At 42.6% G+C, this 124,524-nt stretch overlaps 4 protein-coding genes and 2 long non-coding RNA genes across 15 annotated transcripts; 3 read left to right on the forward strand and 3 right to left on the reverse strand.

Moving 5' to 3' along the window:
• Positions 1–5,612: 5,612 nt before the first annotated feature.
• On the forward strand, positions 5,613–9,753 carry KCNG1 (potassium voltage-gated channel modifier subfamily G member 1). The gene is made up of 3 exons (XM_059733144.1): positions 5,613–5,679; positions 6,887–7,691; positions 8,577–9,753. Exons 2-3 carry the CDS (start codon positions 6,933–6,935, stop codon positions 9,345–9,347), a joined length of 1,530 nt encoding a protein of 509 aa, XP_059589127.1. The 5' UTR covers positions 5,613–5,679; positions 6,887–6,932; the 3' UTR covers positions 9,348–9,753.
• A 34,217-nt stretch (positions 9,754–43,970) lies between these two features.
• MOCS3 (molybdenum cofactor synthesis 3) lies at positions 43,971–45,668 on the reverse strand. The gene has a single exon (XM_014609640.3). The coding sequence runs from the start codon at positions 45,587–45,589 to the stop codon at positions 44,219–44,221; it is 1,371 nt and encodes a 456-aa protein (XP_014465126.3). The 5' UTR covers positions 45,590–45,668; the 3' UTR covers positions 43,971–44,218.
• A 49-nt stretch (positions 45,669–45,717) lies between these two features.
• On the forward strand, positions 45,718–66,666 carry DPM1 (dolichyl-phosphate mannosyltransferase subunit 1, catalytic). Of its 2 annotated transcripts, none has more exons than XM_014609713.3 (9): positions 45,718–45,888; positions 47,537–47,636; positions 50,372–50,405; positions 53,199–53,275; positions 53,388–53,413; positions 54,668–54,763; positions 56,412–56,480; positions 56,776–56,890; positions 66,253–66,666. In XM_014609713.3, exons 1-9 carry the CDS (start codon positions 45,776–45,778, stop codon positions 66,355–66,357), a joined length of 735 nt encoding a protein of 244 aa, XP_014465199.1. In that variant the 5' UTR covers positions 45,718–45,775; the 3' UTR covers positions 66,358–66,666. The 2 variants fall into 2 exon arrangements, with proteins under 2 accessions (XP_014465199.1, XP_059589135.1); XM_059733152.1 differs by lacking the exon at positions 45,718–45,888 and adding an exon at positions 46,561–46,667.
• A 119-nt stretch (positions 66,667–66,785) lies between these two features.
• Positions 66,786–83,611, reverse strand: LOC132252422 (uncharacterized). Its single transcript, XR_009464315.1, has 2 exons — positions 82,372–83,611; positions 66,786–81,396 (listed from the first exon to the last, which is right to left on the reverse strand). It is a non-coding gene; the product is annotated as an uncharacterized LOC132252422 (long non-coding RNA).
• Positions 83,612–83,829: 218 nt separating this feature from the next.
• Positions 83,830–121,348, forward strand: ADNP (activity dependent neuroprotector homeobox). Of its 9 annotated transcripts, XM_059733147.1 has the most exons (7): positions 83,831–84,144; positions 94,569–94,727; positions 96,569–96,640; positions 108,252–108,473; positions 112,188–112,300; positions 114,748–114,840; positions 117,144–121,348. In XM_059733147.1, the coding sequence occupies exons 5-7, from the start codon at positions 112,193–112,195 to the stop codon at positions 120,267–120,269; spliced, it is 3,327 nt and encodes a 1,108-aa protein (XP_059589130.1). In that variant the 5' UTR covers positions 83,831–84,144; positions 94,569–94,727; positions 96,569–96,640; positions 108,252–108,473; positions 112,188–112,192; the 3' UTR covers positions 120,270–121,348. The 9 variants fall into 9 exon arrangements, with proteins under 9 accessions (XP_059589131.1, XP_059589132.1, XP_059589134.1 ...); XM_059733148.1 differs by lacking the exon at positions 108,252–108,473 and having other exon boundaries at positions 83,830–84,144; XM_059733149.1 differs by lacking the exon at positions 108,252–108,473 and having other exon boundaries at positions 83,830–84,144; positions 96,569–96,634.
• On the reverse strand, positions 84,956–93,357 carry LOC132252421 (uncharacterized). Its single transcript, XR_009464314.1, has 3 exons — positions 92,230–93,357; positions 85,712–85,912; positions 84,956–85,138 (listed from the first exon to the last, which is right to left on the reverse strand). It is a non-coding gene; the product is annotated as an uncharacterized LOC132252421 (long non-coding RNA).
• Positions 121,349–124,524: the final 3,176 nt, after the last annotated feature.

The raw sequence follows: 124,524 nt of genomic DNA on the forward strand, positions 1-124,524 counted from the left end.
TGGGGGCCCGGCGCGGAGCAGCGGCCCCTGCCACTGTAAGTCCCTCGGCTCGCGCCTGGGTGCGGAGGGGTGAAGGCGGCCCAGGGCTGCCTCCGTGCTGCCGGCGGACGGAGGGAAGTGATCCTTTCCCTTCCCTCCGCACCGCTGAGACCACAGCTGGAGCCCTGGCGCGCGTCTTGGGTCCCCCACTACAGAAGCAATGGGGCCAAGCTGGAGAGCGTCCAGCGGAGGGCAGTGACAATGGTCGGGGGGCTGGGGAACAGGACTTACGAGGAGAGGCTGAGGGAACCGGGCTTATTTAGTCTGCAGAAGAGAAGACCAAGAGGGGATTTGACAGCAGCCTTCACCTACCTGAAGGGGGGGTTGCAAAGAGGATGGAGCTGGACTGTTCTCAGTGGAGGCAGATGACAGAACAAGGAGCAGTGGTCTCCAGCTGCAGCAAGGGAAGTTTGGGTTAAATATTGGGAAGACCTTGCTCAGAAGCAGAGTAGTAAAGCACTGGAACAGGTTACCCAGGGAGCTTGTGGAAGCTCTGTCCTTGGAGGTTTTCAAGAGGGGGTAGACAAAGCCTTGGCTGGGAGGATAGCTGGGGACAGTCCTGCTTTGAGGACTAGATGCCTCCCGACGTCCCTTCCCACCCTCATGTTCTTGGATTCGAAACACAGCAGCTTGCAGAGCAGGAGAGCAAACCGTGCAGTGAGTTGTATCCAATATCAGTCATTTGCTGGGAAGATGTGAAGTTTTCTTTGACAAAGTTGCTTCTCTGTTGATTGCTGTGGGCAGGAGCATTAGGCTCTATAGCAGGCTCAAATTAAACACAGGTTGGACAATATTGTTGCCCACCTTTAGTTTGTTGACAGGACTTGTCATTAGATGCAGCATTGATGGGGTCAGACTGAATAACAGACAGGTGCCTATCTTCCCCCCCACAACAGGATACTTTTACCAAGCTGAGTTTGGGGGGAGGCAGAAGGAAGTTGGAGGGGAGGAAAGGGGGAGAAAGAAAACCAACCCTGAAGCACAAACTTATGGGTCTTTATTTTGATATGGCTAAAAGTTCACTTTGTGAACTGAAGTTTGAGACCCACTATGGCTACATAAAAAAACTGCAGCAATGCAGTCTGAAGTACTTCAGCATGGTACTCTGTTAGAGGAGATTCAGAACAAGAGTCAGATGGCAGGTAATAAAGAAGCTTTAGATGACAATAACCAGTTGAATTTTAATAGAGCCTGAGAAGGGCACAAAGTATTATTTGCTGAGGGAAACCCAAAGCAGGAATGATCATTAAACTGCAGGGCAGTTTTAATGTGGCAGAGATTTTTGGAGGGAACATTCATGCTGCACATTATGGAGGGTATTCATGCTGCATTGGAACAAGTTTGCTTTCTATTATAAAGGAAAAAAATGATAAACAGCAAAAAGGTAAAGCTCCATGCATTAGACTCAGTATAGAAGTCTGTGGAGATGTTTAGACAGTCAGGGTTTGAAGGACCCGTGTCTTTCTTGGGCTGTTTCCTACAACTTGGAATTGTCTGCACCACAGAAGAGTCGCAAGGCTTTTTGCAGGATCTCTGATTACGTCAGAGATGCACTGCAGAATTCAAAGTACTGCAGAGGACACCAAAAAAAAAAATCAGGAGTAGAATTTTAACATGTCCTTTCTGTTTCCTTGTCTCAAAAATTCATCCTTAATAATCCCTCCTGTGACTCTATTAATTTAACAGCTTTCCCAAATTCCGGCTGAAGACTCGGGGCAATCATACAGCTTTCTAAATCTCATTTAATCCATGGGACACAGTAGATAATAATCACCCCATGAAATGATTCTGAAGAAACTTAATTTCTTACTTGCAGGCATGCAGTACCATTCAGAGGCATTAATATGCTGTAGATGCTGTGACCTAAGAAAGTTTTCAGGGAGGTTTTTTTTGGCCATTAAAGTAACTTATCACCATTGCACCTAGAATTCAATATTGCCCCCGCTGCCAAGGTCAGACCTTCTTCAAAAAAGCAGTACACAAACACAGCAAGAAACAGAGAAAATGATGCAAGTGGGGGTGGAAAAAGGAGATTGGGGGAAGAAGTGATTTGCCCAGACCACTCAATGAGCAGAAGGAACTTTGGCTCAAAAAACTAATGGATTTCTAATCACTGGCCCTTACCAGACAGATTTAATTTGAGGAACCCAGTTCAACAGCTCTTTAAAATTTGTTCTATTTAATCATCCAGAAAAATCTTCTCTTGAACTGGCTAACTCGTCTAGAGGGTTTACATTCCAATGCAAGGTCTTCCTTAAAACTTAAAGCATCTCTTTCAACTGAAATCTCAGCTTAGACAGCCAGTAGAACTGGTTTGAGGCTGCTTTGCTCGGTTTTTGCACCTTGTGGCATGATACAGCATTCAGATTGGACTGAAAGGGTACAAGTTCATTTCTGGTACAAATCCATTGTGGCCAGTTAACTTACACTGGGCACATCTACGTGTGGATTAAGGTGCTTTTTCTAACGTGCATTACATTTAGGACCTCCAATGGGGTACTAAAGAAATGCACATTAGGCTGTCTTAATGCGCAGCAACGAATGCGTATGGTTTTTAAGTGATGCATAATGTGCAGTAGCTTATTTTACTGCACATTAGTGTAATCACAGTTTTTTACATGATGCTTTAATGCTCAGTAAAACTTGGTCTTTGCAGGCTTCTTTGGAAGACTCTTTATAAGCCCAGAATATTTTTATTTTTCAAACCAGCAGCATTTTCTTTATAAATGGTACAGAAGTCAAGTCCCCAAATGGAAACTTTACACAGCCCTATTAATACTGGCTTACACTGTACGTTTCTAAAGAGATTAACACTGTTTGCTTGTTGTTCAGCCTCATCAGCAATAGGATCAGCTGTGCCCAAGCCATATAGTCTTGGTACCCTCTTAGAGTGAGAACTAGAGCAGTGCTTCAAGAGGATAATGCAACCTGTACAACAAACCAAGCATAGCACAATGTACTGCTTTATTTTCATTCCTGCCAAGTCGGGACAGCTTTTTGTCTTCCCTTTCCCCCCCTTGTCCTTCCCCTAATTTTCTTCTGATTCTTTCTTTTGCGTCTGCTTTTTCTCCTCTTTTTTTTTTCCCTTTGGCTGTGTTCCTTTGCGTTTCTAGAAATGACAGGCTCAAACAGTGCATTTTAAACATTATTCTGAAGGCTGTGAAGTGTTGGGTCATTCTGATCTTCTCCAGTAATGAGCTCCAAGAAAGTTCAGTTTCCTGCTTTCACAGACTTCACCCAGTAGGTTGACAGCCTCATAGTTCCAAGAGAAATGCAGCTTTGGAGGGAGGTTGTTGCCACAGAGATACCTATAGCGGTATTTTGGGAAAACCTATTCAAAGGCCTTGAACCTGAGCCAGGATCTTGAACTTGACCCAGCGTTGCACGGGGACACAGGGCCGCAAGCGGAGAACTTTGAGTTGAGGAACGAAGTGCTCCTGGTGGCTGGTGTGACAGAGAAGGAGACTGCTGTGTTTTCAAGCTTTTCTGAGTTTGGAGGAGTTCATACTTATAGCTGGGGAGTAGCAATAGCCTGAGTCTGGAGAGCAGGGGAGGTCTGCCTTTGCTAAGATGGGGGGCAGTCTTCTGGTTCATTGCAAGTGAAAAAGCACTTTTGTGGCCATCGCTCTAGAGTCCAGAACCAGTTTTACCATTTTGGGGTAGACTCTTTCCGTGGAGGACAAAGTAGGGTAGTGGTTGGTGTTCGGAGTGCTTCCCCCATTGGGCCTATCACACCTCTGTCTTGCTTGTGTTCGGTTTCAGCAAGGTGGAGGGGTGGTTGCAAGGGGCTATCTGCATTAGAAGCATACATCTGTCTCCTCCTATGCTTGTAGCACAAACCTAACACTGAAGTGCAGCATGGAGGCTTCTTGACTTCCAGTTACCAGGACAGAGTAGCCAAGGGCCACAGTTTACAACTCCAACCATTTAGGGATTCATTTGGTCTGCTTAATGCTTACAGACCCCAAGGTAGGAAGGCAAAGAAAGAAATCCTTTTTATAGTCCAGTTATCTCAGTTGATACCTATGGGTTCAGTGTAAAACACACACACACACACACACACACACACACACACACACACCATTTACATGCCCCCCAACCACTCCTCCTCCCCATCTCCTCATAGTGTATCAACAGTGGATGTCAAGGCAGCTCAGACCAATTACAGAGATGAGCTGTCTCCTTGGGTTTTTTTCTGGTTGAGATTTGGTGCGTAAGTTGTTAACCCACATCATCCAGTATAGCAGAAGGGAAAATGGTTACTTTAACTCAGTACACAGTTATTTGTAATTTTCCATTAACTATACATGCATTTTTATTCTCCTCAGCTGCTCCCCAGGCTAGACATGGTCAAGGTGTTAAAACTATTCAAAAGGAGTCTCACTTAAATGTCTGTGCAGCAGCTTGGTGTTTTACAGCTTTTCCCACATCCTAGCTGGGGCAGTAGCTGGAATTCCCCTTTGTATCCTTCCCATTGATAATATCTCAGGAACACTTGAATACAATACTAGCTGTGAAGCCAATCAAAACAGTTCATGTGGAAGCACTGTACATGCAGTAATTGCAAGTCTGACTATCGTTTTCTGCTTCTCTTGGAAATGCTTTTATTAGCTCTAATCCAACCACAGCAACAGCCTTTGAAAAATGGCCTCTGAATCTGCTTCCCCAACTTGTGTTCTTTTGCAGGTACAAACTTAAGAGGCCTTGCTGCCATTTTATGCAAGACGTATTAGTTTATCTGGACTGCACTAATCTGCAAAGAGTCAATAGCAGAGAGCCAATATTTGTTATGAAGTTACTGACAGTCCCAGTATTGGAAAGAATAATCCAGACAATTTTTTTCCCTACAAAACTACCTTTTCTCTCAGTTCCCTACAGAAACATGACTCTTGAATCAGTGGCCAGTACAGACCAACTCATTCAACCCATCATTCACTCTGTATCTTGGTTTCAAAAGGGTTTGCAGCATTACAGTTCTTTTGCTTTTGGGATTGCTATATTTATGCCTTCCAAGCTGAGACAAAAGAACTTAAAGCTCAGTTTTGTAAGTGATAAGTCAGTGGAAGTTTAACATATTGAGGTTTCTGGCATCTTTTCTGTGATGTAGTGGATCTCTCCCTCCATATCCATTTTCACAGCATTGAGAGCTGTTCTGTTCCACAAAGGAAACAAGAAGAAATTCTGCTACACGATATAAACAAGAAGAAAAGCCATCTTTACTTACTTCAAGTCAGAATTGATGCTGTTTTAATAGGAAATTAAAGAAACTTTGTTCAACTTGTATGTCTCTTTCAGTCCTTCATCCTGCCTGTAGAGGTGGGTGATTACTGAATTCTTATACTGAGAAGTGTTGCAGGTGAAGCACGTAAAGATATCTCTCCACCTAGAACACACCTAAGTCAGCTTGCACCTGTGGAAGAGGTACAGAAGGTTACTTCAGAAGCAGGGACTCCTGCTGTTAAGTTTCAGAGGAAAGCTGAGATAATGGGTGCACTGAGGGTAACATTAAGATCTACCCTGTAGTAAGATTGGGCATGCTTGAAAAATCTCTTCCACTGAGATTAAAAATGCAGCTGTGCATTAATTGTTCTGCTATTTGATAATCTTGATGTTTGTCTGCAGGGTGTGTGTGTGATTAAAGTAAGTAGCCTGGTTTATAAAACTTAGTCCCAGGAAAGAACAGCTGTCTGTTTAGTGGAGCAATGCCCACAAGGGCAGGGGGCTCCGCCAAGCTTCCTAAGGACAGATGATAAGTACGCAAAGACAGACCACAAAAATATATACTGCTGTGGAGGGCTGGAGAAAATATTATGTATTGCTCTTCTCTGAGCCTGTGGCTGGAAAATGAGATTATCATCTTATTTATTGCACTCAATTGTCACTCTGTTAAAACACAATTTGTCCAATTAAATTAAATAGCTTCTCATATAAAAATAGGTGAATACACAGAAAAAAAAATCTAGAACTATTGTTGAACATTCCTGTACCTGAGCTGCCATGGGATTCATTCTGAATTGAATATTAAGTACTGTGGGGTAGTTTAGCAGGTTTAGGACCTAATTTTTATATCAATATGAGCCCAAGGCCACTCCATTCCTTGTGTGTAGCGACTCCATTTACACTAGCACGTAATTTGAGCCTTAGTATTTTTAAAACTAAGCCATAACTACCTTATGGCTCTTTATAGTAATAGAAAAAAGAAATTTCATCTTTGTTCCCAGCTAAGATTAAATATAGCACAGCGGTTACAATGTTAATTATAAACAATTATTGAATCCAAAGGAAAGCGTTCTAACGCGTGTGGAATTCATTAACATTAGTAAACACTCTTTCCTAAATCATGTCCGAAATTCTGGAGAGGAATTTGCCAGGGCGTTTATATTTACTATCATCTACACTCGCCATACAAGCATTAAAAATGAATGTCTGTGTGAATGTATTTTTTCAAAACTGTTGTGACTTCTTAAAATCAGTTAAATATTGCCTAAATAGATTATGTATAGCTAGTGAAGAACAGTGTAATAAACTTTTGACTTTTGTGTGTGTATACTTAAGAGGTACTAAAATAAGCAAATAAGAATATTTTTCTATAAAGTAAATAAACAGGATGACTTCTTTCCAGTTCCCTTTCTATAGCAGACATCTGAGCTGTCTGTTGAGTCAGTGTTCAGTTCATTTTTACATTTCCCATTCTGAAATACTAAGCCACTGCAAGCATATTATTTCCTTTCCAGTTTCTTTAGCAGCCCTACATCCATAGTCACAGTTCAATTACCATCTTTGTTTCAGAGACCCAAAATGCAAACAAACATGCTATAACCAAAAGTATGTATTTTCTTTATTCCAGAAAACTCTTGCAGGAGCATCAAAGTGATGTGAAGCTACCTTCCAAGATGACTCTCTTAACAGGAGAAAATTCTGATTATGACTATAGTGCCCTGAGCTGTGCTTCAGACACTTCCTTCAACCACACATTCTTTCCAGAAACAGAAGCCCTCAAGGGTGTCTTCTACCAAAGAGCCAAGCTAATTCACCCTGAAAATGATCTCTTTAAAAGCATTCACCCTGAAGACCGAAAGCACCATATAATTATAAATGTAGGGGGCATTAAATACTTGCTCCCATGGACCACACTTGATGAGTTCCCCCTGACGCGCTTGGGACAATTGAAATTTTGCAACAATTTTGATGACATTCTAAACATCTGTGATGATTACGATGTGACATGCAATGAATTCTTTTTTGATCGCAACCCAGGAGCCTTCAGGACAATCCTGACATTTCTGCGGGTCGGGAAGCTTCGGCTCTTGCGAGAGATGTGTGCTCTTTCTTTCCAAGAGGAGCTGCTCTACTGGGGTATTGAGGAGGACAACCTGGACTGGTGCTGCAAGAGGAGGTATCTGCAAAAAATGGAGGAGTTTGCTGAACTGAACGAAAGGGAGGATGACCTCATAGAAAACGAAAACCCGGGTGAGACAGTGGAGGAGACAAAAGTTAGCCTGTGCATGAAAAATTTGCAAGACATGGTAGAGAGGCCTCAGTCTGGACTTCCTGGAAAAGTGTTTGCCTGTTTATCTGTATTGTTTGTGACCATTACTGCAGTGAACCTGTCCATCAGCACCATGCCTGACTTGAGGGAGGAGGAGGAGAAAGTAAGTTGATTTTAGGATGGAAACCCACATTTGCTGAAAAAAAGCAAAAGAGTTCAGCCCCTGCCCCTGCCAAAGATTTGCATTTTTCTTCCATGGATGCAGGATGAAGGACCACAGGGAACAATACTGAATGTCTTACATGACAGTCAGTGTGCACTGTTCTGTGCCAGTAGCATTCAACCTTGCGACCCCGGAGGCCAGGTAAGTGGTGCAGGGCCAGTCTGCAGGCTGGAACCCACATGTGGGTTTGAGCCTCCGGTCTGATCCAGTGTAGGGCTGGTGCCCAGGGTTGGTCCACAGGTGTTTTGGCCACGTGCCAGCCTGACCCCACACACCAGATACAGTTGCAAAATGAACCAAATGCACTGGCACGGACTAGCACTCAGCGCCACATCATCTGGCCTGCAGGGCTCCCCATGGGTCTGGCAATTTGGCAGCAGGGGAGCTGCTATTAACATGGCCACCGCTCCTGCCACCAAACTTCCAGACCCATGGAGAGACTTACAGGCCAGATCAGGCCTGTGAGCTAGAGACTGAGGACAAACATTTCAGGAAATGTTTGTAAATTTTGTTTCTGCTACATGGAGGGACTTCAATAAATTAAACTTCTTATTTTAAACATTTAGGAAAGGAGGCCCAGGTCCTGTTTCTGCTGTAGTCAGTGGAAGTTTTTCCACTGATTTCAATGGACAAAGTATTGAGCCTCTGATGAGTTGAGCTGAGCCTGTAATTGTAATTCAATAGATGTGCCAGTCTGGTTTTCCATTAATACAGCTTCAATTCCTTTTAATATTATAATTTTAGCACCAGAAATGTTCCTCATGTTTCACCCAAAAAGCACTTAGTGTCCATGTACTGATTGCAAACTCCTTCTCTTTCTTCCAGGGTGAATGCTCCCAGATGTGCTACAATATTTTCATTGTGGAGTCTGTCTGCGTGGCGTGGTTTTCACTGGAGTTCCTGCTAAGATTCATCCAGGCAAAGAGCAAGTTTGCATTTTTGAGGAGGCCACTGACCCTGATTGATATTATTGCCATTCTGCCCTATTACATCACTTTGCTAGTAGATACCACCTCTGTGGGTTATAAAAAGCCAAGTTCTGGAAGCATCTACCTGGATAAAGTCGGGCTGGTGCTCCGTATACTCCGTGCCTTGAGGATTCTGTACGTGATGCGGCTGGCCAGACACTCCCTCGGCCTGCAGACTTTAGGGCTCACCGCTCGTAGGTGCACTCGTGAATTTGGACTCTTGCTGCTCTTCCTTTGCGTGGCCATTGCACTTTTTGCACCGCTCTTGTATGTCATTGAAAATGAGATGGCAGATTCACAGGAGTTCACCAGCATCCCTGCATGCTACTGGTGGGCTGTAATCACCATGACAACAGTAGGCTACGGCGACATGGTTCCCAGAAGCATTCCAGGCCAGGTGGTGGCATTAAGCAGCATCCTAAGTGGCATCCTCCTCATGGCATTTCCCGTCACCTCCATTTTTCACACATTTTCCCGCTCTTACATTGAGCTAAAGCAAGAACAGGAAAGAATCATGTACAGGAGAGCACAGTTCTTATTAAAAGCAAAGTCTCAGCTGAACAATGCATCACAAGGGAGTGACATTATATTTCCCACTATCTCTTCTGAGACTAGGAACAATGAATAATATTTACATCTGTCTGATGTTGGGCAATGTTTTGCAGTGATAGATCCCATCTTATCATTTGCTTTAGAAGCTTTTAAAAAAACCTTTATGCAAATAGCAAGGAAAGAGTTGTTAGCCTGTGAGCTGATGTGGTTTGAGAAACCAGTTATTAATTTTATTTTTGTCCTTCAATAAAGTGTACAGCTAATACAGTGTTCCCTTTAAATTATTAGTTCTTTAAGTTATCTATGACCAAAAATGAGAACAACAAAACGTTATGTATCTGGCACAAGCTGTTGTCATTTGTAATATTAATTTTCCAAACAAGCCATAATGTACGTATAAATGTTGATCATAAAGAAGGTTGGCCTTCTTTATTTTCTTGTAGATAAATACTGTAAATAAAATAAATTCAGAGCTAAATTCATTTCTAGTGTAACTCCATTGACTATAGTGGAATTAACCAGATACGTGTGTGACCTACTGTACTCTTGAAAAGGGTTAAGTGAGATGTGTGTCATTTGGCAGGCAAGTGCATTTTTTTCCCTTTTGAGGCAGGCCTCCCTAACAGTAAGAGTGAAGAAGAGTGATGGGTATGTGGATGTGTTAGGGTTGTCATGGGTTAAAGATATAAATACTAATAGCTTACCAGCTGCAAACTAAAATGGGCTTATACTATAGACCCAATATAGTTGAACAGAGAACTCCCTCAAGTAGTTTTGGGAACACAAAGCTGAGGAAAGGAGGGAACTGCACATCATGTCACATGTGCAGGGTAACCTCCCAACAGCACCCTAACATCTGGCCCTGGTTACTCCCCTGTGCTCATACAGCACTTACAGACAGGACCCATTTCTAGGGGAAGCACCAGAATTTGTCAGGGTGATTCTGGTGCTGTGTCACTTTGGGGGATATTAGCTCCTTAAAAGTTGTCAGTGATGGAGAAAGGAAATAATATGACTTGAGTCATGACAGACTTATTTAGTTTCCCATGACTCAAGATTGTGAGGTGCAAAGCTTTCTGCTAATTAGTTCTGCCTTCAACAGTTCCCGCAGGTGTCATGGCAATTAAGAAAACTGCCATAGGAGACTGAAAGACAGCTGAGGACCCGAAGTGCAATCCTGCATTCATCATTCATGTGATTATTTCTTCTCCTGGTTGTTCCTGTGAAGACAATGGGATCACAGGGATGAGGACGTTTTTCAGCATTGGGTCCTGCCCCAAGGGATACCCATCAGCAAAATCCCATTGATATCAAGGGGAGTGGGATGGGGCTGTATGACTGCTCAGAGGACAAAGTAAAAGGACTGAAGTTGGCCGATTTGACTGTCTAATAAAAATCAAAACTTCAGGAGATGGGTCTATGTTTCAAAAAGGCAAGGTCACTGTTCACCGTCATGATCCAGGAACTGTGAAAGTTCCTGCTCCCAACTCACCTTGAACCTAACGTGCGATATCCCTGCTGTATTAGCCCCTGAATTCTCTTGACCAGGGATGCTCAGAGGTGTCAAGCCATGTGAATGCTTTGCAGCATTCATCAGAGGGTGAGAATGAGAGAGAAAGAGCTTGTCTTTACTAGTACTTCTGTCTGAATCACATTGCACCAACCAGCACAGAATGGCCAAGCCTTCTTGTTTTCCTGGTTGCAGGTGAAAATATTTACAAAATAACATGTTAGAGAGATCCCACTGACATGTTTGCCCATTAAGAAAGAACAGTAGTTTGAATGTCTCTAGCATACTAATGAATTAGGCCCCACCCAACTGCTCTGCCATCGGGTAAATACCCTCATGAAACTGAGCCACAGAGAGTTAAAAGCCCCAAAACAAGACAATTATGTGACAGAGTTAGGAATATAATTTACTTCTCCTGACATGCCTACTTGTACTTTAATTAGAGTTGGAAGAAAGACAGGGAAATTTTCACAAAAAGGAACGCACTTTAAGCCAAAAGAATTTTTTTTAAATGTAACCAGCTGTAGCTGTAATTATAACATAAACACGACAGATCCCTCACCCTTTACGCGATAACATCTGTTATAAAAGGAGCTGAGACTTAAAAATGGGTTTAATTGTTGTTTGAAATCATTTATCCAAAGATGTGCTTTAAAGGTTGGGCCCTAAATGAGAAGTTAGCTGTAAAAATAAATCTAAATCAAATCAAGTGATTATCAACCAGATTTTCAGCTTGGTTCTACACTATGCCACTTTTTACTAACTGAGGATCTGGCCCAGTTTTTAATTTATGTTTAAATCAATGTTAGCTCATTGTATTTTCATTGTCCTTTCTATCCCAAAATCTGTGGCCAAATTCTGGAGTCTTTGCTTGGACAACACTCACTCTGAAATCAAGGCTTGGTCTATATATATACTGATCTTTTGGGGAGTTTTGCTTGACTCAGGAACAACTAAGGATTACAGAACATGGCCCATTGTAATTTTGTACTTGGCAACAAATCACTTGTAAGAGTATCAATATGTTGTACTATGAATCATTGTAACAAATTGCTTATGTTTTACAGTGAAGTGATACATACTGTAGTTTATATGCTAAATTAATACAGCTATATGCCTTAAGAGTACAACATTAGCATTAAACCCACATGCTGTGTTCCAGCTTTTACCATGCAAGCTGAAGATATAAAATGATCATGACTTGCTACAATATATTATCTCAATTTTTAGTCAAATTTATGAAAATTATGGATTGATTCAAAAGCTGATTCCAGAATGTTTCCAGTTACACAGCTGACAGCTACCGACTCCGATATCTTTCCTTTCTTGCTTTAACAGCGTGTGTAGTAAAAAAGAAGTTCCTACAAAAACAATGTGTGTGCTTTCATGTAGTACAACAGAATTATTTACATTGCCCCCAATAGAAAGTGGTGTATGTCAAATATTCCACTAGAGCTGGGTTTGCATTGCTGTATTATCCTCTATATATTTCAACTCAAGGACTAGTAGCTATATTAATTTTGATTAATAAAAAATAGAGCTTCCTTTTCATTTTCATGTGCTTGCTTATTATATAGGCAGGTTCCTGGAAGCAGCTGAAATATCTTCAAAGGACCAGTGCCATTATTCTTGAAGTCTTTCATCCACCTTTGCCTTCTCATGGTGACATACCTCTTGGACTTGAAGACAAAAAAGGGAGGGACTGAAGAAGAAAAGAAGAATGGAAGAACTTACGTGGGTGGTTCATAACTGGAGGTCAACATAGGAAATGACTAGCAGCTGAGAGAGAAGACAGGAGCAAGGACTATCACTAGCTGAAGAAGGCCTCCTATAGAAGAGAGCATTAGTCAAGAATCAAAACTCTTTACCTGCCCAGATATTTCTAGTGCACCCTCAGGATCTTGGTACCAAGTCAACAGCCTGAGTAAGGGAACCTCCCTTGTGTCTTCCTAAGGGGCAGAAACAGCTTCTTCACTTTCCCACTTAGGACATAATCTTAAATCTAAGAGGAGAAGACATGGGGACAGAAACGAGAGGAATAAATAGGAAGCGTAAGGGACCTGAAGGGCAGAGTAGCAGCCCTGGTCTGATCAGCATTCCCAGTTTGGGTGAGAGCATATTATGCTAAGCGCCCCCAAATTTCTTCCTGCCATTTTTGCTCAAATATGGCAAGAAATATTAAATTTACCAGATTAGTGTCATATTTAGGAAAAGCCCCTATGAACCATACTTGTAAGGCAAAGAAAGTGCCACATTGGATTTCTCCAGAGATTTTCCCTCATAGGACACGAGTTAGACTGGATTAATGACGGGCATGGTGCCATGCATGGGAATGGTTTGGTGCTCCTATTATTCTTCCCTAACTGGATCTTTACGTGATGCCAGCTCACTACGGCTCCAGTCCTGCAAGTTCTTTTCCAGGAAAATGTGTCTCTGGCGCTGATGTAGGTTCGTGGTCCTGCTAACTACATTCTGTTCAGCCTTTCCCATATGAATATTCAGTTCCTCAGGCTTTGTCCAGTTAAAAAAAAAAAAGGTTGTGCAGGGCTGAGTCATGGATTTGTGCTTCATCAAATACACGTGTCTCAGAAGGAAAACTGGCACGTTCTACACATTCTCAACGTGTGTGGGCTGGATTTAGCTGAGAGTTCAGATCGAAGCAAAAGCAAAGAGCGTTGTGCTGGAAAGGAACTCTTCCCCACCAAAAGTTAGATTTTATAAAAATCTTTCAGCAGAAATTGGCTTCTCCACTCTGACAGTCCATAACTTTTATGCAAAAGACTAACAGCTAGATCCTATAACACCTAGTCGACACCAAAATGGACTTAAGTACAATTAACCATGAAAAAAATATTAACACAAAGGTGGGTGTTTGCCCACTTCCTCCTCCTTGCTACTTTTTGGGATTTAGGCCTCAGGCTAAGAAGACAGACACATCAACATTTTTTTCAGTGACATGAGTAGGATGAAACAAGATCACTTAGGTGCCTAAAAGCTGGAATAGGATCCGGCCTATGGAACCAATACAACCCACCAACCAGCATCAGCTGTGCATCCCATTCATTGCAGCAGCATGCATATGGGCCTGAAAGTGCCTGGAGGAACGTGGATTCCAGGTATGGTATTCAAAGGAGCTGCCCTCCATCTGCTCACAATAACAATCAAAGCAGTAGCCAATGTAACAGATACTAAGTTGGCTACACCTGACCCCAAACACCTCTGTCCTATATGGTAGCTTTATTAATTTTATCTTAAAGAAGAATAAAGGAACCACCAGAACTTTCTGATAATAAAGTGAGGATGCATCAAAGCCCCTCTCAGATTTGCCACAGAATGGAGTGAAGTTGGACTGCATAATCCCAATTCCATGCAGATCTAAATGCATGTCATTAAAAAGCAACAAATAAGAGCTAAAAGATAGGGATAGCAACCTTGGTTCACAGATCAGTCAGTGTCACCAGCCAGCAAGACTGAACTGTTTGCTCTAGGCTTGCATTAGGAGAGTCAACATTGCCACTGTCACTTATGCCTGGAATTAATTAAACTAACAGAAGTTCCAGCTGCTGGCATTGTTTTGACTTGCTTCTCCCATGAAAGATTTTACAAGACCTCCTCCATCCTTTTATTCTAAAGATGAGTCGGGTTGCCCTTCGCAGAACTACAGAAAATCAGTGCTTAAAATGCAGTGCATTGTGGAATAGTACATTCTGGAGCCATGAAGCTGGAGCCTTCTCTGAGCATCACAAGCTACAAGGAGAGCACCTCAGAGAAAATAGTGTTGCAGGGCATGAAAATAGGGTCCAGCCATGGTGACTAAGTCCTGACTCTGCCAGTGGAAAAATAAAATCTTTGAGGGCACATTTCTAATGCCTAAAATGCCTAAAGCTAAGCTCATCAGCTCATTTTCTACTTTGCCCATCTTATGCTAACAATCCCACATTGTTCCTTCATTGCCTTCTAAAAGTCCGGGGTAACGGTCACAGCATAAAACCTAGAAATACAGACCCGCTAAATCAAAACCAAGAAAATTCACGCAAGCATCCAGGCTCTATGAATTTTCTGTCTTCTGTTAGCCCCTTGACACAGTACTTGCTATGTGTTTAGCAACAGTGCATCACTGCATACAATCACATACATTGATTGATACACCATAAATAAAAGGCAGTGGGAATAAAGGAGTTCAGAGTTTGAAGCACTAACAATAACATAATTTCCTCCTATTGTGTCTACTTTAATTAGCAAACTTGTCCTCCAGCCTCTGAATCCTCCAGTCAAATATGGTACAGTCACTCTTTACCATGCTAAAAGCACAACTGGTAAGGTACAGATCTCACCGAGGAGGCAAAGTAGACAGATGTTTCTGATCTATCCAACAGGAATTTTGCTTCCTGTCTGCCCTGAGGACTTAAGTCAGAAATGAGTGTCACCTGAACAGAAATAAAGCTCTTCTCTGACTAGAACGGCGGCTCAAATGGGCCAATTAGAGAATATTTGCTGCATTTATATAAGCTACCACAACAGTATTTCCCCTGTGGTCCTGTTGATATACATTGCACACTCTCCTGAATCATGGAAGTCAGCTATGGCATATAAACACTTGTAACACCATCAGGAAAAATTGTCAGCTTCTTAACAAAGCACCATTTCCTTATGACTAAAATGTTGGGACTGCTTCTAATTATGGTTATATTTTTTATTTTAACATTTATTTATGAGTTCAAAACTCAGAGTTGAAAAATCAGATTATTAGCATGCATAAAGCCTGATGCATAGAGTGCAAGTATTATTCCATCCTACAATATGGTTAAACGCCACAGCCATTTGTTTCCCAGGCTACAGAGTTAAATTTTGAAACCCCTGTCTTTCACATAAAGCAGTCAGCAAGCATTTCTGTGTATAGAAGTACATATTTCTCTCGCCAACATATCAGCTTCTGTCACAGGCCCTATACTATCATAAATGGCATGGATATGCATGTGTTTTCTAAACAGTTATGGTAATTATTTTGGGGTTATAGCCAGAGACTATATTTTGATTTTAAACCACCCTAGACTATGAGTCTAAAGCAATAATGCATGCCTTTTAACTAGTGATGCACTTCATAAAAGAGGTTGATGTACTTCATCCTACAGCTTTATACTGCTAGCTAGCAGGTCATCCAAGGGAATGATGAGTCACCGTAGGACAAATTGCAATATTCTATGAAGTATAAAAGTGGCGTTCTCCTACAGAAAAACTGGCCAAGTGCTGTGCTTCTCCAAAAGCTATCTTAAGAAATTGAGCAGGGTACATCTTACATGAGAAATGGCAGTAGAAGGGTCGGAGCATTGTTGTAGGTTTTTTGTTAACATCTTTTTTTGGACCAACTGCGTAGCTGGAAGATATGATAGAGAAGCTTTTAAGCATGTCTACACATGTGCTTTAATGCACACTAGCCTATTTCAATGTGCATTAAAGCTTCACTAAAAAAACCCATGCTATTTAGTGAATGCACCTTAAAATAGGCTAATGGGCATTAATCATTACTTAAAAATGATGCTCAGAGCGCCATTCCTCAGGCCTGGGAAAGAAGCAGTTACAGCGTAGTCGAAATACCGGATAAAACAATGACTTTTGTTTAAAATGACGTATGTAAATAAATATAGCCACTAAAAGAAGTAGAAGAGAGCTATAGAAGTGGAGCAAAAAGAAGTTATCAGAAGTGGCTACAGGTAGAGGGCAGCTGAAATATAATTACCTGAGTAAAAGAATAAGACTATTCAAAGGGGAAGATGCAAAGAAATTAAGGCAGCTGGCATGACCTGGCAAAGTAAGTGGTCACAGATGGTTCAACTTAAAGGACACACAGCCATGCAATGGTATAAGCAGGAGTTAAGACTCTAAGACAGTAGCATACATTAAGTAGGGCATGCTCACCTCTCTCAGGGCCTTGTCTATATGCTAATGATGCATTAATATAGTATTCCTATTAGTGGGGATTGCCAGGAGTTTGTTCACCGGACCATGCATTTGGCCCAATAAGAGATACCACCTACATCAATCCTTGCCTCTTGCATAATTCCCGGACCATCGCAGCTACAACGTCACCCCAACACCCCAACACAACCAAAACATAGGAGGTATCAAAATCTGGAAAATCCACATCCTAAAGAAAAAAAGCCAAACTACACAGTGACATTTTCTTCCTAAGCTTGTGCAAAAAACATAACAAACCTCTAGCTGACATGAACAACTTCATATATGCAACATAACTGTGAAAGAGACCTGATGAAGAATGTCTTTCATTAGAAAGCTTGTCTAACTTTACCCCAATTATGTAGTTAGTCCAATAAAAGTCATTATTACCCACAAAACCCATGCCTTTCCCATGAGGGTTTTTTTGCACATTTTTCTTGCTTCTCTGGACTTCCACAGATAGAAAACACTGATTCACAAATAGAGAAACTCAGGTACCTCAGCAATGTACCTCAGGTACACTCAGGCTAAGGGCATCCAAATAATATCCCAGGTCAGTGGAATGTCTTCCACTGTAAGCTGAAACTGGTTGGCATTTGCCAACTTGTGAATATGTTTGTACATCAAAAGTTAAAAGCTTCAGTCCCGGGGGCAAAACACACACGCCCTTACATACAGATGAGGCTGTGTTCAGTCCTGCTGAAAGCCAAAGGATCTGGGGCTTCTAAGACTTAAACAGAAACACAAAGGGTGAATTTCCAGTAAGTATTTTGTTACTTGATATACACTACAGGTAGTGATTTTCATCAATGGAGAGGCAAGTTTAGGATTCAGATTTGTGCATCTTATACTGCCATCTATGGACCATTCATGATAGTTTACTTCAGAGTCTTGAACCTAAGGCATCAGTAGGACCCAACTTCAAACAGCTTCATAAAATATTTTGGAAAAAAAGGTTGTAAAAAAAGATACAGGAAAGTCTTCAAGGCTCTGCACAAGCTTGGCTTCTTCATATGGCCATTCAATTATCTGAGAATGCTGTTAGATTTGTAATCAAATTGGGGTGGATAGATTTCCTCCAGCCTTTCTGAGAAATATTCAGCAAGATATATTTGTACAACATAAGTACCATTACAGCAAACAATGTTATCTGCAGCATTTATTTAGCCAGCAGATTGGAAAGTGACAGATTTCCAAAAGCCCGTGCAATGCTATACCAGTTAAAATACCAGGTTTCCAGATCTCACAGAAAAAGATAAATAATTCTAATGATTGAACAGTGCAGATCTGATATGTGGGCTGTTATTATTAGATTTACAAAAAGAGAGGCTGTCGCTGCTTTAAAAATAATTCTGCTCTCATGCTAACTGCTGTGTTCAAGCATTCATAGAGCCATACAAAGTTAGGGTTGGAAGGGAGCTCAGGAGGTCACATCTAGTCCAACTCCCACCTCAAAGCAGAACCATCCCCAACTAGATCATCCCATCCAAGGCTTTGTCTACCTGGCGCTTAAAAACCACCAAGGATGGAGCTTCCACCTCCTCTCTGGGTAACCTGGTCCAGTGTTTTACTACCCTCCTAGTGAGAAAATTCTTCTTCAAATCTAACCTAAACTTCCCTTGCTGCAACTTGAGACCATTGCTCCTTGTTCTGTCATCTGCCACCACTGAGCACAGTCCAGCTCCATCCTCTTTCATGCCGCCCTTCAGGTAGTTGAAGGCTGATATTAAATCCGCTTTCAGTCTTCTCTTCTCCAAACTATTAAGTCCAGTTCCCTCAGCCTCTCCTCATAAGTCATGGTCCCAAGCCCCTAACCATTTTTATTACTCTCTGCTGGTCTCTCTCCAATTTGTCTACATCATTTCTGTAGTGGGAGGCTCAAAACTGAACACAGAACTCCAGATGTGGCCTCACCCATGCCGAATAGAGGGGGAAAATCACTTCCCTTGATCTGCTGGCCACACTCATACTAATGCAGCCCGGGATGCTGTTAACCTTCTTGGCAACAAGGGCACATTGTTGCCTCATATTCAGTTTATTATCCATTGTCAACCCCAGGTCCTGTTCTTTCATTCAGACATTCCTAACTCAAGATGCTGCACTGTTTCCTTGTGACGTGGTGCTACAGATGGTGGGATTAATGCAAATTAAAAATATATTATTTTAGAAAAACAAAAGATAGTGTTGCTCACTTGACACAGATACTTGATTCAATCTTAGTTGCAAACTAATCCAGACGGATTTTTAAGGCGCCAAATATTTGTCAACATTATGAAAACAATGCTGTATTGTGCTGTAGTGCGAAACACTGCCATCAGCTTTGGACGCTTGGACCCAAGGGCAACTGCAGATACCTTTAATGCCAGTGGGTAAGCTGAATTTAACCGAAGGAGCAGTGGCATCTCTTCATGTAATACAGACTTAAAATCAAGGGTGACAACTACCCAAAGTATTAGGGCTGCATGGCAAGTCAGAAAGCTACGTCATATGAACTTCTAGCTGCAGCTGGGGGTTGCCTGGGGGGCTGCCTGTCTGTGAGGGATGCAGAAAGGCAGCAGAATTTACAAGTATAAGTGAAAGGTCTTGCCTATGTTCAACTGCTTCTTCCAGGAAGTGTCTTAGCAAATGCCACATGGATGCCACCAAAGCACCATAACAGTGACAAGGCTGCTGTTACTCTACCAGAAGACATCCTGCTACCACAGAGTAGGTTTGAGCGTGGATGACTCCTTTGAGCCATCCACAGTGTAGCTTTGAGTGTGGAGTTCTACCAAGAAAAGTGTAGCCGAGAGCAGGCCTTAGCGAAAGAGGAGAGAGAGCTTCTTGGGCACAGAGCTTGTGGAGTGGCTGGCTTGGAGATTTCTCAACAAGGCAATTGTCTGCAGTTTGTCTTCATTCTAACTTTCAGCTTTCCAGACAAAGTGTTCCCAATTACACGTCTTTCTTCTTCTTTTGCACTTCACTAAGCTGTATGCCTGGCCGTTGTTTCCTGACCAGATAATTATTGAGAAGATAGTTGAAGGTTATAGATCAGGAGTCAGCAATGTTTTTGGCTGGAGTGCCGCAAAAACCACAATGTCTATCTTGGAAGATGCCGGCGTGCCGGCATGCCAGAGCCTGGAGCAGCTGTTTGCAGCCTCTCAGCTGCAACCGGTCCACAGAGCCTCGTCTGCTTGCAGCAGGGCTTGCAGCCTTCCAGCCGCCTGCTGGGAGCAGCCTGGGCTCCGTGGGCTGGCTGCAGCTGCTTAGAGCCCGGGCTCTCGGTGGTGTGCCAAGCAAAATGGCCTTGCGGGCCATGCTTGGCATGTGTGCCAGGGGTTGCTGACCCTGTTATAGATTAACATAATGCTTGCAAAAATTTGCTAAATCCTGTTACAACCTGTATGGTTTTATGCCTACTACTTTCCTCCAGAAGGAACTGTTTTCTTTTCAAAATTTGCACTTGCAGAAGTCATTCATTTTCCCATGTACATGCAATGTTGGTGTTTTGGACCACAGTTATTTCAGACTGTTTCTCATCCTTTTGAGCATACAGGCACAGGCTGGTACAGATGCACGGTAGAGCTGAATGCCTGAGTCTGCAAATGGCTTTGACTGCCACAGAGGAAGGGGTTCATATAACACAGGCAACAGGAAAGCTTTGACTACCACAGTTTCATGAGTCTGGCCTTCTGGGAACTGGAGAGCTCACACTGACAAAGATGGAGACACACATCCCAAGAAAACAAACCAGCAATCTAGAATGGCGGGCTTTAAACTAGGAATAAAGGGAGCTCGTAACAAAAGCCTCCAAGTTAACAAAAAAACCCAACACACACACACACAATCCACTAGTAACTTTGTAATGCAGATGCTCATACATACACTATTGGAAGGAGGTGGGGGATGAGGCCTTTTCTGAGCATTTATAAAATTTGCAGATCACACTGATATTAGTGGAGTTGCAGATTTGAAGGACAGGATCAGAATTTAAAGTAAGTTTTATAAAGTGGAGAACTGGTTAAAAAAAAATCAACAAGCTGAAATCCAATAAGGTCAAGTGCAAATTACTGCATTTAAAGAAGTACAATCACATGCAAAATGGAGAATAATTGGCTAGGCAGAAATACTTCAGAGAAAAAAACAGGTGGTTATAGTGGATAACAAACAGAATAAAATAAGGATGCTGAAACAAGGCAAACCTCACTCTGGGATGTATGCACATAAAGTTATTATTCCACTGTACCTTGTGCTGGCAAGGTCTCAGCTGTGGTACTCTGCCCAGTGTGGGCATTACACTTTAAGAAAGATGTATAGGAAGTGGAGAGAGTCCAGAGGAAATCAAAAAAGAATTATAAGAGATTTAGCAAACATGACCGATGAGAAAAAGCTGAAAGTACTAGTTTTGCTTAGTCTAAAAAAACAGAAGACCAGGGCAGAGGAGGGGACACATGATAACATGTTACCAGCATGTAAAAAGGAGGTAGTTAGCCTTGTTAGTCTAGGCAGAAGGTAGGGCAGAGAAGTGTCTTATAGACTTATTCATTCAGAGAGACATGAGCTGCAGTGTACTTCATCAGATACACCTGATTTTTTTTCTTCAGAACAGGTTAACCAAATATCTATTAGGTATGAGTGATATATCTGAACCTGTCTCAGAGCAAGGAGATGATCTCTGGAAACCTACCCTACGTTGCTACAATTCTATGCATAAATGTGTATACAGCATTGGGACCTGACATGTAGAGGAAATGAGAAACCGAAAAGTTGCACCATAGAAACAAATCTGGATTCTGTGCACTGAAAAGCAGATTCTTTTGGAAAGTGGGTTTGAAAAATAAACCAAAATAAAATGAAAAGGACTTTTATTAGTTGTAAATTGAACTACAGATGCAGACACCAAACAATTAACACAAATAAAAGGGACCTTACATGCCCCCTACAGTTAGACAGGATAAAGACCATTGACAGCTGATTACCAGAATAGGTGTGCAAGTAACAGAACGCTTGGTGCAGAGACCAGACTGTGTGATCATGCAACATTTCCAGTTCAAATTATCTCAAAATGAAACATTTGAAATGAAAAAAAATACATTAGGTAGATCGAGAGTTTTCAACCTTTTTTAATAAGTGTACCCCTTCTGGGCACATGGGGGCCCTATTTCTGTGTGCAGGGCGTGGGCGAGCTAGGGCCAGGGCTGCACCGGGCTATTCCCAGCAGGGGAAGGTGGTGGGGAGCTGGGCCAGGTGGCAGTGCTGGGAGGGGCGCTATGGGGGGGCTGCAGCCACCCCAAAATTCACCATAGTCCCTGCGTGACCCCTGCTCCCAGCCCAGCCCAGCCCAACACCCCCACTGGGAACAGCCTGGCACTGTCCTGGCCTGTCTGCAGTGGCAGCCCGCTGCACCCCACGTGCAGATCCAGGGGCACGCACCCCACCATGTCCTCCCACCGCCACCCCCACACCCCCAGATGAGCCGCCCGTGGCTCTGTCCTGCACTCTGCCCCAGCTGGACAGTGCCTGCACCTGCTCCAGCCCAGCCGCAGCCGCAGCCCCACTCCCTCCCTCACCATGGGGGCCTACAGGAGCAGGGCTATAAGGGGGCTGCAGCCACCCCATCATTTCCCATAGTCCGCCAACCCCCTTCCCACTGCCTGCCCTAAACACAGTGCTGCCCAGCCCCCACCAAGAAGAACCTGGCATGGCCCCAAACCCATGCCCTCCCGGGGTGCGCATAGCAGCAGGAGCCATCCAGCACTGCACTGAGCCCCACCCCGGCTGGGCAGTCGTAGCCATAGCCCGAGCCCCTGCCCCAGCCCCCAGAAGGGGAGCAGCAGAGTATGAACCCTGGACTTCAGAAAAGCAGACTTCGATTCACTCGAGGAACTGATGGGCAGAATCCCCTGGAAGGCCAGTCTGACCAGGGAAAGGAGCCCAGGAGAGCTGGCTGTACTTTAAAGAAACCCTACTGAGGGCACAGGAACAAACCATCTCAGCGTGCAGGAAGACTAGCAAGTATGGCAGAAGACCAGCTTGGCTTAGCAGGTAACTCTTCAGTGAGCTAAACCACAAAAATAAGCTTATAAGAAGTGGAAACTTGGACAAATGACTAGGGAGGAATATAAGAGCATTTCTCAGGAATGCAGGGATGAAATCAGGGAGGCCAAAGCACAGTTGGAGTTGCAGCTAGCCAGGGATGTGAACAGTAACAAGAAGGGTTTCTACAAGTATGTCGCCCGCAAGAGGAAGATCAGGGAAAGTGCGAGTCCCACACTGAATGGGGGAGGCAACCTAGTGACAAATGAGGTGAAAAAGGCTGAAGTACTCACTGCTTTTTCACCTCAGTCTTCACGGGCAAAGTCAGCTTCCAAGATCACTGCACCTGGCAACACAGCTTGGGGAGGGTGTGAACAGCCAATGGAGGCAAAAGAACAAGTTAAGAACTATTTAGAAAAGCCAGATGTGTACAAATCCATGGGGCCAGACAGGATGCACTGAGGGTGCTGAGGGAGTTGGCTGATGTGAAAACTCAGGGTGATTGGCAGAGGACCTGGACAGCGTTCCCTTTAAACTGCGTGGCATGCACAGCCGTGCAGGCACGCTCGTGCCATGCTGCCAGGCGCACCTGCGCGGCCGCACATGCTGCACAGCTTAGAGGGAACGCTGGTCCTGGATGACTGTAAATGGGCAAATATAGTATCCATCTTTAAGACAGGGAATAAGGAGGATTCAAGGAACTACAGACCAGTCAGCCTCACCTCAGTCCCTGGAAAAATCATGGCACAAGTCCTCAAGGCATTGATTTCCAAGCACTTGGAGGAGATGATTAGGAACAGTCAGCATGGATTCACTAAGTGCAAGCCGTGCCTGATCAACCCAATTGCCTTCTATGATGAGATGACTGGCTCTGTGGGTGTGGGGAGAGCAGTGGACATGATATACCTTGACTTTAGCAAGGCTTTCGATATCATCTCCCGCAATATTCTTGCAAGCAAGCTAAGAAGTATGGGTTGGATGAATGGACTGTAAGACAGATAGAAAAATGGCAGGATTATTGGGTTCAGAGGGTAGTAGTCAATGGCTCAATGTCTAGTTGGTAGTCGGTATCAAGGGATTGGTCCTGGGGCTGGTTTTGTTCAATATCTTCATCAACGACCTGGAAGATGGGATGGATTCCACCCTTAGCAAGTTCAGAGAAGACACCAAGATGCAGGAAGTAGTGGATATGCTGGAGGGTAGAGTTAGGATTCAGAGAGACCTTGACAAATTAGAGGATTAGATCCAAAAAAAAAAAAAATCTTATGAGGTTCAATGAAGACAAGTGCAAAGTCCTGCACTTAGGATGAAACAATCCAATGCACCGGTGCAGGCTGGGGACCAATTGGTTAGGGAGCAGCTCTGCAGAAAAGGACCTGGGGGTTACAACAGACAATAAGCTGAATATGAGTCAGCAGTGTGCCCTTGCTGCAAAAAAGGCGAATGGCATCCTGGGCTGCATTGGTAGGAGTGTTGCCAGCAGATCAAGGGAAGTGATTCTTTCCCAATTCGGCATTGGTGAGGCCACATCTGGAGTACTGTGTTCAGTTTTGAGTCCCCCGCTACAGAAAGGATGTGAACAAATTGGAGAGTCCAGCAGAAGGCAATGAAAATGGTTTGGGGGCTGGGGCACATGACAGGCGAGGCTGAGAGGAGAATTGGGTCTATTTAGTCTGCAGAAGAAAAGACTGAGGGGGGATTTAATGGCAGCCTTCAATTACCTGAAGGGGGGTTTGAAAGAGGATGGAGCTGGACTGTTCTCAGTGGTGGAGGTGTCAGAACAAGGAGCAATGGTCTAAAGCTGCAGCAAGGGAAATTTAGAATAGATATTATGAAGAATTTTCTCACGAGGAGGGTAGTAAAACATTGAAACAGGTTATCCAGAGAGGTGGTGGAATCAACCTTGGAGGTTTTTAAGACCTGGCTAGACAAAGCTTTGGCTGGGATGATCTGTTGGGAATGATCCTGCTTTGAGCAGGAGGTTGGACTAAATGATCTCCTGAAGTCCCTTCCAACCCTCATTTTCTATGATTCTATGAAATTGAACCTTTCACTTTGACTCAACATGAAACACATTGCATGTCTCTAAGTCTCTTGCAGAAGTATTTTGGCTGCCTGTTAAATCCTGTGAGTCTATAGAAAAACTTTAGACAGAAATTTTGGGTGAGATCTTCACAAGTGCTTCCTGTTGCCCTAACAGCGATCTCTCTGATGTCAATGATCAAACTCGCTCTCCCTCATCAGCTGCAGCAGTTTGAAGCTAGTCTTGAATTGTTTAAAAATCTCACGCCTTCTTTTTTGTTTGCTTGTGTGTCTGAGATCTACACGTCTCTGGAAGTTGTTGATATTATTTATGATGCAATCAGCTTGGTATTGTACAAGCATGCAGTAAAAACTGCTCCTCTGCCCCAAAAAATCACAGCACTTAAATGGGACAGGCAAAAAGGTACCATTTAAAAAGTCTTTTCCCTTCAGACTAGGCACTTCACAAGCTCTGTGACCAAACGGGTGGAAACGAGGGGTGAGACAGAAAAAGCCATCTCCAAAGTGGCAGATTTCAAATGGAGCAAGGGTTTTGGAGAACATCTTTTAAGCTGAAACTCCCTCCAGCAGTAGCACTGCATATATCTCCAAGATAAATGGAGAAAAAAAATGTATGGACTCTAAGGAGGAAAGCAACCACTTTGGAGACAAGCTTTTGGCACATCAGGTCTCTCGTGCACTAATTGTGGAGTTGGTCCAGTGACCAGCTTCTTTAGTCTCTTTACCCAGTCATGGTAAAAGGTCCAGTCTCTATTGATTTTTCCAAAGTTGTTACTTAATTTGGGTTTGAGCGGCCTTAGATTTTCCATTTGTTACTTGATATTTTTCTGCCAATATATTTGTATTGCTAGAATAATTCAAATCGACTCCAGGGATCCTGTAATTCTTATTTCCTTCTTTACTCATTTTAATCCTTCGAGCCTGGCTTTTTGGGGTAATCCAACAAGAATACAGCTTGGGGGGAGACTGAACCAATGTGTAAATAGGGGTTAAATGTGGGAAATAATTTTGCCCAAAAAATGGGGAGAGAGTCCAGAAAAGTGTAAACCTTTTTATGTTTTTCAAGGTATCAACAGACATTGTTTCAAATTGTACTAGCTCGCCACAATACAGATGGCAGACCATTACAAGCATCGCAGCCAAGGGAGTCCAAGGGAGGGCCTGGAAGAAGATTAAGGGAGCGATTGCAATGGAAGTTTGTGGGTGAGATGACCAGCACTTGCATGAGACCATTGTCAGCATGAGAGATGTTGTTGGCCTCTTCCTCTTACCGACAGTGTTGTAGTGGGTGAAAGTGAAGACAAAGACTAGCCACATAAGCAGGGATTCTGGTTTTCTCTGTTTAAAAATTGCAAATTCTCTCATTAAAAACACCAAATCCGCATTTTTCCATGATTAAAATGAAACACCACTATATATATAGGTATCAATTGAATACAATATTTTACTGATGTATTTACAATTTTAAAACAGATTGGAAGCCTACCAATGTCTCAATCACTATAATAAAATCAATTTTAAATATAATAAATTCTAAATACTTATACATTTTAGCATTTAATATTGGATTTTTTATCATGGAAAATCAGAACTCCCCCTGCCCCTTCACTTACCACAACGTAGGTCCAACTGCAGCCGTTCCCCACCCCCCTTGCTTTGTGGGACTGAGTAGCCCTGATATACCTGCCCATGCCATTGCCCTTCACTCCCAAACCACAGCCCCCCAGCCAGTCTGGTGCCCCTCACTCCCCACCCACAGCCCCCAGCCCTGCCAGTGCCCCTCCCTAAGGACCCACAGCCTCCCAGTACCTCTCTCTAAGGATTCACACCCCCCAGCACCCCTCATTCCCCACCCACAGTCCCCACAGCCCTGCTGGTGCCATTCACTCCCCACCCACAGCCCACCAACCCTCCCAGAGGGGAGTCCCCAGCTGCCAGGGCTACAGAGCCAGGGTCCACAGGCCCTTCTGCCCCCCTGTCCCCACCTCCTCCCCCCCCAGCAGGGCCTGAGCCCTGGCTACAACCTGCAGGAGGCTGCAGCTGCTAAGACCAGAGCAGAGCATGGAGCCCAGCTCCCCTTCCCCTATGGGTGGCACGACTGGCATGGAGCCTGTGGGGGAGGGTAGCAGAAGCAGGCTGCCCACTGCAGGCTCGGGGCTCCCTACCCTGCTGCCCTGCCCTTGAGGCCTCTGAGGCCCAGCAGGCAGGTCCCAGAGCAGCACGGGAGAGTGGGGCGGGGATGCTCAGTGTCACCACTGGAAGCCCCATGCCACTGTGTCAAGGCACGCCCTGCCCATCCAGCAACAGTGGGAGGCAGACCTTCATGCCACCACCCCTGCTGCTGCTGGGCAGGCAGGGAGCAACTTGCCATGGCAGCATGGGGCTCCTGGCAGTGGCCTCCCCACCCGGCTCTGCTTTGCCAGGTCCCACCCACTGGGTTGCGGAGACCCCCGGAGAGGAGGGCAGCAGGGCGGAGAGCCCTGAGCCCATAGCCAGTCCACATAGCCAGTGCCCCTGCCTCATGCACAAATCAGGTGGGCATGTGCCCCCCATGCCCCTCCCCAGGAGTGCATCCAGGCCCTGCAGTCACATGTTCCCACCCCCGCCCCAGGCCCCGCCCCAACTGGGCAGTGCCCCCAGCCCCAGTCCTGCCCAACTCCCTCCCTCCCTCACTATGGGGGCCTCAATTCCCTCCCTCTCCCATCGGACTTACCTGCAGGGAGCAGCAGGAGCTGCTTTCATGCTGCCTGGCTGCCACATGCATGTGTGCACACATGCATGTGGTGTCCCCTGCCTGATCACCCTCCTGCTTCTGCCAGCCTGCAAAGGAAAACCACTGTTTCCCATGTTTTTGTCCTTTAAAGGAGAAAATCTGCGTGTTTCTCCTTAAAATGAGAAAATCCGTGTTTTACCACATTTTCCCATGGCGAATGGAAAACCCAGATCCCTGCACATAAGCATTAATTCCTGGCACTTGTGCAGCACTTTGAGTGATGCAGCAATAGATCCTCCTCAGAACAGTTATATGTAAATGAACAGAAAGCATCTTCTGTTGATACAGCTCCTTCCATCTGCCTGGTAGCAATGAAGCCATTATTAGGGTCAAAGTGAATCTGCAGAACTAGGAAGAGGACTCTGGGATGCACTTCCCAGACTTCCTGTGTTGCGTGACAAGTCATAGACCCTTTCCCCTTTGCTCCAGTTTAGCCATCTGTAAAAGGGGCATGGTGATGTTTTAGTTTACAAGACACATGGACCTGCTGAGATCCTTGAATGCAAGATGCAACGTCCTATCATGCCTATCAATGCTCCCATGTTGCACAAGATTCCCATTAGCAGGGTTAGCAGCACTTTCTCATGCAGTACAATCCCACTGCAAAGATGTGGGATGGTGACACTGCTACTCCACTCACACAGTAAGCAAAGGGAAAGGGGAGTGGGAAAAGGAAGGAAGCAAGTGATGAGGAGCAAAAGTAAAATAAGTTGGGAGAGGCCGAATTGGCAGGGACCTGAAACACGAAGGCAGGAAAGCCTGATGCTATAAACAGAAGGATGAGGGGATCAGAACAGTGCCCAGCAAGGAAGTCCATCTTTGCAACTGCACTTTGTGAGGACTGAAGAGGGAGAGTGTGGATGAGCCTGGAGAGCCAGGCTCAGCAGGGTAGACGAAGGGCCCTGGTGAACTTTGATTGTCTGGCAGAAAACAATGGACAGAACTTGCACGTGACAGACAGCCGAAGGCTCCTATTAGTTTAAAAGTGAAGAACCAGCAGAGAGAGCCTCAGGCAGGGAAAATGCTCATTATGAGCTGCCAAGGGACAGATACTCGGGGATTTACCTGATGCAAGCACTTGCCACAGAACTAGACGTACTGCAGTTGTACCACAGGCTAGAGCAGGGATGGGAAAAGTCTGGCCCGTGGGCCACATTCGGTAGGCAGTGGACTCCATTTCCCAGCTGTCCCGTGCATGGCTGGGGCTGGTCTCCATGGAGACCCCAGCCACAGCTGTGCATGGAAGCTCAAGGCTGGGGTTGCCATGGAGACCAGCCCCAGCTGCGCTGGCAGGGTACACGGCAGAGCAGGGCAGGGGGCTGCTCTGGAGCCACTGGGATCTTGCGATGGGGGCAGCTTGCTCTGGAGCCAGGGCAGAGCCATGATCTGTAGCCTGCATACTCTGGGCAGGGATGCACAGGTAGGGGATCATGGCTCTGCTGTGGCAGCAGTGACAGCCCGGTTTGGAGCCAGGGTACAGCAGTGATCCCCTGCCTGTGTGCCACTGCCTGAAGCACGCAGGCTACAGACAACAGCTTTGCCCTGGTTCTGGAGCAAGCTTCCCCAATCGCAAGATCCCAGTGGCTCCAGCGCAGCCCCCTGCCTTGCTCTGCAGCACGCCCTGCCAGTGTGGCTGGGGCTGGTCTCCATGGCAACCCCAGCCTTGAGCTTTCACAGCACAGCTGTGGCTGGGGTCTCCATGGAGACTGCCCCCAGCCATGTGGGCAGGGTCTGCTGGGAAATGGAGTCTGGCTGCTAGCTGGATCAGCCATTTTGCCGACCTCTGGGCTAGAGCCTTGCGTGGGAGGCAAGACAGGAGCACAACAGAGACAAGCAGCAGTAAGCCACCCTGAGGTTGAGCCTGCAAGCTGAATCAGAAAACACCTGTGGCAGCTCAGGGACGCACCTGACCGGCAGGGGGGCGGGCCAGGGAGATATAGAAACACGGGCCCAGAGCTAGGAGGGGCAGTCTGGCTCTGGGGGCTGCAGAGGCAAAAGCTCCAGATTAGGGGGAATGCAGGAGAGCTCCTAGCTGCACTGGGGCTATTTTAAGGACGGCAGGCAGAGTGCAGCTGCCCTAGAGGAGACTATTACCTGGAACAAGGGCAAGCCTTGTTACGCAGGCGGGTAGCCATCATTTATGTCAGGACTCAGAGGGGGTTAGCCTGTGTTATCCAGAAGGCTTAATCCTGGGTTACAGTTTCAACTGGTGTTTTGGGTGTGGCTGAAAAGGGAGAGAACGGAGGCCAAGGCAGGGCACCTGGGTGGCACCTGGGGGGCTTAACCTCCAATGGAGGGCCAGGGGTACAGCAGTCTTTAGAGGGAGAAGTTGAAGCCTGCAGAGGACAGGAGCTGGACCAGGGCCAGGGCACCCAGTGCCCAGAGAGGGCAGAGCCAGGGTCAGGAGATCCTGTGTACGAGAGGGACAGAGACAGAGGCCAGGGGCCCAGACAGAGCTAGAGTGGGCCCATGGCCTGAGGCAGGGTGGAGCCAGCCCGAGAAGGCTGAGATCAGGGCTGCTGGCCCAGAGCCCGAGCAGGGTGCAACCTGAGAGGGCAAGACTGGGGCTGGGACCCAGAAGTCAGGCCCAGCACACTGGGCCTTGGATAAGGGAACCAGCAAGAGAAAAGGGGCTGAGGCCAGGAAGGCCAAGGCCCTGACAAGGGTGTAAAGGTCTGAGGTGGCATGGTATTGGACTGGGACCAAGTGCCCACTAAAGTCATTAATTGGTAACTCCTGCAAAGCATGGGCACAGCTGTAGAGGTCAGACAGAGGCTGTGATTAGCCCCTAAGACCAAGAGGTGTCCTGGGAGAACTAGCTAGCATGTAGAGGAACTGGGGCTTGCTCAGGACCCATTAGCCAACCTCCCATCCAAAGGGTAAAGGTTGTATGGCCACCAGCATCTGTTCTAGCCACCCCTGGAGCCTGAACCTGGTTACAACTGGGTTATTATGAAGGAGGAAGTGACTAGCTGGAGCTGCGGGACAGGGGAAGGGAAATAAAAAATGAACCCAAGGTTACAGGCCTGAGGATGGTGGGTGGGCCGCAGGGACAGAGGAAGAAGCAGAAAGAGAAAGGATCAGTTCAGTTTTAATAAACAAGATGGGGGAGAGGACCCCATCAAACTGGTCCTGATTATTAGCAACATTAGCAGCATTGTTCACTGTTCCTAGCTGTAATAAGAGAATAGCAGCTGCCTCGAGTGGAGGGGTTTCCAAAGACATTTTTTAAAGCATAACAGACAATGTACAGCTTTTGGAGGTGATTTCCATATATTTATCTAAGAGCTGAAAAACTATCCATGATAGCATCTTAGATCACCTTGATTAAGGTTTCTGTGCATATGCAGTAATCCCTTACTGCCTTATACAAAGTAAAAATGTATCCCTGATCTGCTTTACAGAGCTAACTGCTCTATAGTCTGTGGGGCAAAGACTTGTAGCCCAAAATCGGAGCTGTTGTTCACTATTCATGGGCAGGTACGAGAGAATTAATTTTCCAGTTAAAGTTGTGAGATGAGCCATGTTAAATTTGGAAATAACCTTTCTTCCTAAGCAAAGATGTGGTCTCCTAGCAACGGCATGAACACCTTGTGAATAAAACAACAGCTATTTGCACAGAAGGGCCTCTTGCCAGGGGTGGGGAGAGCCCACAAAAACATGCAGCTGTCAGCTCCTGCCTTCACCCATTCATGGTGAAGGGTTTTGTCAGCCGAAAGACACAGCAGATGCACACCTCGGGGCTCCTGTTGGGTGAAGGAATCTCTCTCTAAATAGCCACGTGGCTCCCTTCACCATAGCAGATGATCAACTCTCATGCAGTCAGAAAGAGAAATATAATAGCATTCTCTCTACCTGCCCAACCTGCAGGACAAACAGTTTGCAGATTTGCTGGGGCTGTATTTTTACCGGTGTGTGAAAAACTCGAGGGAGAAAGAAGCTGAAGTTCTTTTTGCATGTTCTGAAAGGGGATGGGACCAGGGCTCTTGCAGAAGCGAGGACCAGCAGCTAAGTTCAGGTGCTGACAAAGTCCTGTCCCCTCTGCTCGGGAGTTGCCTACACTGCTCACAAGCGTCTTTACATCTGAGCAAGGTAGTTGTGTTCTATTAATTGAACACACGTATGCACAAGATACAAGTGCAAGTGGGCGTTAAAGTGACAGGTACTATTACAACTTCAGGGGTCATTTCAAGACTCTCTCAATCATCTTTCAACGTACAAAGAATAGGTGTTTTGAAAAAGGGGATGTGTCTCTTGAAATGTGGAACGGTCTCCCGAGAGATACAATGAGGATGCACAGAGCGCTGGAGGGTATAATCTTGCATTGAACCCCAGAGCCTAGGTTGGATGATGTAATCGTTCCTTTGCATCTCTTGCTTTTCTGATTCTATTTGTACGTCTATAGATTGATTTCAGGCTTAATTGTGTGATGCCATTTGAAATAAAGCGTAAGAGTAGCCTCCCAGCCAGCTTGAAACATTATATGCAAACAGCAAGCTTCCAGACAGCAGCCGTCTCATAATTCAAGACACTGTAATGGAAACAGGCTAAATTTATGCCATTTTCCCTCTTATTACATTCATAGGGCAGATATAGATACTAAGCTATTTTTCTGTTCTTTGCTGCAGTCTGTCATGAGCATGAAATATTAGAATTGCAAATGCTTTATAATAAAGAGAAAGAGAAACAAGAGGTCAGAGCAGCACCATCACATGGCAAGATTTCAATGGGCTTTAACAATCAGCTGAATCAATCACATAAAGGGAAGATAAATTAATCCACCCAATGATAAAAAGAGCCTTGGCATGATGCAAACAGAATCCATTTTTCTTTCTGTTCTCTGGACTGGAATGCAATGCTATTTTTTGTTGCTCTACAGATGAGAGAAAGTGCACACAAGCATGACTAGAGTTATCGACTGGGTAACAAGCTATAATATATTTGTAAGTCACCAGGTATGTATCTCTGTTCCCAGTAGAGCTACTGCAACATCCTATCAGCAAATCTCAACACGGATGAACTATGAATCATATTACCTGTGAATATGTTACAGTTCTGAAAGTTGTTCCACAGTAACAAGGGGATCCTCTGGGATCTAATCACTGCACCACACCAACACTGCTAAATTCATTCTCTCTGCAGATGGAGAAGACCAAGTGACTTGCCCCAAGTCACACAGGAAGTCTGTGGAAGAGTTCACAACATAACCCAGATCTCTCTTGTCCCAATCCATTGTCTTACCCACAAATCATCCTTTCTTTGTACAGCTGTGTTTTACTTGAAGTGGGAAACTACAGAAAATCCTATTGCAACCCCGCTCTTAAAGAAACTTTTAAAAATGTGCTGGTTTTTCCTGCTCTATATTTATTAGCCCCAAAAGGTCTTGAAACTGCGTTTGAGGAAAATAGTGGGACCTGATGCATTTAACAAATGCTAATGTAAACCACAGATTAATACCCACAAACCATAAACACTTTCTGTGATCTACACTAGCATTTGCTTGTTATGTGCCACCCTGACTCACACCGGGCACGTTGCTCTGGTCGCTGTCCCAGATTTCAATGGGTAAATAGGTGATATTCAGGAGGAAGAAACTGATGCTCATGTTACACCACTGTAAGGTCAGCATTTGTACCCTCCAAGAAAAAAGACTATAGAGGTTATTCTCAAAACTGGTCAATCCCTATGCTCATTGGTCCTTGCCTTTTATCCCTAGCCCCTTACAACTGTCTCTTGACAGTTCAACTTCCTTCTCCTGGAGCAGGAACAATTCAGGAGCAATTTCCAGGAACAATGCTGCTTTGAGCTGTTCCTAACAGGACCTTTTCTGACAAATTCCATGGAGAAGTACCGTCTGCCACTCTCCAGAAGTACAGCCTGCCTTCCTGCAGCTTGTCAGATCTCTCAAGCATCCCAGGCTACCACTCTCCATTTTCACTTTCAGCACGGGCCTGGATTCGCAGAGGCAATACCATACCTAGACTCCTGGAGGTCCAGGCAAACTTTTAGTATCAGGCCCCACTTGGCTAGAGATAATGATAAAACTAATCAGACAATGGGAAAAAAATTACCATTAGTGGGCCCCCTTTCTGTCTGGGCCCTGAGTGGCTACCCAGTTCACCCATGCCTGTGTCCGGCCCTGTGTGGAGGTGACCAATTCCTCCTTCCACAAAATGACGGGAAGATCCATGCAAGGAAGAAATAATCTTGGCCAGTTTGAGAAAGTCTTGTATTAGGCCTAGCCATTTATCTCAGACCGCAGTTTCCAAGGTCTTTGAGAGGCTTCTCCTCAAAAACCACTGCAGGTTAGTGAGTTCTGTCATTATTGTTGCCTTCAACACATAGGCAACATGTCCAGTCCTAGTCCCTAGTCAGGCAAAATCCCATTGTGTCATTAGTGGATTAGGACTGTGGGATTGTGTCCTGTATTGTTTTGTTTGCAAGCCCTCGCAGCAGTGAAAGTGAGAGGATGAATCTGCATTCTTAGTTTTTTGGATGTGTAATGAGTCCATGTTTCTGATGCTGCAGAACAACTGAGTCCCCAGAAATACCCCACAAAAACAGCCTGATCACATTTAGATTTGCAGTCAAAGTCATCTGTAAATGATAGTGGATGTTACGATATGAATCCTGGCCGCTCTATAGAGCCAACGCTTTAGTTACCAGTTTTAAAAGGCGGATAATTAAAAAGAGCCTCATTAACAGCCCTACCACATTTCAGTTCTGTGCTTTAATCTGCTCCAAGCAAAACAATCCACTGCTTATACTAAGAATAAGCAACTGAAATTCAGAGGATTTTTCATTTTGGGGGTGTTGTTCTGGCCTTGTTTTTTTAAGTTTGCCTTGTTTGCTTTTACTAATCAGTAGTGTCATTTAGGAACCTTGCACTGTGTTTAAGTGACAGTGACAGCACCAGCTGTGAGACAAAACCACTAACCCAAGCTTAGCAGGTAAATTTTCTTTCCCACAATTTATTAGCCAGGGAGGAAGGGTTGTAAATGAACAAAGATGGCATCACATTATCCCTGTTATTTATCTCTCAGTTCAGATGGAGTGCCTCTCAGATGATCTTAGATAAATGTGACCTGCTGTAAGGTCAATCCGTTTGCCATCTCCCACAACAAACAGCTGCCACATTTGATTAGCATTTAGTGATCGCAGGGGAGCAAAAGACAGATGCTTTCAGTTTCATATGGGAAGGAATGTCTGGATTGCACGCATTCTTATTCCAGCATCCGAAAATGGGACCTCTTGCTAGAGACCAGATCCAATGCAACCTCAAATCACTGAGAACCTATCCACTGACTTCAGTGGATACTGGATTGCGTCCTACGGAATAGGACCCAATTCCAGCATATAAAAATCCCGTTGACTTCAATTGTCCATAAAGACTGCACCATGAAATTAGTTAACACACCAATAAATGCATGAAGTCGGTTGAGAACAGTGCTATAGCTCTGTAATAACTGCAATTTATAAATGAATATTTATCTGTTATGAATCCACATTTATAACAGAATCTTTTCAAGGTTCATTGACTCTCCACAGAAAACTCTGGAACACTTTCCATGTTAGAAGCAGTTCCTTCACCAGATCATATAACATCTGCATTGCTCCTTTTTCCATTCTATCTTTCCTGCTTTTGGAGTTCTGGGCACCCGCCACTTGTTCCTCTCTCTCTGTCACAGACACGATTCTACCCCAGCATGAAATGTGCCGGAATAAATGCTTCAAGAGATCAGTTTCTTTTGAGGGAAAGAAAGCTAAAAATCAGACTTGGGACAGGAAACTAGCTTTATCCATAACTATGAAACAACTATTACTCCTCCATTAATACTTTGCACAGGCACAGTGTTACAATATCACCTTTCATCAAGACACTCAAAGTCTTTAAGGATACTATTGAGCCTTTGAGCTAAATAATTACATCCATTTTTCAAATGGAGAAACTGAATCATGAATGGGTTAGGGGTCTTTGTCCAATATCACATAGCAAATCAAGGAAAGTCAGACCCCAAAACTCTGCCTTCAGGTCCCCGTTGAGTCTCTAGACCACATAACTGTTTGAACTCAGCTGGTAATTTCATCAAAGCACTGTTACACCCACTACTCTCCAGGCTTTTGGGTCACTCAGATCTGCTTAAAAGCTATTGAGAGAGTCAGGCAGACAGACATTTATAAACCAGGTGACGTGAATTAAATTCTATCTGAGTCGGTAATGACTCAACTGTTTGTAAAATATACCGTGATAACTGAGACTATCATCTGTAGTGACAGAATGATTCAACTGCAGGAATAAACCACCCAGGCAACTAAGACAAGATTTAAGCAGTTTCATATATAATCTCATGATTGTCTACTGTTGGAATTAGCGTATAATAGATGGCCTCTTTTTTTTCCATTTCTTTATTCAAACTAACATCCTGATTTCTGTTGCAACTACAACTGCTTTGCATCAGCTTGACTCCAATGACTTTATGAGTTGCTTCTGATTTATACCCAGATCAGCCTGGGGTGCATCTGGTTCCCTGCTTTCAATGTAAGGTGGAGATTTAATTATAGTATTTATGGGATGTTCAAAACTTTAAAAGGTATCCATCCTTTAACCTGAGTTAAAGAACAGATGTAAAGATTTAAAAGATGTCCAACATTTCTCATAATTTGTTAAAAATAACAACCAATTCTTCCTTATGCTGTGTTGGAAATGTGATACTGAAACTAGTATTTCTAAAAAACTAGTACTTTTCCCCTTTATTTCATTACATATACAGAATATTATGCTGGTATTTCTCCTGTGTACCAAAGTAAGCATACTAGTTTATTGAGGTTTCTGTGCAGCGCACAGCAATTTTCTGTTAAACCAGAGGTGTAAAGGATACGACCTGCCGGCTGAATCTGGCCTCTGGAGCCTTAGGTCTGAGACCAATAGGCCTGATCCAGCTCTGTGTGTTACACAACTATTTAACAAATATGCTGTGAAGCCAACAATAAATATCTTAATTACAGCTTTACAAAACAAGAAAAGCAAACCAATATTCTTTTGGCTTTTTTACATAGACAGTAAACTGGCCCAACAAAGACTGGAAGTCTGGAAATACCAGTCACCCCAAATAAGCATCTTTGTGCTTCTCAGTTCTGAGATTAACTGTCGTGAAGGTATTGTGATTTTTTTTTTTTTTTTAAGAAACTGTTCCCTCAATGCTTTGAAAAGTTGCACTTTTAAAAGAATGTAGAGTCTGGATTACTGAATACCAGAATTAGAGCTAATCATTCAAGTTAATCACCTGCCTCTCTCTCCCCAGATTCAACCATATAAAATTAAATTTGTGCCAGTCTTTCCAAGAAAACGCTACAAAGGGGTGTTTAATATTTTTACTGAAAAAACTCCCTGTGATGTGACACTTGAAAACAATCTTTATTTAAGTTCTCCAAAGGAAAATATAGATTAAAAAATTATCCTTGTAGATAAAATTATCCTTTTTTTTTTTTTTAATATTGTACATACTGACAAATTTCAGCACAAATTTTTTTAACCGTGATAATGCTTTTTTTAAAGGAATTTATGTGATCTCACTCCTTGTTGACACTGATGGATTGCAGCCCCTATAGCAGCAATTGTAAACCAAGGTGAGTGGCATGTTGGGGTACCTTGAGATCCTTTCAAGGCTGGCCTTTCATGCCACATGATGTTAGCACTGGTAAGTATGCAATCACATTTCACAAGATAAACCTAACCTAGAGATTTCAAATAGGAATTGATACTTTTAATACTATTTTGACCTGTTGTAGTCTGAATTATTTACAACAGAACTGCTATTATTTTTCTGTAGCCAAAACACAAGTGAAAACTAAGAGCTTGCATTTTCTGAGTACCTTGAGTCTGATGAAGTATGCATTGCATCCAAGAAGGTTGAGAATCACTGCTCTATAGCCAAGAGAAGAGAATGGTTTATTAACTTACAGTGCCACCTAGCAAGCATCTATTTTTTGCTGCTGTTCTTTTAAAAGAGCAGCCTAGGTTTACTATATAATTAAAAGTGAAAATACTGCAAGCATGGGTTTTTCCATGCATTAGCATCTTACTTGTAGACAGTCAGAAGATAGATTTGACTGACTTGCCTTGGTATTAAAATACCTATTAAGCTTGTTTAGTCTTTGCAAGATAGGTATTATGCTTCTAGGGCCTTGGTGATTTAGTAACTCTCCATTCCCTGGATCAACATGTGGTTGACATTTAGTCATAAAAAAAATTCGAGATGACAAACTTTATAACAGTATCCACTATAATTACCCATTTCTACATGTAACGGTTCACATAAAACCTATTTCTGTGTACAGTGCAGAACATGCTGGAGCACCTAAATGATTTGCAGCTGAAATTTTGGCTTTTGCAGTGTAGTTTCTTCTAATTATTGTTAATTACAGTTCCAAGAGCCTTTCCAGGTCTGTGTCTATAGTGCTAAGGATCCTGACTCCTTATCTATAACAAAGATCTGGCTTGTACCTATGTCAGCTCTGTTCTCAGATGACTAGAAAACATTATGAAGTTCAAATAAGCACATGAAATTAGAGAGGCTGCTCTTCACCTTTTGAAGAGTGAAAATGTATTTGCATTGTCCTGAACATTCACTTACACCTTCTTCCAAAAACAAGCTATGTGCAGGTACAACCTGAAGCCTGTGAGTAGTCCCGTTAAAGCCAACTGGGATGGCTTATTTGTCTAATGTTACAGGAATGCGTGAGTACCTTGTGACAGCACTTCTTGGTTGGCAGGACCATATCAGCCTTCTAATGTTTAAGAAAGCATTTAGAAAAGCTCTTACCATTGTTCAGGTAAAAAAGTGAGTTTATACACTCATCAGGAAAGGAAACTTCCCTTTGTTATATCTGTAGAGGGTGTTGCACACTTTCAGTAACTGTATACGTGATAATTCCATAGCTTTTTGGATCTGACCATTATTTGCAGCCAGCAAGGAAGCTTGTATTAGTAATAAAAGATTTGGGTGGGCTTTTTTGGCATACAACTGTACAACTCCAGAAGAGTTAAGGTAATAACCATTGGGAAATAAGGTATCCTGGAACTGCTGGAATAACAAAACCTCTCTTAGGCAGAGCTTCTGTATATTTGCAACAGCTTTTATTAAAAAGTAATTTTATCAGCTATTGATTTTTTTTAAAGCTTTTAGTTTAGTGTGGCAGCATTTTAAGCTTTCATACATATCTCGTGAACTAAGTATAAACAGGTGCAAAGCTCTGTGAAATTCTAGTAACTGTGCTTGAATTACATAAGCACTACAAAAATTAAAAGGCACCCCCATGTAGGCACGTTCTTGGAATATATTTCATTTCTTAGAACCATATATGAAGTGGAGACACGTGTCTCTCCAGTTAGCAGGCAGCAATAAACCCTTTGTGAATCACTGCAGCCCAACTCTAACACTTTCAAAACTTTTTTGTGTAATTCCAGACCTACCGTTATATTCAAGCATGAGAATCATTCCATATGCAAAGCAAAGCACCACAATCATTTGTTACATTTATTTCCCCTCTTGATATGGTCCCTTTAAGAACTGATACACAATCCAATGAGCAAAAATGACATTTTTGCATAGCAAAGCCTCAGTCATGAATCAAATTCCTACACTGAATTTGGCATGTGTTGCTGGTTTGCCAAAGGACGGCAAAAAGTATGACCAAACACTTTTCGACGAAGAGGGTTAAATGTGACACTGAGTTTGAGAGTTTGTGTAAAGAGCGATCAAAGAGCAAGTTTACTGGATTCCCAAACAAACTGATGTTATGCATGATAAAAGATGGTAAATCACCTCAACTGGGTAGAATACCTCTAGCCTCCTGAACAGGGATGGAGAGCAAAAAATTGGTGTGAGAGAGAAGATGTAAGCAAAAGTGTCACCTTCAAGCTTCTTAATGAGGTGCTTAGCTACACAGCTCTTTGATCGTTTCCCTGTCCTAACTGTAATGTACAGACCTAGCCTTTCTTGCATCCAGGTAGCACAAAATCCAGCTCTATAGGGATGGTAAATAATTTACGTTTTAGACCATTTTTAAAATTTACATTCAGGATTCATGAAAAATGAAAGCTGGACACCCCTTAAGACTCAAAGTCTTGCTTAATCCACAGATCAAGTACAATATAGATAAAGCAGTGAAATCTTGTCACACTGCCCTGCCAGCATACCTCAAAATCTGTCCTCAGTTTCTTTACCAAGAGTGCTTACATGATTGACTTCTTATTTCACCACATTTTCTAATCTGCTGGAAGAAAGTTGTTAACATTTACAGAACAACCACAATTAATGGGAGGACTACTGGGAATGGAAAGATGAGCAGAATGTACCAGATAATAATTAAACAAGGGAACACACATTATGGTTTTGCTGTTTCAACCCAAACTACCTGAAGATTGCCTATGATCATTAATAAGTAACACCATTTCCATTATTAAATCAACTGCTTGAAATATCATAAAAACAATCAACCACCTAACAAGAATCTGTCTCTGACTAGCTCTTGGTGCTAACTTCTACTAGCCATCTCTATAATAAAGAAGTGTCATCACTGTACTGGTTGCACCTACACGAGATGCTAAACATGCAGTAGGCCAATTCTACAGCACATTAGCGCGTCACAGCAAAAGCCATGCTATTGCGCTAAGCTGCAGTAGTCTACTGAGCATTAGTGTCACTAAAAAGGTGTGCACTGGTGCTACTGGGCAGTAGTACTGATTACTGTGCATCTTTTATTACAGGTACTAAACTTAATGTGTAATAACTAGACAAATGAATGCATGTCTAGATGTGCCCACTCTGTATTCATTCATCCTTTCTCTATGTCCTTGCTGGAAGTTTATTTTCCCTGCATTATCTCATAGGCAATCCAGATTGTTAAGGTTCTTGGGGCACAGAGTGCATCTTCAATCTCTACAGAGGATGCTGTATTTGTGGCATCATATAAAGATGTTAAGCAATAATGAGAGATGTATAAGTCCTTTCATTTAATTGTTGCTCTTGTCCTTTCACTTAATCTTCAGAAAGAATTTCTACTCTTCCTTCACTGTTGTGGAAGAGCCCAGAAGTAACAGCATGTGTGATCAGCTGAAATAGTGGGCAAGGGGCAACAAAGTGGAAAACATTTTCAACAGCAGCAATTGTTTTAACTTTGAGATGTTGCTAGGGTTCTTCACTTTTGGGACCAATTCCAGAGAGACTTCAGCACTACTTGAAGGCTTTATTTAAAAGAAGCTAAATAAAGACCTGCATATATTGCTGCTATAAGTCCATGAGGTAACTAAAAGTTTCTCTCAGCATCTATAAAGATTGCTTGGTCACTCCAAGAAGGAGTCCAGAATACACGTGCAAAGATATAACAAAGCCCTAAAGCTGTGGAAATGAAAACTCGCTGGAAGCAACTTTTTACCACATACTCTGAGGCTCCATCCATATCAAAGATGTGTGTGCACATTCTCATATTTACAGGGAAATGTGCTACTATTCTTAGACAGGCAAGACAGGTCATTTTTCTAAGTCACTTGCATGACAAAATCCCATTTCTAAGATTACAACCGAGTTTACAACCCTTTCAGGGACAGCCACTTGATGATCTAGCATTAAATTCAAATACAATTACACCATTTCAAAACTATACACTGCAGTACAGGAAAGCAAATGAATAGCAACAGAAACCATACATCAATTCAACATACAACTGGAGAGTTAAAAATAAATGCATTCCATATTCCATGTTTTATCTCTTGGACAAATTCAGGGCCTCAATTCCTGGGAGCTGAGAAATTTCCAGCTTCCTTGATCCCAAAGGGCAGTTTAATCAAAAAGATTTTAGAAACTGTTTCTTTCAGATCTGAATTGGTGTCTATGTTTAAAATGTTTAGGAACAACTTTTCCCCTGCCTTCCTAAGCATAGTTTATTGAAGCAAACAAAGATTCGGTACTATGACTATCATAATTCTGATAGCATCCATTCCTGGTTGTCCTTTATTCATCTATAGCTTGACTTTTGCAGACAATCTTCTGGCTCTTAACCTGTGTAAGATACTGTTTAGTATAAAGCACAATAAGTATTTCCATTTTGGACTCCTATTCACCAGAATGCAGAAATATCCAAACATCTCAAACTAAGTAGACATTAGCACGGCTCATTTTCCCTTGCAATTCTTTACATTCACATATACTTTCTGCTAACTTGCATGTTGAGAAATAAATGGGATAAGATGCTTTACAATGAACCAGAATTAGTGACCTATTCATGTGAACTAGAATTAATGTATCGATGTGTATTGGAAGTAATGAACAGATTTAGATTTAGAAAGGAATTTTCCGATGAAGATTACCATTTAAAACTTTAGGAATAGTGAGTTTCATTTGACACTGGATTACTGAAAAGGATTCATTTGCCCTTATCAGCTAAACAGAGAACATCAGATTAATTGTTTATTTGCAGAAAAACATTGGGTTTCAAGGAAAAAGTACTGTCACCACTTTGGGGTTATTTTTTGCCTTTCTACCAACACACTTTTGAGTGATTTTGTATTCTTTTTTTATATTCCCAAGACCTGACACATCCTACAGGGGTCGGATTTTCTGATATTACAAGACACCTAACTGTCTGGAAAAGAAAGAAAGAAAGAAAAAAATCAAACTCTAATTGCATTTTCAGTTAGACAAACAAGATCACTTGGTCCCTGTAGAAAATCTCAGTTTTGGATGTTTTCATGGTACTTTAAAAGCAAGTTTGACCCTGTATTTAAACATTCATTGAGCCATTTTCCTTGCAACAGATTATACAGATTTGTATTGTTAGGACCTATGGCACGTTATAATAAAGTAGGCGGTATGGATGTTCTCCAATTTGCTCTACTAAAATATGCCTTTTCAACCATTAATTATATTGGTACTATTTTTTCTCCCCCTGTGCAGCTCAAAGATTAGTCATGACAAGTGTTTTTTTTCTCTTCAGAAAGTAAAGGAAATCCATACCTTAATTAAAATAATAAAAAGATAATTACTACGTGAAAGTGACGAGGACTCAGAATGCCTCCCCATCAGCATTGTTTATCTCCCTCTCCACTTTTCCACCCAGTCCAGAAGGAATAGTTATTTAGCCACACTATAATCTGTCCATGCCAATTAAACTTGTTCAGCACCCTGGGGAACATACAATCTAACGTTACAGAAAAGTTACTAATAACCTTTTTCAGTGTTATAAAGTGTTAGGACCTTTATCTGTTTAATAAAGAACAGCATAAATTACTTTAATCTGTCTTACCTCCTCTTTATCCTGCACTAATAATTTGTGAAAGTGCTTCCCAGTCTTCAACAGGGCACTTCCCATACACTTTCTGCCAGGCTTTTTCCTGCATGCCATAGCTCTATATGTAAAACTGGGCAAGGGTTTTTCATAAGCTTCATAGAGCACCATTTCCTTTTCCTGGCCTAAGAGATAAGAATGATGCCCAAATAAGTTTCAGAACATAGCATCACCTGTAAATGTAGAGACAACAGGGACTATAAAAGCTATCGAGGAAATATGCATACAGGAAAGAATCCCAAATATAAACTGAATGAACCAAAACACCCAGTATTAGCATTCCCATAGCATTTCATACTTTGAGAACAATTTTCAAGTTTTTATTCCCAATCAGATCGTTATGTATACATATATGACTGATTCTGGTCAATTGAGCATAATTTTTTAGAATTTAGGTGCCACTTATTTAACTGCAGATCAATTTTTAAAAGCTGCCTGTAGAGCAGCCAACAAAGGCTTAAGCATAGCTGGGTGCTACATTAGTGTCATGAGACCTGCAGTTTTACCCTTGGATGCACTCCAAGAACAGACTGTACAAAGAAATGATCCTCTGTGGCTTTGTTATTGTGAAGGTTTCTCTAAGCTTCCCATCCTGTTGTAGGGGTAATTTGTCTTTAATAAAACACACAACACTTGCATTGACTTTCCAATTGAGACAACAATAAAAATAATTGCACTTATGAAGTCATATGATTATAGATGGAAAAAGTAGGAAAATATATGAAGTGAATTGCCTGACACGTCCCTGTCTGCAAACAGACTTTTTGATAATTCTCTCACTATTGGTTTAACAATACAACACACCCCATTGGTAAGTAAGCAGTGGATGTACTAATAGTTTTTAACACTGTAAGACATTCATAACTGCTAGCACTATTTTAGTTCCCTTTATATGAGACCGGTGAGTGGAGAGTCAGTTAAGATTTTCAGTTTGGGAGCCACAAGGCAGCAGTGATGATCTGATCTAGAGCTGCTACCCCAGAGTCTTTAAACTGTCTCCACATTCATTAGATCACACTGTTGCTATTAAAAAAAAAGACCAACACAGACACACAGAGTAGCATATTGTCCTTTTATGTAAAATATTCATTTTATCAAAAAGAAAGGAATTCCCAAACATTTCTAGAAGGTCTGATTAAAAGACACAAGATAAAATCCTTCACTTAAATTGGGGTGGGGGGGATGTTAATTTGCTATTTTTTCCCTGTTTTGTCCATGCTATGTAAGAACTGCACTGAAAAGATGCAATTCTAAACAACATAGCAGTAAACTGTTAAGACCTTTCTCCATTCTTGCATACGGATCATTAATATCGGGGAAAAGTTGGATCAATTTTGGTAGCCCAAGCCATGAGCCCTCCTCGGATATCTTTAACCACTAAAGAACCAAATTCCTTGACAGACAACGCCTGCAAAATTTGCACAGCTTTCTGGGAGTCATTTCCTAACTTGCAGATGACATAGACAGGGAAAGCTGCTGTGCCATTAGCTCTCTGTTTTCCTTCACAGATTCTTTTCCCTAAAGTTTCCAGACACTCTTCATTCTTTTCTTCCAATTTACTCAAAGGGACGTGGAGGGCATGTGCCAGGCTACAGATCTCCACTTCTACTTGGGGACGAACATCGATTAGGACATGAGGGGCTTGCTCCTTCAGCAGCTTTTTGTACTCCTCCACAGAGATCCTGTCGTCACTGGACAACAGGCTTAGAGTTCGACAGTTGTCTGTGGCGGATGAGCCACAAAAGGCTTCATAATCCTGCAGGGCAGTGATGGTGGGACAGTCCCCGCACACGGCGCAGTCCCGTTTCTTCGGTCTCAACTTGATGTTGCGGAATCGGCCTTCCAGGGCATCGAAGACCAGCATGCACTGGCTGAAGGAGGAGCCTATTCCTGCTGCGATCTTCAGCACCTCCAGGGCCTGGAGACAGCCCAGGATGCCCGGCACCACGCCCAGCACCCCGCCATCGGCGCAGTTGGTCACCGTCTCCGGCGGGGGCGGCGTGGAGAAGAGACAGCGGTAGCAGGGCCCCCCCTCGTGGTTGTACACGACCAGCTGCCCCTCCAGGCGCAGAGCGCTGGCCGACACCAGCGGCTTCCCCGCCAGCACGCAGGCGTCGCTGACCAGGTAGCGCGTGGGGACGTTGTCGGAGCAGTCGGCCACCACGTCGTACTGCCGCACCAGCCGCAGGGCGGTGGCAGGGCCCAGTGCCGCAGGGTAGGGCACACACTGCACTGCCGAGTTGAGGCGCTGCACCGCTGCGGCAGCCGAGAAGGCCTTGGGGGTGCCCCGCGCCGCCTCGCCGTGCAGCACCTGGCGCTGCAGGTTGCTCGTCTCCACCACGTCGTGGTCCAGCAGCCCCAGGCGCCCCACGCCCGCCGCCGCCAAGTACTGGGCCAGGGGGCAGCCCAGCCCGCCGCAGCCCACCACCAGCACGGAGCAGGCGGCCAGGCGCAGCTGCCCGCGCACCCCCAGCTGCGGCAGCACCAGCTGCCGGCTGTAGCGCGCGATCTCGGCCGCGCTCAGGGCGGCCGGGGCCGGCAGCGGGGGCAGCTCGGCCTCCAGCCCCGGCCCGCCCTCCTCGGCCTCGGCCCGGGCCAGCCGCTCGCGCAGCGCCCGCAGCTCCTGCTCCCGGAGGCCCACCTCGGCCCGCAGCCGCGCCGCCTCGCTCAGCTCCATGCCCGACCCGGCCCGGCCCGGCCCGGCCCCCTCGTGCCACACTTCCGCTTCCGGTTCGGCGCTCTGTGCGGTCCGCCCACGCCGCGGGGAGGGGAGGGGAGGGGAGAGGAGAGGCGGTCCGCATTCCCCTCCCCTTCCCCCCTGTCGCCACCGCCCCGCGAGTTCCGGGCGCTTTTGGGCCCCGCCATGGCCGGCCGGCGCCGCGCCGCCGACAAGGTGTCGGTGCTGCTGCCCACCTACAACGAGCGCGAGAACCTGCCGCTCGTCGTCTGGCTGCTGGTGCGGAGCTTCCGGAGCAGGTGCGGGTCCGACCCCCGCCCTTAGCTTCTGCCCCTCCGCGCTCCCGGCGCCGGCGCCGGCGCCGGCCCCGGCCCCGGCCCTGCTGTACGTGTCCCGCGCGCGAGGCCCGTCGGTTGCCGCCGTGCTGCTCGGAGGACGTGGGCCGACCAGGTTAACCCGGTATCTTGTATTAGACCCAATAATAAATTGTATGGTTATTTATGAGTCGTTATTTATGAAGTATTGGACTAGTCCGAGATACCGGATTTACCCTCGTGCGGGCCCGCCCGCGCGCAGCCCTCGGTGCCCACGGCCCGGCGGAGAGGCGACCGGAGCGCGGTCCGGGGGGAGAGCCCGGGCGACTGCTCAGGCCCACGGGGGGGAGGGGGGGGGTTGCAAGCGCGTCCACAAGTTCCGTGTAAATCCTCTAAACGGTTCCCAAACGCTGGCAGGTTGCACGTTGCCGATTTAAAATGATGCATCCTTCAGTCCCACTAGCAAATTTTTCAGTTCGACCTTAAATTTGCTGGTGGGACTTAAGGTGGAACTGAAAAATTTGTTGGCGGGACTTTTCAGTTCCACCTTAAGTCCCACCAGCGAACTCGTGTGGTGTAAAGTAATTATCGTCAATCTGTTAACGCGCGCCGGGCCCGGCGGTCTGCGTAGCGCTGGTGGTACGTGTACCGCAGGTTGGGAACCAGTGCTAAATGCTTCCGGAGATCTCTGCTCGGGAGCTGTCGTGGGCCGGGATCCGGGCAGCGAAGCCTGGCTGCTTGGATTTACGGCCTCGCGTTGAACTGTACGGGGCTAGATTTAGAACTTTTTTTTTTTTTCTTTTTGTACCATTTCTCCAACAGACTTGCAAATTTGCCCCTAAATATTAGTAGTTAGGTTTGATGGATAACAGTTAATGAAATAATAATGTTAACTTTGTAATCCCCCTAGGTCAGTGGCTCCCAGCCTTTTTTTTGCTGCAACCCCTGCCCCTGCCACAGACTCGTTCGTGCCCGGCGGTGCAGGCAGAGCCCAGGCCGGGATCGCAGGGGCCAGTGGTGGCGAGAGCCGCGCAGACCGTGCACCAAGAGAGCCCCGCAGGCGGGAGGGGCGGAGCAAGGGGCAGACCCCCCTCTCCTGCCCGCGACCCTGATTTGGGTCGTGCCCCAAGGTTGGGAGTCACAGCTCTAGGTTATCTGTGCTAGGAAAATCTTCCTTTTACAAATGGAGAATATCACAGGCAACTACATTCTGCCTCTAATAGTGAACAGTGTTATGTTTCACTCTGATTAGTTAAGGGAACAAAATGACTCTAATTGGAAGACTTGCACTTGCCATGACCAGTTCTGCACCAGTACCAGGGAAAGTACTGCTAGACCAAGGAACTAAAACATTGTTAGCATCCAGTCTCTTACACTATTGGGAATGCAGAAATGAAATGTTGTAGGGGAGATAATGATCAGGCTGCTCCTGCTGCAATTTGCTGTAAAGGAATTGTAGCCTGAGATGTGAGTGAAACAGGGTGATATTAAATCATGCCTTGAAAAGCTGTAGCATATATCTCTAACTGCTAGTGAATCACTCAGTACTTTGTCCTCAAGTTTCAAACCTTTTGAAATGACAGCTAGTGAAATTGCTTTCCCATGTGTTCTTTTAAAATTATTCTCATTTCAGTGGAATCGACTTCGAAATTATAGTTATAGATGATGGAAGCCCAGATGGGACGCAGGAAGTTGCTGAACAATTGAAAGAGATATATGGATCAGATAAAATTGTGAGTTTCTTTTTTGTTTGTTTGTTTACTTATTTTTGACATTTTATTTTGTTGTTGCTTGGACAACGACATACTTAGACTGGAAATCGGGAATCTTGGGTTCTACCTTTTGGGCAAGATATTTAACTTGTTTACCTTAGCTTACCCAGCAATACAATGGTGATTTAATAATAACTGCCTCACAATGTGGTATTGAGAGCTCGTGAATAAATACTTAAAAAATATTTTCAGTGCCTCCTATCTTGTTCCACTGAAAGAATGATAATGATTGTAGCTGATCTGTTAATAGTTGGAAAGAAGGGTTAAGAGTAGTTAACGTTGACTCACTTTCTTTGGCTGCAGAAGTAATGAAATCAGCCAGAGCAATGCTACTTTAATCTTTGTAAAATTACTGTTTTCAGCTGGAAGGGCCTTCATTTCTACCAGGACTGTTAAGGGTATATTTGCATCAAAAAAGTAAAACAGTAGTAATAAATTATCAAAAGTGTATATGGTAGGGGAAGTAATGCTTAATTTGCCTCTGCGCTATGCATATTTAAAAGTGTTTCTGTTCAATGATAAAAGTGTATAGGTTTAATATGGTCTTAGAACTAACAGTTGTAAGTTTTTAAGGTTATGTTTATGAATTTAAAAAGTTTTTATAAAGATGATTTCAGGAGTGGTAATATAGGAAATTTAGAGTCTTTCATTAAACTTTTCTGTTGCTACTTTGTGTATCACCAATGGTGCTCATACTCTGGCCTATGGGGTCATGTCATCTGGCCTGTAGGCCAGCTCACAGGTCTGGAAATTTGGTGGTGGGAGAGCAGTGGCAGAATTAACTGCTGTAGTTTCCAGATTCACAGCAGTTGCCACTGCCACCACTCCCCCATCCCCAGATTTACAGATCCATGGGGAGCCCTGTAAACTAGATGACAGCCCTGTGGGTGGGGTTGCTTCGTGGCTGGGTCCAGCACATGGAGCCAGACCACTGTACCAGATTGTACCTGCATCCCAGATCTGCCTGTGAAGTGGCCGTGTGCTAAATCTGGCCCAGGGGTTGACCCTGCCCACAGAATCAAGTCCATGGACTGGCCCCATGCCACTCACCTGTCCTGTGGGGTCAGGAGGCACTTATATCAAATGTATCCTCTCTAAGACTCCAACTCTGCAGACCACCCCAAGCAACGATATGGAGTCCCACAAATTTCTGTGGGAACTCCACACTGGTATAGGCATCCATCTACCCAGATATAACTGGAGAAGCCTGGGAGGACAAATACAAATCAATTCTGGGTGTTTATTAGACCAGTTTTCTTGGGTCCAGTTTCCTTCAACTGATTCCAGGCAGTGAGCAAAGCCAGTGTTATGACTAGTGCGCAAAGTTCCACACTTAAATAGCTTGATTCTACTTTTCATTTAGTAAGTAATAACTATATTCTGGGATGAATGAGCTCCATTGGTGAAGGCCAAGACATTCTGAGAAAATGGGTGATGAATCAATGAATAGTTACTATTGAATTGGTCAAAGTTTTTGATTTTCTTAAATTGATGTTAAATTACTACATAGTCTCATAAAAAGATTCAGGAAAAGACAAGAGAAACCAAAATAACCAATCAATAAGAGCTCTAATGATTACTGTCTTTTTACAGAGGTTTGCCTCTGTCATTCTTTGGCTTTCAGTCCAGTATTTGTGACCTTTCAAGCACTTGTATCAAAAGATCCCATCTCTTTTTCAAACTGTTGTATCTGAAGTTTGGCTTCAAAGTTCGTGTTTAGATATTTGCCTTTTTTTTTTTTTGTCAAACTGTTGAGCATCCACAAGCCCATACTGATGTTAATGCAAGTTTTAGGTTATTCAGTGCTCTTAAAAATTGGATGGGAATCTATATAGGAACTAATGTACCTAAAGTACTGTTGTTGTTGAGATCTGTGAGATTTGTGGAGATCTTGGCTTGGAACCGAGCTCTGAGAGATGCTGAGCAACCAGAATTTCTTGTGACTTCCCCTGGAACTGACACTGTTCAGTATAGGATCAAGGCCTAGGTCATTCAAATTAAACATCTTCAAAAATGTGAATATTCAGTTGCTTTGCTTGACTGTCTGCACAAAAGCATGAAGGGTATATATTCACTATAAATTGTGTATTCAGTCACTTCAAGTAACTCATTGGTTGTCAAAACTGGAGTGGAGGAATGAGTACTCTTTGTAAAAGAGTATTTCAAAGCAGGCAAAGGAAAAAAAAATACTAGAGTGCCTCTTTTACTCCAGAAACACCATGTAAAGCCTATAGTAAGTTGGTTTATAGTCTGGTTTAGTCTGGGCAAGTGGCACTGGCAGTGGCCAGTTCTAGAGCAGCAGCTGCACATGGAGCAGCGACACAGGATGGTGGATGGCGGTGGTAACCGCCATGTGCAAGCTTCCCTCTCTGCTGCTCCAGGATCAGCTACCACTACTCCCTGATTTGTGTATTTTTGAAAAGTGCCAGATTTCCGAGAATTCTGTTTGGGGTTTTTTTATGAGGTTATACTGTATATGCCTAGTTAATGTAAATGTTTCTGTAGAGCCGTATTTACTTAGATTACTTTGATTTTTCTGCATTGCATAGGATTTTAAAAGAAAAGAAGGGTCTTTGATTACTTCTACACTGAGCTATGGAATATTGAGACTGTACTGAAAGCGAGAGAAACTGTAGTCATTACAGTAGATAACTTTATTAACATATTAACCAAATATTTCTTAATATATCTTACAGCTTCTAAGACCCAGAGCTAAAAAGTTGGGACTGGGTAAGTACTCATTAAGCTACTACTGGTTTAGAATAAACTTTTTTTTTTTTTGCAAATTATGTAAGAATCATAGTGAAACCCTTAACCAATGATGCTTTTTTCATCGTGTTATAATAAGTAAACAAATTTCAAGGGACTTAACCACACATGTTAAATCACAGTGAACTTACAGCCGGTTCCCCACAACCTCAAACCGGCAAGCTGTGGTCATGGCCAGTCTACGTAACTATGCTTTCCTGTTACCATTATGTTTGTTCTTGTGACAGAGTCATAACTGTGTGCCCCAGTGACTCAGTAGGGTTCTTGCAAATTTAACAGACTGCCCGCACACAGGAAGTTACAGAATCAGGGCCTGCAGAGCAAGACTGGTTCCTCTTATGTGTTTGTAGACACTGGGAACAGTTAATCTGTAATTGAGTAGGATTCTAGTGGAACTCAAATAGCATATCTCTTGTTAGGGTCCAGTCCTGGAAAGTGCTGTGTACTGCCTTTTCCTATTAACTTGCTTGAGGTGAAGGCACTGAAACTTGTTGTAAAAGTTGTTTATCACATGCCAGGAGGCACCCAAAATGTTGTGGACAGCATTATGTGCTGAAATCGAATGTTCCATTAGACATAGACGATGCAGGCTTAGACTTTCTGTAGTTTTACTGTTAACTCATTACTACGTCTCCAGACTAGGCAGACCTTATCTACCTTTCATTACATTGCTTAAAATAAGCCTAACGTGTTTGATAATTATGTATACCTTGAGTAAAACAAAATTCACAAAACACAGTCTTATGCACTTTAGTCTGTTAAAATCTGTGTCTCCTTTGACAAATTTCTTCCCCTTCCCTATGCATTAAATGGAAAAACTGGTAGAGTGTAACATACTGCTTGTGACTTATTGGAAATCAATGTTTTCCCTTCTTGCTGAATGCTTTGGCTTTTCCCACTCCCATGTGCTGATGAAGCATTTCTTGTCTCTTCACTGAATTGTATGCAGTTATCCACTAGACCCACGGGAAAAGGTTAACTACAGCATGTTTCAGTACACACAGGAGGGTAAAAGTTCTAAGTCTGATACTGAATACTCTTTATCTATATTTGCATTTTATATATGACTCTATTTAGATATGAGGCTCCACAGAAATTTAGGCACTTTTATTTTCTGCCTAATTTTTATCTTGATCTTGGATTTGATCCTGTCTTCCAAACTTCAAAGAGCAAAGTCCTATATTTGTTAAATTTGGCTTGGTTCAAGGTTTTAATGCACCATGTCTATCCTGCAATACGTTTATTTGCTAATTATACACACAGCATTCCTGGCTTGTAATTTTTCAAATGTTGTGGAAAAGAGATGAGGCAAGCTATTCATTAACTAGGATTTAAATTCCCTGTGTAAATGCTTGATGTGGGCAAGATGTTTGTTTCTTTGTTTAAATGACATCTACATTTTAGAAAAGTTCACAAGACATCAACAAAATGAATTTTGGCATAGAGAAGAGTGTGTGGTAAATTTTGATCTCACTGTAGCTTCATTGGACACCCCATGGATTTAAAATAGCGTAGCTGAAATCAGAAAGCAGTCTTCATGAGGAAAACATTTTTGATACCTTTTTTTTTGTTGTTTGTTTACTTTCTAATGCAGAATTAACCAATATTAACCAATACATGTGAGATGGTTAAAACACAACAAAACTGAAAATAAGGAAGAAAAGATTTTTAGATTGGGCATTGGAAGAGAGATTTTTATTCACAATGACCAATAGAACAATGCAAAATGGTAGCTATTACTACCAGAAGTTGTCAGTTATCCAGGGGTTGATTATCCAGAAAATCAATTAACTGGAAGGTTTTGCAATAACAAACCCACAGCTGGGTTTTGCTTGTTGGTGAGGCAACTGCATTTTTTATTTATTAGTGCTTTGAGATTTTTTTTTAAGCAAGTACAGGAATTACAGTTCTCAGCACTTCATGCTACCATGTTTATTTATCTGGAAAACTTGATTATCCAGAGCGATGAAAATATTAATTGTTCTGGCTAACTGACATTCTTCTGTAATAATACATCTTAAGGTTGGAAGGTAACATTTTTCAAAGTTCTTTCCAGGTCCTGTTTTTAAGTGCAGAAGCACAGTCTATATCACAAGAAGTCTGGCCAGCAGAGCTTTGAATGCAGCCATGCTGAAAGATCATCTGTGGGGACAAAGCCACTTCTCTGTCAGCAGAGTTATACCATCTCTGTTGAATGGAGAAAGGCTTCTGCTGCCATCTGATGATTTGCAGGTGGCATATATAAATGCTTCCATCTCTTCTTCCAGTTTTAGCTGTCCCTTGAGAAGCTGGTGCCTTCCCAAGGTACATTTTGTGCTTTGGAAACGCAGCTACTGTAGTGGATGTGCTCATGGTAACATGGGTTGGTAGTGGTGGCTACTGGATGCCACTAGAACTTCTGCTAGCAACAGTATGTGAGTTCTTAGGCTCCTACATGCCTTAGGCACTTTGGAAAATGTTACTTGAGATGGCTACCCACTTACTGAGTCGCATAGTGCAGGTTATTCCTGCTGCAATAGAGTTGGTCTTACCAAGTTTTATATGTATAAAATCTAGTGTTGAAAATTATAAAGAGAAGAAAAATCATCTTTATTTGGAGTGGTGATTAATGAATGAAAGAAAAACTGTGGGAGTCTTTACATAATCCTCTCTCTGAAACAATTTAGGAAGTTTAGAGAGAGAGAGAGAGTAGATCTGGTTTGAGACTGTGAATGCTATGGTTGTGACAAATGATCCCTCTCCTGTTTTCATCAGGCACTGCTTATATTCATGGAATGCAGCATGCCACGGGGAATTTTATTATTATTATGGATGCTGACCTCTCGCATCATGTAAGTTTATCATCTGTGTTCTATAATTAGAATTTTTTTTAAGTTAACTTATACTGACTTTAGCTTTTCTTACCCCCCCACCTTCCCTTTTCTTTCCTCATCTGTATCTCAGCCAAAATTTATTCCGGAGTTCATCAGGTAAGTGTCAATTCTAATATTTGGGTATAACATTTTAAGTATTTGGGTTGCAATATTAACATCTGAATGCCTGGCATTACTATACGACTAATTCAGCGTAGTAGAAAAGCTCTTCCAGGACTTTGCACCAAGTGCTATAAGAAACAGGACAAAGGTTCAAATAGGTCTAATAAGGACCAACTGTTTTTAAGGTACCAGTCATGAAGATGTATTAATGCAGGGGTAGGCAATGTTTTTTTGGCTGGAGTGCCGAAAAACAGTACAATGCCTACCTCAGAAGGTGCCCAAGTGCCCGCATGGCAGGAAAAAGAAAATGTGCCCCTTGCCCCGCATCCAAAGCCCCTGCCCCCCCCAGCCCTACTGCCCCTTGCCCCCCACCCAAAGCCCCTGCCCTACAGCTCAGGCTCTGTGGCTGCCAGCAGCTACCCTGGCTCTGGGTAGCTGCTGGAGCCCAGGCTGCTCCCAGCAGGGCTTGCAGTGTCCCAGCTGCCTGCTGTGAGCAGCCCAGGATCCCGGCTGGCAGCAGGTCCCCAGAGCCGGGGCCGGCTGCAGCGGGGAGGCTCCAAACAGCTGTGCTGGGCTCCGCCATCAGCTCTGCACCGGCACGTGCAGGCGCGCCTCGGAGTGGGCGGTGGGGGAGAGGCAGCGCAGCCCCAGTCTCTCCCCCGCTCCCGGCACGGAGGTGTTGAGCCCGGCGCAGCTGTTTGTAGCCAGCCCGGGCTCTGGGCAGCTGCAGGAAGCAGCAGGCAGGCTGCGAACAGCTGCACCGGGCGCCACAGCTCTAGCATCAGCTCTGTGCTGGCAGAGACTGTGTGCACACCCCAGGGTGGACAGCAGGGGCAGTGCAGCCTGCCCTGAGGTGCCAGTGACTCTTAATCTTGTTGCTGCCCACTTATGTAATGAAAGGATTTTAATATGTATCTTTTCAAAATCTTCATTTTTCATTGGACATAAATCTTTTTTTTTTTTTTTTGCCATCAAAAATATCTAAGTAGGGCTATATAAATTATTCATGAAGCAGGCTTTGTAATTCTCTTGCACAGATGGCAAAAAAAATCCTTCGATGCTTTGCAATACTTCTGCTTTTTAGAAGAATGTACAGAGAACGGTGAAAGTATTTAAAAATATAGTGCTAATCAGCTGCCTAATTATTACCTTCACGTCAAATCGTCTATTTGTTTGAGGGTTTGAAAACAATTTGTTGGCTTCATACAATAAATCTTCCTGTTTTGAAATCCATTCTCTTTCATATAGAAAGCAAAAAGAAGGTAATTTTGACATTGTATCTGGAACACGGTATAGAGGAAATGGAGGAGTGTATGGCTGGGATTTGAAAAGAAAAATAATCAGGTTGGTATTCTTACTCATGCATTTGCAGATGAAATCACTGCTAAAAACTTTTTAAGAATTGCAAAGCAAAGATTTCTCAAACCATCAAACTGTTGAGCCTTTTATCTCTGAGACTTCTCAGGGGTCCCAGTTGCCTTCTGTACAAACTGAAGTGAGCCCCCTAGGCTGAGTCTAGTGAATGAAGTTCCCATCACAAAATTATACTTAGAAGAGTAGAAACTTTGCATGGTTTGATATTCTTTGGCTAAGGCAACATCAATAACAATGAGACTGCTTTGAGGAACTGGACCATTCAGGGTAGAGCTGAACCAGCATTTTGTATAAATCTGTATCACAGCAGTTTGGCCTCGCAGTATTAGCTTCTGCCACTGCATTTCTTCCCAATTAAATAGGGACATTCAGCCATACACAAAAGTTGTGCTAGCTTTTTTCACCAACTGCAACCTAGTTGTAGTAAACCTCGTTTTGGTCGTGTTATCTGTCAGGAATTAGGACTTATGTAGCACAAACCTTCATATTAACCAATCTAAATAAACTTTAAATCTTGCTAGAAAAAGATTGCAATGGACAGTTGGAAATGATTTTATCCTACAGAAAAGAAAAGTGCTGTCAAAGTCACTTAAGAACATGGAGATTGGCCTCTCAAGTCTGTAGCAGGCTTGCAGCAATTAGGGGCCTATCAGCAAGGGCAGATTTTTTTTCTCCCATATAAAATCTTGGTCTTGTAATGCATGGTTTTTAAAGAACAGACATAGGTTGAGTGAACTGGTTGGTCCTTAGAACTGGTGTCATTCTAAAAAGAAGGCATATCCTACAGCTATTATGTTTAACTTTTTTATGGAATAATTACTTATTGCTTTGTCAGTCTAGATCAGGGGTGAGCAAAGTGGTAGATCCGGCTGGCAGTTGAACTCCATTTCCCAGCAGCCCTGGCTCCCAGCCAGTCTCTGGGCACCCAGGAGAATGCAAGCATGACAGCCCCGGTTCTGCAGCCCCACGCTGTCATGACCCTGCGCTCAAGCCCTCATGCTCCCAGGGTCTCCACGAAGATCAGTGCTGGGAGCTGAACGCTGGGAAATGGAATCTGCCGTGGGCCTGATCCAGCCCATGGGTCTAGATGGAATGGACATTAAAAAAGAGGTGGGGAGATCAAAGTGGATGTTCCTGGGGGGGAATCTTTTTGAGTACTTCGTCATTCTGTGTTGAGCACTTTGTATGTCTTGTACTGGGGCACAAGTTTGGAGTGCCATTGCTAGTACTCCCTGCAGTACCTAGGCATGTTTCAGCTCTCATGGCTTCAGCTGATGTGATGTATTTTCCAAGACTGGAGCAGTTGTTCTTAGACCTGAAACTGACAGGTATAATTTGTAGTTGTACATGGTAATTCTCCTATAAAGGATGAAAAAGGATATAAACTTGGCTTTTTTAAACCCCTGTTCTTTTTCCACAATGAAGTAATTTTTTTTTACTTCCTATTCAGCACTTATTCATCCAATCTAGTTTAGCAAAAATATTAGCTAGATAATTGTTTCCATATAAAATGATACCATTCCTCCCTTTTTTTTGATAGTGCTATATTCTTTTGGTGAAACTTTGCTTGTTCTAACCAGTATATTTTGTTTTCGGACATTCATGTTTTCTTTGACAGTCGTGGTGCCAACTTTATAACTCAGATTTTGCTGAGACCAGGTGCATCAGACTTAACAGGAAGTTTCAGGTATGTTTGTGTTGGCTTTTTATAGCTGTAGTTATATTGCAAATTTCAATTGGTAGCCCAGAGGATGTAATAATAACATATCTATTTAATAAGTACTATTAAATTCACCTAAGTAAGTGAACAAGAAAGATTGATTGAATTACCAAAGGCACTGTTCCTAAAACTTTTTAGTAATGATACTTAAACAGTATTAATATAGATAGGTTGCTTTGATTACAATAATTGTGCAAAGAATCTTGATATCTAAAAATCAAAGTTGGGCTACAGGTTTAAATTTAATTTTAATTATTTACAGGTTATACAGAAAAGAGGTCTTGGAGAAACTAATGGAAAAATGTGTTTCTAAAGGCTACGTCTTCCAGATGGAAATGATTGTTCGGGCTAGACAATTAGGATACACCATTGGAGAGGTAGAGTAAAAGCATAGAAAGCAACATTTCAGTTTTATGTTACAATGCAGATGCCGACTTAGAACCACGGAAGTGTCCTTGCAGATTTACAGGGTATTCTCAAACAAGGATGAGGGAGTTAGGCATGCAGTTCCATTTTTCCAGTTTATTTGAACCTCATGCCTGCAATCAAGCTGTCGTTTCACCACCACTGACTTGTTTCTCAGGCCTTTTCCTCCTCCTACCTACGTTTCTCTCTGAACACGATCTTACCAATTTCTTCCAAGAGAAAATTGATAAAAGATGACATGAGCTTCCCTTCCCCCACCTGGTAACTCTTCCCAGAAGCTTCTAGTTTGCTCCTCTTAAGCCCCTTCCCTTGCATCCTCTATCATCCTTTTCCATACTCCTTCTAATCTCTCTCAAACAATTTTATATATGTCAAAAAAAATCCTCCACCCCTTGCGTCTCTAACCCATTTTCCTCTCTTTCTTCAATCTTATTGAATGTGCCATCAACAATTGCTGCCTGGAGATCCTTTCTTCCAGTTTCATCCAAGCCCCTCTCCAGTCTGACTTCCGCTGCTTGCACTCCACTGAATTGCTCAGGTCTGTTATGACCTTTCCATAGCTAATTGCAAAATGACTATTCCATCGTCATCCTGTTTGATCTGTCAGCTGCCTTTAGCAGTCAATTTATGCTCTTCTTCTAAACTGTATTCATCCTTGGTTTCCATGACTTTTTCCCTCTCCAGATTACCTCCTACCTTTTTTTCCTTGGTCTTTTGGCATATCTGCTGGACGATCTTCCTCCTTCCCACCATCAACTTTCTGCCAGAGGTCCACAACACTTAGTTCTCATCTCCTGTCTTTCAGCTCTGAGCAGTATTCCACAAACACATTTCAGCTACTGGCTCTAGTACTGATAGCTGACACATCTACCCCTTTATTCCAGACCTGTCGCTGGCATCTCCTCTTGCATGTCTGCCTGTCAGCTCAACCTAATCATGGCTAAAGCAAGGCTCATAAGCCTCCACCTTTCTTGATCAGTGGGTGTGCTACACGTGCAAATGCTGCTGGATGGCTTTATTCTGCAGTAATTTACTGTGGAGTAAATCCACGCTGGACAGGTGTTTACATGTGCAGGCATTTGGAAGCAGATTTGCTCCCAATGGGATCAGCCTGGAGAGGGCTGTTTCCACCCTGTTCTGCCCCCCTGCAGCAGCCTGGATGCTAGTCCAGGGCCTGGCAGGGATCATGGGCTAGGAGATTCTCATCCTGGGCTTCACCATCGGAGCCCACCCCAGCAGCAGGCAGCTCCTGGGGGCAGGGAGCAATGTCCCCTTTTTCCAGCAGCAGGGGGCTCCCAGTCCTGGCTCCGCAATCGAGGGCAGGGGACTGGGAAAGATCTGTGGCAGTGGGGCAGGTCCAAGACCTCTGCCGATCTGCCAGTGGGGTAGCTAGCAGTACATCTCCAGCTGGGCAGGAATTTCCCATTCAGTGGGGTGCAGCTGGGAGCTGCCCCACCAGCAGATCAGGGTGGGGGCTGTGACCTGCACCTCTCCCTCAGCTGTTTCCAAGCCCTGTGCCTTGATTGCCCAGGAGCTATCCCAACCTGGAGCTGGTCCTGGCCAGCTCCAGACTGGGCAGGGAACTCTCCCTGTGTAGGGAGCTCTTGGGCCCAGCTCCATGATAAGAGCAGGGCTGGGAGATTGCTCCCTACCCCTGGGAGCTGCCTGCTGCTGGGGCAGGCTCCAGTGTCCCAGCCTGGGCTCTGCCAATGTCCCTGCCCCAGCAGCAAGAAGCTCCCAGCTCTGCAATTGTGAATAGTAGCCGGGAGCTCCATGCTGCTGGAGCAAGGGGACATTGTCTTGGCCATCTACACGTGCCGTACTGCACAGTAACTACTCCACGGTCAATTTGCTACCTGCATTTGAGGTAGCGTATTTACCTACGCAGTAAAGCATCTTGTAGACACGCCCATGCGGGCCTGTAAAATCATAGAATCATAGATAATTAGGGTTGGAAGGGATCTCAGGAGGTCTAATCCAACCCCCCTGCTCAAAGTCCAACCCCCCTTGCCCTAACTAGATCATTCCAACCAGGGCTTTGTTGAGTTGGGCCTTAGAATCTCCATCCTTGGAGGTTTTTAGCACATCTCTGGGTAACCCATTCCAGTGCTTTACCACCCCCCTAGTGAGAGCATTTTTACTAATATCCAACCTAAAACTCCCATGCTGCAGTTTGAGACCGTTGCTCCTTGTTCTGTCATCTGCCACCACTGAGAACAGTCCAGCTCCATCCTCTTTGGAACTACCCTTTAGGTAGTTGAAGGCTGCTATTAAATCCCCCCCTCAGTCTTCTCTTCTGCAGACTAAATAAACCCAGTTCCCTCAGCCCCTCCTCAGAAGTCATGCACCCCCCATCCCTTGAACCATTTTCTCTGACTTCCACTGGACTTGTCCTCATGCTTTCTATAGTGGGGGGCACAAAACTGGACACACTACTCTAGATGTGGCCTCACCAGTGCAGAATACAGCAGAATAATTCCTTTCCCTCAATCTGCTGGCAACGCTCCTACTAATGCATCCCAGGATGCTGTTAGCCTTCTTGACAACAAGGGCACACTGCTGACACATATCCAGCTCATTGTCCACTGTAACCCTCAGGTCCTTTTCCGCAGAGCTGCTGCTTAGCCAGTTGGTCCCGAGCCTGTACTGGTGCATGGGACTCTTCTGTCCTCAGTGCAGGTCTTTGCACTTGTCCTTGTTGAACCTTTATAAAATATCTTTTGGCCCAATCCTTCAATCTGTCTAGGTCACTCTGAATCCTAGCCCTACCCTTCAGTATATCTACTACACCCCACAGCTTGGTGTCATCTGCGGACTTGCTGAGGGTGCATTTCATCCCATCTTAAATATTATTAATGAAGATATTGAACAAAACTAGCCCCCGGACTGACTCCTGGGGCACTCCACTTGATACTGGCTGCCAGGTAGAAATTGAGCCATTGATCACTACCCATCGAGCCCAACAATCCAGCCAGGTTTCTGTCCACTTTACAGTCTATTCATGCAACCCACACTTCCTCAGGTTGCTTGCAAGAATGCTGTGGGAGACTGTATCAAAAGCCTTGCTAAAGTCAAAGTATATCACATCCACTGCTTTCCCTGCATCAACAGAGCCAGTTATCTCGTCATAGAAGGCAATCAGCCTGGTCATAGATTCATAGATGCTAGGGTCAGAAGGGACCTCAATAGATCATCGAGTCTGACCCCCTGCATAGGCAGGAAAGAGTGCTGGGTTCAGATGACCCCAGCTAGATGCATATCCAACCTTCTCTTGAAGACCCCCAGGGTAGGGGAGAGCAGCACCTCCCTTGGGAGCCCATTCCAGACTTTGGCCACTCTAACTGTGAAGTTCTTCCTAATGTCTAGTCTAAATCTGCTCTCTGCTAGCTTGTGGCCATTATTTCTTGTAACCCCTGGGGGCGCCTTGGTGAATAAAACCTCACCTTCTGTGCCCCTGTCGCCTCTCAACCTTCTCTTGCAGAGGCCAAAGAGGTCCAGGTGCCCTAGTCTCTCCTCATAGGGCTTGGCCTGCAAGCCCTTAACCATACGAGTGGCCCTTCTCTGGACCCTCTCCAGGTTATCCACATCCCTCTTGAAGTGTGGTGCCCAAAACTGCACGCAGTATTCCAACTGCGGTCTGACCAGCGCCCGATAGAGGGGAATTATCACCTTCTTGGTTCTGTTCGTCATGCATCTGCTGATGGCACTTTATTGTGCATTAGCTTTTCTGATGGCTTCGTCACACTGCCGACTCATGTTCATCTCGGAGTCCGCTAGGACTCCAAGATCCCTTTCTGCTTCCGTTCCACCAAGCAGGTCATTCCCTAGGCAGTAGGTATGCTGGACATTTTTCCTCCCTAGGTGCAGCACTTTGCATTTCTCCTTGTTGAATTGCATTCTGTTGTTTTCCGCCCATATGTCCAACCTGTCCAGGTCTGCTTGTAGTTGTTCCCTGCTGCCCGGTGTGTCCACTTCTCCCCACAGTTTTGTGTCATCCACAGACTTGGACAGAGTACACTTCACTCCCTCGTCCAAGTCGCTGATGAAGGTATTGAAGAGTATCAGTCCAAGGACCGAGCCCTGTGGGACCCCACTGCCCACACCCTTCCAGGTCAAAACCGACCCATCCACTATGACTCTCTGGGTGCAACCCTCTAGCCAATTCGCCACCCACCGGACTGTGTAGTCATCCAAGTCACAGCCTCTTAACTTGTTTACCAGTATGGGGTGGGATACTGTATCGAAGGCCTTCCTGAAGTCTAAGTATATGACATCCACCCCTACTCCTGCGTCCAGGTGTTTTGTAACCTGGTCATAAAAAGAGACTAGATTAGTCAGGCATGATCTACCTGCTACAAACCTGTGCTGGTTTCCCCTCAGTATAATTTGTCCTGCCGGGCTCTCACAAATGTGAGCCTTGATAATTTTTTCAAAGACTTTGCCAAGGATGGAGGTGAGACTGACTGGCCTATAGTTGCCTGGGTCCTCCTTCCTCCCCTTCTTGAAAATGGGGATCACATTGGCCCTTTTCCAGTCCTCCGGGACCTGGCCCATGCGCCACGTGTGTTCAAATATTCCCGCCAGTGGCTGCGCAATGATGTCAGCCAGTGCCTTCAGCACCCTCAGATGGAGCTCATCCGGGCCTGCCGACTTAAAGGCATCCAGTTCCTCCAAGTGACTCTGCACCATCTCAGAGTCTACACATGGAAGTCTGGTGCCTTGCTGCTGCCTCTCTACAACCCCAGTGAGAGACTTGTCGTGCCCCTCACTTAGGAACACTGAGACAAAGAACTCGTTGAGGAATTCAGCCTTGTCCCCCCTGTCCATCACCAGTTGCTTCTGCCCATTTAGTAGGGGTCCTATTCCACCCTGGGCCTTCCTTTTACTCCCTATATATCTAAAAAACAATTTTTTGTTATCCTTTACTTGGGATGCCATCCTTAGCTCCATGGTAGCTTTAGCCCATCTAACTGCCTCCCTACAAGTGCGAGCAGAGGAGGTATACTCCTCTTTGGTAATCTCTCCCCGTTTCCACTTTTTATATGCTCCCCTTTTAGTCCGCAGGCTGCCCTGGATTTCTCTGATCAGCCAAAGAAGCCTCCTGGCCCCTTTCCCTCTTTTTCCTCGCATCGGGATTGTCTCCCTCTGTGCCCAAAGGATCATTTCCTTAAGGCACAGCCATCCTTCCAGGGCTCCCATCTCTTCAAAACTCCTACTCTGCAGTGCATCCTTGACTAATCGCCTGAGTTCATTGAAATCAGCTTTCCTAAAGTTTAGCACTTTCACCCTACTAGTTACCTTACCCACTCGACGTCTTATGGTGAATTCTGTTATTTGGTGATCACTGGTCAGGCATGAGTTGCCCTTGGTGAATCCATGCTGACTCTTCCTAATCACATTCTTCTCCAAGTGCTTAGAAATGGATTCCTTGAGGATCTGCTTCATGATTTTTCCAGGGACTGGGGTGGGGCTGACTGATCTGTAGTTCCCTGGATCCCCGTTTTTCCCTTTCTTAAAGGGCACTGTGTTTCTCTTTCCCAATCATCTGGGACCTCCCCCAGTCACCATGAGTTTTCAAAGATAATGGCCAGTGATTCTGCATCATATCAGACAACTCCCTCATCAGCCTCAGATGCGTTGCATCCAGCTCATTGCATCAACATTTATACGTCCAGCTTTCTAAATAGTTGCTAACCTGTTCTTTCATCACTGAGAGCTGTTCACCTCCTCTCCAAGCTTTGCTGCCCAGTGCCGTAGTCTGGGAGCTGACCTGGCCTGTGAAGACCAAGGCAAAAGAGGCACTTCAGCCTTTTCCTCACTAGTTTGCCTCCCCCATTCACTCTGTCATTAATTTGCCTTCCCCCACATTTTCCCTAATCTTCCTCTTGTTGCTAACATCCTTGTAGACACCCTTCTTGTTACCCTTCACATCCCTTGCTAGCTGCAACTCCAGTTGTGCTTTGGCCTTCCTGACTATATCCCTGCATGCCTGAGCAATATTCTTTATACTCCTCCCTGGTCATCTGTCCAAGCTTCCACTTGTAAGCTTTCTTTTTGTGTTTAAGCTCACCAAAGAATTCTCTGCTAAGCCAAGCTGGTCGCTTGCCACACGTGCTATTTTTCCTGCATGTGGGGAGTATTTTTTCCTGTGCCCTCAGTAAGGTTTCTGCAACCTGAGTCTTATTTTTAGATAACTCCAGTTTATCTAGGTCCTAGACTATGTCTAAACTTGCTTTTTGTTTCTATGTATTGGCTTTCTTATTCATTCACACAGCTAAAATTATCCTCAAAGCTCTTATTACCTCATTTCCCAAATACTGCAACCTCCTTTTTCTGGCCTTCCTAAATGAAACCTTGCCCCACTCATATGTTTGGAATACTGCTACAAAGATCGCTTTGGCCATGTCACCTCTTTTCGCATCTCTCCACTGGTTTTCCCTTCTCCACCAATACAAATATAAGCTACTTGCCATCACTTTCTAAGCTCTTTACAGCATCTCTCTGCCGTATGTCTCATTTTATCCTTGGGGCATAGGACTATCTTTTGTTCAGTTTGTACAGTGCCTAGCACAATGAGGTCTTAGTGCATGAATGAGCTTCAGAAATGCTACAGTAATACAAATAATACTTCACTGAATTTCAATAGGATTCATTAAGTTGGGTGCCATTGCTCACTCAAGCTCATTTTGAAAATCTGAGCCCTAATGCTTCTGTTTGCTTAGGACCTAATTCATTGCCCACAGTGTAGAGTACCATTAGATCAAGCCTGTTGTTATTCTGATTTGTATACAAACCATAAAAAGTACTGCCTGTCCCAAACTCAAAACATCCCTGACACATTTCAGATGTTCAGTAATAAATCAATTAGAACCTAAAAATATTGAACTCTCGATGTGCTCTGTGGAAGTGTTCATATAATTACAGATATTTAATTTTTCATAAAAATTTAGCATGTAAAATGCCTACAGACCAGGTGACTGCAGATGTCAGTATCTACTTAGGCACGTTTTATGTGCAGTGACCTGACTTTGCAGGCTGTTGCAAAACCTGCCCATGCAGTTGAAGTTCAGTTGTGAATACAGTTTAAAATTCAGTTATCAAAGTTTAATATGATACAACTCTCTGGCAAAAGCAAACGTTATCTAAGCAGAGATGACAGCTGAGACAATTGAGACCTACCGTCTTAAAAACTGTGCACTGTGGAGTACTTTCACATTCTGTACCTAGACAGTGTCATGATCATCTCAGCTTCATTTTGCTTTCTTTTTATTCCACATCTGAAATTCATTCTAAAGTACTAGGTATGCCTGTTTTGGGGATAAGTTTTAAGGCATGGATAAAGCGTCCGCACTGACATAAGTTTCCCCTGTTAAAATATGCAGCGCACACTTATACAAGAATTCTATAGGGGGACTTGTGTATTTAGTTATCATCACATTGTGGTATGCCTTCCAAATGCCTTCGTACGGAATGTCAGTCTTCCTTGCCCACGGAATGCCACTTTAGGCATCTACACTGATTGCATGACAGCCTGGCACCACCAATTTTTTTTTTCCTTTAGCCTAGCTATGGATAACAATTAGGATACATGCAAGTGCCAAAGGGACCCTATTTGGAAAGCTAGGGGAGTCTGCTACATGTCTTCATTTGTGGTTTTCGTTGTTTTTTATCAGAGAGGCAAAATTGTACCTGCTGACAATTGCCTTGGCCTTTTTTCTGGCATAGACTGCTCTGCCTGGAGATGTGAGAAATCCTCAGTTCTGGCTTGACAACAAGGGCGTGGTGTGTTTTTGTGTTCCACTTGCCGGCTGATTTCTGGTTGAAACTGCCAGCTCAGTGTAGAGCCAATTTTTTATGGCTTCTACAGAAATAATGTTGTTGACTCGGGGTCCTGCTGTATCCTTATTTAGCACATAAATATATTACAGGCATTCTTAAAATCCTAATATCATTCTGGCAAAATAATTGACAGGCAAATGTAGTTAGTTGGGTGAGATACTGCTTGCTATATTCTAACCTTTCACAGGGAACAAGCAAATTTGCACAACATCATAGCTTAACTAAGGGAATGAAAATTTCAGTGCTTTTAAACAACCATTTCCCCCCCCCATTAAAAGGCTTAAGAACCACAGACACAAAACAGATATTGCTTGCCAAACGTGCACGGAGTGGAGGTGTGGCATATAGCTGTGCTCTTAAGTCTTGGTAATGCTGAGTGGAATGCTGCTTTATGACTTCCTCATGCACTAACATAGACATAAAGTAACAACCTGCTTGTGCCTTCTGGCTTCGTTTGCAATACCCCTGCCTGGATCACCCAGACAATTCCAGTGGGCCATGCCTGCCTGCAGAACTGACTCGAAAGAAATTTAGTTTCACTTTGTGAAGGAGGTTGGTAGGGATTAGTAGGCTTATTGGAGCCTGCAAGGTTCCAGCTTCCTTATTTTATTTTGCAGAATGACATCCAAATTGTTGTGGCACCGGCTACTGCGTTATGCCATATACCCTAGTGTTTTTCAACCTTGGGGTACTATTAAGGCTGCTAGACAGAAGAGTGAGGATAAAGAAAGCAGCATGATCCCATGTTTGCTCCTTCTTCTCACAAGTGTTCTCTCTGGCTACAAGGAAACTGCTGGGCAATACCTTGAAGCCTTTTCCGTTCCTAAGGCAACTTGTAACATCCATCCATCCAAACCGTGGATTCTAATATTAGCTTATACACCAATGCTTCCCTTATGCTTTCTTGCTCCAGAGGAACTAAACACTGTGAGCACAGGTAGCCTCCCTCCTCCTTTATTAGGCCAATTAAGGAAGTCTGTATTAGACAGCAGGCAACCTTCTGGTGAATGGGAGGAAACAGGATTGAGAGAGGACAGGTGTCATTCAGAAAAGGAATAAAAATATAAAACTGTTCCTCACAAAAGGAAGAAACAGAGACAAAGGCAGGACAAGGTAAGACTGAGCATGCCTGTCATGGCATTAGGGGGCGCTATAGGAAGACAGCGTACGTCCACAAAGCAATTGTTAGGTGAGCTTCAACAACAACTGTTCAGAACCACCAAGCATAGCTTCTGCCCACCTCTGGAGACTGTAAGTGGTTTTGCTACATCTCTTCAACAGTTAATTACACAATTAAATCTGTAATGGTTTAGTATTCTTTACTCCTGGTGAGAATATGCCTTGTTCTAAATTTAACATAAAATGCAAAATCCAGTTTTTCTAAACTTGTGCTTCTGCTTTCATTATGTAATTTCTAATTTCTTTTAATTAATTTAATTTCATGAATAATTTTACAACTCATTTGTTTCAACAGGTTCCAATATCATTTGTGGACCGTGTCTATGGAGAATCTAAACTGGGAGGCAATGAAATTATCTCTTTCTTAAAAGGACTGTTGACTTTGTTTGCTACTACTTAAGTTTACTTTAGACAAATCTTTATTTAAAAGTAACATTCTCTTGCATTACTTGTAATTTTAATATATTCTATAGCAGAAGCTCACTAATTTGTCTACTGACCAAAACACTTATTTGCAAATTAGTGATAAAATGAACCAAAAATAACAAGAAAATACACAGATGTCTTCAGATGTAATATACAGTATTACAGAATATTCTTTTTCTAATTAAATGGACTAGTATATTTATGAACTGTTCAGAATTAATACATTGTAGTAGTTTGTTTGTTTTTTAACCCCAAAATCTTAATAAATGAGACCATGCTTAAATTCTGAACAATTAAATCTTGATTGAAAAATGTAATGATGCTTTTTTCCATGTGGGCCAATTATGAAGTATGCAGATTACCTAGATTCTACTGTGAGCAGGAAGATGCAGTGTATATAAAGTTTTGTTCTGGTAAACTGTTTTTGCTCTTACCTTATACTCTAGATTAATAATAAAATTCTCAGAAATAGACTTAGAAACAATTCATGAATAAATATAACTGACCTTTTCCACAGAACTTGGTTGCATGCGTACATTAGAGATGAATATTTTTTTCAATTGAGTTAAAAATGGTTTTAAAACTAGACGACAAAGGACAAAATAAGTACGATTTATAAGTTATCCTTGCTTTGTGGGTTTTCGATAGTTGGAGTTTATATAAAAGTTTGTATCAATCAGTGTTCCTTATTTTTTCCCTTAGTAAATCAATATAAAGCATAGAAAAGTTCATTTCTACAAAACTGACTTCCATGGGAGCTGGAGAAAAAGGGACATCATGTAATATGATAACAAGACTGGGAAATTTAGGGGATTTCTTAATGCATATAAGCACAGGGATTTTTTTTCTTTGTAAACTTGCTACTAGATAGTTATAGCTGAAACATCAGGGGTTTCTTTAAAACAGAATTACCGGATCTATAAATGTGTACTATTCTAGTTTTGTGTGATGGCTGATGTAGATCACTATCTCTTCTAGATTTTACGTGGTGCAGTCAAGCGTCTGTTTGGTGGTAGGGAGAAAGCAGAGGATGCAGTCATTAAAAGACTATTAAATGCATATAAAAATATTATATCTGAACCACTTAAATTGGTGTTCATGCTTTACAGTCACATTCTTGTGTATCACATACGGTACTACTTAGTTCTGTGACCAGTATGCATGATACTAAAAATATATTCATTAAAAAGCCTAAATTCTGGGTGGAAGGGAAGCAACCCAGGAATCTAATAATGCATCAGCAAGTCTACTTAAATGCAGTTTGTACCCGTTCATTTAGTTTGGGATGTGAGACCACAGGAGTGAGTTTTAAAAAACAAAACAGTAGATACAATTGTAGATGTACTGAAGTAGATCAATTAACATTTGGGATATTCACTCTGAACAACCCATGTGATTCATATAAGCAGTTTCTAACTAGAGTTCTAAGGCTGAGAGGCCTACCATCTGTTGGTGCCATTTTGGTTTTTGGTATCCTGCTGATTCCTTAAAGTTACACAGATTACAGTGTTTTATTGAGTTTAAAAGTTTTGTAAGCATTCAAAGCAAATGCTTCACATTTACTTTACTTCTTTGTAGCTGCAGCTTTTTTAATTGGACCACAACTGGATTTGATTTTGCCATCCGTGTTGTGAAATTTTTGTACAGTAAAAGCTGCCTTAACTGGCACCTTACAAGCCGGCATGGCTCTATTAACCAGCATGCAAGCTTGTAAGGTAAAAGCGAAACTGCAAGTGTCCACTGTGGCACTTCCGGTTTCGCTAAGCCCTCACACCCCAGGGCAAAGCAGGCTGTATGGGCCCTGTCCTTCGGGTCCACGGGAGGGTCGGCGATGCGGCGGGAGAAGTGGCAAAGGCGCCTGCTCAGGCCTCTCAATTAACTGGCATATTTTGTTATCCGGCACCCCCGTTCCCCATGGGTGCCAGATAGCAAAGCTTTTGCTGTATATGACATTTCAAACAAATCATGTTCATATTCATATACTCTTAATTTAGTGCAGTCTAACGTCTCTAGCACTGTATGGCACACACAATGGACCCTTTCATCTGCAGAGTCCTAATGAAGTCTTCAATGAACACGTCCCACCTGTGTACCTCATTTGCAATATTAGGGCATAAACAAAATTAATTATTTCTGTATTTACTTATAGGTTTTAATATGTGCTCAAATGTTACAGTTGTTTCCATTTCAACTTAAATCTGTAAAAAAAAAAAGTCAGCTAAACTTAGGATCACAAATACTTGCATATTTTCTGAGCATCACTGTCTAAAAACCTGGCACAACACTGGAACATAAACAACTTTTATCAAAACAGGAAGAGCACACACCAACTGCTGCAGCTTCCTTAGCCTGATGAAGGGTTTTTGAACCCGAAAGCTTGCTTAATAACTATTCTCCAACCATTTGGGTTGGTCTAATAAAAGATATCAAATTCACCCAAGGAACCTTGTCTGCCTATATCCTTAGACCAACACAGCTACAACCTAAACCCCTGCTTTTATCAAAACAAGGCATTTCTTACTTTGCAAAGAGTGCCACTGAAATTGTCAGGGAAATCTAGAAACCTAATCAAAGAAAAAGCCACAATACATCCCCACAGCACTACAGAGTGGGTGGACAGCCAGGGGGTTCTTACTGAAATACCAGATCTTTACCAGATAGAAATTCAACTCCTGGCAAAAGGAGGTGTCCAAAGCTTACATTCCAGAACAGATTCTTATTCCTGATCAGGGGTTAGATCCCACTGCAGCAACACTATTTCAGAGGCACGGGTTTTTGCTGAAGGGAAATAGGTGAAGGGAGTGTTGAAAGAGGCTCTTTGATCCACATGTATGGACTGAGTAGCCAAGGAGTAATGGGCTCCTTTTTAGCTCAAGGCTTAATGAGAAGTTGCAGAGTAGCTGTATTGTAGTAAGCCACTGTCCTTTATATAATAAGCAAATTCTAGCCTTGCTCCCATAATGGAAAGCCTTGCACAAAGTCTGTTTGCTCAAACTTTATGTATAGAATAAATGCCACCAACTGTTGATCAGAAGACCCACTGCAGGTTACCAAGAAAAGCAGCTAGCCTTGTTTTGGTCTTAAAGCCAGTCAATTGTATCACCCTACATCTACTATATGCATTTGGACAAGGTTAGTTCTTTCACGTATTAGCACAAATAATGGTATGCTAGTAAACTTCTTTCCCCAAATACAGGACTGAAAATACTGAGATCTGAGGAAAAGAAGTTGTCTTTTCAGTGCCTGGGTTGGTTGATAATGAGAAAAGTCCACCAATTTTGATGAGACCTAGCTGCTGCCACCAACTAGAGTACTGAGGGCTCAAAATCTAACTTTGATGATGGAACTAAATAAGTTTGTAAAAGGGTTTATATGATACTATGCTGGCAATAGCATCAGACAGATTTGATAACCTTAGGGGATTCTTTCCAGGCCCAAGTTTCTCTTGGAGGCAAGCTGTAATAGGAGGAGGGAAATCCATCGCCTCATTTTGTATTTCTTTATGGCATATGGAGAAGGCTTACACACTATTAAAAATTAAACGTTTTTCACTTTAACACTGTAGTGCTTGACTTGCCCAAAAAATGATCCGAAAACTGAAGAACTAGTGACACAATGACGGGAAAATCTAGGGAGTAAAAGCTGAGCAAATGGAAGGGAAAAGAATTTTTAGCCAGCATCCAAAATAATGAGGGTTCAGTTGTGTGTGCTAACAAGCTTCTATATAATTTCTGTGAATAAGAAAATTTCTGGAATGAGAAAGTGAACGAACATGTTTGGAATGCTTGGCAAAAGCTAAGTGTCAGCTCACTGTATACATCCTAGGAGTGATCAAGAACGAGCACTGCTGATATTTTTTTAAAATAAATGAATAAAAAGCCAAACAAGGAATGAATAACCCCCATTTTGGTTGTAAAGGTTTTTCTTTTGTTTTTTAATATATTCCCTGAAAAGCATAAACTTCATGAATTTCATAGACATTAGCGCTGGAAGGGACCTTGTAAGATCATCAGGTCCAGCTCCCTGCTCCAGGGGCGGGAAGTGAGGTAGGGTCAAAGGATCCCAGCAAGATAAATGTCCAAATGTTTCTTGAAAGTGTCCAGAATAGGTGCTTGCACCACCTCTGGGGGAAGCCTGTTCCAGGCCTTGGGGGCTCGGACAGTAAAAAAGCTTTTCCTCGTGTCCAGCCCAAAACAGTTTTGCATGAGTTTGTAACTGTTGGACCTTTTCATCCCCTGAGGTGCTCTGAACAGGTGTTCCTCCAGATCCTGATGTACAGGCTGCCACCATGTCACCCCTGAGCCTGCGCTTCTCCAAGCTGAAGAGTCCCATAGCTTGCAGCCTCTCTTCATAAGGCCAGTTCTCTTGCCCTCTGATCATGTGTGTGGCTCTCCTCTGGACTCTTTTAGCTTCTCCATGTCCTTCCTAAAGTGTGGAGCCCAGAATTGGATGCAGTACTCCAGCTGTGGCCTCACCAAAGCCGAGTACAGCGGTAGGATGACACCCTGGGTCTCGCTTAGGATGCATCAGTAGATGCAAGCCAGAGTTTTGCTTGCTTTACCAGCAGCTGTATCACATTGGTGGCTCATATTCATCTTGTGGTCAATCATGACCCCCAAGTCTCTTTCGGTCATAGTGCTAGCGAGTGTAGCATTGCCAAGCCTATAAATGTGATGTGGGTTTTTATTCCCGAGGTGGAGCACCTTGCATATTGAATGCCATATGCTTTCTCCATATTGAATGCCATCAGGTTTTCATCTGCCCACCTTGCAAGCCTTAGCCAGTCCGCTTTTGACACCAGTGTCCAGATCGTTTATGAAGACATTAAGGAGCACAGGTCCGAGAACAGAGCTTTTGGGGGACACCACTAGTCACCAAGTACCATGTTGATTCGGTTCTGTCAACTACCTCTCTCCGGGTCCAACCTTGGAGCCAGTTTCCCAGCCATCAGACTGAGGAGTAGTTGAGCCACAATTGCCTGATTTTTCCATGAGAACATCATGGGACACCAGGTCAAAGGCTTTTTTAAAGTCCAAATATATGACATCAACCTCTTCTCTTTTGTCCAGGTGATAATGTCACCTGGTCATAGAAGGAAATGAGATCGGTGAAGCAAGACCTACCCGCATGAAACCCGTGCTGGCCAACCCTCAGAATGTTGCCTTCTGTTAGCCTGTCAGGAATGGTTTCTTTGATATTATTTTCCAAAATCTTTCCAGGGATTGATGTCAAACTGATTGGCCTGCAGTTTCCCAGGTCTTCTTTCCTCCCTTTCTTGAAGATGGGCATCACATTGGTCCTCTTCCAATCTTCAGGTACTTTGCCTAAGCACTACAAGTTCTTGAATATCCTCGCCCAGTGGCTGTGCTATGATGTCTGCCAGTTTCTTTAGCACTCTTAGGTGCGACCTATCTGGACCAGCTGATTTATGAGGGTCCAGCCTCTTAAGATGCTCCCTCACAAGACCCATGCCAATGGTGGGCATATATTCATCTCCACCCTGGTCATCCTGCATCATGTTTGGCAGGGCCTTTGGGCTGGTGAAAAACCAACGCAGAGTAATCATTAAGCAGATTGGCTTTTTCCTGGGTGTCGGTAGTCAGCTGCCCCAGCTGGTTTAGCTGGGGTCCAATGTTGCCCTTGTTTTTCTTTCGACTCCCCACATATCTGAAAAAGGACTTTTTATTGTCCTTGATTTGTATAGCCATATGGGAGTTCAGATGCAGCCTTGGCTTTTCTAGTTTGCTCCCTGCAGGTGCAGACCAGTGCAGTATACGCCTCCTTAGTGGTGTTTCCTGTCTTCCATCCATTACATGCCTCTCTATTTAGACGTAGGAGGTCCATAAGTTCCCTGTTGAGCCAAGGGAGTTGTTGAGCCCTTTTACTACCTTTCCTACAGGTGGGGATGGACTCCCCTCTTGCTTCTAGGATTGCTTCCTTAAGGAGCAACCACTCATCATGAATTCCCCTCACTGTGAAATCACGGCCTCTCAGGGCCACAAGAACAAGCCTCCTGAGCTTACGAAAGTCAGCTTTACTAAAGTTGAGGATTACTACATTGCTGGCTGACTTCCCAGCTTTGCAATGCATAGTGAAAGTGATCAGCTCATGGTCATTATCACCCAGCTTCCCTTCGATTCTTAGGTCACTAATTAAATTACCCCTTTGGCCAGTACCAGGTCCAGCAGTGCCTTGTCTCTTGTTGGACCATAAACTTCTTGGGACAGGTAGAGCTCATCCACAAATGTAAGGAAGCTTTGTGACCAATCAGATTTGGCTGAGTGCTCATCCCATGAGGTGTCCAAGTAGTTGAAGTCTCCCATGACAACCATGTACTGAGAGCGTGCAGCCTCGGCCAGTTCCCTGGCAAATTCTTGGTTAAGCACTTGTTCCTGGTTTGGAGGTTTGTAATAAACTCCTACCATTGCATCCCCTTTGCTATGTTCCCTTCATATTCTAACCCAAAGGCTCTCCAGTCACCTTCGAGTGCCAATCTCAGCTTGTAGGGATGTGTAGCTCTCCTTCACATAGAAAGCTACACCCCCACCCCTTTTTTCAGCACAATCTCTCCTGTACAGGGTATAGCCATTTACACCAGTAGTCCAGTCATAGGAGGAGTCCCATCAGGTCGTCATGATCCCTATGAGATGGTAGTCATTTTTGTTTAGCAGAAGGACCAGTTACTCCTGTTTATTCCCCAAACTCCTAGCATTAGTATACAGGCAAGTATGTGTGCTGTTGGAGGCCCTAGGCTTCCTTGTAGTCATGGAGAAGCTCTGTTCCTGGGCTGGGGTAGGAGTGGGTTCCCTTGAACATCCTAACCAGCTGGTTTTGCAGTCGATGCTTGGTGAGCTTGCTCTGGTGGTTGTCCGCTCATCCCCTGACATGCTTAGTTAAAGCCTGGTCAAGCAAGTCAGCCATTCTGGCTGAGAAGACCTTCTTCCCCAATGGAGTGAGGTGGAGCCATCTCTTCCCAACAGACCACTGCCTCTCTCTCCAAGAAGTGGACTGTGGTCATAGAAGCCGAAGCCTTCACCAGCACTGCAGTCTTCTGTTTACTGCCTCAATTCATCTCTCCCTCCCGTGCCCATGACCCATAACCAGAAGGATTGAGGGAAAAAACACCTGCGCCTCCAACCCCCTGAGCCCCACTCCCAGAGGCCTGTAGCCACTCATGACCCAGCTGGGATTGCTCCAAGCCATGTCATTTGTGCCCACACGGATAAGGAGCATAGGGTAATGGTCGGAGGGCCAGATAAGTTTTGGGATCCTCTCAGCCACATCCCAGACACGGGCTCTTGAGAGGCAGCTGACCTCCCGGGCTAAGGGGTCGAAACAAGAAATCGCTCCCTCCATCCTCCTCAGGAGGGAGTCACCCACAATATTATGCAGATAATATTTCTGCATGGAGGTTCTCTGGAAGTACACGCCAGTTGGCTCAATAAAACTGTCTGTCAGTGTTCAGTGGAACAAAAGCTTATCCCAGAAATAGCTAAAGTTGTTGCTAGAGGAATAACTTTGCCCTGCTTTTTTCCCCCTAAACAATTCTCCCCCAACTCTGCTCCTTCTCTGTTGACTACCTGCTTTTCCAGCTGTGTGTGGCTAGAGTAACCCTTGATCCTAGCATATCCACTGTACTGGAGGTCTGTAAGGTGTGTGATGACAAATCCTCTACTCCTGACCCTCTAGTCCCAGACACTCTGTGCCCTGCTGCACTGGATATGAATGTAAACTCTGAAACCCTCTATTCTGTCCGTCTTCCTCTTCCTTTGTGCAATGAAACACTAATTGCACTGCTAAGAACTAGAACAGACTTGGTTATAGTACACATTGGTAGCAGGGTGGAAATCAATACTGCAATATATTAGTTAGAACTTTAACAGATGTACCTTTTTAAATGAAAGCTCTTATTTTTCAAAGACAGTGCCATGCATTCTCATTGTTACACTATTTACCGCAGGTTCTGAGTTCTCCCAGCTAGGGGAAAACATTTTTCATAATGGAAAAAGGATATGAAACTTACCTTGATGAACATTGTGCACCTGAAGGATCTGTCCTCAACACTTTTTAAAAAACCTCCTTTTTTGTGCAGACCAAAAAGGGGGCGTTTCAAGCTTTTCTTTTTCCTACAATGTTAGTGTGAAAGTACTGCTATGAGTGTACAGGAATCTCTGTTAATGCCTGGCCAGGCTGTAAGGACTGCAAGTCAAACTCAGTCCTGGGTGAATCACTTTAAGGCAGGTAATGTTATGCTAGGGATAGATGTAGCTGGACATATTTAACTGAGAGAGAAAGGCAGTGCCCCCTGCTTTGCAGCAGTACAGCTCCCCTCCCCCAAACAGATGATTGGTTCCTTCCAGAAGCAGGCAGGCAGGCAGCCTCCTGGAATGAGAGCTGATGACTATAAAATGCAGAGCCTATAGGTCTGTGCAACTGCAGCATGGAGGGTAGGTGGAAGAAATACCTGAATTTTCCTTATGACTTGCACAGTGGTCTCAGTCATGCCAATCTATGGAAAACTTTAAGCATGTGCTTAACTTTAAGCTTGTGAGTAGGTCCAGTGAACTAGCAAGGACTAGTGATGCTTGAAGTTAACACATGTAATTGTATCACCAAATTGGGGCAGAGTGCCCAGCACAATATATGTTCAGGAAGACCCTGGAGCTGGGTTATCTGCTCAAATAATCAGAGTTAGATATATGTGCATTTTTTGAGATTCAGTTCCTTAAGTGTTGGTGCAAAAGTTCAAATTGATTTTGACCAGCTCTGTCTTCAAGCCTCCTTCATCTCCCCATGCCCCTAGAACATTAAACAGCTCTGTGATTGTTTTTGTTAATGTAACCTCAACTATACAGCAAGTATGAAAAATGCAATGTGTAAGTAATTAGAAGGGTACTCTAAAGATTCCAGAAATTACTAGCTTTATAATTATTTAAACATATAAGCAATGCATAATTATTACAGTTATTCTCAGCCAAGGTGCAACAGCATCCTGGGGTGCCATACAGTCCTTTCAAGGGTGCCACAGGGTGCCACATGATGTTAGCACTGTTAGATGTGCAAACATGATTCACTAGGTAAGCACAGGGATTTCAAGTACTGTTAAAAACGTTCTGCCCTGTTGTGGTCTTTCTGAGTTCTTTGCAACAGAATAATAGCTGAAATGAAGGAAAGCTAAGAGCTGGTATTTTCCAACGGGTGCCTTGAATCTGTTTAAATAGGTTGAGAACTGCTGTTGTCTCAGAGATGTGGAAAGCCCTGTGAATTTCAAGACCCTGAGATTTTTTTAAATGTGTCAGGCAAACAAACTTAAACTGGGCATGTGTGTGCAAATGCCTAGATCATATCCACATGCTAGTGCATGCTAAACATTCCCAGCTTCAGTGACTGCATGTGAAACTAATATAGTTTAAATATCAGACATCTCTCTTTTTTTTTTTTTTTAAACAAAAAGTACTATCCAAGCTCCAAGTAGTGCATTTAGATGTTGCAGAACTTGCAAGATGTTTTTTCTGCCTGCTGCCTTGATAAATCCTTAAGTTTGGCTAACAATTGCCATTACCATTTTAAGTTTAGAATCATTCAAAATAATCAATCATGTTAACTTCAATTCAGAATTCATAAGTAACAATCCCCTTTTTTGACACACAAAATTGCTTAATTTAATTATGCAAATTCCTATCAAAATTATATCCTGACATTATTTGATGCCTTACCATAAAGTCCACAACAAAATGCTTCTATAGGAACTTTAATCATTGTGGACAGTGTATAGAGAAATTGTCTATTTCCTCTCTACTCTGACTTCCTCTGCATTAGTCTCAGATGCTAAATGTTGATCTTTGAGCATTATACTCTTGGACTTCAAAATGCAGTACCATATACAAATATAGCTGTATCATCATAGTTTCAATGTGTCTAATCTTTTTCAATCTGTCTCTAAAATATTCAAGCTTCAGGTACATCTAATTTGTCAGTATATGCATGGTGACTCATCTGATGGACTATCTAGAAATTCCAATCCCAAACTACATAACTACAATGAAGTTAGTAGTGCCTCATCAAAAATGTAGCTGTTGAGTCTATCGAGGCTCCTGGTAGAAACTGAGTGAAATCCTGGTACTGTTGAAATCAGTGGATTACCACTGACTTCAATAGGGCCAGGATTTCATCTGCTATGAAATGTTTTGGATTCCAGAGCTGTAGAGGAATCTCTACACTGGACAGTGGATATACAAAAAGGAAAGTAGGTTACTTCACTTAATTCTTGTTCTTTGAAAGTACAGGCTCCAAAGTGCCAGGCTGTAGATGACATGACTGGGGCAAGAAATCAGGGAATCTTTTCACACTCAGAGCTGGCAGTTCTTGTGTTCAATGAACCACCTGTGTTCCCTATGTCTCTTTGGTAGATCAGAATAGCTAAGAACCACTACTCAAGCGTGGTGGATTCGCTTAACTTCTTCATCCATACTTATTGTTAGTTTGGAGGAAGTGGGGAGGAACGTAATTCCAACCTTGTGTTCAACGCAACTTAATGAAGCAGCAGGACCATGGTGGCAAAGACTATCACAGAATAGTTTGTCCCACAAGGTAGCAGTTGATCCCAGAGTCACTGCCACAAGTTGGCATTGGTCACAGCTCACATGCATCATGAGCACCCATGTGTTTACTTGATCATAGATATTTGGCTCATGAAAGTCTTTTCTCAGAAACAAGGTGAACCTTGCCTTTGGGAATTTTATGTAGACAAAATCATGCTTGGGAACTTGAGGTTCTTTGGGAAGTAATGTAAAGATCATATGACAAATATCTAATCTTAAAATGCTTTGCTTCAACAGAGGAAGAGGAAATAAGGACTAAGAGTGGGAGCATGATTATTTACATCATTGGTCCCAGCTGTCTTTGTACTACTACTGTGCAACTCTGATGGCATATTTATGAAGAAGAGACCACAATATACCTTACCAACCAGTGTAGTCTATGTTATGATTGAAAAAGAGAGCACTCCTCCACAATCCAGCTTCTCATTCCATTTGATCTTGCAAGGAAGCATAATTGTGTGCTAGTGGAATGGCTGATCCTGTCAAAATAATTACATTATCAGTTTGGCACTATGACTTCAATGCAGTATCTGAGGGCAGAGGTGAAAGAGAAAATCTGTTTATTAGAGAAATGATAAATAATTAAGCCAGTGACATTAGGCTTTAAATTATACTGTTTTAAAATGATTAATTAAAAAGATTTGCACTGAATAAATTCACAGTGTGAATGGACTGTATCTGAAAGGTGCTAGATAGACAAGGGGAAACCATGATTCAGTTAATGACAATACAAACTTTCTTTTCTGTTCAGGATCAGCCATCTCCAAGATTGAGAGGCCAGTTAAATTCCTATGCATTTAACCCATAGCTTCTAATAGTTCTCTAATAACCCAGAGTCTCTCTAATAACCCATAGTCTCTAATAGAGACTAATAGTTGTGATGTCCAGTAGGAAATGGATGGAGATGGAGGCTATAAAACAGCCTTTAGAGAATGATATGGATGGAATAGTAACTTAAGAAGAAGTGACCAAGATCTCATCTGGTGTCCCATGAACCAAAGGTAATATTTTCAAAAGTGCCCAAGTTACTTTTGAAAAATACCAAAGTTAGGAACTTAACTCTTCTTTCAAATGTAACTTGGATGCTAAGCCCCATAGAAAGTAACTTTTTATCCAGTTTTTCAATGTGAAACTTGCTTTGACTTAGCACTTGACATCATAGGTACAGACTTTTACTTTTACCTAAGATGATGCCCTCCCCCTGGTGGCTGGAGCAGAGCTGAGTGATGCCCATGAGGGTGTGGGGACAGATGCAGGCTGCCCGCTGCAGGCTTGGAGCTCCCCCTCCTGCTGCCCTCCTCCCAGGAGCTCCACACCAACTGCACCACCATGGTGAGTTGCCCCCTGCTGACCACAGCAGCAGCGGGGGGCACAACTCCACGCTGCTGCACCCACTGTCAGACAAGCAGGGGCCACCTTGCCATAGTGATGAAATCGGTGCAGAAATGCCAGGGGAAAGGCAGTGAGGCAGGAAGCCCTAAGCCTGCAGCTGGCAAAAGGGCAGGGAGCAGACAGCCTGCATCTGCATCCACCCCTGCCCTGTGCACAAATCTGGGGGGCATGAACCCCCACCATTCCTCCCTCCCTGGGAGTGTGTGCAGCAGCAGGGAGCCCTGCCCTGTCCCTGGGCCCCATATACCAGCCTGCCTGGGCAGTGTACCCAGGCCCAACCCCTGCTCTACTCCCTTTCTCACCATGGGGGCCTCAATCTGTGTCCCCTCCCTCCCCACCCACACACACAGACTTACCTGTAGGCAGCTGGTGAAGCAGCTCTCCACCGCTGCCTGAGGCTATATTCCCAGGTCACGTGCATGTATGCACACATGCATGTGATGCCCCCTGCGTCCTGCTCCCCACAGTTCCTTGCAGGCTGGAACTCTGGATCCCTGCATGATACTGGGAGTCTGGGACAAATGCCAGCCTGGAGTCATGCAGCTTGGGACCAGTTCCCATTTTGGGACTGTCTCAGTCCTGCCCAATTAGGGACAGGGTGGTCACCCTACCCTCTTCCCAACGCCTCGGGCCCCAACATACCTGGCGCCTATGCTTGACATATTAAGCCTTATTAAGATTAACGATTGTCTATGGATTTAAAAGGCACAGAAGCCCTAAAGTCTGCCATTTTGGACTTTTAGGGATACCTGTTTGCGAGAGAGCTGGCCTCCATTTTTTGTCGGCTTGCATGGGATGCACCTTAAACTGGCTGGAGACTGAAGCTGGTGCAAAAAACAACAGCTGTTACAAAATACAGCACCTCCTTGTGAGCAATTGGCACATTTATTGTGGGATCTACACTGACTGTTCATTGATCTAAGTAGAAGAATTGCATGTGTCCCTATCTGACGGACTGCCTTTCTTGTCAGGCCATAATGCCATTGCTGTGGTCATAAGGGGCACCTGAGCTGGTATTCTTCATTATAAAAGAAAGGGGAAAATGGTGAGAAGTTCTCCGAGTCCCTGGTCCTTGATCTGAAAGAGTGAATTTGGTGACTTTCTGACTACACTGCCAAAGACAGCTGCATGAGAGATGTTTTAAACATGGCTGAAGGGATGGTCCCGCTATAATGAAGGAACCAGGTAGGCTGATTGACTGGATAAGTTCCTGTGAAACCAATTATTTTAATTCTTATTGTAACTGCATTTATCATATAATTAATGTTAGGGTGCTGAAAGCCTAGGGATAGGCATTTTATTATTTTTAATCTAGGGGGAGAATAAATATTGCACCGTTATTAAACCAGCGCACTTTTTATAATCTTTGACTAGGTTGGTAGAACATCACACCTTTAGTTAAGCTCATGTGACTTCTGTGTTTTGACAAGTCCTGACTAAACAGCTTGTCTGGTCTGTTACTCAACTTTCAGTTTCTTTGTGATGCTATAATTTCATTGTTCTCTGGTCCTCACCTCATAGTTTCCAACAGGGGACAACATCTGTTTTCTTCATGTAAAAAGCAAGCAGAGGAAAAATGTTTGTCAACTTTGCTGTTTTGCCTTACAAAGTGTCAAAAATGGGGAGATGGCCTTTCTACTTCTCCTTCTCCCATCTTTGCAGGTCATCTTAAACACCATTACTCATGTTCCCAATCATGTTGCAACCTTAGTGTCAACCTTGACTCCTCCTTCCTTCTGTTCCACCTTGCTAAGCATTTGACCCACTGTTTCTATCACTGAAGTTAGGAGGAAAACTCCAACTGAATTCAATGGAAGCAAGACCAGCTCTCTCATGTGTTATTTCTTATACAATATTACAAAAATTCAGCCTTTGCTCTTTGCTGCAACTATCAAAGCTTAAGCTCAAGACCTAGCAATCTCTTCCATTGACAGTAATGCCAACTGTCGCAAAACCATTCTGAGACTTGGAATATCAAAGTCAAAATAATTCCGACTTGCGATCTCCTGATCCAGCCCTCACCAGCTGGGAAAATCCAGACATTTAAGTGTAGGGAAAGGGGTGGGGGAGAGGGAAGGGACTGGGAGGAGATCGAGGCCCCCACGGTGAGGGAGGGAGTGGGGCAGAAGCAGGGGTAGGGGTGACTGGGACCCCGGGCAGGGGTGGGCTGTCCAGAGGTGCGGGGAAGAGGCACAGTTCACAGCAGCAATGCACATCCCTGGGGAATGCACGGGGGCATGTGTCCCCCACAGGGCAGAGACGGGCTGGGGCTCTGCACCCTGCTGCCTTGGCCCAGGAGCTCAGCCACACAACCCCAGTGCAGTCAGGGGACTGGAATGACAGCTGGAATGTCCATAGTATAGGTGCATATGGAGGACAGGGAAAAGAGAACTGAATGTTTGCCCTCCAGATGTTCTGAGCTGCCAGAGTGGCCTGCAGGTGACTGGGGGAAACTCAACAGTAGTTAGAGAAGGCTCAGGGCTGGTAGCCATACCCAAAAATAGAAGTGATGCAAATATGACTTCAAGCCTCGAAAGCTCATGTCTCCTGGGTCACAACTCTGCGGTTCTGAGCTGTGCTTCTCTAGACACTCTTTCCTTCATACACACTTGCATTTTCATATTACCATTAACATGAGGAACAGCTTCCTTTAAAGCATTTGTAAAATCTTACCTCTGCTTTCCATTGCTTCCTCCTTTGTTTCATGAATCTTGCTCCTCTTCAGTTCACGCAGCTCTCCCTGTATGCTTTTCTGAAACAAACGTGCCTTCAGACTGCAAGCTCTGTGGTCCAGGAACTTTCCGTTTTTTTCATGTTTTTATTATGGATTTTACTTGCTATAAAAGCTGTATCCATTGGCAGTGCTACATAAATAATTACTAATGCAGATTCTAAGAAAGTTTCTGAATATCAGAATTTACAAAGCTTTCCTCTTTTGGTGCTCTCATACTTTCTTTGATACTCTCACAGATTTTTTTCTTCATTTTTTTTCCATGTGGTAGGAATACCATTCAAAATTCCTGGAAAGAGAAGTGTTACTATTATACTTTAAGGAATGACTTCAACTGACAAATAAAAGAATAGCCATTTATATGTTACATGTAATAATCTCCCTACAGTTCCTAAGCATAATGGCACATAACATAATTAGTTTACTGATACATCCCTCTCAGCCCTCCAGTTTCTAAATGCACCCAAATACCCCGAGGATTGTCTCAAATCTAAATTAATGCTTGGCGACTTCAATTGCATTTATCTGTAACTACTATTCATTTTCTTCAGTTAGGTATTTTTCTGTTCAATGTAAATCATCACCATTACTTAGGAGCATCTGCTCAGAACAGGTAGCTGCCATAGAGGTTATTCTTCTACCACAATCCTCTCTGATAGCCAATCTAATGTAAAGTTGTTGTTTTTTTCTTTTAGGGGTGAGGGGAAAGACTGTGTGAATAGTAATACTGTATTAAATGTGTTGCAGACAGCAAACCACTACTAAGATTGTAATTGGCTGTAAAAGGAAAACCAAAATTTTAACCAGCTAGAGCCAAGTTAGGAAAATAATAGCATCTGTTGTATTGCAATATCAGCAAGTAATAGCCAAAATGGGATCGAGTATAAGAGTAAGAGAAAAAAAAAAAAAAAGAGGGAAAACGTAAATGTCATAAAGCTTCTGTAGATCTGTTTTTCTTCTTACATACACTTAAGTGGACGTGAAGTTTCATAGATTTCATAGACATTATGGCTGGAAAGGACCTTGGAAGATCGAGTCCAGCCCCGGCCCGTTAGCTGTTTGCATCTAACTGATCTTGACTGATCTACATTTATCATAAATACTGTTCATCGTATTTCCTTATAGTGCACTATAAGGGGTTTTTATAAACACGTACTCTTGCAAAGCAAACTAAAGTTATGTAAAAGTCAAAACACTATTTTACTTTGTTTAAAAGTTGCAAAAGCATCGCCAGGTTGCACGATTGAGACCAACTCAACCTCACCTTTCTAGAAGCCCAACAGCAGTAAACAGCATGAACAAATTTGTTGGTACAAATAAGTCCTGTGTGTTTTCGTTCAGTTATAAAGGAAATACTTTTAATGACTTACTATTTCTTATGTTCACTAAAGTGAATTTACTGCGAAAATGCATGTTTAAATTCTGGAATGATTTGCAGTCATTGACAGAGTAACTGCTAATATCTAAATTAAAAAAAAAAGTCTTAACCAAGGTAAAGTTTGTAGTATTTACTACCTATCTCAACATGAACATAACTCTTTGTGCAAAGCTTCCTCTCTTCCTCTCCTTCCCTGTCCTTTATATTGAAATGGCTTTATTCCTTTTCATTTAGTACCCCACGTCTTTTAAAAGTCCGTCCATAGCATCTGACAAAGTCGGCTGCGTCCTACGAAAGCTCGCGCCTCCTTGAACGAGTCAGGAACCACCTCGCCCCACGTCAGCATTTGCAAAATTGGAGGCATTTAAAAAAAATACGGGACCTAACACTCGTGAAGCACAAGTAACTTCCGGCAAGCGTTTCTACGTTTTCAACGACGATTCGAAGAACTTGTCGGGTCGCTCCCTTGGGGTCCGAGGGCTTCAGGAAACTGACATCCCCCGCCACGTGGTGCGCGGGACAGACCAAGCTGTTCTGCCTTGTGAAAGCGTGCCAGCACTTTGAAACGAATGGAGGCCTTTCGTCCCTTGTGACCTGGCCTGTAGCTTTGGGCCCCAGTGCTGAGGGAGGGCGGGCCGGCCGGCCGGCCAGGCGCTACAGCTCTGAAATAACACCCTATCCTTGTGGCCCTACAAGGACTCTTGACTGTCCCTCCTCCCTCACGCCTCGTGAGGGACGAGGCACAGCCGGGCTCCCCACGTGCTGCGCGCTGGGCCCCCAGCCCGGGCCCTCGAGCGGGGAGCGGGTGTGAGGGCGGCCCCACCCCCCGCCTGCGCGCGCACACCAGCGCCCCCCCCCTCCTCCGCACACCAGCGCCCCGGCACGAGAGTGCGCGCTCCGCCGGGGTCACGTGGGGCGTCACGTGGCCCGTGTGCGCCGGACTCGTGCTCCCGCCCCGGAGCGAGGGGCCCCTCTGGGCAGGATGTAGTCCCGGCCGCGGCGGAGGGATAAGCGCGAGGCGCCAACTCCCTCTCCGGCCCAAGCCGCAGGGCGCGGCGCCTCCTAGCGGAGCCGGGGCAGATCCCGCCGCCCCTCTCTCGCGAGAATCCCCCTGCCTTCCCCCTCACTACCTCCGGCGGGGTTATGTAACCCGCTCCCCCACCCCACCCCGGCCTTAAAGGGCCCGCGCCGCGGGGAGGGGATGGGGCCCGCGCGGGCCGCGCTCCATCGGGGCTCGGGCCCCCTCCCCCCCGGGGCGCGGCCCCCTCCCCTCCCGCCGGACAATGAGTCCCGTATGCTAATGAGAGTCTCGCGTCACTTCCGCTCTTTCTCGGCCGCCATCTTGGCCAGGGCAGGTTCTGGGCAGGAGGGACCCGGCTGTATTGTCTGCAGGGCGCCCGGGACCCCCGCCCCCGCCCGACACCCCCGCCCGGGGCCGCCGCCCGCTGCCCGCCCGCCCGCCGCCCCCCCAGACACGCGCCTCCCGCCCGCCCGCCGCCCCCTTTGTCTCCCCCGCGCCGCCGGCTCCTCTCCGCTCCGCTCCGCTCCGCCCGCCCAGGGACCCGGGCGGCGCCAGGGAGGCAGCGCCGCGCACCCCCGCCCCCCGCCGCGGTGCTGCTGCCGCGCCCGCCCCGCGCCGCCGAGGAGCGCCCCAGCCAGGTAGGTGCGCGCGGGTCCGAGCCCACCCCCCCCCCCCTCCGCACACATGTTGCAAAGACTTCCCTGCCCGGGCCCGCGTGGAGGTGCCCCGAGTGCGGCGTGAATGGCCGGGGCTGCGGCGGCGGCGGCGGCGGGGTGGGCTCGGCGGCCGGGCCGGGCGCGGGAGGGAGGGAGGGAGGCCGGACAGCGCTGCAATGAATGGAGCCGGGGCTGCCTGCTGGAAAAGGCGCGATTCATGGCCGGTGCCTGGAGATGGAGTAACGTTCAGCCAGCCACCCCCTCCATCCCGGGCTGCACCTCCTGCAGCCCATTGCTCAGACAAAGGCAGGGGAAATAAAGCCCCGCGATGCTGCTTTCTGTCTCTGCCACTGCAGGGTCTCCCCCATGCCCCCCTTCAGATTGCCTCAGGTGATGCTTGCAGGCGCCGTGGCTTTGCAAGAATAAATGCACCTAAGTGTGTGGTCCCTTTTTTTCTTTTTTCTCTCTTTTCTCCCCCCCCCCCTGTTTCTTTGCATTCAATCTGTATTGTTGCTTCTGGTATCTGGCCATGGAAGAAAAATACCAGCCCCCACCCAAAATGCACCGCAGCCAAGTCGGTGGCGAGGAGAGATGAGGGTTGGAGTCAGTAGGGGGCGCGTTCTCTACACCGGGTAAGGCTGCTGCAGAGAGGGGGAAGGGCCCCAGATGCACAGAGAGGAGCTGCCACACAGCGCCTTCTACAGACCTGGGAAAACGGGCCTGGCCCTGAACGCTCAGTTGCTCTTATGAGCTGACAACAGCCTGGCGCAGGGTTTAGCAAGTGGAGCAGTGATTTAAAAAATCTGATCACTTCATTTATTTGTTTTCTTTTTTTGAAATTGCAGCTGCCAAAGCGTGTTCTTGGCATCACACCTGAGTTTCCCTTGCCATCCTTGGTACTGCTTCCTACTTAATACTTTCATTCAGTTCGTAGGGGTGCGTTGACTCTGCCCACTTGACTCAACTGTTAGCACTCCTGAAGTTGACAAAATACTTGTATTCAGAACTTGTACAGATGAAATGGGGAATTTGAGAGAACAAGAGCATGTGCAGGATTTCTGCCTCTTTACCAGGCTTGCGTACTGAACTCCATCGAGAATGTAGTAATTGTATAAAAACTTGATCGTGGCTTGTGGTGCCATCTGCTTTATAAACTTTGCATGGCTTTTTCACACATTCTGAATGCATGGCAGTAGCGATGTAGAAACTTTAACAATATGGTGTGTTACTCGAGCGCTGAATGCTTTATCTGTAGACCGACTAGGCAACATGCTGGTTGGACTCTTGGAATTCACTAAAGTTTTGATTCCCCCCCCCCCCCCCCCAACTTGGTAATTTAAACTTTTTGACAAAGGCATAAGAAAGAGGTTTTGAATATTTTAAGGGAAACTATGACACATGATGCTTCTGCCAGCCTCTCACTTTCAACTGAATATTGAGTATTTTGTTTTTTGTAGAGGAAAATATGCACTTGAGGAAAAAGGATGAGACGTTGTCGCCACATGTGCAACAGAGCATGACCTATGTTATTCAGTAAGAATAAATTTACCTGGCTGCTTGGTAGCAGTAACCTGTATTACGTGCAGGCAGCTTGCATTCAGTTTCCTGTTCCTGGGTCTCAGCTGAACCATCTGGAAAAACTCAACTTTCACTCCAGGAGGATTGTAATAGTAACAGCCAAGAGGATTCACTGGCAGTTACCTTCCTTCCAGATGAGGAAAATGGGCCATCTCCTCAAAATTGGTTATCACTTTTAATGCAAAACAAAAAGATCAATTAATGATCTGCACTATTCTCGATATATATTTACAGATGTTAGACAGTGATTTGGTATTAACATCAGTGTAGTGAAGTCTCAGAGTATTAAAAGAAATGACAGATGAGAAATATACTCTGTTGCTACTAAAAATTGCCACTTGAGGCTGATTCATTGTAACATGGTTGTTAAATCTTTGTTGAAGATGCTTTTAGTGCACACTAAGATAAACCTCAATCAGAACAGAAAAGGTGTTATTTTTGATGCACAGTTAACATATATCTATACTTGAATATTAAGTAGAATGTTAAAATGTGCAAAGAAAACTGACAGTTGGCTTTTATTAGACATACAGGTTATGAATATAATATAGTACTCGGTGTTTTGGTGGGTTTTTTGGTGAGAGTTTTGCTACTTCAGATTTACTTTGGAAAGTGCGTGCAGTACAGAGGTAAAATATAGCAGGTCATGAGTTCAGAACTAAAATTGCTAGGAAGATTCTGTAATCTTCAGTGAGAGACTAAGAAGCTTCTCAGTATGTGTAATACACAGTACCATTTATCAGAAGATGTCCCTTGGCATTTCTGAATTTGGTATTAACTATTTCCAAGGATGCCTTAAAACACTTTAAGCAAACAAATAATTGAAGGAACTTCAGCTAAACAATTTGTTAACTATGTACTTTCTGAAGTGGACTCTCTGGGTTATGAATTGGCTCTTAAATTAGAAATTCAGTCAGCTTTAACCCTTCTAAATAAGTGCTGGTATAAGCCTACTTGATAAGGTAAGTTGTGCTTCCCATCATGCTAGCCTGGATAATGGATAGTTGTTCCCTCCAGTTTTAGCTTTCCATAGTAATTGAAAATATTGAAACTGACTATTAAAAGGTCTATAAAGCAGTGTTTCTGAAATGCGTAACCATGTCTCAGCAACATGGGGTTGTCAGATTAGAAGAGTGCATAACAAATCTAAAATGTACATTTTATGACTTCAATGGTGAAGGTGGCAGCTGGCTTGGTTGGTACAAAGGAAAAAATGGAGTAAATATTTGGTTAGGAGAAGACACAAGAGTTTAGGAGTTCTGACATGCCTATTTTGGGAGATATGGTATATGAATGGTTTTCAACCTTTTTAGACTTGGGGCACCCTTTGGAAAATGCCAGCTCTTTGTTTTCACTCATTTTTTGACTTTGGAAAAATAACAGCAACTTGTCTTGCAAAGAACTCAGAAAGACCACAGTAAGTCAGTGTTTTTAACACTGTGGATTCCTATTTTAAATTCCTGGGCTTATCTTGTGAATCATGTTTGCACACCTACCAGTGCTAACATTGTGTGGCACCCCTGAAAGCATCTCAAAGCACCCTGATAAAGAATCACTGCTGTAAATTAACAAGTCTCTGTCCTCTTGGAGGCTCAGATGAGGTGTAGAGTGGGCAGACTGGCAGTATGCAAGCATCAAGTAAGCAGATCTGGTCTGCATTTTATAGAGGTGAAGCTAATTTCCCCACTTAAATATTTGTGAAATCAGATTTAGAGAAGGAACAACATTGAGGATAAGCATACTGAGATTAAACCATTATTATCTTCACCAAGATCTGAAATCTCTAGAACTTTAATTCAGATGCCAAAAGAGAAATCTAGTAAATAACTATGCTGCTTACAGTTGTTAAAACAAAACCGTGCTTTACTGGAAGAAGCAGTGCGTTAGTTTGACCCGGCTCCACAGCATCTGCATAAACCAGGTGCTTAGACCAATTATTAGACCAGTCTAATACCTGATTGAATCAGCTTTAGCTAAAAGCACCAAAAAGCCACACTAAAGCACTTGATCTATACAGAGATCAGGTGAGCTGTGTCCAACTAACACGCTGCCTCTTCCGGGCACGCACTGGGCTTGGTGTGGGAGGGCACTGAGTTTAAAGTAAAGCACCATTTGTTTTTGGTTTTAGTTTTGGTTTTTTAACATCTGCAAGAAGCCTATCTGACTTTTAAAAATGTGCTCAGTTGGTAGTCACTGGCCTTAGGATACTTAAGCCCCATCTTGATGGGTGGATAGCAGATAGTTGGTACTCCCCACCCCTTCCAATTTTTAGCGCAGTTGGGATGGTTTTTCAGTGATGCTGTACTCTGAATGCTCATTAAGATTCAGCTAACATGCTGATTTGAAAGTTAGCAGGCCTTGTTGGACTGCATCTAAACAAGCATTCAGAATCCTTTTCAGTCATGTTAACCTGAGCCTGATCTACGCTCTTCACTAGGGTGTATGGTTTTTTTTTTTTTACACTGTTATAATTACATTTATTATATAATCATGCAGTCCTAGTGTGGATGTAGTACCTATATATCTGTATACTTGCATTGGAACAGCTTTCCAATGTATGGGGGAAAAGAATAAGCTGAAGCAGTACAAGCATGCTTACACAGGTATATTATAGTTGTCAATGCTAGGTGGGATGTACCTAACTACCAGCGTAGTTGAAATGTATACAACTTGTGTATAGACCAAGTTAACTTGACTGAACCAGTGTGACTGGAAAAGAATGTCCCTTCTGCCAGGGAGGATATCTAAATTAATGTCTTCATTTTGAACTTTCAAAAGAGTCCTCATTTTGTTATAAGACACCTGAAAATGAGCTCAAGATTAAAATAAGGAAAGCAGTTTCAAAGAAGGTATGATTTTTATTTACCAGCCATGGGGACATATGTTTAAAGGAAGAACTTTATATTGTTAACAACTTTATTATAGTTGGGAATGAAAGCCTAATTTTGACACTCACTATGTTTTATCATAGCTTCACATAAATTGCTATTTTGAATGTCTATGATAGCTTATAGTTTAAAATAAGAGTGGAACAAATGCCATATTCTTTTGTACTGAGTCACCTTCAGTTATAATTCTTATAGCCTTAGTTTTAAAAACACTTGGCATTAAAAATGGTTTGGATGAAAACTTGTATTGGCTGAGTTCTAAACCTGTGCAAGTGAGTGTCCCTGTGAACACATTAGACTTGGGATTCTTGACTGACCAGGCTAGTCTGCAAAATGTGTATTTATTTTTATATAATTTTATCTATTACCTTAATAATAGTTTGTTTTTTAATAGATTCAGTAAACCCCTTGACCACAGAAATTAAAGTTGTGTGGGTGCCTCAACAATGCAGCCAGTTGTTTAAATATTGGGGGGCACTTGTCCATCCGTGGCCTCTTTATTCTCTCTCAGCTGTCCTTCAGTCTGTGACCTCCATCTCTTCTTTCCTTTACTGCATCTTATCTGTTCTGTTTGTTGATTCCACAGCTGTGATATGACTTCACAGCTAATAGTTCTTTACTACTATCACTAGGCCAAGTAATACTGTTTGGTACATTCAATGAGGTTGGGAGAATCTGACTCCTTAAAACAGTCTTTTGGTTACTTAGAATTTAAAATACTTTTTCATTAAATAGCCAGAACTGGGTTTATGCCTTCATTTGTTCTGCTGTTGCTACTGCCTTGAAGTATCTGAATATCAAAGGTTCTCAAGTCAGCCCAAAGACAGGACTTGCTGAAGTGGGGTTGGTACTAGAATCTAGTCAGGGACATGGTTGACTTGGGAACTGTCCTGAGGCCGAAAGGTGAAAGAAGGTAGAAATATATGATGAGATAAGGTCATGTATAAACTCTTGTTCAAAGGTTCCCTCAGTCCCATAGTGATGGCATTTATGCTTGAAGCACATGGAGGGTTAGGGGAAGAGAAGACTGAATCAGATATTCCTTAAGTATTTAAAATGAAAAAAACAGCTTATTAGTTATGATGCTAGCCAATGGCTAGATCTTATCAATTTAATATTTGATGTATGCAAGGATAGGGACTAGATTATAATGTTCTTCAGTGTCTTAGAAAATATGTATGTAACCTTATGGTGAGGTGCTCTGCCAACTCACCATTTACCAGTACACCAAGTAATGTGTCTTACTGGCTTGAACACACACAATCACGAAAAGATTGATTGCATATTTTTAACTCTGTATATATAAAATATATAAAAGCTGTTGTGCCAGTTTGTGACATTATAAATGTCTCTAGGTTCTTTTGGATCATACTGACTGAGAATAGTTTTTTGCATTGATTCAGACAACCTGAATAGATTCCGTAACGTCCTCATGCTTAAATTTCTAAAATGTATTTTTGCCTTGGAATTTTTCATGATTATTTTCAACCAATCCAGATAAGATGTTTTGGAAAGTTTGAGGGATTTTTATTCGGTCTCCTTTTTCTTTTCTTAGTCATCCAAATATATCATGGTATAAGAAAATGACATGCATTGTGTTTTTGATAATTTGAGGCCTGGATTTCGGAGACATCTTTAAAAAAAAAATAGGTATGGCCAGCTGAGAATAGCTTACTGAGCATGTGTAGTATGTGCTGATTTCACAGCAGATAATGATATATAGCCATACATCTCTTGATACCTTGAATGCTCAGATAAATAAGGTATTTAAGTTGCGGTAGTTGTGAAAGGCTATCTTCTGGGCCACTAATGCTTATAATTTCAAGGTTCTGTGCATAAGTACACTGTGACCCAGAGGATGGACATGATTGGAAATTAGTTTCCAGGATTCAACAGAAAGGTTGCTAGGCTGGCTAGGAAATCCCTACTTCTCTGAAATTCCCAATTTGCAAATAAACGTAATTCCTGCTTTATATAGTGAAGCGTGTGTGTACTCGCATGCATGAGCGCTCTAATTTAAAAAAATGATGAACCTAAGTTAATGTGGCATTTTGCATTTTTAAACACAGGGCAGGAAACTCAAAGTTACGGTTCCCAGAGCAATCCATATTTGGCCACGCTGCACTGTTTTTTCAGACACAAAAATTAACGTGTGTGTGTGTAATACTATTTTATTACCTAGCAGCATTTGATAAGGAAATAGTTAATTCCCTTTCAGCTATGCAGTTAGTATTCACACCCACCAGATGGAGCTTCTGGCACCCGTGGAAAATTCCAGAAATCAAGCAAGAATGAAAAGTGTGTGAGTGACTTAGAAGATCCCTGTCTGCTGGGCTGCAGAAGAGATTTTTACCCAAAAAAAAGGATTAGAGAGCAAGAAATTTAAGTCCCACTGGTAGACTTCCTTCTCACTGGAGCTCTGGTTGTCTTCCATGGGAGTTCTTCCTGGATGGTGGGAGCAACCAAACATGAAGCTAGACTGTGAGCCTAAAGAGATTAGAGATAAACTGGGAACTTCTTCAGCATTCACTGCATACTGCTGTTTCTGTGGTCTTAGGCAAGCTGAATTACTCTGCCTAAGCATTTCCTCCTGCCCAGGGATTTTATTTTTTTTATAAGTGTTCTATAAAACCGCTCTGTAGATGAACTCCCCACCTCTCTCCCTCAAGTGGAGTATATACTTGGTTATATAACAGCAACAAGGAGAGAAAGGCAAACTCAGTGTTGGGTCGGGAAACAGTGCAAACAATTACCTTGTTTAGGGAGTAGAACTTGATTTTTTTTTAAATTGGGTTTCTGATAGAGCACTATTGTAAATAATACGGGTTTAATTTTTTTTTAATTGCTATTTTTGGAAGGTTTTCTATAATAATGATGAAGCTGATGGGGCTGGGCAGCAGGACTTCCACATAGATAACAATGTAAAACGTACAAAGGCAGTGGAGCATCTAGAGAGATTTCAGTAATCTTTCTCAGAAATTGTAGGTATTGATAAAGCACAGAAAATTGTTAGCAGGAATGTGACATCTCTTCACCTGAAGCTTACATTCCTCTAAAGTTGCTAGCATGGTTTCAGTCCTGTTGTGAATGTAGTATACCAGCTGTAAGTTAAGGCCATCAGACTGTTAGGCCTTGTCCTCACTTTGGGTAGCTTGAGAGAACTCAAGTATTGCTTCTGACATCGCTCCTGGATGCTTAAGTCTAGGTTAAGGGATATTTAAATATAAGATAGCTGGCGCATCAGGACATACTGGTGAAAGTTCAAGTGCTGTGGATACTTGGGCTAATAATGCTGCTGTCTTAAAAAAATGTTTATATGAGCATAGCATGCGAAATGTTAAGAAACAGCCTTCTTCCCAGATTTCTACCTAAATTGATGAAGTGGAGCATTAGTGGTCTCACTTCCCAGATATGTTAGTACTGGTGGATGCTCAACATCTCTGAAAGTTAAGCTACAGAAGTGTTAACAGGGAGGGTGGAAGGAATGGAGCCTAATAAAAGAAAAAGAAGTGTTTAGTATAAAAAAAGGATGGCTGTAGTAGGAGTCAAACACTTCAGTTTCTCAGCATGGGGAGAGAAGCAACTCAGGATCTGCACTTACCTTCTCAGGGAAGGTTCTTGTTTCTTCCTTTGCTGTATCTTCCGTTTTTGTGGCTTGGGTTCTCTCCCTCTGATGTTTCTGATCCTGTTGTTTTCCTTTTTTTTTTCTTGGCTTCCTAGTGTCCGTTTTTCACCATCTGCTTTTCAGACCTTCTTGGCTCAACTGACGAGGAACCTTCAGGTCCCGCAGTTCTGGCCCTTGTCTGGTGGTAGGACTCGCCACCCATTCTCCTTGTGTTGTGAATAGGATATAAGGCTGAGTAGTCTTCAGGCCCAAGCAAGGCATTTCTATTGCTGTGAGAACAAAAGAGTAATACTTTTGGATGTGTTTGTTTAAGAATCTCAACCATTATGTTGCATTATCATAGTCTTTTATGCAATCTTCTTTCATGGCTGGCTTCCTAAAGCATGCTACTGTGCCTAAAACTTAGGGTCTGCTTCCGAAGACCCAGTATTTCAAATGCACATGGAATAGTGATGCTAAAAAAGCGTAGTAGCATAGAAAACTAACATTCTTGCTGCACTGAGCTAAAAAGCATGCAGCCGCTGCTGGTTGTTCTGATACGTGCTATATATGTGCTTCACGTTTGAAACCAGTAATACTTTAAATTGGAATAAAATGTTAGTAAAATGAGATTCTACTTCTGGAGAAAATTTATTCTTTCTTTTTAAATGGTCCAAAAATGCTGATCTTTATTTAAAATCTGGGTGTTGGGGTTTGACTTGCTAGAAGCTGATATAGACTGGAAGTCCCTCATTATACCCTGTGGTCATGTCTTCTTCAGGCTACTGGAGTAACGGTCACCAATCAGCTCACTTACGATCAGCTGATCAGCAGTAGGGAAGTCTGGATATGGACAAACAAATAAATTAGTGATTTAAAAGAACCCAGGGAGTCAGAAGCTCCATGGTGATAGTTTTGTCTGTGTTCTTACCCCACTCTAAGTTAAAACTAAACCATGGTAACTTTATATTTTCTCACTGCAGTTTGTTTGTTTGTGCATAGCCTAGAGTGAGGTTTCAGATGGGAGATTGGGACAGGTGATAATTTGGATTTGACAGAAGTGTAGAGGACTCTTTCTGTCCTTTCTGTTGGAGTCAAAATAATCCAGTATAGAAGAGAAATTAAACTTCCTCTAGTAAACAGGTCTGTCCTCCCCCCCCCCCCCCAAAACAACCCAAAACCAAATAATTTGCCAACCATTCAAATCCTCTTTAGTGGCAGAGATATGACCAGTCAGTATGTGAAAATACTTGAATCATACATTTCTATTTCAGTGCAAATGTTCTTAATACAGATGTCATTGTCATTTTTACCTTGGGAAACATTAAATCCATCTATATCAGCTCATTAAAGTCTTTTTTTCCATTAATAAGGGAAGGTAAACGTAGTCCAGTATGGTGTGGTGGGTTAATATGCATGTTAAGCTGCTGCTGTTAAAAAGTTTGAAGTCCGTAAGGCTGTCAACTGGATCAACAGTTTAAAAGCCAATTAATTTTTCTCTCTGAATTTGTCTGAAAAATCTTTTATCTTTTTCTTTTTCTTTTTTTGGATGCTTTTGGAAATGTTGGATTTGCTTACCCCTGTTTCCTTATATTGAAGTTACATGCCTAAAATAGAAATTTCTTGAAGCTTAGGCAAATTAAATATGTAATAAACTGATTATAGACTCATGGTTTCATTGCCCAAAACAATTCAAATCCAAGTACTAGCTGCCATGAACCTGAATGACTCTCTGTCTGAATCCTGTCCCACTGAATGCATTTCATCAGGGATGTGGCTGCTGGTTGTTTCTCCTTGTGCTATGTGATTGCCCAAGATCTTCTAATCTAATATGGGGCTGTAATTTTGTGGGAACTGTTCTAGGGGAAAAACATGGGCATCAGGAAGTGTCATGGGTGGAACTTCACCAGGAATGGATTATGGCCATAGAGGGCACTCTCGTGGGGAAGGTGTTTTATTTTGTATGAGGCTTAAAACAGAGTTATAACCACTTAGAAGGCCAAAGATTCCCATGGATGTGAATAGGAGCATTAAACCTAGTATCCTGGTGGAATTCCAACTTGGGTAATTCAGGTGCATCATATCGTATCATACACTTCCCCAGTAGGGTTAAGTTTTTTGTTTAAAATATAAACCTGCTAAAATGTCTTAATGTTGCCAGTTCAACAAGCATGTTTGGTTATATACCAGCAGTAGCTCCATTTCTGTAGTGCTGCCTGTATGTATGGTTCGCAATGGGCTTTGGGAGTCCTTTGCATTGAAACGTACTTTATAAATGTAAGATTGATCCTTATTACATTTCTTATCTCTTGTCTTTAATACTTTGTTTTGTACAGCAGGATATGAGCCTTCTCCTATGTCCGGGCTTTGGCCTCACACAGTAGGTGTAATATAATCGCTGAGGTGGGCGATCTGCAAGGAGAATTATTTTTGGAGGCTTTTGCATGAAACTTGCCCAATGAGTCTGAGACACCCAAGCACCATTAATTTTGGAGGTAAATGCCTCATAATATGTACTGAATAGAATGGAAAGAGTTGAGCCTTGCATTTGGTGACGTATGAGCAAAAAGAACCTGAAGGGATGGATCTGAATATTGCTTCAGGAATTTGGCATTTTTAAGCTTAAAGGAACACCAACTTAAAGTCTTGACAAGTGAAAAAATAGTTTTAAATAGTTTCAGACAGCACGTGTGAATCGCATCAGATTTCCTTCATTTTACATTTTGTTTGCGTTTTATACAAATATATATCCCCCCTTTTCTGTTGGTTTATAAAGACTTATCCAGACAAAAGGGGAAGATGATTGACAACTCAGGGAATATAGTTCCACTGATTATGTTCAAAATACTGTCACGTGAACAAATAAACTAAGAAAAAAAGATTTATTTCGCTTGCATGATAAATGTGGTAAAAATATATAGAGAGATGAAAATGTGGTAAAGTTGGGTGTCCCTTTAAGTGAAAGTATTCCTTAAAGTGTTTGACCACGTATTTGTTATTTTTAAAATCATAATTTAATTGTTTATGGCACTTTGGAAGATTGTAACTAAAATGTTTAAAAGAAATATTTTTATCATGTGTACATGAATCAAGTCTGTTGAAAGGTGGGCTGACTGCTGGGTAATATATAATGGGAGGAAAGTAGGGGGGAAAGGAGCAACCTTGTGGTTAAAAAGGGGAAAGGAAAGATCCTCAGAAGTTCTTCTCCAAAAGGATGAGGAAAAAATATTTTTCTAAATTTGCTAATCTATACAGCACCCTTATATTTGCCTTTCACTTAAATATCAGTTTCATGTAATACTTGATGTAATGTTGGGTTTTTTTATAATATTATTGCTGGAAAAAACAATTATTGGTGAAATTACAAAGTTAATATGCACTATAAATTTACAGTGAATAAATGAAGTTTGAGTTAGTAAATAACAAAAAATGTAGTGCTGGCTTACTGCCAACAAAGAAATCCCTTAAAAATTTGCAGTTGTTGGATTGCACTGATGATCCTGTGGCCTGGTTGCATCCTGGTTGTGCTTAGAGCTATTTCTTAAGATATATTTTTATACTTGGGACAAAACAGCTACCTAGTAGAGAGAGAACTAAAAGGAGAGAGTGTATGTAGGTAGGCGAAATAGCACAGTTGCTTAATTGAAATGTGTGTGTAATAGGGTAATGTCTTAGTGTGCAAAATTCAGAATATAGAAAACAATGGTTTTCCTCTGTTATTTTTTACTTACGTTATTGTGGATGTTTATAATGAACCAGCTTTCAGATCATGTATTGAACAAGGAAAAGACTTTATATCATCAAGATAATGTCCCACAAATGAAACAGAATTTAGTTGGAGGATATCGGCTACTGGCTTTATATTATGCTTGGCTTGTTATGCTAGACCACCTTTGTGGCACCAACATTTTTGATTAATTGTGGACTAAGGCTTAATGGGTATTGTAACTATGTTAGGGGAGTGTATTATGTGAAATGTGTATGTAATGTTTGAGTGGCAGGCTTTTTTTAAACAAGATTGGGAGGACTTGTGTCAAGACACCTTAAAATAAATAAGTGGCGTATAACTGTAGAAAGTATTGTACGTTTTAGTTTGACCTCACAGTGCTTTAAACATATAGTAAAGACATCAGATGACTTCCTCTGAAGAGTTTGCAACTGATCTGTCTGGATCAAATATCCACATGAAGCAGGTGAGGTTGCATAGGCAGATGAATGATGGAAGAATAGCTGAAAAGTGGGTTTTAAGTAGAGGGATGATGCTTGTTGTATAGGAAAAGGGAGACTGAGCAGGGGCTGTTTGAAATATTGGGCTGTTGTCTGTCTTTCTCTGTAGGAGCTGTTGTGGAACAAAATGGAGCATTGCATGCTGGTTTCCATGAGCTGCACCTCCACGGATAAGGTGAAGGTTAGCAGCAGCTGTATTTTAAAATTCCCTGAGTTGCATTTAGTTTTAAGTCTGTCTTTGGCATTCACATCTTAAGATAGTAATTTATCTGTCCTTTCTGCTATTCTTAATGTGACTAGACATCTACAAGAAGGTCTTTGTTGAACACTCCATGGAAAAAAAACTTGGGCCACAGCTGCTTTTTTGTAAGAACTAAAAAAAAAAAGTGCGATGAGCATTTATTTGGAATTTGTAAGGACATAGGACAATACAGCAGCATGGCATCTCTCTGTTATGACATGTAAAAGTGCAGATGTTAAAATATTTGCAATTTAAAAGATAGTATAAATTGGAAGACGAGTCTTCAAATAAAAAAAACCCTCTTCAAAAAGTTTGGTTTTTTGGGGGGCATTTATTGCAAGCTTGCTATCTGCTTTGCTTCCCAGTAAAATGTCAGATTTCTTTATTCTTTATACCTGGTGAATGCTTATGGGAACATTTTCTAGTAAATTAGGACTTACTTCAACTGCCGCCAGGCTTTTTTACATTAGTAAAACAAGGTGTCCCTGACATAGTGTCAGGGATGATCATACCATGAATGAGAGGTTGAACTAGATGACCTCATAAGATCCCTTCCAGCCCTAGTTTCCTGTGTTTGAGCACAGGTGCTTTGTGGGAATCCCAGATACCACAGTTGGGTTGAGAATGTCTGGGCATAGATTTACCCATCTTGCACAGAGGAGCATCAGTCGGATTTTTTAAGAACAGCACAGTTCATAGTCAATGAACTATGAGCATAGTGATAAAATTCTCAAGGTTTCTTTGAGTTTCCACAGCAAAACAAATGGCTGCAGCAGGGAGAAGAAGGATTCAAACAGTTGTATTCATGGAAGGAGTTGCACACTACTTTCTGTAGTGTCACCTAGAAGCATAATTATTAGCTTTCATGTTGTGGCTTCAGGTTTTGTTTTGTTTTGGTTTTTTTTAAGGGAGAATACTCTTTTTAGAGAAGATGCCCATACAAAAGTATAAATTTAATAAAGAACTTTTAAAATGAATACATGGCATCCAAGAGCCCAATTTAAAAAAAAGATGGTTTAAAGAGCAGCTGTCTCAAGAAATCCATTCATGAGTGGAAGTAGCAGTAAGCGAGTCCACTAAATTAGGTAGAGATTGCTTCTGTATCTTACAAAGTGCATTTTTTGTTGAATCTCTGACAGGGTGTTTCTTTCTGTCCAATCTTAAGAGGAATGGCTTGTAACATTCATAAAAATCCCAGCTGTGCTCTTGTGAGCTGGCAAAGGAATTAAGAGTGACTGAGCACTCCAGAGGTCTGGATTGTCCTCCACCTCATCAATTTAAATTCCCAACTGACTTAAAGCATAGATCCTTTGGAGTAAAGGGATGATGCCATGTGCAAGCTTGTGATGCTTATTTATTCCCACCTTTACACTGGGGATATTGCAGTCTTTGTTTTTTGCAGGATTGAGCTGCTTTGCCTGGGAGACACTCAGATCAAAGCACTTTCAGGAGGGGGTGTTACATTACTCTTCTGAACCAATGGCAAGTACTAATGTTGTGCAAGTCTGGAATATACAGTAGATCTGAAGTTAATTAAATTCCATCTTGGCATCTTCCAGTTTTCTGTCTTGACCATAAGTGGTTGGGACTAAAAAAATTACAAATAAATAAATCTAGGAGGTTTTGGTGCTCAGTTCTGGTTAATTGTAGTCAGGCAACTGAATTTTTCAACTATAGCAGCCAGCTCAAAATGTGGTACTGTAATAGTTAAGATCACTGTTCCCCAGGTGGGGTAGGTGTCCCTAGTATCACTGGTACCAAGTAGTCTTGTTGCATTGCATTTCTCTGTAAAATCAAAATACCCAAATTATTTAATGTATACACAAAATTTTATTACAATGTTAGCTAGGTTAAATAAACAAGCCAAAGAAACGCAAGGCCTGAGTTGTTGGGTAGAGGTGGGGGGTAAGGGAAGTTGCCTGTTATGACAAGCAACCTGAAATATTGGTTTAACCTGTTGACTATATTCTGCCCTAACACTTTTCTTGACAACTGATTTTGACCCCTCCCATGCTCCCACCATAAAGGCTGTCGTAGTACAGATCATGGGACCATTTGCCTGGATGATACACTACCACTATGAATTAAAACAATTCATAGTGTTAGTGTAGGGGTGCACTGATAAAGATTTTTTGGGCTGATACCAATGGCTGATTATTAATGAGCCATATCAGCCAATGCTGATCCGATTGCCCAAATGCAGCCCAGCAGCATGGAGAGCAATGTCCAGCTGGTAAGTCTGTTGAGGGGGTAGGGAAAGGGCGTGTGAGGGGCAGATCAAGGCACCTGCGGTGAGGGAGGTAGTGGGGCTGGAGCAGGGGCAGATAGGTGCTGCTCGGCTGGGATGCAGAGACCTCTCCCACTGCTGTATGTACCCCCAAAGGAGCCACTGGGGGCGTGGGCCCTACAGTCTGTGTGCAGGGTAAGGGCGGGCTGCTGCTGTGGGCTGGGGCCAAGGCTGGGCTTTTCCCTGTGTGGGGGGCCTGGGTTGGGCCAGGCTGCACTCCCAGTGCTGCCACTGCCAGCCCTGAGTGCAGCCCCAGCCCAGCCCCGCCCTCCAGGAAAAGCTTGGCACCGCCCCAGCCTGCAGCAGCAGCCTGTCCTTGCCTTGTGCACAGATTGGGGGGCACATGCCCCCAGTGATTCCCCTGGGGGTGCATACAGTGGCGAGAACTGCCCCTGTACCACTGACTGGGCAGCACCTACCCCTGCTCCAGCCCTACTCCCTCCCTCATTGCAGGGGCCTTGATCCGCTCCCTTTCCTCCCCTGCCAGCAGACTTACCAGCTGGATGCTGCTCTTCAAGCTACTGGGCTGGCTGCATGCATGCTGCAGCTGTGCACATACATGCAGCATTTATCAGCAACACTATTGGCCACATCAACCAAAAGAAGTCAGTTGGCAATAATGTCTATTTTCATTTTAGCAGTGCTGATATGATATGGACTGATGTATCACCTCTATATTCAAGAACTTGTGTTTGCTTTCATGCATTTGATTTCATTCTGTCACTTTGTCCTTTCATTTTTTTTATTCCCTAACTTTGGCTTCTTAGATATCAAAATGGCATCTCCTTGTTCTCTTCCTCCTCTTGATTGACTCTTTCTTCCAGCTAGTATATTCTGCTCTTCTATTTAGAAGTGAAATGTAGATGTACGATATGCAGAGATCCCAGAGAGTGAGTGAAACTGGCAGGGAGAGCTATACGAGAGGAGGAATGGAAAATTATTTCTGTGTTGACATACACAATTGTTCTAAAAAAATACAATCTCAGCAAATTTGGTTCCCCGCTAGGCAATTTTTCTTAAAAAAAATCAGTGTCCATTTTGAATAGTATTGGGATACTTAACCCTTGGCTATTTAAAGGCGTAAGATTCCTAAATAGAAATAAAATGTTTAAACATCCAGCCTTGGTCTAGTGCATAAAACAGTGGTTTTCAACCTTTTTGCATTCACAGACCCTTACATTTTGAATGGAGGCACAGACACCTCTGGAAATCTATTGTTTGTATAGTGAATATAAGTAGATAATTATTGGCAAGCATTGTGTTAAAACAACAATTATACAGTTTTGTAAACACAGCATTTTGTCATTTCTAATGAGATGATTGAGCTTGTATCTTGGCAAAAAGCACATGAAAGTTTGTTAGGATGGGTGACCATTTCAGTATTGGATCTTCCTCAGCATCCAGTTTGTTTCAGTATTTCATTTTTATTGATGCTGAGGCTGAAAACCCATCTTACATAAGTACATAGCTTTCACATAAGTATGTGGTGGTGAACGGCATCAAGACTTTAATGGCCTTATCTGTCAGATTGGGGTACTCCTTTTTTATTTTCAGTCAGAATCGGGCAAGAGGTTTCTGCTTGAATTCGAGTTTTAGTCCCCCTTCACAGGATAACTCACTTAATTGTTCTTCTTTAGCTGGCAGCCAGAACCTAGATTTGCAAAGGTGTTACATATGTGCTCAGTCTCATTGCCCATCTCAGGAAAGTGCTGGCAAAACTGAGATTTGAGCTCCAGCAAGTGGTCCTTGATTTTGCTTTTCACGTCACTGTTTAGTGTCAGCTCGTTTTCAGCCAGAAAGCTGTCAAAGGTTTCAACTGTGTCAAAGTTCTTTTCTCTTACTTGAGAAACCCAGACTTGAAGCTTCTAGATGAAAGCCATCAGGTACAGTCCCCTGCATGCATAGGCAACCATTCACCCAGGGATTCGCCATGTCAAACCCTCACACATGCTAGATGTGCTGTGAAGATGAAGAGCTGGGGCAGAGACTAAGCTAGTATATATCCCTGTACCCCACCAGACTTTTTCTTGTGGACTCCTATCAATTTTGTAGGACCTAACTTTTCATTAAAAATGTGCAATTCTTTTTGTTCCAAATAAAGCTTTCTTTAAGTGCCTCAAGACACTGCCAGTTTTCCCAATGGAAATTCCATCCAAACTGTTATGCAATTGCTCACTTGCTTTGTCTGTCTGTCTTTGTGTCTCTCCCACACTCACACATGCTTGTTCCAGTCTGTAGATTGATATTGCTGAGTGAGCAGAGGGGCTGTGGTGCTGCAGTGTCACTGGGTCCTACATGAAGCGGCAGCAGCAGGATGAGGTGGGGCTGCCCAGCTGCATTTGCCTGCTGGTGCTCAGGTGGCCTCTGCCTGCGGAGCAGCAGCCGCAGCATGGGCTCTGCCTGCTGGCACTGGGCTGCCTGCTGCTGGCACTTGGGTGGCCTCTGGCCATGGGGGAGCTGGAGCAGTAGCAGCAGCACTGGTGGTGCTTTCCTTTTGAGCAGAGCCACCATTTTTACAGCCTTTTGCAGATCCCCTAGGTGTGCTGCAGAGACCCCCAGGGGTCCATGGTCCATGGGTTGAAAACCATTGGCATAAAATGTACTTTTTAAAAAATGCATTTTTGCAAATGAGCTCCTCGTGTGCATAATTGGAGCTATGAAGAAAAAGCACTGAAATGTTTAGGTGCACAGGTTTTAGAAGATCATACAGTAATTCTCCATTCTCTGATAGAGCTGAGAGTTGTGGTGAGCTATATTAGTCTGCAGTAAAATTAAAGGCAGGGTAGATTTGCACCTTTGACTAACCAGAGTAGATGGCACAAGCTTTCATAAGCTGAAGCTCACTTCATTAGATGCATCTAAGTGACATAAATTGACACGTTACCAATTATGAGGAGATGGTGTAATTTTGCATTTGTAATACTTAAATGGAATTATGTTGAAGATTTGCCACAAGATTACTCAAGATTAGTCCATTTGCCCAATTTGTGTTCCCTTAGGCAGCAAGGTTAGTTCTCAGATCATAATGTTCTGATAGCTTATAAGTTTTGAGTATTTCTGGATGAAAGCCACAACCTTACTAGTAAGTTTTAGTGACTAATGCGTTGTTGCCCTTAAAGGCGCAAACCATAAAGGTAGGCTTTTTTAGTAACTTTTTGGAGACATTGAAGGGTTTTTTTGCTTTTATTTTTCAGAAGCAGAGTTTAATAGTAAGCGAGCTGAAGGTTTTAGCTCAGGGTTTGGTTTTGTTTTAAGTGACAGAACTTGACCAGAATGGTATAAACGCTGTTCCCTGATGGACACTTCACTTCTCAAATGGCAGATTTCCCTATAAACTAAGGGAAAACTTTGTTCAGTTACATTATGTTCAAAGCTTATAAAATTATTTTACGTAATGTCTGTCAGGAAGTAACAGATGATGGACTGCAAGGCCCTTCTCTATAAAAGTCCACCTTATTAAAATTAACTGGAAAGTGTGTTTCTACTCATTATGGATTGGAAAGCAGTTTCTTTGGGTTTAGAAAAGAGGAGCTTTAAGCAAGAAAGTAGATAGAGGAGGGAAGAAACTTTGCTGTCTTCTTTCCTGCAAAACAAATAAGGTGGTTAATGCCACCTTTGTAGTGGTGAACACATGCATTCCTATAATGTTCTTATTTTGTGTCTGTGTCTCTGCATGAGCCCCTGAACCACATGGGATTGTCTGCATGAGAAAATGTGTAGTGCTGTCATACAGAAAAAGAAAAATACTACCACCACGTGGAACTCTGTTTGATGAGGAGTGGGAAGTTCTGTGTTGCTTCAAGTTAGTCATCTTGTTTTCTGACATTATGTATTTTCTCTGGTAATCCTACAAACCCTCTCCTATCTTCTTCCATTGCTTAGAAGTAATTATCTGGTTTCCTGGCTGTCACCTGGTTGCTGGATTGGTAGGGGGATTGGATTACATGGCTGCCTTAATTTGGGGATATAAAATTCACAGCTTTATACTACATAATGAAGGCATTTATTCTTATTAAAGGCTAAAACGGTTAAAAAATCACCCTCCAAATAAAAGGGAAATAATTAACATAATGGAGGAGGATGTGCAACCCGCAACAGTTTAGGGGGTGTTTTTTTTGTTTTTGTTTTTTGAGTGGCCTCTGTTGGTCTGCAGCTGTCTCTCCATCTGGAATTTAAAGAGCCAGTAAGAGTAGCATGTTGGAGCTGAAGGTCACTCGAGGTCTGTCTGCTAGAGAGCGATTCAAAAAATGGAGTTCTAAAAAGATGAATTTGAGCTGTCAGTATCATGAAGAGGATTCGACTGTTTAACATTCTCTTATGGGCCCACCCTAAACTTCAGTTGCATACTGGGCTTGTTTTTTTTCTTGCTTTTGTTGTGTGTCCATAAAAACAAAAACCAGTAGATTCGTGGTCTCCTGTTAACTTTAGCAGTTGCACTGTTAATCCATCTGACAAATAGGCAGAGATCTTTCACAATTATATTTTTTCTCTTGATCATTTTTATAATTCTATTTTTGCTCGAGCATTATTCACACCTTCCTGTGTTCTTGGGAATGTTTAAAGATGTTACACAATTTTTCTCTTAAATATTTTTTTTTACTAATGCAGCTAACCATCTTAAAATAGTGAGAGTACAGATAGCAGGGAAACAGACTCTAAATGTTGCACTGTGTGAAGTGCAGTTTAAATTATGATATTTAGGGTGACTTTTCATTGAAGCGGCAGTGACCCTGCGTTGAGACCTCTTCAGGGTTTTAACTGGCCTGATCCAAGCTCTTTGAAGGGAATAGACTGTAATTGATTTTTAGAAGGCTTTCATTTATGTCCAGTACTGACTGATCCTACTGACACTGGCTAAGTACTCAGTGGCTATGGGCAAGTGGACCATACTGTTGAATCCCATAGGTATCTTGGCCCTGACAGCCAGATCACTGATCTTAGTTTTGGGTGTCTGGTTAGCATTTCAGAAAAAGCAGGAGGATCTGTCTATCCCAAGTTCCCAATCTGTGGTACGGGTACCACCAGTTGTATGCAGATAACTTGTCAGTGGTACATGTTAACAGATTTATTGTAATTACTTTATATGACAGAACTTTGCTGGTGGTACTTAAGGTTGTATCGTTTTAAAATCGGTGGTGCGCAGTCTGACAGTTTGGGAACCGCTGGTCTATCCTATATACAGTCTAATCTTCCAATTTAAGGCAGAAAAGATAGCTTCTTTCCTCTGTGGAAACTCCTTCAGGTTCTGTTAACCAGTTACAGTCTCTTCTTCCAGCAAGACCTTTGCTTAGAACCCATTGTCCCATAGCAGTGGACCTGTAGTTGGCAGTTAATGGTACTGGATTGCTTCTTTGTAGCCTCTCAGCCATAGTCCCCAATCTAAAATTAAATAAAAGGTTAATTGGAGCATACACTATGAAATGAAGTTGCAATACAAAATAGAGTTCACAGTCTGATACAGATGCTTCCCACTTCGTTATGGCCTATCTTTCCCAGTTGTACATAGCTTGACCATTGAAAGATGTAACTTGCAGTGGTTTTGTTTGTACTACTGTAGCACCTAAAAGCCCAAGCTGTGGATCAGGGCCCCATTATGCTAGACACTGTACAAATACAGAACAAAAATAAGGGCTTATCCCAAAAAGCTTCTATCAGTACTTTAGGAGATTTACCAGTATTGGTATATATTGGGGACCTGTGTAGGAATAAATTGCAGATCCATGAGTGCTTATTACTAGGAGATGTACTCTCACTGATTTTCAGGATTTCTTGGTCACAGGCCTGTTATTAGTCCATTTTTACTACCAGAAGAGTAATATTATACTTGCTATTTTAAGTAAGCATTTGTTTGATCTGTCCAGTGCTTCAGTGTGGATTTCGTTGTAACTTGCATCTTTCCAGGCAAAGTTGGTAGAACGGGAATTCATCAACCTGGGTTTCTCAATTTGCTTGTGGGTAGAACACAAATCTAGAACAGGTGGAGAAAAAGGAAATGGAGGAGCAGGCACCTACTGCAACTTTAGTAACAAACATAAACTTAAATAATTTAGCCAATGGGCAGATCTTTCTGCATAGGCATTATGATGGTTGATGGCAAGGGATGATAACATTCAGGGAATACAGAATTACTGAAGTGCAGATTTCCTTGAACTCCTTGACCTTTTATATGAATGTGTGTTGGTCCTATGTGATTTTTTTATTACAAAGAGGCTGACTGAAGTAGATATTTACTGAACTGTGAATCAGTTGTGTAGGCACAACTAGGATAAACGCACAAATATGTGGGCCACTGTGAAAATCCATTCTATACCTTAGTTGCCACTGAAATAATAAATAGAGAGAATAAGTGGTTCATCAATTAGGGTGTTAGACTGGAAGTCAGGAGATCCGAGTTCTGTTCCCAGCTGCCATATGACAGCAAGAGTCACTTGTGTCCCTGCATTTCAATTTCAGCATCTTAAAAAAGTGATGTTAATCATTTTGTAATCTGTAGATGAGGTTCTATATCAAGCTTGTTGTTATGTAAGTTTTTCCTTCCCTGTAAATCGAGATTAGCAATAGGTGAGCATATGAAATTTGTCTCTACTAGGATGCAAAATAGAAAAGGCACTCTCTCCTATTTGGGGCTTTACAGTGTAGTTAATCGTGCTGTTTTTCTCCAGTTTTCCAAACTTTTAATTTATAAAATGGCCAGCTGTTGGTTTTCGCTGCTGCGGTGCAATATGACCTTTCATTTTGGGCAGCTGTCTTCTCGGTGAGAACACACCCCAGAGTGTTAGAGACAGAGGTGGGTTTGGGTGATCAGGCCATAACCCTTCAGGATTTCTGCTCTAGGGCTGTAGAGAACGACCTCAGCAGATGATGGCAGAGCTCTAGGATGGTTACCTTTCCTAATGCTACTCTTTGGGAAAGGGGTGTTCTGCTCATCAGGGCTTCAGGGGTGTAGGTTGTAGCTGTGTTGGTCTAAGGACATAAGCAAACATGATAATTGGGTAAATCCAATATCTTTTATTAGAAATTTTTCTTGGTCTTTAGGGGTCATTTTGTGTCTAAACAGTCTCTCAGCTCCCACTATTTATGTTTCTCTGTTTATTTCCCAGATGTGCAAAAAGGATTTGTGCGTGTGTTAGGGTTGATTTGAGTTAAAATCTAATAAATTCAATCCCTAGTCTGCAAGGAGGCACTGAAGCAATAACATATCAGCATTGATGGGCCTTAACCGTTTTTTTGTTTTGTTTTTAATCTGTGGCTCTCCGTTACTGTTGATTGTTCAGTGGTAGACAGTTAGGTTGGCCTCATTTAGACTGTAATCAGAAGTATTTGTTTTTCAAGTTAGAATAAACTTTAATGGGTTTCCTCTTTGAAGGCAGATTTCTTAAGGATTGTTTGCATTCAGCTTTCTAAAGAAGTTTACGGTGTAAGGGGTATTCTTAAGGCAGGATGGCCTCCACACTGTTCAGAAAAGATTTAAAAATGACTAAGATTGATTTATAAGGGACTGGAGATTTGGATTTTACTGTGTATTTGTGTTGGGGCAAGTGATAGAGGAGAGGAGCATTGTAAGAGGAAACCAGTTCAAGTACAAAAGCTCTATATTTTTGAAGATAAGTGAATCTTGAACAGTTTCTTGTCCTTTGGATGGCCATGAATGACCAGGGCAAGGGGATATAAAGATCTTCTTACTTGCTCCCCCTAGCCATAACTTGCCTGTTTTCTTATATTGCGTGCAGTTACATCAGGGTATATTTTTGTATGTTCAGTAGCACTGGACAAACTAATTAAATCCAAATATCCAATCTCTTTAGAGATTAAGGTTAACATTACTTTGAATTTAAATAGTGTTAATTATTTGTTAAAGATATTTAATTTGATTCTTGAAGTTCACCCCTCTTTTTGCTATATCACACTGTCTCCTGACTGAGGGTATACTCCACGTAAATTAATGGTATACATGGGGGCAGGTATTTGCAACCAAAAGGACTAGACTTTCTTTAAATGAAATCTTGGATTCTAGAGATTTATAGTAAAACACTGGAAACGTGTAAATGTAAGGGGTTTCTTTGCTTTCAAGTTTCTACTGTCAATCCTGAGAACCCACTCTAACTGACTTTGTCAAAATTGTGAAGTGAAATTAAAATGTATCCCTTCTCCTAGACTGAAGTTCTAGTAATACTCTAGGTTATTCAAATCCTACTTGTATTCTGTTGTATTGCATCATAAAATTTTTATTGGTGATGCAGCTTTTGCATACGTCTGGCTGTAAAGAATCGGCTGAATATGTGGGTATCTCTTCTGTGTTTAGTGACTTGATGTTGAGAGCAGGGCTTGATTCTTCTTGGCATAAAAGAGGTAATGGCGGCAGGAGTAATTTCTTGACCAAATTCACAGATATTTTGTTCACCAGTTTTGCTGCATGAACTGTACTTGCTGAGATTTCCAGGTACAGTGACTGCTTTCCTCAAGTGAAGGATGGGGATGAGGCATGGCTAAAGCACGTGGGACACTGGGTAGCTGGGTAGGGAGCAGGCACATGGCAAGAGTGGGGAGGACCCACTCAAGGGTGCTCCCACTGTCCCCAAATGACCTGGGGCAGGGGAAGCCCCAGAGCCACTCTACTTTTGCTCTCTCCCTGGTCACCCCTGGGTCCCTTGCTGGGAGCAGGTGGTGGAAAGAGGAACTTGGGCATTGCTAATATTGTCCCTGGTGGAACCCAGCTCCCTATGCAGCCTCTCCCTCCAGTCCATGGCTGGAGCAAGCCAGGAAGGGTCCCTCTACCTGTGTCAGCGAGGGACAGTGGTGGGGCAAGATGACTTTGTTACCACAGATGAAACAGCACTAACTAAATGTAATGTTACTTCTCAGATTTAATGTATTGTGTGTCAGTTTTTATTCTAATGCCATGTCTCACTGGCATAGAGGTCTGTCCCCAGGGCTAATACCCATTTCCATTATCAAACACTTCCTCACCATGCTTTTTGGGCATCTAGCTTGGCGCACACGGCATTTTTTTAATTGACAGAACCCCAAAGTGTTCTAAACTCTTCACAATCCAAGTAAAAGGATGCTATCTGCCCAAAGGAGTTTACAGACTGGGGCATGATCCTGCAGAAGGGGGCAGTAAACTGGGGGAAAGTCAAAAGATGGGAGGACTTCAACAGATTGTGCAGTTATTCACCAAAGCATGGAGATGCAAAATGTTTTATATGTTTAATTTTATAAATAACAATGTTGTGGTTAACTTTTCTCTTATATGTGTCTCTGTAGAAGTGGGTCTTAGAGGGACTTGAAAGAGAAAAGGGCCTTGTGGACCAACTTGGAATTTGCTTGAAAATCCTGATAAATGAATCAATGGCTTGGATGCAGACTTAATAACTAGTTTGTTTGAATCAGCCTTGCAAAATAGTCATGAAACCTTACCAACCCAGGCACAAAACTTTTCCTGGCCTTTACCATGATGATTTAAAAAAAAGTACACTTGGCAAGTGGGTGAGTAAAATTCTCAAAGGCTGACAAATTATTTGAGCTATTTAATTTCTTAAATGGTAAGAATCACTCCAAGGGAGTAAAGATACATTTTACAAGCTTGGATTTTTTTTAATACATAATACATAAAATCATTGCTTGTGAAAGATACTGGATCAGAAGAAGCACAGCACGAGTTTGAGCTTCCCAATATATAGCATCACTAGAGTGGCTTAGCCCTATTGTGGAAGGACTAACTCTGGTAGAAAAATAGTTCATTGCCATGGTCTAAAACTGGAAAGGTGCCTGTAGCCACATAGTTCTTTGGTCTGCATCTCATTCTATGAGGAATGGCACTAGGATTACCTGTTTGATAATGGAAAATGTTTTGATTTGAGTAGGATGAGGAGATGCTACAAATGCTATGCCAAGCTCATTAGGGCTCCTGTCTTCAGCTTGGCATTGAGATCTGAGACTCTAAGGGCAAAGGGTGTAGCTACTCTTTATAGGCACACAGATTCTAAATGTCTTTCTACAGTTTCGTTGATCTAAATATCCTGAAGATAGAGTGTATCAATAACTAATCTGTATAACATTCATTTGAATATATTTGGATGCATGTGGTATCTATGTAAGTGTGAGGTATCTCTGAAATTCCTTGTTTATATGGTTTGAAAATAGACTATGAAGAGCAGATTTGCACTATAAATTATTCCATTGCTACAACTGCTGTTTAAAACTGAGTAACGCTAATATTCTTGAAATATCTAACCACAGAAGAAATAGAATCTCTTCTCTCAATTTTCTTCACTTTTGAGTTTTCCTTTACCTGTAATGTAGTAAGATTTTAAGATAAGTAGTTTTGGATAAAAATGATTCCACTTCCAGGGGCTCATGACAGGTAAAAATTCCAACAACAAAAAAGTGCCCAAGTGATTTAAGCACCTAAATAATTTTGATCGTTTGAAAAAAATTATCAGAGAAGTATATTAATTGAATTTGATCATCAGCTAGCCCAGGGGTGGGCGAAATATAGCCTGCGGGTCAACTTCGGCCCAGAGGGGCTTTGTCCAGCCTTTGGCAGTCCCACCTGGGCCAGGTGCTGTCTAGCCCATGGCATGTCCCGCCACCCCCTGGGCACACAGTGAGGCTGGGGTGGCTCCATAGCTGGACCACCTTTCTAGGCAGCCCAGACAGTGGCAGTTCCTTCCGGCTGCTGCTCCCAGCCCCGTGGTACTAGTGGGGACCTACACACGCAGACCTGACCGTGGCCCACCCTGCACCTGCTCCACAGTTGCCCGCCCACACTGGGCAGCATCCAGGCAGCAGCTGCTGCTGGGCACAAGGGAAAAGTAGCCCCTTTCCCTCACCACTGCTGGGCCTCTTGCTGCAGCTGCCTGGGGCCTGTACCTGGGCTGCCCTGCAGCTCCTCTGCACTGCCACCGCTGCCCTGTGCGGAGGCCTGGAAGCGGTGGTCATGGGAGCAGAGAGGAGCCACAGGGTAGCCTGGGCATTGAACTCTGGGTGACTGCAGCAAGACAGGCCTGGCAGCGGTGAGGGGGAGAGGGTGCTTTTCCCCTACACCAAGCAGCAGCGTCTGCCTGGCTGCTGATCTCCATGTCTGGGTGATCTGGAGCAGGCATGGGGTGGGCCAGGGTTGTAACTGCATGCACAGGTTCTGGCTGGTCTGCTCTGGCCAGGGCAAGTCCAGAGCAGGCTGGTGCTGAAGTCAGGGCTGGGGCTTTTGCGGTGGGGGAATGCTGACCAGTGTGTAGCAGCTCTCCACAACTGGCTATGTGGCCCACGCACCCAAATCATTTCCCACCCCTGACCTAGTCTATAATAGCAATAGCAACCTTAACCATAGTGTGACAACTCAGTCTTATTTGGGAGTTGTTACTTTGAAGGCATTAAGATGAGGGGATTGCTGCCTGGAAGACCTTGCTGCCAGTTATGTTCATAATTTATAAAATTGGTTTCTGAGGTTTTTATTACTACTGTTATACTCAAAAACCCTTTCTGTGCTAGGTATATTTTCTGAAAAACTTTCCACCAGTGTTAACGCCGAGTTCAGCTCTAACGCTGTTAATGGTAGGAAGCATAAAGAAGATAGCAGTGGTTGTCTGGAGCCCTGTCTAGCAACAGTAAATACCAGGAACCTCTTCTGAAAAGTCAAATATGTAGATAGTCAAAAGAAGCCAGATAGTAGAAAGAACACTCATGGGGGGGCATGTGAGAGGGGCAGCTATAATTAAAAAGTTAAGTACTCAGTTTTATAATCAAAATTTGTATTCCTTGGGTTTTAAGAATATTTCACAGTAAATTTTTGTAAATTGCAGAAATGGTTATTGATCTTTAAAAATTCTCTCCTCTTTAATATTCTTTTCAAATAAGTGACAAAATAGTGCTTGCAGATTTACCAGCTGTTTACCATTCTGAATTCAAGAGATAACACTTGCATAGAGATTTTAGCAAGTATTAAAATGCATATAAATGGATATAACAAAGCTAAGGCTCACTTCTGACAAGTCCTTGCTACTTATGTGAAATCCCTTCCCTTTTACAAAAGAAAAATAGCCCTAATGTCTCCAAATTCTGGGGGGAAAAATTCAAATTCTTACACCTTCACCTGTATCCTTTAGTGTAAATGCCCCTTGTTCATGTTTAGTGTAACAAGCAGTTGCTATATTACAAGTGTATCAACAAATCTCCAAGTTGAGAGGACCAATTTTTACTCTTAGGCCAGGAGAAATTGATATAAACTGACTTAAGTCTATATCTATCCATTACAATGGAAATGTTAATTTTATTACAATTCACATCCTTCATGGGTAACAAACTATGGAGTTGGAATTATTTTACAGGTAGCTTCTCCTTTATAGGTAAAGCAAAGAGTTGAATGTAGGGTTCCTATCAGATATACAGTCTAATGACTGTAGATGTTTATTGCAGCATTTAACAGTTGAAAGAAAAACTAAGACCTTGGAAGGGTTCTTGGTAAAGTTTCCAGCTCACAATTTAATGAGGACTAAAATATTTAGTCACATATTTAGGTGCTTGTCAGCCACTCAGTCAAATCATACTAAAAAAAAAAAAAAAAAAAAGCTTAGAAAAGAAGTACTATTGATCACCTGGGCATTGTTAACTGAAGTCCTCTCCAGAATCCCATTTCAACACCAGAGACCTCCCTATGATGGAGTATGCCCAAGAAAGTTTCCATTAGCACAGTGGTGCTGTGATGGACTTCTTTAAAGTTTAAAAAAGTAATGCTGCCTAAAATGTACAAGGTGGGCAACCCCTGATGAACTAAAAATACTATAGTTTGATTTAATAAAGATGTTTCCTACAAAATGCAAACATTTTCAGATGAGCTAAATTCCATATGCGGAAAGGAGTAAACTGACTCTTGTGAGCATTTTAATTTAATGGATAAATTCTGATCCTTAGTAGAAATGAATTTTACAAAATAGTCCCCAGGTGATTTTTGGGTTACTTCTCCAATACCCATTACATCCAGTCTCATCTTGATATGCTCATTTGACAACATCTTGCTTTACAGGTCACTTCAATTTAAGGACAGATGACAGAAAAATATGCTATTTTTTTTCTTAATAAATGTTGACATCTCTTATGTTTGGTAAAGCAGGTGACACATAAGAAAATTAAAAGTATAACTCTTCATGAAACAAAACATCTTTTAACTTAAACTTTTTCCCTGCTTGCTTTTCTTTTCACTAGAAACTATGTTCCAACTTCCTGTCAACAACCTTGGCAGTTTAAGAAAGGCCCGGAAAACTGTGAAAAAAATACTTAGTGACATTGGTTTGGAATACTGTAAAGAACATATAGAAGTAAGTATGACACTTAACCTAGTGTTCCGATCGGAACCAAAGTGCTTTGAATTGGAGGGACTAAAATCTCTTGCTGGTATGTGTGGTATTCTTCAATTTGAGAGCGCTCAGTATTTTTCTTCCAATTACAAAAGTTCTTACTACATTTTCTGGACCTCTTGATTTTGCTTGCTGGAGTTCCTGAGTACATTGTTTGACCTGCTCACTTTATCCCTGTCTTCTGCTTTCCAGCTGAGAGCAACTTGGATGAGAGTGTTAAGGGCTCGCTGCCATTTACAAAAGACTTTCTGATTACTAGGAGTTAAGCAATCCTGCTTTAGCAGCATTGTAAACCTTACCTAAAGTAGGATTTAAAGGTGTAATATGAGCTAATATGTTCACAAACACATTTTAAAAATGTTGTGTAGACAAGTCTCGCTGCCTAGATTTTAACTTGACTAGTTTGGCATGTGTTTAAAGTCAGGCTGTCTACATTGGATTCTTAAAACTTATTAGTTGGCGCTATCCATTGTGCTAGCATCAGACTTGAAATCCAAGCAGAGACAAATTATTAGTCTGTTGGACCTAAGGGACAGGAAATGAATTGACGTTTTAACTAGGTATTTTGTCAGTGCAGAACATTAGGTTGCTAAATTAAGGGATTGATTCAGTAGCTATACAGGTTGGACTCCCAGTGACTGATCCTGTGTTACTCTGTTATTGAGAAAGTTACGCTTTCAGGGGTGTTTACCCCTATACTGTCACAATTCCACTGCTGTCTCTTCAGCACTTCACAGACCTTTAAGCATCAAAGCCTGCTGTAGTTTGTTTTAGCCACTAGCTTCTGACTTTCAGTGTGTTCAAGATCACTCCAAACTATGCTGGTATCTTCCCCTTTTTACCTGGAGCTGGGCATACTCAGTAAGTGATAAAATCTCTAAGGCTACTTGCAGCTGTAACCCCTCCCCCCCGGCATTTTACTTTAAACTTGGCATGCTCCTGCACCAAGCCCAGCGCATGCCCAGAAGAGGCAGTCCATTAGTTGGATCCAGCTCACCCAACGCATTAACGGTGCTTTTTTGGCATTTTTATCTAATAGCTGATTGAATCAGCTTTAGATCTAAGCACCAACTCGCCCTGTTGAAGCATCCAGTCTATACAGATGCTGCAGAGCCATGTCAAACTAATGCACTGCTTCTTTCAGTAAAGCATGGTTTTTTGTTTTGTTCTGTTTTCCCATGTCTGTCAGCAGTCTAAGTGACTAACTCGGTCTATTTTGAATTCGGGATTTCAGCTCCTAAGTGCTATTGCTTTATTTTTTTTTCTTCTTCCCTCTCCCCACCCTTCCCTGAGGTGCTTTTGGTAGTTGGGCCTCTTGAAAATTTCACACGCCCTTTGGTTATGAAGTTGTTTCGGAACTTTTAAAAGTGTCATGTAATTTTTGTACCAAGGCTTTATAAAATTAGAAGCCAGGGTCCTTATTTGAATTACAAAAGTGGCCTTAATAATTTTGAGCATTCAAGAGTTGTCACTGACTGACCGCATTAGCTTCTATGTGCTTAGTAGGGCTGTGCAAAGCTATGGTAGCCAATTCAATTCGGAGGAGATTTGCCTGATTCAGCAGCCAGATCTCTGAATTGAATTGGGAGACCCATTAATCTCTCCAAATCGAATCAGAAGCCTCCAGAGAGATTCAGAGATTCAGTCATAAACTGTACAGGCCGGCACTAGGCAGTGTTGGCGGGAACAGCAGGACAAGCCCCTGCTTGAGCTGGCAGCCCTGAGAGAAGCTGCGACTCATCCAACTTCCCCAGCTGCCCCTCCTCCTCCCCCCCCAACCCTAACCCTAACCACACTATTCCCCCCAGCCCCTGCAGCTTCTCCCAGGGCTGCCAGGACTGCCTGCCTTGCCCTGGTGGCAGCTGGGGGAGCAATGACTTCTCCTAGGGCTGCTGGCTCAGGCTGGGGTTCGTCCGGCTGCTCCCACCGGCACTGCCTGCCTGTATAGTCTGTGGCCAAATAAGATTCGGTGCTGAATATCTTCGGATTCAGCCGATTCGAATCGGGACAGCGATTCGAATCGCTTAATCGAATCACTGTTCCTCCAAATTGCCGAATCTGCAGCAAATACTTTCCGCTTCACGCAGGCCTAGTGTTTAGCACTTTTGAAAATTCTGACCTTAATTTATTTCTTCTCGCTGAGCCTGTCCACATCTTCTGATTTTGTGAGTTATATGTCTGAAACATAAGATTCCTCAGGAACAGCTTCATTTTGTGAAGGAAAATTGTAGTTGAAATAAAACATGTCAGATGCTTTCTTGAGAGGGGAGAGGTTTCTTTGGGTTAATTTTTAGTTAGTTTTTGGTTAACAGAGGACTGCATGGTGTGTTCATGAACAAATACTGGGAAACCTTTTGGGTCTTTGTTTTTTGATTCTCTGGGTTTTTTTCCATCTTCCCCTCTTCTAGGATTTTAAGCAGTTTGAACCTAATGACTTTTATTTGAAAAACACTACATGGGAAGATGTAGGATTGTGGGACCCATCGCTTACAAAAAATCAGGTTAGTAACAGCTTCAAGTAACTGCATGAGGTCCTGAAGGTAGTTAATTTCAAATGGAGGTTTTATAAATACCCACTGCTTTTCTTGTGTTCTTACTACATTCATCAGCAGCTTTTGTAATCTTCTATTTAATGGATAATGCAAAAGGTGCTTTTGTTCTCCAAGTAGCAGTTTGTGATCCTGATTGAAATAACCAGGCACTGATGCCCATGTAGTTATTCCTGTAAAAAAACTGTTGAGAAACTTTAAAACACCCGATTGATCATTGCAGTCTTAAGTCACTTTCCTAAAATGTTTTTCATCCCTGTCTTCCAAATCAGCACACCCTCGCTACCTCTAAGTTAAAAGATAACTATGCAATTTCTATGCGTTTCTTTACCTTTTCCTAGCTTACTTCCACCACCTGCTTCACGTTTTTCTAAAATCATGAAGCAGAACAAATGTAAGTGCTGCTTTCTCCACTGTTAATTTTCAGCTGTCTGCCACATCTTGGGGCTGTCTGAGCCTGTTTAGTTTAGGTGTGCACAAGTACATGGAGCAGAATGGAGTGATGTTGTTGCTGGAAGTTTCAACTTTTTTTTTTGGATGCTTGACTGTAAAACTAAAGGAGGTTTGAACTGATCTCTGAGAAACTGAGGAAGGGATTGAAGCTGAGATGGTGAATATTGTCTTACTCTACTGATCAAGCAGCTGTGAAGGAGCACCACATTTCTGTATGATAGCCTTCGCTGAAAGGATAGTGTATAATAGTGAAACAGTGACAAAGTGAGAAATCTATTGATTTTAAAAAAAGCCATCATTTGGTGTCAATGTTTGGTATTACTCACCATTTGGTATGGGATGCAATATTGTGATGGGCCACTGGTCTAGTATTTTTAAAACTGAAGTTCCTTTGTTACTGTGCCCTTGAAAACATTACTGTGTGCTCTCTAATTTTAGTGCATTTGAAAATAGGATGTTATATCAAAATCTAGAACTTTTGCTTAGATAGTTGTGTGTTTTGGATCCTGTTTCTGGAAATGGTCTTCAGAAGGTGGCCAAAATTATCTGTTCAATTATGCAGAGGGAGAATGTAGCTTCAGGCGATCCACTTGCACCTTGAAACCTGAGACTTGTTTGCTTAGCTACATGTCTTCAAGCTATCTAAATTTGTCATGTTTTAAGTTAAGTAAAATTTTGAAGTTAGGCTGACTTTAGACATCAGCATTAACCTATAACTTAACTTCATTTTGAATTGCAACCATCACATCAGCAGCCCTTTCAAAGGAGCCAGAATTCAGGGAGAGCAAAGAGCTATGTAAGAAAACACGTTTTTCAAATGCCTTATTTTTTTCCCTTATCCAAGATGTATTGAAAAAACCTTAATTCTGCTTTGATTGGAGGAAAGTTCTGCTTGAAGTTCTACTTTTCTTAAATATGACAACTGGTAGGATTATATTTAATTTAAAACATTGCAATTAAATCATGCCCCGAAGGGTTTTATTTATGTTGCATGGAGAATATTTCTTCTGCCTTTTGCCAAATTTGCTAAGAGTTTGCATGCACATCCCCAACTCCTGTGTTACTTGGTTTGATTGAACGGTGTCCTTATGAATGATGCTTTAGTCTGGCTGGGAGCAAACTGATTCAGGAACAGAACTGCTTGTGTTTTCATATCAAAGCAGACAACTGTTACCTACTTCTGTGTCTTGTTTGTTGGTTCCAGCAATATTTTAGTTTTTGCTCCATTTTCAGAAATAAGCAAATATAGAGCAAAGCTGTAAGGCTTGAGTGGCAATAAAACTGGAAGGCACAAATTGACACAACTGAAAGAGACTTAAGGAGCAACATCTTTAAAAGAAAAAACATTCTAATGGATTAAACACATTGAAATATATTTTGATCTGAAGTGTTTTGGCTTTACAGCCATTTCAAATAGTCAAACCCACCTTTTTTCAAAGATGAATCCAGGAAACTCTCTTCCATGAAATCTGACTGGAAATGTAGTTTCCATCATCTTACAGAGAAGCGGACAGTTATGCATTATCTATCAATATCCCTAGACTGAGCTTTCAAGGGGACTGCTAAATTGGCATCCTTTATTTGTGTGTTCAAGCTGGTAATTAAACTTCTGCTTACCTGATTTGGAGGTCAAGGAAAATGAATGTTATAAATCACTGGCAGAGTAGAAGCTAGTCTGAAAACTCAGTATGTAGGATGAACTGATTCAGAGTTGTCAAAATTTGTTTAGAGAAAAGAATTTCTTAAAAAAAAAAAAAATCCTGCTTTTTGATACTCGTTTTTGTTTTATTCTTTGTTTTAAGGACTATCGGACAAAACCCTTTTGCTGCAGTGCATGTCCATTTTCCTCGAAGTTCTTTTCAGCCTACAAAAGCCACTTCCGGAATGTTCATAGTGAAGACTTTGAAAATAGGATTCTTCTCAATTGTCCTTACTGTACTTTCAATGCAGACAAAAAGACTTTGGAAACGCACATCAAAATATTTCATGCTCCAAATGCCAATACACCAAGTGGAGGCATAAGCACTTTTAAAGATAAAAACAAACATGATAGCCTTAAACCTAAGCAGGCTGACAGTGTAGAACAAGCTGTTTATTACTGTAAGAAGTGCACTTACCGAGATCCTCTGTATGAAATAGTTAGAAAGCACATTTACAGGGAACATTTTCAGCACGTTGCTGCTCCTTACATAGCAAAGGCAGGTGAAAAGTCACTCAATGGTGCGGTTCCGTTAAGTTCCAGTACCCGAGAGGAGGGTAGTATTCACTGCAAACGATGCCTTTTTATGCCCAAGTCATACGAAGCTTTAGTACAGCATGTTATTGAAGACCATGAACGTATAGGATATCAGGTAACGGCAATGATAGGGCATACTAATGTAGTGGTTCCCAGATCCAAACCTTTGATGCTAATAGCTCCAAAACCACAGGATAAAAAGTCTATGGGACTTTCTCAAAGGATGGGTCCTCTTTCTCCTGGAAATGTCCGATCGCTTTCATCACAGCAGATGATGAACCGACTCACTATACCAAAGCCTACATTAAATTCTGCAGGAGTAAATATGATGTCAAATGTTCATCTACAGCAGAATAATTATGGAGTCAAATCAGTACCACCAAGTTATGTTGGGCAGCCAGGGGGAAGGCTAAACTTAAGTGGCAATGCACCAGTTTCTATTCCACAACAGTCCCAAACAATGAAACAGTTTTCACCAAGTGGAAATGGAAGGCCTTACACCCTTGGAGGGGAGCAGAGATCACAAGCCCCACCAAGGTACTCTCTTCAGTCTGCCAACTCGTCCTCTCTTTCATCAGCTCAGCTGAAGCAGACATCATTATCTCAGTCCCAGGCAGCGTCAAGAGTATTAGGTCAGTCTGGCTCAAAGTCTCCTGTAGCTGCCACAGGCCCTTCTGCTGTCAATACTTCCTCAACACAAAAGTGGAAAATTTGTACAATCTGTAACGAGCTGTTTCCTGAAAACGTGTACAGTGTTCACTTTGAAAAGGAGCACAAGGCTGAAAAGGTGCCTGCAGTAGCTAACTATATAATGAAAATTCACAATTTCACTAGCAAGTGTCTATACTGTAATCGCTATTTACCTACTGATACATTGCTTAATCACATGCTTATCCATGGTCTGTCTTGTCCGTACTGCCGTTCAACCTTCAATGACGTTGAAAAGATGGCTGCTCATATGCGAATGGTTCATGTTGACGAAGAAATGGGACCTAAAACAGATTCCACTTTAACCTTTGATTTGACGTTGCAGCAAGGTAGTCACACTAATATACATCTTCTTGTAACCACCTACAATCTTAGAGATGCCCCTGCTGAATCTGTAGCTTACCACGCGCAAAATACGCCTATTGTTCCTCCAAAACCCCAGCCAAAAATCCAGGAGAAATCGGATGTACCTGTAAAAAGTTCTCCTCAAGCAGCAGTCCCCTACAAAAAAGATGTTGGTAAAACACTCTGTCCACTATGCTTTTCAATCCTAAAAGGACCCATTTCTGATGCACTAGCACATCACTTAAGGGAGAGGCATCAGGTTATTCAGACAGTTCATCCAGTTGAAAAAAAGCTAACATACAAATGCATTCACTGCCTTGGTGTATACACCAGTAACATGACTGCCTCAACGATAACACTGCACCTTGTACACTGCAGAGGTGTTGGGAAGACACAAAATGGCCAAGACAAATCGAATGCACCCTCTCGGCTAAATCAGTCTCCAGCCGTAGCACCTGTGAAACGTACTTATGAACATACGGAATTCTCTCTCATGAAGAAAAGAAAAATAGATGATGATGACTCACCACCTGCCTTTGAAGAAAAGCCTGAAGAACCTGTAGTTTTAGCTTTAGACCCCAAGGGTCACGAAGATGATTCTTATGAAGCCAGAAAAACATTTCTTACAAAATATTTCAATAAGCAACCATATCCCAGTAGGAGAGAAATTGAAAAGTTGGCTGCCAGTTTGTGGCTATGGAAATCTGATATTGCTTCACACTTCAGCAACAAAAGAAAGAAATGTGTTAGAGATTGTGAAAAGTACAAACCTGGTGTGCTGCTTGGTTTCAACATGAAAGAATTAAACAAAGTTAAGCATGAAATGGATTTTGATGCTGAATGGCTGTTTGAAAACCACGATGAAAAGAATTCCAGAGTCAATGCTAGTAAAACGATTGATAAAAAGATAAACTTAGAAAAAGATGATGAAAGTTCTTCAGACAGTTATGAGAATATAGAGGAGGAATACAATGAAAGCAATAGTCCGTTTGGTCAACGCATTTCTAATGTTGTTAAAAAAACCTCTGTTGATAGTATAGTAGAGAACGTGGAAGACAGCATATCAAAGGAGACTGCTGAGGAAAATACTTTGCTATCTCCAGAAAAATCAGATAAGAAACAGGAGGAAGGTTTAAAATATGAAGAAATTCATTCTTCTGAGGAACCAACGAAGCTAGTAGGTGATGCTTCAGATAGTGATCAAGATGATGCTGTTGAATGGAAAGATGGAGCTTCACAGTCTGAAAGCGGACCTGGTTCTCAGCAAGTTTCTGACTTCGAAGATAATACGTCAGAGGTGAAACCGGAAGCCTGGACAGATGAATCATCCCAAAGTGAAGATGCTGGTAGTAGTAAGCCTACTGCAGAAACGAAGGGGATTGCATCTGAAAGTGATGAAGAACAGTCAAAGTGGAAGAATAGTTCCTATGGAAAAGTAGAAGAGTTTTGGTCTAAGGACCAGTCGCAGTGGAAAAATGCATCGGAAATTGAGGAGAGCTTATCAAATCAGCAGATGGAATGGCAGAATAGCACAATTGACAGTGAAGATGGAGATCAGTTTGACAATGTGACTGATGGTGTAGCAGAACCAATGCATAGCAGCTTAACTGGTGTAGAGCTGAGTAGCCAGCAAGCATGAACTGCTTGATTTGGAAGCATCAGTAGTATGATCCAATCTACAACTGTCTAAACACTTTCATTTCAGTATGACTGAATGCTTAATTTCAGTAAGCTTAATTCTAACTGGTACTGCCTTTTGAGTGCTAGGTCATCTGGTGAGTGGTTGATGTGGCCACTATTATTCCAGTGGTTATTTAAGTGCGCTGTTGGCTAATTTGCTTGATAATACCTGCTGTGATGAGCACAGTAACTTAATGTGAAAACAGATAAGCTGGTGGCTCCAGAATGCACACAAAGAAAAGCAGAGGTTTATTTTATCTGCATTTTCAATGTTTATTTCACTCTTGTACATGTTCAGTTGTATGTCTTTTTAAACATTACCCTTTTTCACATGGTAGTATAGGGCCAACATACGAGCTACCAGTTCAATGTGTATAGTAGACTATGGGGAAATTGATTTTTTTTCATGTATCATTCTGAATAGTTGAAATGTATATTTGTACAGTCTTTTAGACCTATTCCAGTGAAGCTTATGAAATTGTTCTTGTGTACCCATCATAGATTTGTTTCTCTTTTTTAGTGTTGCCCTGCTGTGTAATAAATGCTGTATCTAGTTTACCTAGCAAGAGCTTGAAACTGCTATAGTATGGATTTTGACAAACTTAGTTTTTGCACATAACCTTGTACAATCTCAAAACAGAGGCCAGCAACATAAAAATTATATCTGGACTCTATTGTATTATAGAATTTTCTTGTTCTGAATATCCTTGACATTACAACTGATGACAAATGTATTTCAGAGCCATTTTCTGAAATCTTTTAAGCTAAAAAAGAAAAATCACATGCAAGAAACAAGTTTGCAGCTACTAATTTTGACACCTTTTAGATCTGTATAAAAGTGTATTGTGTTGAAGCAGCATACAGGAAAAAAGTGCTGCATTTTGAATATTTAGTTTTATCTTTAGTTAACACCAACAAGGCGTTGTATTCATTTATACCATCTAATATATGACACACTGTTGTAGTATGTATAATTTTGTGATCTTTATTTCCCTTTGTATTCTTCATTTAAGCATCTAAATAAATTGCTGTATTGTGCTTAATGTAAATACTTGCTTTATTACAAATGCCATGTAATAGCTTCTTTTAAAATGTGCTTTATTTCATCAACCCCTTTTGAAAGAAGTTCTGAAGTTGTGCTCTGGCAAGTTTGTGGGGCTGTTCCAGATTTACCAAATTCTTTAGAATTTTTAGAAGCCCCTCCCCCTGCCCAAGTTCACGTTAAACAAAGAAGTTGCTAGTTTTCATCTTTATGCATTATTTGTTACTAGAATAGTGGCATGTGCTCGGATTTATGGTACTTCTATAGTTCCAAAATCAGGAAGAGCAGAATCTTCTAACACAACTGGAATTAGATTTTTTTTTTTCATTATTTTGTAATCAGTGAAGATAAACTGTATTTTAAGTATTATTTTCCTGCATAGAGAGAGAGGGTTTTTTTTATGTTTTATTGGAACTACTATATCTAGTTGGTATACACTTGGTCCAATAAAAGATACTGCCAAAAAACCCTTGCCTTTCCTACACTTTCTGGACCATCATAGCTACAACAGTATACCAACCCTTCCCTTTATAGATTCTTTTGTGTGTCTCTGAGTTGTAGGAAAGATGGTGATTACTTTAAAACTATTTTAAGAACTAGGTAGTATTCCATACCCCCCGCCCAAAAAAAAATTATATATAAGTGGCACAGTTAGCTTTAAATTTGATTTGACAGGATTACATAGGTCTTGAGTACTGTGGCAGAAACACTATGAAATGTTTGTCCCCTGTTCTGTGATTTTAGTTGTGTGATCTTCTATTGTAGAGAAATCTAAAATACAAGTGAGATTTACATAAGCGCAAATAAAATGACATCCCATATGGTACTGGGGCTTTTAATGTCCTTTAGCTTTTCAGGATTGTAATGTATTCATTCAATTTTCTATCAAGCCAGAAGCATGTGTGAAAAGAGTAGTATGCATTGTACTGGTGACAGTTAAACAGGTGAAAGTTGTTTAGGATTTGGTAAATTGTGTCTGGAAAGAAGTTGCCCCTGCTTCATTAACTCGTTTAATCTATAGTGAAGCAGTTCCTGATAGTACAACTAGGGCAGACATTTGCTTTTGGTCAGTTAACCAGTTTCTTAACATTGTCACATGGTTTTAAAGCTTGAAAGTATCTGGAGCAAAATGTTTACTATTATTAACAGTGAACTAAGAAAATGCTCTTAAGTGCTATGGAAGTGAGTATGCCAAGTAAGCCCAAAGACCTCAAAGTATTAATATGCCCTATATTAAAAAATACTATGCCCACTGTTCAGTTTTCAGTGCCACTGGTCTCTTACCGTTTCAGAATAAGATTTCCTGCTGAAGCAATGGACAGGTGTCTGCTTAGGGTCTTACTGGGTATCTGAATTTCTTTTCACATTGGAAAAAATACTGGTATGTGTATTTGTTGTTGCCAGCTCCATTTGCCCTAAATTATTTTTCATTTAGGAGAAAAATAAATGTCTGCATGGATAAATTTCAAACCATGCATTTTTAAAGTGTGAAGTAACTGTTACATTAAAGAGAAATATAAGAAAAACAACCCATGATCCTGATGGGTATTTTTGCCCGCTGATTGTAACTATTTCACCAGAAATAAATGAACCAATATTTGGCTGACTGAAAAGTTGCTGGCTACTACCTACAACAGCACATTATGTACTTGTCCCAGAAACAGGTAAAATGTAGTCAATAAAACTTTGGAAGGAGGTGGTTCTTAAAAACATGGGTTGAGTTTTGCTGCTTCTATCCTTATTTGTTCATGGCTTTTTTTCCATTGTAGACTATTGATTGTATTTGTCAGAAAACTTTATTAGGGAAAAAGTAAGAATCTTATTTCTTTTATTTATAGTTTCTTATATAGTGAAATGACTTGTCAACCTATACTAGGGCTTAAAAGGCTTAAAATAACTTAAAAATATAATTATAAACAAATCAAGCTGACGGTGCCTTTTATGTTTCATGTTCAGCTCTTTTAGAACACTTTTTAATGGTAGTACAGACAGGCTTGTGTTGGTGGTGGAAGCCTGTAACACACACGTGGCTGAAAATAAAATATTTTATTATTTCTGAAATTGTCCTTTACCACACTTTTAAAATGTTTCCTAGTGCTTAGTCGAGATACTGTTTTACAGGCTAATCATTTATGGTTTGTTGTAAGCTGATGCCTATATAATAATTGACATAATTATAGCTAACAAGATTTAAAGAAAATTTGAAGCTGCATCTATCCGAGTTGGTATTTCTAATGAGCCAATGATATGAGTGTAAATTAGAAATATTTAGAATTGCTCTACTTGCAGGAACGTCCATGGTAATGGTAGTTAATTTTACATAGCGATTAGATTAAACCTCCTTCTCTAAAAATGTTTCTACTTTTTAAAAGGAAAATCTTTCTTTGTTTTAACTTGGAGAGAGACTTTAAGACACTCCTTTGGTACTCAGATGTTATTTTAGACTAGGACAGTTCTGTAATCCAATTGAGAGAATAGCCTCCATTGATCTTTACAAATTCTTACTCTACTTTCAGAAGTAGAAGAGTGAGTGGACTAGCAAAACTAGAGAAACCACTCAAAACCTGTGTTAAAAGTTGGAAATCCTACTGGGGTTACACTGTGATAGCACATGTATTTGTATATGCACTCTAGAGCAGAATGTTAGTAGCATGACAGCTGTGTGCACACAGCAACCATCTGGGTGCCTGATACTAGAAAGTGAATTCTGCCTACTCGACCTTCTAGTGAGGAAAGAAGACAGCTGTAGGAATTCCTCGGTCCGCCTATGAAGCTCCCTTATATTTATTTGTATTAGAGGAGATGAGAGACTCATTTTTAAAACTTCTCCAAAGGGTCAATTTAACAACAGCCTGCTTGAAAATCAGAAGTTACTTTTGTCCAAATATAGACAATCAGAGATGCTAGTAATTTAAGAACTAGCTGAGGAAAGTGTGTTATGTAGTATGCTAACTTCTACAAATACACAATGTGATGAGATGAGCCTTGTATAATTTGCAAGTCAGTACAACTGAACACTACTTGTGATTTTGAAAAAACCAGCACTTTTGCACATGAATATTAGAGAGTCCTGTGCTCATGTAAGTATGTAACTTTCTTTTAAGATTTTAAAGGTATTTTAGGAGACATTAAATTGTAATGATGCAAGATTTAAAAAAAAAAAAAGGTATTG

This window comes from Alligator mississippiensis, chromosome 9, assembly GCF_030867095.1.
Source record: "Alligator mississippiensis isolate rAllMis1 chromosome 9, rAllMis1, whole genome shotgun sequence".
In the NCBI taxonomy this organism is placed as follows: Eukaryota; Metazoa; Chordata; order Crocodylia; family Alligatoridae; genus Alligator; species Alligator mississippiensis.

Coding starts and splice junctions, on each gene's coding strand:
- KCNG1 (XM_059733144.1), top strand. CDS start 6,933: ATGACTCTCTTAACAGGAGAAAATTCTGATTATGACTATAGTGCCCTG. Junction 7,692..8,576: donor TGAGGGAGGAGGAGGAGAAA/GTAAGTTGATTT, acceptor TCTTTCTTCCAG/GGTGAATGCTCCCAGATGTG.
- MOCS3 (XM_014609640.3), bottom strand. CDS start 45,589: ATGGAGCTGAGCGAGGCGGCGCGGCTGCGGGCCGAGGTGGGCCTCCGG.
- DPM1 (XM_014609713.3), top strand. CDS start 45,776: ATGGCCGGCCGGCGCCGCGCCGCCGACAAGGTGTCGGTGCTGCTGCCC. Junction 50,406..53,198: donor AGCTAAAAAGTTGGGACTGG/GTAAGTACTCAT, acceptor TGTTTTCATCAG/GCACTGCTTATATTCATGGA. Junction 54,764..56,411: donor TTGAAAAGAAAAATAATCAG/GTTGGTATTCTT, acceptor TTTCTTTGACAG/TCGTGGTGCCAACTTTATAA.
- ADNP (XM_059733145.1), top strand. CDS start 94,691: ATGAGTCTGAGACACCCAAGCACCATTAATTTTGGAG. Junction 94,728..112,187: donor AAGCACCATTAATTTTGGAG/GTAAATGCCTCA, acceptor TCTTTTCACTAG/AAACTATGTTCCAACTTCCT. Junction 112,301..114,747: donor ACTGTAAAGAACATATAGAA/GTAAGTATGACA, acceptor CCCCTCTTCTAG/GATTTTAAGCAGTTTGAACC.